Raw genomic sequence first — 144,179 nt, forward strand, 5'->3', positions numbered from 1 at the left:
TCAGATACCAGATATATAAAATGCCTTTGGATCGGGCAAATCCCTTGTTGAATACGTATTTTACCTGCTGTACAGAGGCCCAGGTGTGGTCCCCTGGCCGCACACGTCGGCTTCCTGTAGTGCTGAGATGACGCGACGACTTCTCGCCACACACAGGGCAGCTGACTCAGCAGGGTCCTTATTTATTTGTGTTTTTAATCATAGTTTACAGACAGTAATGTTCCTTGGGTCATTCCTTTGAGACTCATCTCATATCCTCAATGTTGCTGTGGCGATCACTAGGGTGGCTGGAATGGGAAAGCACGGATGCATTTGGGAAGGGGGGGGGGGTGGGGGTGGGTGGAGGATTACAAGACAATCTGCCCACTCTCTGCCAGAGCAAACAAGGTCAAGCGGCAGCCTCTTCAGCCCATTAGTACAGCCTCCCCGGCTGGTCTTAAGGAAGGTCCGTAAATCTATACATCATAAAAACTTTAAAAGCTTTGCTGCCACTTTAATTATTCTACGCCTCTTTGGCTTCTTCCTGAAAAATGAACTTTCCAGCTCCTTGAGCACAAGAGATGGACGTGGACCGGAAATGGTGTTCATTAACACTGCTGCCAGTGTGTGTTGGATCCATGGGTCTACAGATAAACAAGGCTGTGTATCTGTAACAAAAAATCACGTGTGAAGTTTTCTAGGTCGTGTATCAGGTGAAACAGTTGTTGTGTACTTCAGACTATGAAGTAAACTATGAAGTTGTTATGTACTTAACAAAAAAAGGTGAAATACCTGAATTCATGTTTTATATTCTAGTTTCTTGCTCTGATTACTGCTTTGCACACTCTTGGCATTCTCTCGATGAGCTTCAAGAGGTCGTGACCTGAAATGCTTTTCACTTCACAGGTGCCTTATCAGGGTTAATTAGTGGAATTTCTTGCTTTATGAATGGGGTTGGGACCATCAGTTGTGTTGTGCAGAGGTCAGGTTACTACACAGCTGACAACCCTATTGGACAACTGTTAAATTCATATTATGGCAAGAACCAATCAGCTAACTAAAGAAAAACAAGTGGCCATCATTACTTTAATAAGTGAAGGTCAGTCAGTCCGGAAAATTGCGAAAACTTTAATTGTGGCCCCCAAGTGGAGTCGCAAAAACCATCAAGCGCTACCATGAAAATGGCCCACATGAGGACCGACCCAGGAAAGGAAGACCAATGAGTAACCTCTGCTTCTGAAGACAAGTTCACCCGAGTCACCAGCCTCAGAAATCGCAAGTTATCAGCAGCTCAGATCATGGACCAGATAAATGCCACACAGAGTTCTAGCAGCAGACCCATCTCTAGAACAACTGTTAAGAGGAGACTGCACGAATCAGGTCTTCAAGGTCAAATCGCTGCCAGGAAACCACTGCTAAGGAGAGGCAACAAGCAGAAGAGATTTGTTTGGGCCAAGAAACACAATGAATGGACATTAGACCAGTGGAAATCTGTGCCTTGGTCTGATGAGTCCAAATTTAAGATCTTTGGTTCAATCCACTGTGTCTGTAAGATCCAGAAAAGGTGAACGCATGGATTCCACATGCCTGGTTCCACTGTGAAGCATGGAGGAGGAGGTGTGATTGTGTTTTGCTGGTGACACTGTTGTGGATTTATTCAAAATTGAAGGCACACTGAACCAGCATGGCTACCACAGCATCCTACAGTGACATGCCATCCCATCCGGATTGCGTTTAATTGGATGATCGTTTATTTTTCAACAGGACAATGACCCCAAACACACCTCCAGGCTGTGTAAGGGCTATTTGACCAAGAAGAAGAGTGATGGAGTGCTGCAGCAGATGACCTGGCCTCCACAGTTACCGGACCTGAACCCAATCGAGATGGTTTGGGGTGAGCTGGACTGCAGAGTGAAGGCAAAGGGGCCAACAAGTGCTAAACACCTCTGGGAACTCCTTCAAGACTGTTGGAAAACCATTTCAGGTGACGACCTCTTTAAGCTCATTGAGAGAATGCCAAGAGTGTGCAAAGCAGTGATCAGAGCAAAGGGTGAAATAGTACAAATATCTATTGTGCAAACAAACCTTTCTTTATTGTAACTCCAAAAACAAAATTCCCTTCAAAAAATATTCCAACAATATCAGGATAATATTGTATTCTTTCAGTGCTAGTATATGTTATATCATATGCTCCTTGAATACGGCGTGAAGATAAAATCTCACTAAGTGGCAACATTCGTTCAATGACCATCAGCTGAGTGTCTACAATATGGTAATAATATTTGAAGTTGTAGTGTTTCTGTCAGTGTGAGGCATTTACATATAACTGCATATAAAAATCCCTCCAGCACAGGGGGGGAAATGTGAGAACAAGTGGTGTGAATCTTCTGTTCTTTTTTTGTTGCTTGCTTTCGATCAGCCTTGGTCGAAAAGAGAAACCTGGTTTATGATAGGCCGTAGAAGCAGGCCACTCCCACCCACTCTTAACACCAATCTGAATGAGAAGGCGTGCACACCTAAGCCCTGCCTTTTCCTTTGGAGGAGTCCTATCCTTACGTTACATAGTTTTTCACTACTTTGTCTGTATTTGTGCTCATGTGCGGTACTTTTTTGGCATGATAATCCACATTTTGCATTTTTATTCTTCTTGCTGAAGCGAGCCACCCGTCATTCCATATCTTCTTATTTGATGCCCGTGCGCGCGGGCATGTGCTCACAGTGAGAAGTGGCCGGTGACCGTCAGCAGGCTGAGCAGTGGGCACAGAAGTGCTGCCAGGCTGAGGGCAAGGTTGGGCACACCGTTGCAGTCTTTGACCCCATCGCAGCGTGACTGCTGGCACAGGACGCCCTTAAAGTCCGGTGGGCACACGCACCGCTGGTTCTCCACGCATGTGCCGCCGTTCTGGCAGAGGAGCAGTGTGTCATCACACATGTTGGCTGCACACAGAGAGACAGAGAGAGAGAGAAGAGGGGATTTAATACTGTTTTACTCTAAAGAAATCCTTTTATGATGGCAACTAATAAGTGTGTCCCACTTCTGGGATGAGGATGTGATGCTCTGGTCCAATTTAGTGGGTTACCAGGTGGCAGATTTTGGAGCACATATGATAAATGCTGCATATGAATTTGGGTCCCTAAACCTGGCTTTTTACATGTGTTATGTACATGGGGTTAATGATTATCTCTCTTGCTCTGTGTGTGTGGGAGATTCTGTAAATATCTCTACTATATGTGTGTCACCTAGCACAGCAAAAGTGTGAGAGCTGAGATCAGAAATCATCCAACCCCAAAAACGTCTTCCGTGTGTGTATGTGTGTTCCTGAAACAGGGTGCAAGGTCAAAAGCTTCCTCAGGATTTACATAAATTGAAGAACTGCTCGGTGGCTACCTGTGTCTTGGAGAAGGGAAACTAGCTACTCTTTTTGTTGGGTTGTCACCCAGAACATGATTTTTAATTATGTTTTCACACGTCTAAATTGGGAAGAGCCTGATGATTGACAGTTCCTCACTCTGAATGATTTAAACCTGGACCTGTCAATATGATATGTTAAAGATGATGTTTCTTTCTTCTTCTTTTTAAAATGTATTTATGTGGATGAAGGTGACCACTATTGAACAGGCAACTTGCTTTACACCCACTCTGTAATATTGCAAAATTATTGGTCTGGAGGTTTAGGAAAACTTTTGATCAGAGGTTGAGCTTACAGTACTAGAAAGTACAGTACTTTGAGAGCAGAGCATACTTGATATTAGTCAATTTGAAGCTTAAATTAATCTTTGCGAGAGAAAAGTGCAAAAAAATATACTGGTAAAATGTACATAAAGGAATGGAAACTACAAGATAGGTTGTTAGGACAATGACGATTTGCCCGTTTCTTCCCATGGTATTAATGTAAATACATAATGTTTAATGGTATGTTTGTTGTCCTCCCAACGTGACCACCATGAAGTAAACCATGAATCCATAGTTTGCCAGATTTCCTATCGATTTCAACAAAAAAAAGTCTAAACTGATCCATAACAACCAGAGATGTTCAGTTACCGCTGTTCACTCTGGATGAAACACACTAAACATTGTGCATTGATTCAGCAATAACAGACATGCAAAACTGACAAGCCATTGTGAGGGTTTTGCTATAAAAACTCCAGAGGAACCGGAATGAGACATGCAAGCACAATTCCAGGACATATTCTGCAAGAACTGCCATTCCATCAGATTTTCATAGCAAACGAATCTGTGATTTGAGCTCTGTCATAAATACCACCACAGCAGAAATAAAGCTGCCCAGAGTCCGATGTACCTTGTTTTTTTCTGTACAGCCAGAGTTGGTTGGACATGAGCAACTAATATTTTCTAATTTAACAGAAGATTTTCTCCATGCGATACCTGCAATATGTTCTCTATGTGGTGCTCAGCAAAATACCCTCCAAATGACCCTTTTTTAATGAGTAGTGTCATTAACATCCCTGTTTCAACGTTAATAAATGATATGGCTTAAAACTACATTCTGCCTGCTGCTGGAGTGCAGAATAACAAACAGTGGATTTGCTACTCATGCATATGCATTCATAGGAGGGTCGAGGGAAAAAGTGGAGGACATGCGCAAAGTCAGAATCATTATAAATTCCGCTGAATGTATGAAAGCAGCCGGGAAAACACGTATGTGCTTTTAAAGTAGGTGTAGGTCTGCTTGCCAATGGGAAACTTCATCGGAAGAATCTGATCAAGATGTCAGAAAGACGTACTGAAAAGACTTTTGGCACAAAAACTTTCATAATCATATGAATAGAATTTTATCAAATGACTTTAACCAAAAATGACTGTTTGCTTGTATACCTAGAAGTTATCAGATTCTTTGCCACATTAGAAGTTTTGGTGTCTATATAATAGCCTCTTCAGTGGTGCTTGTGAAAGTGAAGTGATTGTCATTGTGAAACGCTGCAGCACAGCACACGGTGCACACAACAAAATGTGTCCTCTGCATTGAACCATCACCCTTGGTGCAACCTTCTGATTACGGGGCCGCTTCCTTAGCCGCTAGGCCACCACTTATGCACTACTACAGTAATACAAATAAAAGTTAAGAGGATGAGGGCAAGCTTATTACATGATCAGCAGAAGATTTTTTTTATAATGTACAAAAAAGTCAGTGTTTACACCACACATAGAACTGAATATCTGATCTGGGCTTCTTTATGATGTGCTTTTTCATAAAATGGGACCAGCTCCATGGCTATTCTTAAATCATATTATGTTTTGGACGTAGTTAAGTCCCAGGAGAATACTGAATAGTAATAATATGCAAAATGCATCAATTTTGCTCTCACTCTAGCTCTACACTGTAATGTACTATGCTGTTTCACACAAACAGCTACCAGCAAACACATCCTTCAGCATCTTCAGGTGTCATTAGAGGTCATTTCTTACCTACAGTCCTAAGACAAGCATCTTTAACTAGTCCATGTCAGGAGGGGACACTTTGAGCGTGAAGAGAATTACGAAAATTCAATAGTTTGAATGATGCTTGTACTGACCTTGTGCTGTGTGCTGATTGGTCACTCCCCTACAGTCATGCAGATTTCACTAATCTGAACACTGAAATTCTTGTCCACAACCTGCGCCCTATGTCCAGTGTCCCAGCCATGACCCAGAGTTGGTGGATGGTGAGTGTTTGGTCTTCCAACATCTAGTCCATGTATAAGTGAACTTTGTTGCTGTCCCTGGTGCTGATCCCTATGTTCATGGCTTTGTTTCTCCTCAAGCCTTCATGTGAGTTAGTTTTGGCCTAAACCAAACACTGGCTAACAGGCCCTGGAGCCAGTTACAACCTTTTTTAATTAAGTAATGCACAAGTAATGTATATGTAATACCCAGCATTACATTGTCACCTATAAAATCCAAGTGAATTTGTATCTGAAGTGCATGTGCTGACATACTTACGGTAGCACCCTTGTTTCCAGTAGTACCCAGGGATACACTCATCACACTTTGTCCCTGTTGCACCCTCCTTACACTGACAGAAGCCAGTGATATTACAGCGGTCATGGGCTGAGCCCATTAGGTTGCAGTTACACTCTACAAACACACACAAACACACACAGTTATTACGGCTTCATCCTGAGAATTGTGTTACAAAAAGTGCCACACTGAATATACACAGTTTCCGCCTTTTGCCTGTGTACTTTATTAGTAATTTTGGTAATTCGCCGGTTACAATTAAAAAAGGAAGCTTTATATTTAGCTGTGTGCTGACTTGGCATTGAAATACAAGGGATGAGTACAGAACATACACCAGCAGCGCGCTGACTCCGTGCCACCATCACTACGTGGAGGTTGCCATTTCTGCTGACTTTTTCACGTTTCTGACTGCGGCAAATTTACCCTCCCGCCCTCCCCTGGCTTGCTGGCAGATGGACTCAAACCGGTGTGGGGGTGTCACGCTGTCTGCCTGTGGGCATCAGAACTCGCCAATATCATTGGCGTGATCCCCTGAATTTTCTCACAGCGTTTTTTCTTTACATTTCATTAATGTCCATCCTGTGATTTGCTGGGATCCGGGTTCCGCCCCTCGCCCAACTGTTTCCCCGGGTTAGGAGACTTGGCCGCAGTGTGTCTGCCTTGCAACTTGTTGGGACTTCTCCCACTTGGTATGCCAGTTGACTGGTTTGATGCCCCCTTTGACAGTTGGCATCAGCTGGCAGTAGTTGGAAACACTTCCTTCCTGCCTTGAACTCCTGCTGCTGGGATATCAGCCCTCTTCTAGCTGCCCTTGTTTTTTTTTTCTTTCTTCAGATTATGTTGACATGGTCTTCCTATCCACCGAAGGCACGGAGAAGCACACATACTTTTTGCCTTCTAACTCTCATTTTCTCCTAATGTATTCATGGAGAGAGCAGCATTTCATATGATAATGAGTTCAACCCAGTTTTGGAGGCTGCATACAATATTGTGCAAAAGTTTTTTTAAACCAGTAACAGATTTAAATTGTCAAGAAAATGTCTACATAAGAGCATGTGAATAATAATTTAAAAACAGAAAAAGTTTAAATAAATTTATTTGTATTTATAAACATTGTTTGAACCAAAAAAGATGCTGGTTCACATTATGAATTCACATTAAACTGAAATTAATATTGGTCAGAACAATCTCAAGACACTCCCTTGCTTTTAATTAATTACTCATTGTCACGTGACCCTCCGCACCAGCGTCATTCTCAGGTGATTCTCATGATATTTAACCAGCGCCGACCTGAGCTCCTTGCTCAGGTACTTGGTCTGGACCCTGAATCTCTCAGCTTGCCGCATCCTACTCAACGTATCGGTTTCATTGCGTCTATCCTTCTGCGTTCTTACATTTGTGCCCATACATTTGTGTTTCATTGCATTGGTTAGTGTATATGAATCACTGACCGATGCAGACATTCTCATCATCCAGCTCGGCCGAGGTGTTCCGGAAGAATCCGAGGCGACAGTGCTGGCAGTTCTGTCCGCGGGTATTGTGCTTGCAGCTAACACATGTCACAATGTTGAGGTACTCAATGTAGCTACAGCGGTTGGAGTGACCATAGCACTCACAGTCTGAGAGAGAAACAGGGATGAAGACAATAGAATGATTAACTGGGTTCAGTTTGAACAACTGTAGTGATGGCCACGGAAAATGAAACAAACTGTATATACAGACCCTGATAAAAAGGTTCAGTGCGTGTGTGGGTGAATTGAAATTATAAAACAATTTGGAAATTTGTGATCCTTTGTTGGTTAATCTAAGCAGAACGTTCCAAATGTTAATGATGCTCTGTTCAAATGTTGTTAAAAAAACAGAACAGATAAAAGATGATGACTTTCTGTGTGTTTACATACCTAATTTTACCTAATTTCTAACCCACACTTACAATTTAACTCTTCAAAACGTTCTGGCTATGTAATGTAGAGTAGAGAAGCATGCAGGGGCAACAAGGCCCACAGGAGATGGCCTGAAGGACAATTTGAGGCTGTCCTTGGGAATGAATAAAATAATTTCAGTGTGAATGAAAAAGCAATCCTTACCTTGAATACAACACAAAAATATTGAGAAGAATAGAGGAGAGGGAAAACAGCAAACATGGGAAAATATGTTAACAAAAAAAAAAAAAAAAAAACATGCAGGAGTCCTGATCAGAAATTCTCTCCACAGTATCATAAATCATCAAAAACACACTGTTGAATTCCCCTCCACTTCCTGCACCCCCCCCCCACACACACACACACACTCACATGCACACACACGCTTCAATCTTTTCTTACCTTTAAAGTCATCATAAATGATCCCCTTCAGATGTTTGGGTTTGGGCCCTTGTGTGAGCAGGAACTTGAGAATGGCTACAGACACACAGTTGTGCTTGTTTGTTCATTTATGTGTTAGCTGGTTAATTTGCTGAATTTAAATCGCTCTGGCAGGGAACAGCGGGGAATTTGCTAGATCTACAGTATTGACTGGGGCGGAGCAGGATAGGGGAAACATTTCTGCTCGGTGTGCCCCGACCCCCCGGAATGGGCAGGGCCTAGGCTTCACCCGGAGTGCACATGGCACATCGACAGGAAGCAATGCAGACTGAGATCTGCAGTTGGGGACTCTTTCTCCCCTTTTCCGCAGCCACGTCTCTTCGGATGGAGAGAACAAGTGACAGTGCAGAAATTCTGACACCCGATCCGCTTCAGCCTCATCTATTTCACTGTCTTTTACCACCTTACCTTTAAAGCAAAAGCTAATGATGTCTGCTACTCATACCTGAGCTACCACCATTACAACCTATGTATGACATCAAAAATAGTTTGGGAGCAGCAAATAGCAGCACGACAGTACACGTTAGATTCGAATCTTATACTAATTATCTACAGGGATACACACACACAAACACCAAGGCACTAACTTCCATGCAGAAATCATAGACAAGAGACTACACTACTCACAAGGAACTCTGAAACTAGTGCAGGAGCTTTTGTGTTGGCAGGGCTCTCTCTGCTTGGTCACCTTTCTTTGTATAAAGTTTTTCCTCCTCACTATCCACATGCTTCTTCTTCTCCTCCTTCTCAGGGGTCTTTCCTGCCTCCCACCCTCCCCCTGCTCCATGGAGGGGTTTTGGCCCGGCTTGGGGCCACAGAAATGTTGCATGAATCAAGAAAGAAAAAGAAGAAGAAAGAATCGAAGCGAGTGTGCACCAGCATACCACTGAAACAGAATAAACGTTCCCAAGTTCTCTAGTTTCTCTAAATTTCCAGCTGGTTTCTCTGAATGGTCTCGGTCACATGGATGTTAGATTGCACCCTCACAATCAAGTAGAAAAGGAGAACGACAAGGACAATTCTGAGCATGCAATCCTGATTGAAGCTTGGCTACACCAAAACAAGTAAAGCATTGAATAGTTAACTCTCTTACCACATAAACCACATAGATTGCCATGACTGGAAAAGCTGAGGCCACTTTTCAGAGGGTGTCACGAAAAACAAAATACCCGCTTTGTGAATGAGGCCGATGCATTAATTTCCAGGCCTAGCATTAATTTCTGCCATGTTGTTACTCTCAATAAAAGCCACGGATTCAGCCTTTCCCACTCCTCACCACACCACCTGAACGACGCAGGGCTGCAGGTGAAAGTTCGCTAAAGCTGGAAAAATGTTTCTAGATTTGAGTAACTAATTTGGCATCTCGGTGCTCATATCTACAGACTACATAGGCTCTACCTTCTTTTTTTCTATGTTCATTTTCTTTCTCCTTCCCTTTGTGTTTCTCGCCATGTTTCTTTGGAGGTTCCTCACTCTTCCTTTCTCCTGCTTCATCGGTCTTTGATTCTAATCGGAGGAAATGATTAGGCGTGAACAGAGGTGTGTGTCTCCAATGGTCACATAGTCATTAAGGCTACTGGCCGAATCATACAGTACCTTCTTCCTTTTTCTCAGTTTCAGACTTCTTGTCCTCATTCTCATTTTCTTTTTCAGAGGTTCCTTCATTTCTCTCTGTCTTTCTAGGTCCTTCTTCATTCCCTTCTGTAAGCAGGATGTGTGTTGGATTTTTTGTTTAAAACATTTTTATGTGATGCTGTATTGATTTTATCCATTCTGTAAGCACCACCACATCAGCAGGTCCAAACACTTGTGTGGTAAAAAAGTTTGGAGGTGAGCATATGACCTTCTCAAAGCCAAATTCATCAGGCGCTCAGTTAAATATTAACACAAAACAAGAATGGGGAAGTGATTTATAAGAGTATATGAGGGCGCGCTTGTTATTTCAACCACAAACCATAGTGTCTTCATTCAAATGATATATAGGGCATCACACCTTCTCAGGACCATGAGTACACAGGTCTACAGCTGTTCTACAGCTACAGCTACTTCATACCTTCTCCGTTCTTCACCTCTGTCTCTTTCTCATTTTCTTCTTCCTGTTTTTCTGCTCGTCTTTTATCTTTTTCTTCTTCCCGCTTTGTCATGGCTTCTTCTTCTTTTTCTTCTTCTCGTCCTTTGTCTTCTTCCTCTTCCTGTTTTATAGCTCTTCTTTTCTCTTTTTCCACTTCCTGTTTTTTACCCGTTTTTGTCCCATTTTCCTCTTCCAGTTTTCTGTTTGTTACATTTTCCTCTTCATTCCCACCAACTCTTCCTATCCACTCAACCTCCTGCTTTTTTTCATCTCTTCCTTTCTCTTCATCCTCTTCCCGTTTTTCATCTCTTCCATTCTCTTCACCCTCTTCCCATTTTCCATCTCTTCCTTTCTCTTCACCCTCTTCCCATTTTCCATCTCTTCCTTTCTCTTCACCGTCTTCCCGTTTTTCATCTCTTCCTTTCTCTTCATCCTCTTCCTGTTTTTCATCTCTTCCATTCTCTTCACCGTCTTCCCGTTTTTCATCTCTTCCATTCTCTTCACCCTCTTCCCATTTTCCATCTCTTCCTTTCTCTTCACCCTCTTCCCATTTTCCATCTCTTCCTTTCTCTTCACCGTCTTCCCGTTTTTCATCTCTTCCTTTCTCTTCACCGTCTTCCCGTTTTTCATCTCTTCCTTTCTCTTCACCGTCTTCCCGTTTTTCATCTCTTCCTTTCTCTTCACCGTCTTCCCGTTTTTCATCTCTTCCTTTCACTTCACCGTCTTCCCTTTTTTCATTTCTTCCATTCTCTTCACCGTCTTCCCGTTTTCCATCTCTTCCATTCTCTTCATCGTCTTCCCATTTCCCATCTCTTCCTTTCTCTTCACCCTCTTCCCATTTCCCATCTCTTCCTTTCTCTTCACCGTCTTCCCGTTTTTCATCTCTTCCTTTTTCTTCACCCTCTTCCCATTTTCCAACTCTTCCTTTCTCTTCATCCTCTTCCCATTTTTCATCTCTTCCTTTCTCTTCACTGTCTTCCCGTTTTTCATTTCTTCCTTTATCTTTGTCCTCTTCCCATTTTTCATCTGTTCCTTTTTCTTCGTCCTCTCCCCGTTTTTCATCTGTTCCTTTCTCTTCACCTTCATCCCATTTTTCATCTGTTCCTTTCTCTTCGTCCTCTCCCCATTTTTCATCTCTTCCTTTCTCTTCGCCCTCTTCCCGTTTTTCATCTCTTCCTTTCTCTTCACCCTCTTGTTGTTTTTCATCTCTTCCTTTCTCTTTATCTTCTTCCAGTTTTTCAACAGTTCCCTTCTCCTTTTCTTCCTCTTGTGTGATCTCTTCTTCCTGTCTGTTGTTTCTTACTTTGTCTTCTTTTTCTAGTGTCTTCCCCATTTCCTCTCCGAGTTTTTCGTCTTTTCTTTTCTCTTCTCCCAAAGTCTCTTCTTCCTGTTTTTCTTCTATTTGTTCCTCTTTTTTCCCTTCCTGTCTTTCATCTTTTCTTTTATTATTTTCTTCTTCTTGCTTTCTCTCCAAGGATCCTTTTGTCTCCTCAATCTCTTTTCTTTCCTTTATGTTTTCTACTGGGGAAATAAAGAGGTGCTTTGTGTGTAAGTGTAAGTTCCATACTGCACATCCTCTTCCCATTCAGAAATGATAAACTTTCCTAATAACACTACCCTCATACCTTCAGAACCCCTTTGTGTCTCTTCTTTTTCCTTCATTTTCTCCCCCTTTTCACTCCTCTCAACCTCACTCTTTCCATATTCATAGTCGTCTGTGTTTCAGAGTAGGAAAGTATATAAAAGTCAATTTACACCTAATAGTGACATTCAGACAAAGTATTTACTGTGAGGTACTAGTCAAAGGAATGAAAAATTCCCAATAGCTGCAAGTTCTATTTATACAAACGTTTCTTGTGTTCTGAACAGGATTAAAGGAAATAATGATTTTGACGATGATGTCCTGGACCACAGATGACAGTGTTGTGTGTGCGTGTGTATGTGTGTTGTGTGTGTGTATTCTGGGTGATGGGAACAAACAGGCCTTTACTGACTGATAAGTCAATTGGTCACAGATGCTTAGATCGAACACCTATTAGGCTGTTTCACACTCACACACTGCAGGCTGTACCTTCAGACTCGTTTTTTTCTTTGCTTTCTTTTACTTCAACCTCCTCTCCCCCTTTACCAGACTCCTCTTCTGCAGGAGGTTGGATTTCTGGAGTTGTTGTGATTTTTAAAGCGTTTCAGAGACACAAAAAAGGGCATCATACGCACAATCATGCAGTCACGGACACTATAAACACATTTATATCGCTTCTTTCAGACAACCTCCCGTGTAAGTGTTTCTTCAACAACATGAAAGTGATCTTCAGAAGTTTGGAATCAAACATATTTTTAAAGCACTGTCCTACATCCCTTTTCTTTGTTTGGCTTGAAACTAAATTGAATTGCGGTGTTACTTGTCCTCTGGTCAAGGAACAACGTTAGCCTGTGAATGTGCACAAAGAAATGAAGAGCTTAAATCTGGCAGACCCACTTTTCAGAGAGGCGTATTCCTGTGATGCAAGTCCTGTGGAATCATTTCTGATGTTTTCCATGCTAATTTTAGGAACTGATGTGATCTGGAATGACATGTGTAGTGAATTAAATGTGTTTTTTTAGGTCCATGAATCACATTTAATCTCTTTATAGCTCAATTTTTTCTTTAATTTTCAAAATTTTCTGATTTACTGTCTTCCCTGTGTTCCCTTAAAATGTCTATCTATCCATCAAAGCAGGCATTTAGCAAAGCCTGAATAAATTCGTCCTTCAAATCTCTCATTTTATGACATAACGGCGAAACAGAGGAGCCTGAACCAAGGCACGGGCGTTCAGTCCTCTACACCTTAAACCAATCACATACAGGAAGCCTTTAACCCTGGAGAAATGGAAAGCAATCACCCCCCTTTTATCTCTCTTTTCTCTTGCTCTCTCCCCCTCCAGGGCTACAGTAGTTTAGCGGATATCCTTAAAGCCCCTCAGCTCTAAACCACACATCTGTCTCACTTCCCTCTGCCCTGGCTCTCTCTTGCGCTCTCCCCCTCGCAAACACATAAAGGCTATTCATGTCCCATGGGCCTCTCGCTCACTCGATCGCTGCACTCCTCTCCCTTTCCCCTCCCTTGTCCTCACTGTGCTTCTTTAGTTTTGTTTGACCGGGCAGTTTGGTTTTCCGAGGGGAGATCCTTCTTTTTCATCACTGAATTGCTGTATGCATGCTTTGTTCAAGCTACACTTCACATCTGAGGTTGCAAAGATTTGCATACAGAGCAGATCCATAGATCACAGCTCATATATAAGAGAACGACTATATTTCATATTTGTTTAAAAAATGCTTGAATATGTGCTTACGTTATGTGCTACAGTATACTATATACAGTATACATATATGCAGCCCTAATAAGGGTGTCTGGCAGATACTACAATTGAAAATCATACAAATTCCGCTTCAAACACCAACCTTACAACAATATTAATCAGCCAGAAACAATTTTTCAGCTATTTTCAGTCCTATCATCAGGATAGAAGTTCGGTTTTTAGACAGTGACAATGATCTGAAACTTAGATGACAAGTATGGACTTGTTTGTGTTCTTTTCTGCATTTTTTCGGATTAATGAACAGAACAAGATACACTTGACATTCACAGCGACTTTGCAGACATCTTAGGAACTCCAAATTTCATTATGGCTTTCTCCTCTGTCTCTCCCCTGTTTCCTCCAGGCCTTTTTTTTTATCTCATGCACATCTGTGTTATTTATCACCATGCAATATTCATTTGTCTCTGTGCGTGCGGGTTTAATGAGAGGTTAAAGTATGGGTGAGTTACCAGCTAAGTAAGTGCTGAGCTCATTGGACTCGCACTGTGAGTAGATTTTGCCCAGTCTGGTGATACAGGGCACAAGATCCCAATTATCTGGGGCAGTGAACACTGTCAACTGTTAAATTGTTCAGGAAGTGACGCTGAAATTAAAGTTGCCAGTGGCAAAATCTGCTGCTGTTTTCACCACTATTGAATTTACTGTATATTCAAATAAATATTTATTCATTAAAAACCAGACTAGTTAGGTGTAAGATTTTATCATATCACCATGATTAATATTAAACAGAGAAATAAAACAACATTGTGTGATTGGGCGGGCCACAAAATAATGAACCGGGTTTGATTGTTTAGGTGTACATATGTGTACAGTTTGTAACATTCCAAACCATACGCCACATCAGTACACATCATGTAGTAAAATCAACAACTTTTCTTAAGATCACTAAAGCTAATCAACGCTAAACCTACATCCTCTGCTAATATTAGAATATGAACTCATACAATCACACCTCCCTGTGGGTGTGGCTTACCTTCTTTCCCTGGCTCGGTTTCATTGGGGGGTGTGGCTACTGCAATGGGCACTGTCTCTTGTTGGACTGGTTCGTTTGGGGACTCAGTGGGTTGGCGTTCAGATGTGGGAGGGGCTGTGAGTGTTTCAGTGGGTGGGTCAGTGGGAGCAACATTGGTAGAAGTCTCCAGTACATCTTTGGGGAAAAATAACAGTATTGATTTAATCACAACTCTATTTTATCCCTGTTGTTCTGTAGTTAAATTAAAAGACACTGTTTCTCGCCGTATCTATTTTGTCTAAACCATGCAGCTACGCCTGAATCTTCTAGATTATAGCAACATATGTCAGCAAATGTATGTTGAAACAGGAAGCATTTATGTCATCAAGCCATAAACTAGATAATCTCCATTACAGCCAAGACAGGATTCTGCCAGCACTACACTCTACAGCACTGTGCAGCTTTCCCCGCTATAAAACACCAGACTCAAAGTGCCATTATAACTCATGGGTCATGGGCTCAGATGAAATCACATGCTTATGTGGAACAATTTGTGTTTATAGTCCAGCATTTAGGATTTTTGCAGTTCAGATGCCCCTGCTACAGACTACTGCAAGTTACCAGGTGTTTTTAGCCGAGGGAAACTGAGCAGACCTTACCCTAACCCAACAACGTTACACAGACTCCCGTTTATAGCCACTAACCACTAAACTATATTGAATTTGGGTGAAAACCTGCAAGTACTGTAGTGGTGTCTTTGAACAGGGGTGGGTCAGCCGTGAAGCGACCTGAACCGAGAAAACAATTTTTACAAACACACACACATGCAACACACAAATGAAAAATGTTAAACTTTCTCACACTCAACATTTTGTCATATTTATTGTGTGTGTTTTATTGTGCCAGGAGGAGAAGATTTAAATGAGGTCACATGTATTTCAGAGAGATTTTTCCATTTGTGTTTGTGTGAGTGTGTGACCAGAGTGGATTAAGGAAACCGTCCTCAACGTGCTGGTCAGTTAGGCAGATGGATGCAGGGGGATGGGCAGAAAATCTCATGCCAGATAAACACACACACACACACACACACACACACACATAGAGGACAGTGCCAGTGCGAGGTCATATCTGACAACATAAGTTTGAGCAGCGCTGTTGTAACTGTGACTTGTGTATTGAGAGAGAGGGTGTGTGTGTGTGTATGCTTGTAGCAGAGGGCAAAGGTAACTGGAAGAGAAAGGTAGCTGTGATTTATGAGTTTGGCTTTACTGTACCATATGCTATCAGACTGCCCCTCACATATATGGGCACACACACACACACTCCTCTAATCAGGGACACCAGTTAACATAGCGTAGTGACGTGACCCACCGGCATATGACCTGCTGACCCAGTATGTGTGTATGTGTGTATATCTTCTATTTACATTTGCAAATTGTCCTCTAATTGTGGGAATGTGTTTAAATTTAATGTAAACTAGATTAAACACTTTTTCTTTTTATGTCTCTGCAAGCAAAGCCCATTCCTCCACACCGCAGACAACCATCCTTGACCTTTGACCTCCAAATTCTTATAGAAAAAAAAGGTTTTTTTATTTCGTTAAAAAATAATCAATATATTTGCTTTATTTGCTTCTTCAAAATATTTTCCACCATAGCCTCCATGGAATTCTTGTCATTTTTGACTTGTGATGTATATTCGTAGTTTTGATTGTTTTGCCTGAAGGTGATCCTGCATCGCTCTTTAAGAGTGTTTTTGCTGCAGGGATGCAGCATGATTCTGCATCTGTAAACTTATTTCTCTTGGTATTACCGACTGAGCGTCTTCCAGTTTTGCCTACATGTTCTTGTTCCAGTTTGGTTCTTGGTTTAGTTGATTATCTGTACTTGTATTTATCTATGTTCTGAGTTCAGCAGCCCATTCACACTACATGAGTTTGCCTCCTTCACTTAACCGGCTAATTGCAATCAGGGTTCACAGGTTCCAGAGCTTATCCAAGGACACTGGGCGCAGAGTGGTGACTGACATAGGGTGGGGTGCCAGCCCACTGCAGGGTACGCACACACTCACACAACCCACACACACACACACACACACACACACACACACACACTTGGCCAATTTAAAGTCACCAATACAACAGAGTTTGCATGCCAGAGGCTGGATTCAAACTCACAACCTTAGAGGTGTGAGGCCAAGATACTAAGTGTGGCCCTTGTCAGATTTAACGTGACGTAATTAATCAAAGTCTACTAACTGATATTAACATAATTGGCTATGTTTGTTCATGAATTCCTTATAAGGACAAGGGTTAGGATTATGCTAATGCTCTTTTTCAAATATCTGCCATAATGTATCTGTTTTCCATCATATATCATTGACATGTCATGGGTTTCATTTTCATTAGTTACTTTTGTATTCAAATATATAAATAATTCTTCATCTTGTCTTAAAGTTTATGTGGTACTCCAGCAGATCTCATGAATACACCTAAAAGATGTGTTCACAGCATGGGAGTGCTCTTTTGATGGAGTGCTGGGACGAAGCCCTACTTCATGAACTGTGCCTCTGCCATATTAGATTCTGCTAGATGAGGTGATCTTCAAAAAGAGTATCAAACAGTATTTTTGCTTGAGATGCCCATCCTGGCCATGTGACTAGCATTTTTGTTTTAGTTCATTTAAATTCCATGGGATCCAGGATATATATTTTTTTAAATATGCATCAAGATATATTTTATAAATAATGTGTACATATAATGTATGCATATATGAGTGTGTGTGTGTATGTGTGTGAATGTTGATTTTAACAACTATGTCATAGTGTTGTGTTAGCCAACAAGCACAATATTAAAGGTCCCCTGACATTTTTTTTTTTGCTTTTATTATTGGTCCCTTAATACTGTATTTGAAGTCTCTTTCCGAAATTCCCAGGACTCGCTGTTTTGGTGTCTGTATCTTTAACTGCTAATGAGGAGGAGAGCTGTTTTTTCAGGAAAAATAAAATAGTTTCTTCAGAGTCTTCAGAGTTTCTTCAGAGTATGAGGGTGGTAGTAGCCTCACTACCACTGTGTCCCTGAGCAAGACACTTAACTCTAAGTTGCTCCAGGGGGACTGTCCCTGTAACTACTGATTGTAAGTCGCTCTGGATAAGGGCGTCTGGTAAATGCTGTAAATGTAAATGTAAATGTAAATGAGTCTTGCGTGATGGAACTAAAAAAAATTCTTTTGTGCTCATTTTTACATCCAATCGCCGAGCGATTTTTAGCGGAGGGGTGGGAAATCCTATGGGGAGAAAAAGCATGAGAAACTGGAGGTAACCTTTCCCCTTTTGATGTCATAAGGGGCAAAATTCCAGATCCAAAAGCTCTCTGAACGGTGAACACGAATGGCCAAGGCATCTTTATACATATCGCCATTTCTAGCCACTGCGGCACCATAGACAGGCTAGTGGAACTCATATTAATGTTATATAATCTCACAAAGTGAAATTTTCATGATAGGGGACCTTTAACGACCAATAATGAATTCCCCAATTTTGTCTGAAATCACGTGGGACTAAAACTTTTCTGTCTGTGTGTTTAACAAAATGCATTTAACCATCACAGGTTTCCTGCCCAGGCTCCCTTAAGTGTTTTTTCCTGAAGAACACACACAGCTTGGGCTATATTTAGGTTGTGCTGCTCTGACCCGGTGGCTGACTGCTAGGCAATGAAACACACCATGATGCTTCCAACAAAGAATAGAAATAAAGGCCTACAAATCTGAATGAAAGGTAAGATGTGCATATGTGTACTAAAGAATGAAAAAACAAAGCTTTTCCCTGCTTTCCAGGGAATCTATCCATATCTAGCTATCCATTTTTCCACACACCTGTGTCAGTGTTTGTTATGGGTTGTTGGGTGGTGGTCATGAGTCGGGTGGTGCTCTGAGTTGTGGTTGTCATGGTGATTGGGGTGGTGGCTTTAGTAGTTATGGTATCCATGGTAACAGATTCTGGGGAGAATTCCATCACTGATGAAGAGAAAATGCAAAAAGATCAAAGACGATGAAACTGCAGTGCAAGCGTCAACAGACTTCAGCACAAGTACTGAAGCCTCAGAAGTGCACAGCCAACATCACACACGCGCTGGAAATGACACCAGCCACGCCTGTAAAGCGCCGCGTTACAGCAAAAAATACACCCTCCTGCAGCATCATCAAAGCACAACTGCAAACGATTCACACCTCATTCTGATATTGCAGTAAAAGCACATCCAGGAAGAGCCTGTGCTGTCCTGACACACACACATGCACACACACACAGGATCATTCAGTGTAAGAGCTGAGGGCATCTCCTCAGAGAGAATCCCTAATCACGCTCTGCTTTCTATTCCAGAACTCTGCTGGGACTGGCCCTCCCACCAACACACACACACATATATTCTCTCGCTCATTCAAACACTCTTTTAACCCCCATCTTTTTCTTTCATTCTCTCCATATCTCTCCTTCTCTCCACCCCCTCCATCTCTCTCTGAAGCTGTGGAGAGAGTTCTGGCTGGTGCAGTTCCCCGGTGATGATGAAAGACGTGGGACAGGCGGCCTATTAAAAATGGAGGAAGGCTGAGACAACGAAGAGCGGGAAGAAAGAGCGACGGCAAGGGAAACAAAAAGAGAGCAAATGCTGTTCTCCTTCACTGAAATTAGCACGTTACTTACTAGATCCGGTGGACATGCCTGCCTGGGCACCTGAGAGACAAAGAGAGACAGAAAGACAGAGGAAGGGAAAGAAACCAGAGGAGAAGAGGGGTAGAGAGGAGACAATTAATACAAAAACAGTTCATATAATGCTTAGTGCTGTGTGTATGTGTGTGTGTCTGAGAGATAGAAAGTAAGTAAGGGTTTGTGTGTGTGTCTTTAAACTCCGTGGGAGTTGAGTTGGCACATATACACGCTTCAGCAAGTTTGATCTTTGTGTGAGCTGACAGATCTTTGCAGTTTAAAGAACTCTGCAGTCTCAGTGTATGAGCATTGACTGAAAAGGGAGTGTTGAGCATATGAATGTGTGTGTGTGTGTGTGTGTGAAAGAGAGCACATCTGAGTATTAACTGGAAGCTGAATGATGTGGCAAATAAACATGTGTGTATGTGTGTATCCTTGTGTCCTTGCATGTTTATGTGTGTGTGTTTGTGACATATATGTGTGTGTGTGTGTGTGCGTGCGCGCATGTGTGTTAAAGTGAAGATGTGTTTGGCTCTGGGTGTGTGGGCTTGCCCTAGATTTTTGTCATCAGTGCGCCTGCTCTGTGTTCGTTTGGGAGGATTCCCCTCCACAGAAGCATCTTCTCATTCAACACCACTCCCCTTTTCTCGCTGCCCCTCCCTCTCCACTCATGTCCCTTACTTCCCTTCCCTCTTTTCTTCCCAGCTTCAGAGCAGCCGATTAATCTTTTCTGAACACTTAATGACTTTTTAAATGCTTATTAAGTAGTTATTGGAGTGTTAATTAAATATGAATCACACGTCAGTGGAAATGTGAGCTGTGTGAAGACCATGGCTCTTTATAAAGCTCAGCACAGTTCAGAGATCAGCCATGGCCTGGTGTCACAGGTGATCAATGAAAGAAGTAGGTGAGACACATTCTTCAGACACACAGACACACTGATCTTACGGTCCTGCTGGTTCTGTGCAAAGTCATAATTACGCAGTTGCAAGAATCAGGATGGAATAAGTGAACATGAGCAAATGAAACAAACAAACAAAAAAAGCCCAAAAGCAAGAAGTGAAGAACCTGGACCAGTTGCAAAAAACAAGAGAAACCCCGCAAGGCCGTGTGTATATTTCTTTAACTGGTAATAGAATTTCAGTCATAAACATTCCTCACACTGGATGAACATTTACGCACCTTCGCCACAACTTTATGTTAGGTGTGTATGTTTGAATGCTTATGTGCAACTTCTAGGAGATCATTAACTGTGTGTGTGTGTGTGTGTGTGTGTTTGTGTATCCGTACAGGTGTTAGGGGATCCATTAGGTGATGGCAGGTATGATCCAGGTTTCCAGGTCCTGGCTTTGAAGCCCTTTTTGCAGCGCTGACAGTCTTGGCCAGCAGTGTTGTGCTCACACACACACTGCAGGTTCCCATCAACAAACACACACTGCGACGCATGCAGGTTACACTTGCACCTGATGAGAAACAAACACACACGGGCACACAACGTTAAAATGTAGCAGTAGCCTCATCACAGTACACAAGACAGTGTGCAAAGTGAGCGTAGTGTCTGTGTGCATGTGTGTCCAGTCTTGGTGAGGACTAAACTCTCTCTTGGGTTCAAGATCTGATCAGCAGATATAAACCAGGTAACAACTGATTTCGGTGTGTTTGAACCCCAAACTCATAAATGATACATTAGGGAATTACAAGCATGCATCACATTTTACAAGAACAGGAATCAAACAAGAGTTGTGTGTTCAAAATGTTTGTGGTTTGTGTGGAAATGCATCTGCATGTTCAAAAATGTATAGGCTGTTATAAAAAATGAAACTTGCAAATAAATGAAATATCAGCAACCCTGTAAATGAATAGTGTGTGAGCTCACCCACACACAGCCACACACACACGTGTGTGCATGCAGCCATCCAAATATGAAATCAGTGTGAGTGTGTGCGTGCAATTTGGCTATTATAAAAACATTCAATTTAAAATTTAATCACATAAATGATACATCAGGGTACCCAAAATGAATAGATCTGTGCATGTGGACTGTGTGTGTGTGTGTGTGTGTGTGTGTGCTTGCACCTGTGACTTTAAATGACGCTGTTCCCCCTGAGTGCCTCTGTTCTCATCTGCTTTGTTCCGCTAGAGTGAACCTCCATCCGTCTGCATCAAATATTCACAAGCCCATCCCTCGTTTCCTCCATCCTTCCTCACCTCTCTCTCCCTGTGTGCGTCTCCCCCTCTCCACCCACAGACGTGCCCGCCCCCACAACACAAGAGATCAGTGCTGATCACACGGGACGCCCTGTGGCTGCCATGAAAAGTCACAGAGTTTCCTGTGTCAGAGTGAAGAACTACCTACCTACCTACCTACCTACCTACCCACCTACCTACCTACCTACCTACCTACCTTCCCATCCATCCATCCATCCATCCATCCATCCATCCATCCATCCATCCATCCATTCATCTATCTATCTATCTGTTCTTTCCTTCTGTTTTCAATGTCAAAATGACAATGTGATTTTCAGCCAGACATGGAGAGAAGGAGAGCACGAGGAAGAGAGAGAGTGAGAGAGAAAGAGAGAGAGTGGGCTCTTGGTCTGTGTACAGTGATCTGTAGCCTGGACTGGCTAAGTTAACATCTGCCCCCTCAACCACTCTTCATACCCACACACACACCGAGAAACCTTTGTTAATAAAAAAATATCACCATTAATCAACGTTTCTCCACCCTGTCAGTTTGACATATTAAACGATTTTGCAAATGCTGTCACGTGATGCTGCACAAAGCGCCACACCCCAATGATGCACACAACACACAACAAGCATCTGTCTGTCCCCAATCACAGTCCTGTCATCATCTGCTGCTGTCATTCTAATCTATATGTGAAGGGGGGGGGGTTTAATACCACTTCAGACCTCATCAGTGACGTCATCACCAAAGCTCAGTGTTAAGGTTACAGGTCACAATCCTGTGTCACCAGTAATAGGTTTAGTTCAGACATGACTTACATTTTAAAGCATATTCCCAGATGCAGAACCGGCTGCTTTGGTTTCGTAACGTTTCCCCCTAAAAAATCCAGGCGAGTGCATAATCCGGTGGGTAACCGAGGGGCACGAAAGATCGATGGATCCTTCGGAATTCTTGTAATGAAGGCCGTGTTCCTCAGCCGTGTGTAAAGGAGCCTTAAGATTCGAAATGCAGCCCGGGCTTGCAGTGTAAACATTTTAGACACAGCTTTAGACTCCATAACTACATTGGACAAGTCTGTTTCAAAGGTTATATAAGGTGTGTGTGAGGTTTATGTGCGATGTTTTGTACAATAATGCCCTGATGTAACAGTTCACAAGCACATGTCCTCACACATTAGATAACATTTAGTACAACATATTACCAGTAGGGACAATTCCACAGGTCCATAGTAGGAAAGATTTAACAAACATATAGGTAACTAGACATAATTTAGACACTTACTATTCAGATTGTCAGATAGCAGATGTTTGTATGAGAGGGATGGGTCTAATTGTCAGATCAAATTGGACATGACCGCCTTCGTGATCACCAGCATTTGTTTTTTCCTCTGAAAGAGGGAAGTGGTGTTTTCCCTTCTGCTCCAGTGCAAGTGAGTGTACAGCTTTACAGAATTCGGTATTAAACCTTCTACTTCGCAATAACATATCTGCCTCCTTTCTCACTCTGGATCTCGTTTTCATTATGCTGTTTTATCTCTCCATGCCTTCGCTTTGGCTCTCTCTCAAATCAGATGCGTGAATTAAGTGAAAAGTGTTGCAAGTTCTAAGGATTTGTTACATCAGGGTGATCCATAAATCATTTGTACCCGACCATGTAAACCTGCTGTGAGGTGTAACTCAGGTGAGATGTAGTGAATGTGACTGCTCTACACTTCTTGTGACAGACAACAAGCGTCTGAAATATATCAAATAAAATTAGCTTAATGAAACAGTTTGTTCTGGAACTGGAATGCTTCTACATAACATGATTTGTACAATGATTGTTAAAATATCAATAATGAAACTAGATGTACATTTGTAAGAATATGTATAGGGTGGTAGTAGCCTAAAGGGTGAAACATATGAACCAGGAGATCCAGGTTCAAACCCCACTTACTACCATTGTGTCCCTGAGCAAGACACTTAACCCTGAGTGTCTCCAGGGGGGGACTGTCCCTGTAACTACTGATTGTAAGTCGCTCTGGATGAGAGTGTCTCTGTAAATACTGTAAATGTAAATGTAAATATTTGCCTCCTCCAGGTGGCTTCACAGAGCAGCTCTGCAGGCAGCAAAATCTTGATACTACAAGCAAACCAAGTGGTTGCAACAAGGTCGAGAAACACAATAAACTGGAGCATCTTAAAGACATGTCACCCATTGCAAAAACACTGACTCATTACTCAGACTGTATGTATGGTAGTTGCTAGTGTCTATGGCTACTAATAAAAACATTAACGTTAATATGGAAGCTGTATGTAGCATTAATACACAGTGTTACTTTAAAAGGATGCCTGAAAAGTGTTATGTTTCTCTCACAGTCCCAGATCGAAGCTGAAAAATGTGAACCAGCAAACAGACAGAAACAGGGACAGGCTGGCAGCCACCTACCTAAAAATATTGTTGTCTGTTTGTTGGCTTGTATTTCTGTTAATATTGGGCAACCTCAAATATATCTATTGTTCTAAATCTTAAAATATCATGTATATACTGTAACGAATTAGCTCAAGAGGAAATATCTAGAATTAATTATAACTGGTTATAATTAACAATAAACATTTAGATTAGATTTTGGGATAAACTGTAGCAGAATTAATGTTACAATTACTTGATCTGTCCGTCCACGGAGCAGATAATATAATTATTTATCAATTCTGGGAACGATTATCCCCCCCTCTTGCCAGGAAAGGTAGCTTTCCCACTAGCAGTAACTTAGCATGTAGCTTAAAAGGTCAACGTTCAGTGACTCAGCTGTGAGCAGCACACAGAAACAAACGATTGTGAATTTAAAGATTTTAATAAACACGGCTATAGCTAACATACAACAATTAGACAAACATATACATACAGGGTAAAGGAAAGTGATGAAAAGAGAATGGCAGTATTACACATCAATTAACCACAGCCTAATGAGAATCGTCAGAGAATTCTTAAGTTCACCTTAAAAAGGGGTTTACACGTGCATCTAAATAGTTACTTGCATTGGTCCTTGTTTCATGTAAGGGAGTCCTGATGCGGTAGGGTCACGATCCTCGATCCTTAGGTCTGGCGCTGGAAGTTCTTCTTGAAGGTAAATTTTGCCAAAAGGGTCAAAGTGTTGAAAGAGGTGTCTCGGAAGGAAGAAGAGAAAATCTGAGCATTCGTGCCTGTGTGACGCTCCTTTTTGAATGTTTTCTGGCACGCCCATCATGTGGCCTGAATAGCCAATCACAAGTGTGACATTTTGGCGGGAGAAGTTCCCTTTGTCCGGGTTTACGACTGACCGGAATGTTTATGGCTGGTCCAGAGAGAGACTGTGGTTTGTTGCAGTTACAATTTCTACCTTATAGAAATTGTATGATGTATTTTGTGATCACATGGTATGCATCACTGTTCCAGTAGTAACGAGAAGTTCCTTCTGACACCAAGAAAGGGACCTTTAGGAGGTAGGAAAGTAGAGATACACTTATACACTTAATTATAGGTAATTAAAGTTTACCTAATGTACAATAGAAAGTTGTAACTAGTATAATTCATACAAGGGAACGTACACACAACGCGTGCATATACGGGATCCACTTATAATCACATATTCCTAGCACAAGATACAGACAATATGTTTTAAGTGTGTGCGTGATTGTGTATTGCGACGGTGGAGCCAGGCAGGAGGTCTTTGGAATGCTTTGAAGCTTGGAGCCCCGATGAGCAGTTTGCAGACCCCGTCTGTTTTGCATCGTCTTGGTGACAGTGGGGGCAGACGGGACAATCAGGCTGAGGGTCCAGGTTGTAATTTGTATGTAAATGTCAAAGGTTAAAAGGTTCTTTGAAGATCAACCATCTATGATCCTACGCAGACGCTACATTTGTGACAGTGGGGGAAGACGGGACGATCAGAGTGAGGGTCCAGGGTTGTAATTGGTATGTAAATGTCACAGGTTAAAAGGTTCTTTGAAGATCAACCATCTGTGATCCTACGCAGACGCTACAAATCCCCCCTTGTGGCTGAAAAGTGTTCAACTAGAAACCTTATCAGACACATTGGATCATGAAGGTGGGATGACAGATGGATCCTGTAAGTCAGATGGCAGGTGGACCAGCAAGCCTTTGGGTCTTCCACCCGGGTGTTCCCTTGGTCAAGTTCAGCACTGCCTCTGCCTGGGGTACTCTCCTACGGCGGTTTTTCTTGAAAGGTCCGGGGAAATGCAGCCGTGCACCGGTTCATGGACCTTTGCACCAAATTTACTCTGTTAAACAGGACGGAGGCAAGGCCGAGAGTTAGGGTGCAACTGATCGCTGTGGCGAGGCAAAGAGCTGTGTCGGCCGCAGTCCAGGATCGGGCAACAGGAAAGTTGGTCTGGACAGGTTGCCTAGACAATGCTTGGAGGGCTGTGTCGATTGGGGTGATATCAATTATCTGAGACCCCCCTTCCTCAATGCTCTGTTCCAGTTCGGGCTCCAGGGTGAGGCTGTGATCCTTGAAGAAAGATGGAAGTTCCACCGCAGACTGGTACTCGTCGCTTGGAAGGTGGTACAACGCCAGGTATACTTGAGGGTTACAGTCGTTGGTGATGAGAAGTCCATGTTGGTCCCTCAGTGCAATGCCGGATGCTGGACCTGGGGATGTGATCTCAGGTTGTGGTTGTCCTCTGGTTAGCTGGAGGCATAGCAAGGACAGCCACAGCAGCACCCCCCTTTGTCTTTCCCTGCCAGAAGCCACATGTCTCTTGATCTGGTATGCGACAGGAACGAGTTTGTCCATGATCTCATGCGGTCCAGTCCAGTGTGGAGGAAACTCCTTTGACAGCCGATGAGAGGATGTCTGAGGCGGTTGTATGTTGCAGTAATAACAGACCTTGTCACCCACGTCCAGTTCTTGGTGTGATGCCTTCCAGTTGTAATATGCTTTCTGGCCATCTGCACTCTTTTGGAGTCGTTGTTGGGCAAAAGCAAATGCGGTTCTCAAATGCCGGTGCGGTTCCTCAAGGTACTGGTGAGTGGTGTAGTTGGTGTCTCCTGGCTGGTATAGCAGGTGTACTTGTATTCCCAGAAGTTTCCAGGTTTGCTGTATAATCTCAGCTGTGAAGTTGGTGCCCTTGTCTGAGTTGACTCTCAGTGGCAGCCCGAACTTTGTGAACTGGAATACGACTGTGAGGAAATACTTGTAGCCTCTAGTTGACCTAGGCAGGGGTCCAACCCAGTCACTTTGGAGGTCTGACCAAGGAGATGTGACTCCTCTGCGCTGCAGTGAGGCTCTGTGGTTTGTTTTTGTTGGTTGGAGTTGGTAACAAGGAAAGAATTCTTTCACATACTCTGCCAAATCTTGCTGCATGCTGGGCCGGTATGCCGCTTGTTCTAGTGTCTCATACGTGGTACTTGTGCCGTGGTGTCTCGCGCTTGGTGTGTCGTGAGCATATATTAGCATGACCCCCCTTAGGCACTGTGGCACCACAAGCCTTGGCGCAGTGACGTCATCAGGGCAGTACCCAAGAATATTGTGCGTCACACACAGCATAGGTTTCACGTTGAGTAGTGCTTTGAGGGTTGGCGTATTGGCCATTTGTGCAGCTGTGATAGGGCGGTTGGAGGGGTCAGAGAGGTGGTGAGGGATAGTGTGTATAGCTGGGTCAGAGGCCTGCATGTCAGCAATGTCCATGGTGGTGATTTGAGGAGCCAGCGTAAGCGGCTGTGAGGTGGTCATTGAAGTGGGCTGAGTCTGTTTGCTGCGGGTTATGGCAGCCACATTAAGGGTGGGTGGGTGGGCAGGTGGATACCATAACTCGCCGTGTAGTGCACCTGCTGTAGCTAGCTGGAAAGTGCATAGTGATGACCTTGAACCTTGCTCTTGGGTCGGTGTGTTCCCGCAGTTGTTGGCGAGGCCTTCTGTGGCCTTTGTGACCTGGCGGTCTGTCTGGCGTGATCTTGGTGACTGAGGAGGCAGAGGTTCTCGCACTTGAGCCCAAATTTTTAGATGTTTGAGGTCCAATAGGGGCTCAAAGCGGTCTAGCAGGTCTTTTCCAATAAGGAGCGGGTATGTGTCAAATGGAGAGATGTACACAGGGTGTACTAAGGTCATAGGGCCGATGGTTAGGTGAATGGGAGCTAGTTGTTCTAGTTGTACATCATTTTGGCTGTATGATTGTACGTTCAGCACACAGTTCTTATATTCGAGAGTTCGATTCTGTCCCTTGGCAGCAATCTGAAGTCTGTCGAAAAGCTGGGCTGACATCAGAGTCAGGTCTGCTCCCGTGTCCACCAGGGCCTCTAGCCTTACCTCATTCTCCAAAGTGGTGGTCAGGTACAGTTTCTTGGCTACCCCCCTTTCAATTAGGTTCCCCAACAGTCTTGGTATTGGGGCTTGTGTGGTAATCGGTAAGCAGTCAGGACCAGTCTCCCGTGACTCTTCCGGCAGACAGACCACCAAGACAGCACTCTCAGGTACATCAAGGTCCTGGCTTGAGGTGTGATGCTGGGAGTTGGCTGGTTCTGATGGTTCCATAGTAATCTGCTGTGGTTGCGTGATATCACTTGGTGGTGGGACCTCTCGTTCTGTGGTCAGCAGAGGATTATGTTTGAGTTGGTTAGGAGGATTATGTTGAGGGGACTTTGATTGGGTGATAGGGTCAGACTGCACGCTTAGTCATGCCTGATCTGACTCATCCTTTTTGCCCCCCCTCTGGTGCCTTTCCTGGAGGAGTTCCTTCAAAACTCTCATGATCTCTGCTGCTTCAGATGTGGCTTCCCAGTTTGGTCCTGCTGGTGATTTAAATCTGGACTGATCCAGAGAGTGTTGAGAAGGGTTCGGCTGCTGCCAATCTGATCTTGACGCTTGTGTTGCTGAAAATTGGCTCCTTCTGGGTCGTCTCTTTCCTTCCCATGTGGCTTCATCCCTTGGGTTGGAGGGTGGTTGTGACCTGTCCCAGGATCTTCCGGAATGACCAGTTTGGTGTTTGTGTCGGGCCCCGTCATGTCCACGCTGCCCCCTGTTGGCTGGAAAGGTTCGTGACCATCTGTTGTCATGGTGGCTTTGCTCGGCGCCCTCTAGAGTGAGTTCTGCACTCTGAGTGGAGACAGGATAGATGGTGTGGGTTTTCGCTGTCTTTTCCGAAACAGCTCTTTGTTTGGCGAAGGCCTTGTGGGCCAAGTCTCTCAGCTGTTGGGTGGACATCGTCCGTGGGCATGCCAGAACCCCCAGATAGTGACTTACTGTGGGGTGCAGGTTCCGGAGGAACAGGGATCTGAAATTGAAATCGTCCTCCATTCCTGGCTCGTTGCGTGCTCCGAAGTAGGCCTGTCGGAGTCTGTTGTAGTAGGCTTGCGTGGTTTCCTGTCTGCCCTGTTTAAGGTCCATGGCAGTGATCAGTCCATGCTCTGACTCTGGGTCAGAGAACTCCCTGATTAGCGCTTGCTGCAGTTGCTGATGATCCATTTTGACGCTCTCTGGCTGTCGGTCCAGGAAACTGCGCACCTCACGGCTAGCAGTGATTCTGAGCAGATAAAGCCTGTCGCGTGTGGTAACGTTAGCAACAGTTTGCAAGTGGAAGTCCACATCATCGAGGTATGAGTGGACATCATGGCCTCCTGCAGGGTTGGGAGTGAAAATAGGAATGTTCCTCGCCAGCTTATCCAGTTCTTTGGTTGACACGCCATGACTGGAATGTAGTCTTTGAGAGGGTTCCCACCCCCTTGCTGCTGGCGGGGGGTTTGGGATGCTGGCAGGTGATGTCCTGAGCACTGGGCTCTCCTCCCTTTTGCTGCTGGTTAGGGGAAACTCTGCGGGGTGCATCTCTCTTCTAGGGTCATCGTGCAGTCTATATGAGTGCTTGAGCTCTCTGCGAACTGTGTCAAGTTCATCTTTCAAATAGTCTCTTTGTTGGGACAGAGTACTGACCTCGGCCCGGGCAGTTTGCAGGTGGCCCTCACAGGCCCTTGCCCAGGCTTCTCTTTCTTTAAGTTCAGTCTCTGCTCTCATCAGGAGGGTCTTAGCCTCGTTGAGATTTTCCCTCAGCTCTTCTCTGGCGTCCTTTTCCTGCTCTTCCCGGTGTGCTGTGTCCACGCGGAGATCAGTCAAGGCGTTCTGGAGTCTCTCCAATTCCTCCTGTAGCTCTGGGTGCTGTTTGTGTGCTGTCCTGTCCTGAGTCTCCAGTTGCTCCAGTTGTCTTCGAACGAGCGTCAGATTCCTCTGTGCTCTCTCATCCTGAAGCTTTAGTGCTGCAGTCCGCCGTTCCTGGTGGTGGATTGTTGCTTCACTCAGCTTTGCCTGGCCGAGGAGGTTGTGAGCCAGTGACGCGGTGATCTTGGCCAGCTCCTTGTGGCTGTAGTCCTGCGTCGGATCGCGGGCCATCAAGATGCTCAGGTTGTCGTCAATCTGCTCTTGGCTCAGGTTCTGCAGGTCCCCGGTGGGTTCAGGAAGAAGATTGCTAGTCAGGGCGTTCAGCCAGACTTCTAGACGATCCCAGTGGGCCTCAGGGCTCGATGATCGAGACATGTTGGCTTGCTTAAAAAGGGGTGAGAGAGAGAGAGAAAAGGGGGGGGGACAGCACAAAACAAAACCAATGCAAGTCCTACCAGTGTTAGCGACTGTGCCTATAGTACTTAGATTTGACCGCGTGACAGTCTTAAGACTTTGACAGCTTGGGTCGTCAATCTATTACTCAGCCTTCCCTGATGATTCTCAAAGGTTTGGTAAACAAACAGAAACCAGGTGAAGACAAACAAACAAATACGCCAAACACAGAGGAGAGGTATAGGATTGAGGGGGAGCACTACCTATGAGTAAACACACAGGTGTAGAATATAGAAATGGATTCTAAATTTAAATTCGAACACTGTTTAGACTAAATTTAAATAAATCTAAACAGGAGAGAGAGAGGCTTGACTCAGTAATAACAAGAATCAAGTTAAGAGGCAAAGAGTCAGAATAAGCCTTTCAGGTAAACTGGCAGGCTTGGGCCAACCAACTAAGAAAACCCACCTACTGAGACTGGCCACAAGGTGGCGTGGGTGAGCCCCAAGGGTTAGAACAGAGGGGGTGGAGTTGGAATTTAGGAGTGTTAGACAGGGTGTGGCAGGATTCCTTCGCTGCCTTTCACACACTAACAATTAAAAACAGGAATTCTTCGCTGCTTTAAAACAAATGCAATTTAGCTGCACCAAAAGGGGTGTGTGGCAGGATTTCTTCGCTGCCTCTTACACACTAAAAATTAAAACGGGATTTCTTCGCCGTTTTTACACAAATGCAGTTAGTTGCACAGCAATGTGTGGGCAGGATTTCTTCGCCGCCTCTTACACACTAACAATTAAATACAGGGTTCCTTAGCTGTTTCTACACATATGCATTTAGGGCTCTCATTTACGAATAAGGCCTATAAAAAGATGACAAGAGGAACGTCGCTCAAATCAATCTTTATCGCGATGAAGGAAGATTTCTTCGTTCCAACAGGCGATCTGATAATATTAAAATGTACAGCAAAGAGATTTCTTCGTCTTTACAGCACAATTTTAATATTATGAACTAATGGCTGTGTACTTTAACAGACAATGGCTGTTGAAATACACATATGGAGGTGGTCTTGAACCAACCAATCACGAGAGTGAGTCTTGCCTCACTTTAAGCTTGCATAAAAACACAAAAAGATTGTTACTGAGTTTGCTCACAAAATAAGTTTGAACGTGCCCGCATCCTCCACCATTAAATGTAACGAATTAGCTCAAGAGGAAATATCTAGAATTAATTATAACTGGTTATAATTAACAATAAACATTTAGATTAGATTTTGGGATAAACTGTAGCAGAATTAATGTTACAATTACTTGATCTGTCCGTCCACGGAGCAGATAATATAATTATTTATCAATTCTGGGAACGATTATCCCCCCCTCTTGCCAGGAAAGGTAGCTTTCCCACTAGCAGTAACTTAGCATGTAGCTTAAAAGGTCAACGTTCAGTGACTCAGCTGTGAGCAGCACACAGAAACAAACGATTGTGAATTTAAAGATTTTAATAAACACGGCTATAGCTAACATACAACAATTAGACAAACATATACATACAGGGTAAAGGAAAGTGATGAAAAGAGAATGGCAGTATTACACATCAATTAACCACAGCCTAATGAGAATCGTCAGAGAATTCTTAAGTTCACCTTAAAAAGGGGTTTACACGTGCATCTAAATAGTTACTTGCATTGGTCCTTGTTTCATGTAAGGGAGTCCTGATGCGGTAGGGTCACGATCCTCGATCCTTAGGTCTGGCGCTGGAAGTTCTTCTTGAAGGTAAATTTTGCCAAAAGGGTCAAAGTGTTGAAAGAGGTGTCTCGGAAGGAAGAAGAGAAAATCTGAGCATTCGTGCCTGTGTGACGCTCCTTTTTGAATGTTTTCTGGCACGCCCATCATGTGGCCTGAATAGCCAATCACAAGTGTGACATTTTGGCGGGAGAAGTTCCCTTTGTCCGGGTTTACGACTGACCGGAATGTTTATGGCTGGTCCAGAGAGAGACTGTGGTTTGTTGCAGTTACAATTTCTACCTTATAGAAATTGTATGATGTATTTTGTGATCACATGGTATGCATCACTGTTCCAGTAGTAACGAGAAGTTCCTTCTGACACCAAGAAAGGGACCTTTAGGAGGTAGGAAAGTAGAGATACACTTATACACTTAATTATAGGTAATTAAAGTTTACCTAATGTACAATAGAAAGTTGTAACTAGTATAATTCATACAAGGGAACGTACACACAACGCGTGCATATACGGGATCCACTTATAATCACATATTCCTAGCACAAGATACAGACAATATGTTTTAAGTGTGTGCGTGATTGTGTATTGCGACGGTGGAGCCAGGCAGGAGGTCTTTGGAATGCTTTGAAGCTTGGAGCCCCGATGAGCAGTTTGCAGACCCCGTCTGTTTTGCATCGTCTTGGTGACAGTGGGGGCAGACGGGACAATCAGGCTGAGGGTCCAGGTTGTAATTTGTATGTAAATGTCAAAGGTTAAAAGGTTCTTTGAAGATCAACCATCTATGATCCTACGCAGACGCTACATTTGTGACAGTGGGGGAAGACGGGACGATCAGAGTGAGGGTCCAGGGTTGTAATTGGTATGTAAATGTCACAGGTTAAAAGGTTCTTTGAAGATCAACCATCTGTGATCCTACGCAGACGCTACAATACTTTACACTTTTGTCACTGTATATCTACACGGCACCAGACAACCAAAAATAGTAATGCAATTGATGTTATTGATTGTACTTTACAAATCATTATTTAAATAAAACATTTTACCCTGTGTAAATGGTATGAAGCATTTTTGGTGTTATGAGCTCTTACAGATTATTTATGTGAAAGTTAACTTGAGACTTGCCAACATATTCTTAAATTCATTTCCACTGAGTGGGTCCGCTGACCTGTACTGTCACAGTAGTTTCTAACCAAATGATGACAGAAATGTTCATTTTTCCTGAAAGGGCCCAATTTCAACTGACACCTGGGCCACTTCTTTTTAATTCATTCATTTCCTTTTCTACATAATTTACAACAAGGTCCCAGTTCTGTCTCTGTGGCTCAAGCCCCTCCAGGTGCGGCAGCTGCCCCTGTTCTACTGGTGACAGCAGCTCTGGGTCATCTGCATCTAGCTGAAATGTTATTTTGCTGTGGTGTAGTGTAAGGCCAGGGCACTCCAGCTGCACATTCTGGAGTTTTTTTTATATTTATTGAACAAAGTCTAATATATGTTCAGCATAGAGCTGTGCGATGTGGCATAAAATTTCAAATAAAAAATGTAACCATATTGAATTGGACAGTAGACGGTATATATTGCGGTATATGATTTGATAAATAAATGTAAATGGAACTGTTTTTGAAAGGGTAACATGTGTCTGTAGCAGAGGCACTGCAGCAGGAAAGTGTATAATACACTTTTTACAGAAACATCAAAATATAGCTGTCTATCAGATAAAACAGTATGTGGGCAATTCTATTGAAACTGGACTTTCAGTCACACCCATAATGCCAGAGAAATACCAGGTAGTTGTATGATGTAAGTAATTATATACATTTTTAGGATTTTCTGTATTCAGCTGTAGAGTTTACATTCAAAATATTGTCAGAAAATATTTAAACACTATGCTTGTTCATATTTTATCATGCAGTCCCTCCAGAATTCCAATATTTTATTATTGAAGACTTGTTTTATTTTATATGTTAGGTTTGCAGAATTATTAAGCCTTTTACACTCTTACACTTCAGGATAGCTAGCACTTTTTAATAATATTTTAGGCCTTTTTGAAACTCGAATTAAGGACTTTTTTTAAGCTCCTCGGACCCCTGCCGTGCGTTCTGTGCTCTCGCCCCAAAACTAATGGCTCGTGTTGCAAGTAGGATAACTTTTGTTATCAGAATGGACGGATAACACTATGAAAGACACACAATCTGCTGAAGACTGGACAATGACCTCTATGAAGTCAAATGCTGCGTTAACTTTTTAAATTCACATATCAGCCTGTCACAAACCCTCTACTCCTCTGAGTCCTGCCAGCTACATCTCATCCCCAACTTCCCTTTCTCTCACACACCAGGTGTCTGCCTCTGCCTGTGCGCAGTTGTGCGTATTAACTTTGCATCCAGATTATGAGGGATTCATTTGCTTTCTTTTATTCACTCATCTCTCTCTCCATCTCTCCCTCTTTCTATCTGCCTCTGCCCCAAACACACACACACACACACACACACACACACACACACACACACACACACACAGTTGTAATGCTTCTAATCTCTGCCGGGTCATGAGATCAGCGGACATGCTCAGTTCAAGACAAACAGACAGAGCTCGGTCAAGCTTGTCCTTCAGATTGTGAGAGAGGAGAAGGGACTCAAATAAGAAAACAAAAGCAGGGACGCGTAAAGAGGTAGACACATACACACACACATACAAAATGATAGATGTAGTCAGATGAGACAATGAGAGAGATCTTCTAACTATGGAGGAAAAGAAAGTGTCCTACGCTTTTACGCTCTATTACGACAGACTGAGCCTCCATGTGCCATGATAGAGGAGTCTAGTCTGTCCAGAAATAAGAGGAACAGAACTATGAAATAATTATGGGAGTCAAATGAGAGGGGGAGGGAACTGGGATAGCTATACTTCTTACAGTGAGCTGTGTGTATGTGTGTGTGTGTGTGTGTATGCGGGTGTAGCTATGTTTTCCCAGAGAGTGATGCACTGCCCGCCCAACAACCTTTAGAGATTCTGCAGTAAGGAAAGCCTAAATGAATCCCTCCTGCACACACACACACACACACACACACACACACACACACACTGTAGATTCAGATGCTGATTATGTGGAGGAAGCGCTGACTTCATCTCTCTGTGTCATGGTGGAGGAATAAACGCAGATCAAACGCAGGCAAACGTCACTCACACACGTTCCCTCATCCCTCTCTCAGGGAATCGCACACACACCTTCCCACACCTGACACTCATTCATATTTGTGCTCATGTACCTGAGTGTGAATGTGTCTACTTGTGTATGAAAGTAATAGTTTTATTGTACGCGCCTGTGTGTGCATGTGTGAATATGGGTGTGAAAAAGAATTTAATATTTTAGTGTGTGTATGTGTGTGTGTGTGTGAGAGAGAGAGAGATAGATAGAGAGCATATGTTTTACATATGTATGTGTCTGAACACACATATTCCTATTTTTGCGAAAGGATCAATTATGAAATATAAATACAAGCATGTGTCTCCCTGTCCTCATATATTAGAATATCAAATTTCTTCCAAAACACCGGAATGCACAGAATATTAGTGAAATAGAACAGAATTAACAGAAATAAATAGAAAGTCAGTTTATTTTTCCATTAAAAACAACAAATATTTGTTTTTTTTGTTAGGTATTTGTATTTGTTATGTTCAGGTTATAGAAATATTTAGGGAGTTTGTTTCATGTTAATGTGGCCTCTGACACAGAATTATGTGAGTTAGTGTGAGTTATTGTGAGAAAGTGAGAGTTTTGTGGTGGTGTGAGCTGGTGTATGAACGTTACTGCGGCGTCATTTATCTCTGAATCCTTACTATAGTAGCATCCATCATCACTCTCACCCTCCTTCCCTCCCTCCCTCTGTCCTTCAGAAAGGAGAACAGTAAAATCACTCACAGCTCAAAATCCGCAGGACATTTTACAACTACATAATCTCACTGTGTGTGTGTGTGTGTGTGTGTGTGTGTGTGTGCGCATTGAAGTCTATTGATGTACCTGTTTCTGTGTAGGCATGAGTAACGAGAATGTGTGAAAGTGTTAAAGTTTTTTTTTCTTTGTGTGTGTGTGTGCTCATGCGCAAGTGTGTACGGCAGTATTTGTGCGTGTGACCCAGTACAGAGGACCAGATAGAGGTTAGAGTCTGGCTGAGCTGTAATCCGTTTACTGAGACTGCACACAGCTCATCCCATTACTCACAGGCATTCAGCAGAACTCTTCCAACAAACCAGCGTGCACACACACACACACACACACACACACACAAACTCAAGTACATGGACATGGAACATATCAGTAGGCATCTAACCAGTCCTGGATACTTTATTTCTACCCTACCCACAATTTCTATTTATAGAGCTATTGCCTGTTCATCCTGTGGTGGACACACACACACACACACACACACACACACACACACACACACACACAACCCTCATGTCTACTGGTATGATTCGTTTTATCTGTACCTCTGTGTCCATTTATATGAAAGTCACACGGACGCACAAATTTCTGTGGAAACCCCATCCTGCCAAATCAATACACACCCGTCACCCACTATCAACGTCTGACCCCCCACCCCCCCTCAACACACACACACACACACACAGTGCCCAGAATAACTTATTGACCGGGAATTGTGTTTCAGGGAGTTGGAAGAGTGGAGCTACAGCAAAACAAAACACTGCTATAAATGGACACACACACGCACACACACATCTACACACCTACACAAACATCATAATATATTTAAATATCCCTGGTGTCCTGCATCATGAAAAGGCAGTTTTGCCTTTTGACAGTTTTGACAATAACAAAATTCATGCATTTATTCTAAAGTTGGGGGCTGGCATAAAAACACCCAGCAACCGATCCACACACCCGGAATTTCCTGCAATTCAATCACACGTACATGTCAACACAACCTGGTAAGACCTTTCAGGACATATCGAAATGTTTCCATCAGGATGCCAGAATGTGGCAATAATATACATTCACCGTCCATATTGTGTGCGTGTGAGTAAAATTTGTGCGTGCATTTCGTGTGTAAGGAATTTTTTAAAGCAAATGGAATCCCTCCCTCCTGCTTTGAAGTGCCTCAGGAGTGTGATTGATTCTTACTTGTCTCTTATTGAGAACCTAAAGGAGTTTATCTGAGTCAGCACACTTGCTCACACACACACACACACACACACACACGCACACACAGAGCTGTACATTATTCCATCCCTGACTTCAAATAGCATGAGATGCTCACAGATGAGAGGCATAACAAAGGCAGATACCTAACAAGTTTCAATAATGAATGATGTGCAACGCTCACCCAACATCAGGCAAACCAAACACACCTTCACCAAAACCCCTTCGGCCCAGACGCTCTGAAAACTTTCCTAGCGCCGTTAGCACGGTAGGTGTCAGGAAAAGCCCAGAATCTGCATATTAACACTCGAGCAAACGAGTGGCTTCATGTCAGTGAAATTAATAAAGACCATTTTGCACTTTCCTCTCAGCTGACATCCGCAAACACCCTCACAACACGGGGCTTTCTGTAGCTGTCTAACACAGCAAGAGGGAAAATATGAGCGAAACCTTTTCTTAATCAGTCCTGTCAACCCGCTCTGCCACCCCCTGCGTGTCTCTACCCTGTGTCTCTGTGTGTGTGTGTGTGTGTGTGTGCGTGTGTGTGTGTGCGAGATGTAGAGGTGACATGCCAGCATGTGTGGAATTGCAATGGCTTCCTGTCACTGCATCTCTCACTGTCATAAAAGTGCCCATGTCAGCCAACTAAGAATGTGTGTGCGTGTGTGTTTGTGAGTGTGTGTGTGTCTGTGTGAGAGAGAACACCAAGGTAGACATTCTTTCTCATTTATCAAAACCATCTACAGCATCATGCACTTTAAACAGGCATTTATCTCAAACAGGATGCAGACACATCCTTGACTTAGTGTGTGTGTCTGTTTGAGTTAGTGTGTGTACGTAAAACCATTGCCTTTATCATAGTAGAATATACTGACTCAGACTTTGTTTCTTTTGTTCATAATTTTCCCACTATTCTCTCTAATCTGGCCTGGTCTATTTCAGTCCACAGTTGTATGAAATATTCACTGACATTTTTTGTCATGGACGGGTAAGTGAAGTCTTCTCCTGCCATTCCAAACACTGTCAGATGGGTGTTCTGTGGGTCAAGACACTGTTGTGGCCAATCCACGTATAAAATGATGTCATTATTACAGCCTCATGAATCCTGCTATTGTCCTGCTGAGGTGCCACTGAGTAAAGCGGGCACCTTTCATGGCTGCCCACTGCTCACTAAGTTGACGCAGGGTTAAATGCATGTGCATTGATTGTGTACACCGTGTGCGGTGCTGCAGTGTTTCACAATGACTCAAACATTTACTTTTTCACTTCAATCGAAATATGTCGTACCATCAGGAACGAGAAAAAAAAACAGTATATTGAATATTGCTGAACCAGGATCTGATCACCTACAGAAAACCCAGATGATAAAACAGGCTTGTACAGTAGGGACTTCATTTACATTTACATTTACGGCATTTGGCAGACGCCCTTATCCAGAGCGACTTACAACGTCGTATGTATGGACTATGTATGATGGGTGCGTCATGTAAAGAAATTACATGGCCCAGGGCAAATCTGGACTCAGACCACATGACCTTTTTCCATTGCTCCAGAGTCCAATTTCTGTGCTTCCTTTTTTATGATTAGCCTCACCAACAAAGGCTTTCTTATGACCACAGCGCTACTCACAATTTCCTGCTGAGATGATGGTTCTCCACTGTCCTTCCCGGTTTTAATAATGCGCTGGAAATTTTACACTGTACTGCATTCACTACAACATGCTGCTAGTTGAGACATATTAATCTCTGTGCTAATAAAACAATCAAAGAATGTTGACTTTTTTGACAGGGCAGTTGTGTGTGTGTCACATGAGAGAATGTAAAGGCCAAATGTCTGGACACACCTACTCATTCAATGTGTTTTCTTTATTTTCATGACCTTTTACATTGGTAGAGTCTCACAAAACTATGAATGAACACATGTGGAGTTATATACATAACAAAAAAAGGTGAAATAACTGAAAACATGTTTTATATTCTAGTTTATTTGCTCTGATTACTGCTTTGCACACTCTTGGCATTCTCTCGATGAGCTTCAAGAGGTCGTCACCTGAAATGGTTCTCCGACAGTCTTGAAGGAGTTCCCAGAGGTGTTTAGCACTTGTTGGCCCCTTTGCCTTCACTCTGCGGTCCAGCTCACCCCAAACCATCTGGATTGGGTTCAGGTCCGGTGACTTTTTTTTTACACAAGTACGTAACTCCACATGTGTTCATTCATAGTTTTGATGCCTTCAGTGAGAATCTACCAATGTAAATGGTCATGAAAATAAAGAAAACACATTGAATGAGAAGGTGTGTCCAAACTTGGCCTGTACTCTTCATGTGCCAGAAGACCCAGGTTCAAACCCCACTTACTACCATTGTGTCCCTGAGGGTCTCCAGGGGGACTGTCCCTGTAACTACTGATTGTAAGGTGCTCTGGATAAGGGCGCCTGATAAATGCTGTAAATGTTAATGAGTGTGTGTACCTGGCTGGGACCTCGATGTTGGAGATGGCGTAAAAATACTTGAGAAGGTTGTCCCTCTGGACGTAGGTCCCCCCCAGTGCAGGGCGCAGCAGCCGGAGACGCAGGTTGGTGAAAGTGAAAAAGTCACGCAGACCCTTCATGTTCTCCATGCGGGTGTAAAGCCCGTCCATACTGGACATCCTGGGCCCAGCAAAGACCTCAAACCGCGGCCGCACCTCGAAGCGCACCACCTTCTCACTTTTGGCCCCCACCCAGCGCGAGTAGCGCTCGGTGCAGATGACGCTTGTGGTGTTGGTCGGCGTCAGGCTGCGGATTTGCTTTGGCTGCATGCCAAACACCTCCATGCAGTCGTCGGCGTAGTACTGGTAGGGCTGCCACGAACGGCCGTAGTTCAGAGATTTCTCCAGCACCATGACGGTGGGCCGGCCGTACTCGAACGTGATCTGGATGTCGTCCGTCAGCTCCAGGGTCTTGTTCCAGCTTAGCGTGATGTTGGCCTGCAGCGGCCGGGGGAAGCGGCTCCATGTGATGGTCTGCCAGTAGGTTATAAGACCCCCCCGTTCACGGTCAGCCATCAGCTGTGGGGGGTGTGCCAGGTCCGGGTTAGAAGCGTCACATTCGTCGCTGCACAGATATGGGTTTTCCTACACAGTCAAACAAAGGAAACAGTAAGAGATTGTCCACAAACAACAAGCATGAGTAAAGAAATCTATAGAAGTCACATGCTGAGGCTTCTGTGAGGACCAAAGATGACAACGCATTTATATATCCTGCATACACATTGGAGCTGTCAAAATGAATGTGGTAATCACTGCAGTTCATTTAAAATGATGTTAAAATAACAGCTGCATCATCTTGACCCCACAGTCGTGGCCAAAGCTTTGCAGGAAACATCGCCTTAGTTGATTTTTATTGGCTGCTGCTTATGAAAAAAATGGAACATATTAATTACACATGTTCCTGTAGTTAATCAACAGAAGAACATACAGAACAATGAAATATGCAAACATGTGAAAACACAAGTGCATAATGGAAGCAACAAAGTAACACACTCCCACACACCCTGTCTCATAAGAGAAGCTTGTTACTCCGAGTGTCTGGGGAAATAACTCGCTTGATTTATGGAGTCATTCCGATAAAAAAAATAAATAAAAAAGAGATGAAACTGAGCCTGGGCAGAGCTGAGCAAGGGAAGTGTGTGTGTAAGAGAGAGAAAGAGAGAGAGAGAGATTGAACGACGGGAAGCTTCCTCTAATTTCAAGCCTTTACCTCAACTCTGCACCACACAATGCGATAACAGCTTCAAACACTCTCCTGCCTGCAGCCCACCCGGCCTGACATCCTCACAGCTGTCAGAACTGTACTCGGTCTACTACACCGTACTCTACTAAACTACGTTATACAAACGACTCGTGCCCCGTAGCATTAATCGATGCTTTGCTTTGCCTCTGCTGTTAACAAAATGAGAGATTTTGGTCATGAGTTATGCGTACGGTCAGTAAAATAACTTTGAATTGTCCAGGCTGAAGCAGACGTCCAACAGTCAGTGTTCATTCCAATCATGCCAAAAGCTTCTATTCAGTGATGTCATGCTGTGGCATAATAGTCTTAAAAATGTTTTTTCATTTGATGGGCTTGGAATGCAATATTATACATTATACAGTGACTCTGCCAAGTAATCTTCCAGTCTGATCATGCAGAATTAGTCTAAAGGGTATTTTAAGGGTAATAACAAAATGATTAGACATGAGTCGCAATATCAAGAGCTGATATGAGCCAGAGAACAGGTTAATTGGTTAAGTAAGGTGCCACAAAACATGAAACAATAAAAAAAAGACTGTAGCCACAATCTGAATGGGTGTGGCCTCGCTCATGCTGTCACAGTGTACGGAGGAAACTCTTTACAGCAAATCCCTAAATTGCGGTGTAACAGTGCCACAATGTAAGCTTCCTAAAGCCATTACCAACTCTCAACTAATTAAATACATTCAGCAGGTTCTGCGTAAGCAGCTCTGAGGTGACCCAATAATGTATACAGAGGCGGCCCTTTAATGGCAGCATGAACTTGGAACAAAACCCCTAACATGGTGAACTCATGACTAAACGTACATATAAAAAAAAAACATCACAATAAAAATGCAGAAAAAAGCATACATAATGCATAATGCGTAAGGTGCCACAGTTGTGGCATAATCAGCACTCCTGTGGTGAGAAGCAGCCCGGTCGTGGGAGCATGCATGAAGGTACAGTAAAGGTTAGGATGTTACTTGTGGCACCCGGCTGTGCCGCAGTCATCACAGTGGCAAATGAATGAATGAATGATTCATGTTTCCAACGACTCCTACTCTGAATGCGTGTCATGGGCAGTGTGGTGTATTCATGTCCTTAATGATCGGAGTTGCTGTAAAACATGGCGCCATCCGTGCCACATATTAACTTCAATGCAATAAGTCTCCATTTTCTATTAATAAAACTCCAGATTTTTACAGATTCCTCAGATCACTGGAGCCCATTGCACATACATGAAAGGTTTGCTTCAACTAGTCCTTACTGTATCTGAAATCAGCCGGAGTAACTCTGATGTCTACTAGAGCCTAGAATTCAGCACACGCACACACAGAGAAAGTTCGTATTTACGCACACACAGGCACACACATAGATCCAGCCAACTGTTACGGCAGGTGGCCCATATCTCTAAGCCTCTCCAGCGATGATCCTCCCTGGAATCCCATCGCCGAGACAACAATCGCTGTGGTGCTGGAACACTGTCACAGCCAATGCATGGCAGCATGATATACACTGTGTGTGTGTGTGTGTCTGCCCCTCTCTCTGTTTGATGTTGCGTGTGTGTATTTATATATATCAGATGCCATATTCTGTACTCTTCCTGCATTCCTCCACTGTATTTGTTGCATTCAGTGACTGCTATTTTTAGGCTTGGCTCATATCTCCTTTTGGCATTAACAAATTGGAGAAAGAGAAAGAAGCCCATTAGGACTGGGCAGTGTGGGCTAAAAATGAATTTCATCATTAATTCATCCATTATCTAACTACAGATTTTTCTGTGCCGTTAACTTGAATTGGTGCATTGCAAATGCTCCTCATCATGGTGTACACCGCATAAAATGGTTGATAACGTTGCTCTACTCATGATAATATGTATGCTTGCCGTCCCTTCCCCAGCTAGGGTTTATTTATAAATCGACACTAATCCATCTGTACTTTCTACAAGTGTGGTGGCAAAAACATAAATGACAGGGTTCAAGGACATCATATCCAGATCCAGACCTGGTTTTCCATCTTCCCCAAACCATTACCTGTGCTTAGCATGCGTGTGCTGCTGTACCTGGATAGGAGCCAGCAGCAATTGGGTTCTCCCTTTATAAGCGTGTGTGTGTATATGTGTGTAGGTATTATGTATGCATAATGTAAAAACACTATAAAAACTAACTAAAAAAAATAAACACACCGGTCCTTCACACAAGTCTACAGGATGGTCTAAAATGTCATCCATTAGGGGGCCGCTTTCTGAAGGCTTGCGTGTGTGTGACATTACTTTGTCTAGATAATTTGATCTCCAGTAATCAGAGCTCCCATGACGCTTGCATTTACATTACTCTCTCTCTCTCTCTCGCTTTCTCTCTCTCCTGCACAGTAAAGCTGTGGAGTATCATGAGTGCAGTGAACTAGGCTAAAATGGTTAGACAAGATTACATCAGCAAAGTCATCCAGAACACCCTTCCCCGCCCCCTGCCAATCTGCATGAGCTGCCAGCACAGCGCCGGGGGGGCGAGGGCAGCACACGCACCTGCCACACTCTGCTGAGGTCGGGATATTTCTTTACAGCAAGTCAGTGACTCTCATGCCAATTCTTTTGTCTAATTATCGTTTTTGTGTTCAGTCACCTGGGAGATCCATGCACTTTCGACCACTCACCTTTCCACACCTCTGAGGTCTAAATAGGTCCTAGACCAAGGCCTGACCTTGACATTCAGATCTTTTACTAGTATTCCGATCACCCCAGAATTTGCTCAAAGATGTATTATGGGAGTTGTACAAAATGTGCCCAAATAGTAACATAAAAAAAATCTGATCTTTAATGTTTTTACTGAGAGCACCATATACAACTCATGCAGTTAGTGGAAAAAGTATGAAAAAGTATTGAAAGTAATAACCCCCTTGGCAGCAATAACCTCAACCAGACACTACCTGCAGCTGTGGATCAGACGGCACACCATTTAGGAGGATATTCTCTTCAAGTCATTTCGTAGCATCTCTGATGGCTGAGGTCTGGGCTCTGACTTTTTATTGTGATTTGCTTCAATGTTTTGGGTCATTGTCGTGTTGCATCACCCAGTGGTGGTAGTAGCCTAGTGGGAAACACACTCAGGTTCAAATCCCACTAAGTAGCATTGTGTCCCTGAGCAAGACATTTAACCCTAAGTTGCTCCAGGGGGGACTGTCCCTGTAACTACTGATTGTAAGTCGCTCTGGATAAGGGCGTCTGGTAAATGCTGTAAATGTAAATGTAATGTTAGTCTTGTGTTATTATGTTTCCTGATTGTTATCACCTGTGTCTAAATGTATAAAACTGCCCTGTTCATGTCTGTTCGCCATTGGGTCATTGTTTGGTGATGTTCCCTTGTCTTGTCAACCCCCGTTTCATGACGTCGTGCGTATGCGTCCTTCTTCCTCGCCATGTCCAGCCATCGTGACAGACATGAATAATCACCTTTCATGTGTCAATACCCTTCACACTGTTCTCATTTAATTGCACATTAATACAGAAAACCACAAATTACAAAAAATTCACATACTTTTTCTTGCCACTGTACCTGTGCAAGAGCATTTTGTTCGTTGGATTTACTGCTTGACACCAATGTGAAAAGACGGTGTCATTTGAAAAGTTTGGAAATAAGCCTTTAACTGATAACATTATATTCAGGGTTTAAATGACCATTCCAGGATATTAATAAACTCCTCTACCTGCATCCCTTTATATGTCCAGTCTGCACTTTTCGTTAAATTGCACCGTCGTCCGCAGTAAAATTTTGCATCATCGCTCTAGAGAAACACAGATTCATTCCTGCTCTGTACTTTTCATTCTAAAGTGGCATAGGCTGAAACGTGAGGAGACCGGATCATGTTAAAACAGACAGTAATGAATGAGCCGCATCCGGATAGGAGCGCTGCGTCCGGAGGTACAGCGCGGGAGAAGAGCGTCACGCAAAAACTGGGCACCGCGATGTGACCAGTGGCCGACCAGTTGCCAGCACTGTTTATGGTATCTGTGTGACGTTCGGCCGGAAACTCACCAGGGTGCAGAAGCGCTCCGGCGGGTTCCCGCAGGTGATTCCCGGCGGCTCCACGCGGATGCGCATGTACTCCTTCATGGGCGCGGCCTTGGGCTGGCACGCGTACTGCTCCCACACCGCGCCGTCGTCGGTGCTCACCAGGGACTTGCACAGGTCGTACTGGCCCAGGGCGCGAGCGGCGAGCGCGAGCAGCAGGAGCGCCACAGTCCAGGCCTGCGGGCGCATGGCAGGGCGGGCGGGCGGCTTGGAAGGCACAGGGTGCGGGTGGTGGCGGGTGGTGGCCGTGTGAGGTCCTGAGCAGGTGTGCAAGGTCTCTCGGCGGTTCACAAAAGTGTTCTTGTTACGGCGTCGAACCCAAGGTCATGTCGAAACGCCAGGTGCCCTTGTGCATGTCGATGGAAAAGCGGCCAAAAGCAGCTGCTTATGGCGGCCATAGCTCAGCATGACACCGTTCCTTTTTTCAGTCGGGAAAAGAGCTTTAATTCAGTGTTTTTAGATAAATTACACTGTGACGGCTATATTAGTTGAACAGTGTCCATTGTAATTAGATTTAAGCAATTTGTGCAGTTGACCATTAGGTTCGTCCCCTTGGTCAGCTTGGTCACAGTGAGGTTGACACGAGTTCCGTCCTTTTTCGCGTTGAACCCGCACTTCACCTGCCTGAGAAACTCGGCGCGTCTGAGGAAACTCTGCAGTCCGACGGAGGAACGTCTCAGGAACGAGGGCCTGAAACCAAGAACAGACACACACACACACACACACACACACACACAAGTAGACTCTGTGTGTCAGACGTGTCTGCTTTATATTGCGTAAGTATAGTCTCCCTTTGGAGAATCAACCCACGCCAGCAAAATGGCAGGATTTTTGAATCCACCACATGAGGACTTTAAACTTTAGAAAATGTCCCTTTAATTTTAGTGTAGAATTATGTCATTACATCTCTACAGTTGGCCATTATTCGACATCTATCTACCAGCACAGCCTGCACTGGGACCACATGTACAATGCAACAAGACGAACGTTCCATTTCACGATGGGTTTTTTAATGCGACTGTGAAAATAAAGATGGGGAAGGGTTTGTAACGCGCCGAGTTTGACCGAAGCGGGACTTTTTGGACGCAGGTTCGGCGCGAGGAGAGCCGCGCGCCGCCGGGGTGTGTCGCGCGCACGCGCGCTCCCTCGCCGCCGCCGGAACGCGCATCGTTCCGTGAGACGCCAACTTTCTTCTTCTTCTTCTTTTCTGTTCGTTTGTTTAAAAAGCGCCATTAATTCACCTGCGCGGACGGGGCGCCGATAAGGCCCGGCTCGCAGTCACATGGATAGAAAATGTCCCACTCACCGAGAACCGGACGCCCGGCGCGACGTGCACGGAGCTCCCCGTCCGTCCCGGTGTCGCGGCGTCGGGTTGTGCTCCTCCGCTCCACCGGGACTTTTCCAGTTTGGGCTGTTTCTCTCTCTCTCTGTCCGCTGGATGCCGGGATACCGTCCCGCATCCACAGCCGCCCGGAAGAAAAACGCTAGAAGCGCTTGGGACAAAAAGTAAAAGAAAAAAAAAAAAAAAAAAAAAAACGATAATAAAATAAATACTAATAGTTGTGCGAGGGCAGCAGACCCGCCCCTGTCCTGCTACTCCACTTTGCTCTGCGTGCTCAAGGGCAGCTGCGTGTGAGTGTGTTTGTGCGTGTGTGTGTGTGTGTGTGTGTGTGTGTTTGTGGAGGAGGGGGGGGGGTGAGAGCTACACGGAAAATCTCCCGCCCTCCCGCACTAATTCGCACCAATCCCAACATCCCCGCCCCTTCCCCGTAAATCCCTCTCTCCATCACTCTCAATCCCCCGGAAACACCGAGGAGTGTGGCGGTGTTTCCCGGGTAAAGTGATGTTGGGGGGGGGGGTTGCCTGGTCGCCTCTTTAATCAGGGGTGTGAAGTGAAAAAGTGAAAGTCAAGTGATTGTCATCGTGAGACACTGCAGCACAGCACACGGTGACACAACGAAACGTGTCCTCTGCTTTTAACCACCACCCTTGGTGAGCAGTGGGCAGCCATGACAGGCGCCCGGGGAGCAGCGTGTGGGGACGGTGGCTTTGCTCAGTGGGACCTTGGCAGACCGGGTTTCGAACTGGCAATCTTCTGATTACGGGGCCGCTTCCTTACCCGCTAGGCCCCCACTGCCCCTGTGGTGCGAAAAAGTCATTCATTTGCCAGGAGCAACTGCTGAGTTGAAGTTGCCAAAGTTCATTCATAGGTTCCCTTTTCAGATCTCGTCTCGCAATTTACATAGTGTGCGGTGAAATGAGAGAATGTTTCTGAAGGACAAAATAAAAGACAAAGACAGTGAAGGACAGTGTGGATGGTGCATGGAACTGACAGTAGTTCAAGTTCAAGTTCAAGTTCATGTTGAAGTTTATTGTGATTTCAGCTACATGCATGTTAGACAGCACATAGTGAAACAAAACAATGTTTCTCCGGAACCTGGTGCTGCATTTAAACTATGTTACATGCTGACAGCGAATAACACAGGCAGTGCAAGGGTACGTTTAAACCAAACAAACACTCGTAGACAACGAAGAACAGACAGCATTAAAAACCAGCCAAATCAAAGAGGTAGAGTGTGTGTGTGTGTGTGTCTCGGTTCAGAGTGGAAAGTCCCTGAGTGTTCAGGTGTCTGATGGCCTGTGGGACGAAGCTGTCGCACAGTCTGGCAGTGAGGTCCCGAATGCTTCAATCAGTAGTTTGTCCTTGACTTGACTTCACTGCAGCTCAGAGGGCAGCTGTTGTAAACCAGAGAGAGAGAGAGAGAGAGAGAGAGTGTGTGTGAAAGTGACACGAATAATTCCATCATCAGCCGCCCAAGCCAGGTTATTCAACTGGTCATCACTTGTAAAACACAGACATTTATGCACGAGGTCCCGCCACCCCACCGCGCCAGGCTTTTCCGTTGACGTCAGTGGTGGGCGAATGAGTCAGGGCACACACGGAGCGTTCGTAGAGGAGACCTGTGCTCCGCGATGCCGGATTTGCGCCAGATCGGCCGTCTGGTCGGCTCTCTGTCGGATCAGCGCCTGAATCACATCCGAAACTGCGTCACCCTCCCCGGTGACCAAACTTTTTGCCCAATCCCTAACATGTCTTGCGTGTTTCGAAGCCTCACACATCTTTAGTGTGGGTTAGTGCTGAAACAGGCCGTATGCCGACTCTTCCTTTGTCAAACATTACAAATATGGGCCAGTTTTTTTTTTCATTTTGTATAAAATTGACGTGTCTCTAGGCTTGTTTGCACCATGAAGTGTTGATGTGGGATTAGTGACTTTATGTTTCAGAACTCAGATCACAGTACGATTCCTGCTGAATCAGCAATTACTGCTGAAATTAACATGTAACACAGGTTAAACCTTTAATCTGCTCGGTGATAATCAGAAATGTTACCTTCATATGTTGCCAAATATTATTTACATAATTACAATATATATTATTATACATAATATATTATTCATTTCTCTGGTAAGTAATTAGATGAATGTTACGTTGCTGTTGCAATTTTTGGAATTTAAGTGAAATTCCAAAGTAGAATCACTAACAACAATGTAACTCACAGTGACTACACCCATTCTCATGCAGCAAGCATGGGTGGTGCACGTGTGCCAAGATCTCTGCAATCGGTAGGAACAGAATAATTAGCCGAACGGTGTAAAATGTTGGCATTAAGGTCACATTATCACTTGTGTAAGTCAGCTCAGATGGTGTCATCTGCATTATTGTGCGAAACAGATCTACTGATGAGCAGCCATGACAGAATAGACAATTCAGCTTTGAATGAAAGTTTTTTATTTTATTTTATTACTTTACAATCCAGTCATTATTTGTACGACCTTTCATTGTCACGCGTCTGCCACATAGGTCACAAGTTTACTTGTTCACTCTTTTCTATACATCTTGCCTGTCACTGAAATCCATCGGCCCATGGGTCCAGGCACCATCCTCAAGTTGTCAGTGTACAGTAAACCAGAGGTTTGAAACTTTAAAAATGTTTGTTCCTATTCCATTTATCGTTCATAATAATACATGGTGAGAATCTGTTGTGGCAGCTGCACAGGCCATGGCCATCGCTTACTTAGCAAAGCACACAAAGGCCACCTCAACTTTCATCAATAGGGCCTTAACAACCCGGCATGGCGCATCATGGTGACAAACGGCCGTGTTTGCTGTCGGAAACTGATTATGCTCCTGCCACACGCACACATCAATAACTTCACATTCCACACCGTCAACATGAGGATGCAACAATCATCACTAAACAAACTACTGACACGGCGGTTCCTTCGGTGTGCAGGTCAACTGCAGCCTGCTGGCGACACAAGGTCTTCCTTTTCTGGTCTTGTTAACGGTGGCCTGGTCTCCAATGGCAGCAGCAGGCCTCATTAGTTGTTATTAGCTGACTTTGGAGGGAACATTAGTTCCTGAGTGCCGCGTTCCATTACTCGAGGCTTTTCCCTGTTTCAACTGGTGATAAATAAAAGTATTACGGCACCAGTGCAGTGCAGTGAAATGTGACTTTTCTTTAGTGAAAGTTATTTCTATCACAGGGTAGTTATCGATTTGTCATATTTTATTTGATCTGTGCTACATGAGTGTTAACCTGGCACAATTACTTTGAGCCGTGACACAGTGTTAGGCAGTGCAGGGGTGGTGACCGATATATATGCTGCTGCAACATTCTGGTGTTTGCTAATTAAATACACACACTCACACAAACACACACACACAAACACACACCGAGAAAGAACTACAGAGTAGGATGTGTTAAAGGGTCCGGCATCACACAACTGCACATGCACCTTTAATTGAGGATTATTTATGGATTTGAAACTTATTGTGTCAATGAAAAAATTATTGTCAAAGAAAAACTTACACCATGCATTGCATTTTAAATAGTATATTTTTTGTGGTATGAGGAATAACACACTTAATAAAATAATTCTCAATTTGAAGACCTTTTTGGAACCAAGTTACTTGGTTCATTGTCATGAATTTTGGATTTTGGGCCGCCTCAACTGGTGGTACTTGGATTGTGTTTGAAACAGAAAGGGTGTGTGTGTAAACTGCTTGGCAGACCTTGATAAAGGCATACCCTTCACCATCCTATCCTGTTGAGTCTGGACTCAGACCAAAGCCCTCCACCACCCCACCCTTCTGTACTTTGTTCTTCCATTATTGCACTCAATTTAATTTAGTTTTCTTCATTAAAATAGTTGAGGTTATGATGGCAAGCAAATATGGACAAATTTATTTTGTCTGAAGTATATAAAACAGCCAATACAGCCATGGAGCAACGGAACATGGAATAGTGATAATGATGATTGTCTCACCATGCATTCACAAAACTGGCCTGAAAATCCTGATGCACAAATGGTTTCTACACACACATGAAAACCCAGGTCTCCCTGGTCACTATGTCAGGGTGCTTATAAAAATCGATATTTGACCATATCTGGGTCATATATGCATATATGTAAAACATGTATATGTATATAATATATTATGTTACTATAAAGTTAATAGAATATATAAACTAGAAATAAAACACTGACCTAATTCTGCCTAAAACATTTTTATATTTTTGCAGTTTCAAATAAGACTCAAACATTATTATTTATGTCAGCCATGCTCGAACATTGCCATAGGCTCCAAATCTTTTAAGTGACTCACCAGACATTAATTTTCACAGACAAGAGTCACACAGTGATGCAGCCCTTGTGAGCAACTCATGTAACAAAGACACAGGTTTTTGCATATAGTTGCAGGGGCCTTATGAAATATGTTGGTTTTGAATATTGAATCTACCGCGATGTGACCATAATCCATGCCTAAGTGTACCATTACCCATAGCCTTGAGCAATGTTCATTTCATGTTTGTAGAGGATTGTCATACGTGCTGCTGTCTGAGATGGGTATGAGATGGTTGGTTCCATACATGAATCAATATGTTACATAAAAGTGCTGCAACTGTGAAGAAAAGTTTATCGACACTAAGTGCAGTAGAAACCTGAATGCATTAGAATTGGGAAGATTTTGTCCTCCCCCTCTCAAACCAGGACTATCAACAGGTTGCCAGTGGTTCAGTGAATGGCCTAACATGCAGAGACAGGAGAGTATCAAGGGGTTCGGTTTGGACAAGGCAGAAATATTCAAGTATATTTTGATCTGTGGCAATACCTTTGGGTGACCAGTGTCTAGTAAAAGGAGATGTTCAGGGCTTCCACCGTCCTCGTCCTTTTCCTCCTGGTCCTTCTCTGGAGACCTGGATGAGTGTCATTATACCACAATGACGCAAATTCTAATTTTAACATATCTGGAGTTTTTTTTACTTTTATTATTAAGATAAACACCAAAGCATGATTTTGCTGTTATAATATGTTTATTTACAGCCAGAAGTCATTCTGTTGGGTAAATGGGACTTTGTTTTATCACGATTGTGTCACTGCAGCACACCCCAGCACAACAGGACTGGTGTGATCTTCATATTCCATGTTTATATGAATGTTATGAATGTTAATTAAAACCCGTCACTGTCCAGTTGTGCTGAACAAGAACATGAGGAGAATGGAATTCATTAGTTTTAAGTTGATTAGGACATCAAATGTTTCTTAACGCCAGTGTCTCTCTTTATATTAAAAAACAAAAAGAGATGAATATATTCCACATATTACACTGGGATGTAGACAACCCTGTACAGAATGACAGAAACCATAATTCACCAAAAAACAACACAAAGTTAGAAATGAATTTATAGTCAACACATTCTAGTTAATATCATATCATATATACAATGGTTTTAAATTGCAACAGTTTGGTGAGAATTGTAGTCATATTTTATAGTCACATTATGTAGCAAGGTCATTCATCTAAAACATGATAAATTAATCTATTAATACTCTTTGTTTAAGTTTTGTGCAATATGCAGTTCCATTGTAAATATTGTTACATATTTTCATTTCTTTATGAAGGATTTACTTATATTTGAATGACTTTTCTTATTTTTAAAGTAAAGTGTAAAGTGTGATTTTTATGTTCACAGTGTAGTCTGTGTAATTTACCTTTACGTACAGTACAGGCCAAAAGTTTGGACACATCTTCTTATTCATTGTGTTTTCTTCATTTTTATGACCATTTACATTGGTAAAACAAAACTATGAATGAGCACGTGTGAAGTTAAACCATGTGTCAGTAGTTCAGTAGTTCCAGCATTTCTGGAATAAAAAGAAGAACAATCTGTAAATTTTACCTGGTGTCTCTGTGTTTACTCCTGTTTCTCCCATTTGAGCTCCCATTTGAGTAATTTCTTCAACACATTTTTCAAAAATAGTAATAGTAATATAATAGGAATATGTCAACTTGCAAGTTTGGGGACACACTTGCAGACATGCTTGGAGCGGGGGGTCAAGTCGATGCACGGGGAGTGGACACTGGAAGAGTTGGGGAGGATGACCGGAGGATGACGAGGGCAGGTCGACGACAGCGGTACGCCTTCTGACTGCTGCCACCGGTCCCTCGATCGTGGTCGTGGAGAACCAGGTGGGTTTGAGGCCGGTGACCACATCGAAAGGAGAATGCACCATGGCCGAGTAACAGTGTTGGTTCCAAGTGAGCTCCACCAGGGACAAACTGGGGCACCTCGGTCAGATCGGAGGTCTACATGGGCCCGAACTGCCGCACCACTTCCTGGAGGACGATGTCGGCGGTCTGGGCAGCAGTGGGGAGTCCAGGAAGGGCAATGAACCCGGCCATCTTTGAAAAGCGGTCAACGTGGACCATAATGGTGGTCATACCCCTGGATTGTGGCAGTCCGATGATGAAATTCATGGAGACGTGGGAGGGGGGCGAGGTAGAGGAAGGAGAAGACCTTGTGGTCTCTGGGTGTCGGCCTTGTGTGAGGCGCAGGTGGTCAACAGGCAGTGACGTATGCCTTTATTTATTCCCTAATATGTTCCCTAATGTGTGAAGACAAGTGTGAAAGAGACGACGAAAAAGCTGATTTTACCTGGTGTCTTACTGATCTCTACTTTCTCTCCCATTAGTGCTTTGTCTTTTCTATGTTTATCAAGTCATTAATTTTCTAAAACGTTTTTGTGTCATGGGCAGGTTCAGGCAAGTGGGTGCAATGGGACTTTTTTACAAGGACACTTCTACAGAAACACAAAGAGGGTTGCAAATAATTAAAACTACTGATTGATGTCTGAAATATACATTTGGTCTAAATAAATAGAAAAATAGAATAAAGGAAGATTTAAGTTGGTATGACATGTCAATAACAAGAAATCGCATAAAGATATCTAGATAAATATGGAAGGCACCGTTAGTACAGAGATAAGTGAAGATATGGCGCCACATGGTGGCCCAAAGGCACCAGGATGTTACAAATACACTGACTCTGATTTTTTCCAATAATTAATCATCCTAAAATAAAAGAATGTGTTAAACAGAAACAAATATACAGCAAAAGAAGATTAAAGGTATGGATTTTGTACTCATTAATGAAACGTAGGATCAAATATTATAATTATAATGTCACTGAAAAACATAATAATAATACACATTCTAACAGAATATGAATTTGTGAAACCACAAATAATTCAAATTCATAATTAAAGGGTGGTGGGTTAAATGCAGAGGACACATTTCGTTGTGTGCACCATGTGTTGTGACAATCACTTCACTTTTTCTTTTTACTTTTTCTTTTTTTCACTACAGAAACAGAACTATTTTTAACAGGACAAACATCACAATACCTCCCAGCAGCAAGAAAACCACAAATGTGGTACAATAACTTCAACTCCATGCTCCTGTGCACCAAGTACAAGAACACACATACACACGCGCACACACACATATATAATATTATTGAGCACTGTGTAATTAACATACAATAATATAGAATTGCTCATTGTGGACATGGTTGTTTTGGCTTTCAGTGATCTCTTTGAAATTTTCCTTTTCTGTGGTGGAATGATTGTACAGCATACATCTGTGAGTGAAACTGATTATTTGTCATATGTCATACACAGCACTTATTGTATGTTTGTAGACCTTCTGCGGCCTACATATAGTCTGACCTTTCATACAATTATAAGGTGAACTCCATGTGATCTTGCAATGAGCTCACCCAACACACCTGCGGATGACCATGAAATATTTCTGACACACTAACACACATTGTTAATAAATCTGCCAAATGTTTTGGTCAATATGGGGTGTTGTGTGTACATTGATGAGGAAAAAATGAGCAAATGGCTGCAATATAGCAAAAATTATATATTTATGTTACACACAGTGTGTGCTTGTGTGTGTAAAGCTCCATTATACAAGAGAGTGGACAGCTTCAGATACCTCAGTGTTTACATCCCGCAGGACCTGTCATGGTCCTCTCACATCAACACCGTGGTGAAAAAGGCCCGGCAGTGTCTCTACCACCTTAGACGCCTGAGAGACTTTAGACTGCCCTCCAAGTTGCTGAGGAACTTCTACTCCTGCACCATAGAGAGCATCCTGACGGGAAACATCTCAACCTGGTTCGGGCCAAGCACCATGCAGGACAAGCGAGCCCTACAGAGGGTGGTTCGATCAGCTGAACGCATCATCTGTACCAAACTCCCTGACCTTCAATCCATCTACAGCAAGCGGTGCTGGACCAGGGCCAGGAAGATAGTGAAGGACCTCAGCCACCCCAACAATGGACTGTTCTCTCTGTTCTTCTCTCAGAGAAGTGCTTCTGCTCCATGAAGTCCAACACAGAGAGAATGAGGAGGAGCTTCTTCATTTTAAATGAAAATTTAAAAGGGAAAACGGGATTCCAACCAGCACCTCGCACAGACTGCAAGTCCAGCGGCTGCTGAAAGAGGGTCCTGCCCTCAGGGAATACTGTTCCCATACAGAGATGTACCTAGTCAGCAACAGTGTTTAGGAAATTGTACATGACATCCAAATGAATGCAGGACCCAAGGTTCCCCAGCAGAATATTGGTTAAAGCAACAAACTACCTCGGCCGGCTCACCTTCTTCCCATAGTGCACCCTGATTGAAAAGTGAAGTGAAAAAGTGAAGTGTTTGTCATTGTGAAACACTGCAGCACAGCACACGTGATACAACGAAATGTGTCCTCTGCTTTTAACCATCACCCTTGGTGAGCAGTTGGCAGTCATGACTGCTGCCCGGGGAGCAGTGTGGGGACTTTGCTCAGTGGCATCTGAGTGGCACCTTGGCAGATTGAGATTTGAGCTGGCAACCTTCTGATGATGTCTCCACTTCCTTAACCTCTAGGCCACCACAGCCCCTTGTCTTCTCCAGTTAAATGATACTCATGGACCCCGTCATCCACTACACTGTGGTCCAGTTCTGATGCTAAAATGCCCACTATAGACATTTGTGACAGCGAACACTAATCATCAACCTCCTGTTCCATGCCTACACAGAATCATACACAACAAACTGGGCTGTTCTGACACCATTTAAACCAAGCATGATGTCATGGCATGATGTCAGCATGCAAATGTTTCATGGTGATATCAGCATGCACATGTCGAATGGTGATAGGCAAGGAATGTTATAGTGCTCTGAAAGTGAAAATTTGAAATGACACTAAAATGTAAGTCTGACTCACGTGTAGTGTAAGTTCGGAAAATGAACAGTACCTGGACCTTGAAGGCTGTCAGTTGAAGAACATCTGAGGATAAAAGGCCCAGGTCCACTGGTCTAACTTGGTCCTTCTAAAAAAAAAATTGTGATTTTCCCTCCTTTGTGTTACAGGAACTTGAACCAGGCTTGAGAGCGACCATGAACTGAGCACTGTGGGACACCATAATATAAGCAGTGTATGATCTTTACCTGCTAGGAGTAATATAAAAAGTGGTCATTTTAAGACCACATTAATACAGAGCAAAAAATTGCGTCGGGTCCTCAAGTCCCATTTATTTAATTAAAATTAAAATAGTGTTTGTACGTTGAAGTTACTGAAGTGAAGTGATTAGTTGTCACTTTTGACACAGCACAGCACAGCACACAGCGCAGCCATGACCGGGAGCAGTGTGTGGGGGACGGTATTTTCCTCAGTGCAACCTAGGCAGTTCGGGATTTGGTTCGGGATTCGAACCGCCAACCTTAAGATTACGGCTCTGTTTCCTTCCCTGCTAGGTCACCACTGCACCACCACTGGGGTGAAATAATCAGGTCACGTAGAATTATAAATAAAATATTTGTAACACATTACTGTATTATGAAATAAATATTTATAATGTATTCACATATTTCTACAGAGAGAAGCCAAAAAACATAATAAACTTAAATGTTAAACTTAAATAAAAAAAAAACGTTACAATTCTGGCAACAACAAAAAAATGACACTAAAACAAAAAAACCTGAGTAGACGGTTACTTCTAGGGGCAGTGGTGGCCTAGCGGTTAAGGAAGAGGCCCTGTAATCAGAAGGTTGCTGGTTCGATTCCTGATCTGACAAGGTGCCACTGAGGTGCCACTGAGCAAAGCACTGTCCCCACACACCCGGGCGCCTGTCATGGCTGCCCACTGCTCACTCAGGGTGATGGGTTAAATGCAGAGGACAAATTTCACTGTATGCATCGTGTGCTGTGCTGCTGTGTATCACATGTGACAATCACTTCACTTAAAAAACTTAGATTGCTGTATCTTTATATATTTGCATCTGTAACATTACTTCGATGAAACCCGGTCAACATGCAGAAGTGTCTTTTTTGTTTGTAACAGTAACAACTTGCAAAACTTTTATACAGTTGTGAAAAAATGCTGAAAACTAAGAATGCTTTTAAAAAAACTATTTTCAAAATGCAGTGACTGAATAATTGGCTGATAATCATTCTTAAAGCATTTTCTTGAAGGTGCTGCTCCTCATGTCCTGCAGGTTGCTGCGGGTTTTTACATCTCACTTCCTTCCCTGATGCAGAAACAGCCAGAGAAGCGTTTTCTTAAAGCATTGTCAGTTTATTGCATTTCCAGACCAGCCTAAAACTATTCCATACCTTTAAAAGTGTGTTTGGTGGATGTTACATTTGTTAACATATCATCATAACTTTATCAGTCTCCGTACCAGGGCTGATCAGAGGAATCAGTGTCCTGTTAGGCGGAATAGGTAAAGTACAGATAAGTGCTTTTTTGTCAGCATTATAAAAATAAAGAATCTCTTGGTTAAAGTCTAAAAACACTCCTAGAGTCTCAAAAGGCTCTTCCACTGATACTCTAGTTACAGGTGTTGTATTCACATAGAGGCAATGCATGTCATGGCAGAGGAGCCAGAACCCATTCCCATGGGTCAGTGGAACACTATGTTCATGAACCGCTCTGTCGCTGCACACCCCTGCGTAGCAGCTCTGTCTCATTACTGACATACCCCCAGGGTCACTATTGCACATGAATCCCACAACCTCCCAGTAGTGCTGATCACATCCCAGCCTGTGTTTACACAGAACATGAAGGTGCTGCTCCTCATGCCCTGCAGGTTGCTGCGGGTTTTTACATCTCACTTCCTTCCCTGATGCAGACACAGCCAGAGACGCAGGAGCAGTGCCACCATCCAGGATGAGAGCCACTGATGAGATATTAGATTTTTATGTTATTTTCAACAGACATGTTGCAGACAAATCCAAACGGCAAAAAAGGCAAAGATTCATTTACCTTTTTTTGTTTTGACAAACTGCCATTCTGTTAGCAACACAGAATAATACGTTACTTGATGCAATGTGTAAAAGTAAACGTCGCAAGAATACATTTTTCACTCACCTGGAGTTTGAATGATTCCTTCGGTGGTTGTTTGTTTTTCTGATGTCTCTGTTCTAAAAAAAGCCTGACTCTTAGTTCCTTTAAAAGATAGACACAAAATGAGTTTGATGTTCAACCAAGTTTCCATTTTCAAAAAAAAACAAAATAAATATATATATACACACACACACACACACACACACACACAACTGAAATATATGCGACTTGTGATGAAATGGTATTACCATTAAGGGGGTCTAGTTCACACTTTTCTGAAAAAAGATAAAAAATTATATATAAAATTACTGATGTAAAAGCAGATTAAGGAACAAGGAAACAGCCATGTACCTGCATCAGTATTCTGTGCCCTGCTCTGTTGATCTAGAAAAAAAACAGAATACATTTATATATGTGGCTATATTTGACATGGGAAAATCATTACTTTTCTAGATATTAATCAATTTCTAGAAATACAAAGTTGAATACCTCTTGACTTTAAACTTTTATCAAACAATTTACAGGTATCAGTACAAACTTTATTAGCCTCGTACCTTTTTTGCACCATGTGAGAATAATGAGAATAATTACTACTAAGATCAGCAACAGAAGCGCAAGGACTGTAAAGAAGCCAATTTTCCAAGTGTCTGCATATTGATCAGTAAACACATTTTTTAGCACCACTCTGCTCTCCCTTCTCTCCAGATCTGATAGAGACACTGAGCAGGAGATCCAGGGTGTTTCTGAGAAAGACAAGAGCAGCCAAGAGTTCACAGTCACCAAACCCTCCACATCTAAATAAGAGAGAGAGAGAGAGAGAGAGAGAGAGAGAGAGAGAGAGAGAGAGAGAGAGAGATGATGATATGGCAATACATCCACACAAACAATACAAGTAAAAATATAAGACAAATATCAATTTTAGGGCCAGTTCATGGGAAATCTATTACCTATTACTACTACAGTAATCACACACACACACACACACACACACCAAAACATCATGGGCTCCCTATGTTTTACGCCACTGATATAGAAAACTGGTTCACAGTTCACCGCTTTTTTGTAGCAGGAGAAAGCGAAGTATGTTTGGTGAATCTGTTTTTTCAGAGTCGTCTCCTTTTACCTTCATGGCTGCTTTGTTCACTATTGGCAAGAGTCTATCATCAAGAGTCGCTTCATGAGATTCTCATTAACACGAGTGAATGATAAAAAGTGTTTAGTTTCTAACTAAGGGCACGAAGGGCAAGGACCTAATGGTATGGCGAGAAAATGAACAAATGTCCAATGAAAGCGCAGTTTAATTCTAAATAATCTAAACCTTCTGTAGTTCACCTGAAAACAAAACTTTTGCACAAAACTGTCCATGTAAAAATATGTTCGTAAATGTTAACATTTACCTGTACTGAATTGACTGCTGTTATTCATTAATCTTCCTTCTTTGTCCTTCCAAGTAAGCTCCGGTTGTGGGAACCACCCAAATGATGAACAGGTAACATTCACCTGACCCAGCTGCTCCGCTTCAGACAATGAGAGGAGTGGAGGACTGCCCAGAACTAGAAAAGCATTAATAAAGGACATTAGGTGGCTAGAACATGATCTTCCTTCAGGACCTAAGACATTGATTTAACACCCAGAACATCAAACCACCTCTTATGGACAGAGACATCTGGCCTTCTTCATACCAAGCCTTGCTCTCGACAAAACACATGTACTGTCCTCCGTCGGCAAGTGTAATGTTTTCCAGCATTAGGGACACGTCCCCCTTCTCCAGTTCACCTGCCAGAGACACCCTGTCCCTATACTAAGGGTCAGCAGCAGCATGCTGGACCTTCTGATTCATGTAGACAAGAATGGGGCTTTGATACGAATCAGGCTGGTCCCAGCGGACATGTAATGTTGAAGCATTAAAGGACGGAGAGAGTCCACAAGGCAGAGTAACAATGGAACCGACTGTTGCTGAAACGGGTCGACCAGGAACATGTACTGTGAATGTCTCTGGAAAATAGAAACAAGTAATCATTTTATAGTGATCATATCATACAGTACAGGCCAAAAGTTTGGACGCACCTTCTCAGTCAATGTGTTTTCTTTATTTTCATGACCATTTACATTGGTAGATTCTCACTGAAGGCATAAAAACTATGAATGAACACATGTGGAGTTATGTACTTAACAAAAAGTGGAGACCTGACCTCCACAGTCACCGGACCTGAACCCAGTCGAGATGGTTTGGGGTGAGCTGGACCGCAGAGTGAAGGAAAAGGGGCCAACAAGTGCTAAACACCTCTGAGAACTCCTTCAAGACTGTTGGAAAAGCATTTCAGGTGACGACCTCTTGAAGCTCATCGAGAGAATGCCAAGAGTGTGCAAAGCAGAAATCAGAGCAAAGGGTGAAACTAGAATATAAAACATATTTTCAGTTATTTCACCTTTTTTGTTAAGTACATAACTCCACATGTGTTCATTCATAGTTTTGATGCCTTCAGTGAGAATCTACCAATGTAAATGGTCATGAAAAAACGAAAACACATTGAATGAGAAGGTGTGTCCAAACTTTTGGCCTGAACTGTACTTTAGGAGTTTAAAAAGAATTCCTGGCCGTGTGTATTAGAAAGTCTGTTCCCTCACCAGGTACAGCAGTACTGCAGTGTAACATCATAATCACGCCCAGCAAAAGCAGCAGCATGGCTGTAAACCATAATCAGTGATGGCGTTTAGAACACAGTAGTAACGTTTTCAGCGCGATCATTTAAAACGAGGGGATTTCCAGGCGCCATGAATACGACCTAAAGTTGTGAATCCCACAATAAGTTAATTCTCCTAAAAAATGTAATACGAATCCATTTGAACTCCATTATGGATCCAACACATTCGTGTTAATTAAATCCAGGAAATCTGAATGAGATTGGATGAAGTGTAGAACTTACCTGTTGGACAGTTTCGGTTCTGTGTGGGGTCGAGGCTTGTTTTTTATTATTCCTTTTTACCTTTAAGCAAACGTTACCGTGCATGTCGTCATTCGTCACGCGTTGCGCATGCGCAGTGGACAGGGACACCTGTCGCCGGCCTACTGGTCCCATGCCCGGGACTTTGGGGACAATTCGACAGCCGCTCCCCTGATTGTCTGCACATCGCGAACTGTGACCTGATTTCGTCAAACTGACTGGTACCCAAAAGAAGGGAATTCCTGACAGTTCTTCCCTTAGTAAAGGGAAGTACAGTAAACTGGTATTTATTTCTTTATTTTACCGTCACCCCATTATAAAGACAACTTTGCAACAGTCCCTAAGTCAGGCGCTGTGGTAAATTTCTCTAATCATGAATGATCTTAATTATACTGCCGATATGTTTCAAGTTTCTTACCCAATCACAGAGAAATTTGGGTTAATGTAACAATCCTGCCATAAAAATATATTTTTACATTTTGAAATAAGCAAAATGTGTCCTATAGCTACTGGTCTCTATTGGTACAATTAATGTAACAATGAGTGTGAAGGAGATGACAAAACTGCTGATTTTACCTGGCATCTCACTGAGCTTCACTTCCATTAGTGATTTGTGTTCAGTAGATTCATTCATTCCTCCTGGAATGTTTATTGCAGCAAAGAACAATTCATTTTTTTATGACACACAGGCAATGGTTTACTGTAAAGTTGCAGTATAATTATATCATAAAATGTAATCCAGGTATGATTGGGATTAGGTAACACAATGTGACGCCTGGCTAGAACCTAAATAGCTATATAGATTTATGCAAATCCTGAGGATCTTTTGAACAAGCCCCACATGCAATGTCTATCATAGCAGCATAACCACACTTTTTACTTTTCACAGAACATTGCAACAGTACTTTTTTTGAAAACACCAAACCATTTATAAACTCACTTACTTTTCCAGGTCATTGAATGGGTCACTGACAACAACAGGGCGCAGACACCACTCACTCAACAACTGAAAACCTATGGCTCCTGTGGTACAGTCAACAGTTCACCTAATGGGGATGCTTTTGGACCCTGGAAGCAAACTGGCAGAATTGCAAACAGTCGAACTGCCCACCACGTGATGCCCTGCAGCTGCACTTGATATTGCAATTCGGGCAGGCCAAAGTGGCTTAGTGCACTTGGGTTCTTTGCCTTTGCCTCTGTACCTCGGCATTACACACTACGCCCCAACATTAGTAAATTTAAAGGACTAAATAACATGTTTCTGGTTGTTGCAATGAACATATTTTTAAATATGTGGTATGCTAAAATATGATTGAACAATTTCCTTAAATTTAATAGAATTTTAGTAGCAAAATAGAAGATAAGTTTGAGAATTTGCTGCAGCTGCTGTGAAGGGTGTTACATCTGAGTCAGAGTGTAAGGAACTTGTTCATTCATTCACATATATAAGACAGCTGAACAATATTGACGGTGTTACTTGATTTAAAAATGTACAAACTAAACATATGTATGTAGACATAACTAAATATACAGTACAATCACATACCTTTTGGTGCACTTTGAAAGACTGATGCAACCTTAAATATGAAGAGACAATTTTAACATTGATTACACTCAAATCTTATTGTGAAGTGAAAGTGTTTTTTTTTGTCATTGTGAAACACTGCACAGCAATCACTTCACTTTCACATTGAATGAGAAGGTGTGTCCAAACTTTTGGCCTGAACTGTACTTTAGGAGTTTAAAAAGAATTCCTGGCCGTGTGTATTAGAAAGTCTGTTCCCTCACCAGGTACAGCAGTACTGCAGTGTAACATCATAATCACGCCCAGCAAAAGCAGCAGCATGGCTGTAAACCATAATCAGTGATGGCGTTTAGAACACAGTAGTAACGTTTTCAGCGCGATCATTTAAAACGAGGGGATTTCCAGGCGCCATGAATACGACCTAAAGTTGTGAATCCCACAATAAGTTAATTCTCCTAAAAAATGTAATACGAATCCATTTGAACTCCATTATGGATCCAACACATTCGTGTTAATTAAATCCAGGAAATCTGAATGAGATTGGATGAAGTGTAGAACTTACCTGTTGGACAGTTTCGGTTCTGTGTGGGGTCGAGGCTTGTTTTTTATTATCCCTTTTTACCTTTAAGCAAACGTTACCGTGCATGTCGTCATTCGTCACGCGTTGCGCATGCGCAGTGGACAGGGACACCTGTCGCCGGCCTACTGGTCCCATGCCCGGGACTTTGGGGACAATTCGACAGCCGCTCCCCTGATTGTCTGCACATCGCGAACTGTGACCTGATTTCGTCAAACTGACTGGTACCCAAAAGAAGGGAATTCCTGACAGTTCTTCCCTTAGTAAAGGGAAGTACAGTAAACTGGTATTTATTTCTTTATTTTACCGTCACCCCATTATAAAGACAACTTTGCAACAGTCCCTAAGTCAGGCGCTGTGGTAAATTTCTCTAATCATGAATGATCTTAATTATACTGCCGATATGTTTCAAGTTTCTTACCCAATCACAGAGAAATTTGGGTTAATGTAACAATCCTGCCATAAAAATATATTTTTACATTTTGAAATAAGCAAAATGTGTCCTATAGCTACTGGTCTCTATTGGTACAATTAATGTAACAATGAGTGTGAAGGAGATGACAAAACTGCTGATTTTACCTGGCATCTCACTGAGCTTCACTTCCATTAGTGATTTGTGTTCAGTAGATTCATTCATTCCTCCTGGAATGTTTATTGCAGCAAAGAACAATTCATTTTTTTATGACACACAGGCAATGGTTTACTGTAAAGTTGCAGTATAATTATATCATAAAATGTAATCCAGGTATGATTGGGATTAGGTAACACAATGTGACGCCTGGCTAGAACCTAAATAGCTATATAGATTTATGCAAATCCTGAGGATCTTTTGAACAAGCCCCACATGCAATGTCTATCATAGCAGCATAACCACACTTTTTACTTTTCACAGAACATTGCAACAGTACTTTTTTTGAAAACACCAAACCATTTATAAACTCACTTACTTTTCCAGGTCATTGAATGGGTCACTGACAACAACAGGGCGCAGACACCACTCACTCAACAACTGAAAACCTATGGCTCCTGTGGTACAGTCAACAGTTCACCTAATGGGGATGCTTTTGGACCCTGGAAGCAAACTGGCAGAATTGCAAACAGTCGAACTGCCCACCACGTGATGCCCTGCAGCTGCACTTGATATTGCAATTCGGGCAGGCCAAAGTGGCTTAGTGCACTTGGGTTCTTTGCCTTTGCCTCTGTACCTCGGCATTACACACTACGCCCCAACATTAGTAAATTTAAAGGACTAAATAACATGTTTCTGGTTGTTGCAATGAACATATTTTTAAATATGTGGTATGCTAAAATATGATTGAACAATTTCCTTAAATTTAATAGAATTTTAGTAGCAAAATAGAAGATAAGTTTGAGAATTTGCTGCAGCTGCTGTGAAGGGTGTTACATCTGAGTCAGAGTGTAAGGAACTTGTTCATTCATTCACATATATAAGACAGCTGAACAATATTGACGGTGTTACTTGATTTAAAAATGTACAAACTAAACATATGTATGTAGACATAACTAAATATACAGTACAATCACATACCTTTTGGTGCACTTTGAAAGACTGATGCAACCTTAAATATGAAGAGACAATTTTAACATTGATTACACTCAAATCTTATTGTGAAGTGAAAGTGTTTTTTTTTGTCATTGTGAAACACTGCACAGCAATCACTTCACTTTCACTCCCCCCCCCCCCCCCATATATTTCTGCCAGCTAAATTAAAACTTTACTCCAGGTTTGGATTACTTTTTACTACATGAATATAGCAATCACAGATAATAAAAAAGCACCGTTTTTCCATTTATTTATTTATAAAGCTGAGAAGTGGAAGAGAAAAATAAAATATGCCATTGAAAAGTATTTACTGTTATGGTCACCAACATATTCCATCACTTACTTAAAATAAAAAATAGCCTTGCACAAGAAAAATGACCCTCTTTTGATTAGGACCGCACCCTCCTCAAACCCTCCGTGCGGCGAGGTTAAACCGGGGGACACACACTCAGTCCATGTGCACTGTAAGAGTATAAAGATCATGATGTAATACTGAATTAAATCGTGTTGTAGTGTTGTCAGCCAATAGGGCTGGCCTAATTTACATAAGGGCCGCCTCTGGGTTTAGTGAGCTATGGGTTACCCACTGTTATGGTGAGTTGGGGGATTAGTGGGCTGTTGCCTGGGAATTAGGGGTAACTGGAGCAGGCAGAGGGCATGTGATGATCTTGGGTGAAGGCCTCCCCTGTTGCCCTGCTGTTATCCTCTTGTACTGGTACCTGGTTCATAGAGGTACTAGTTTATGAAAGGCTTCTCAGAGCTACTCCGCTGTGTCAAGCGTCTCTTCTCTAGAGCTGTAATACTCGGATTCGGCTCCCTCTGAGTCACTCACTAAACTGATCCGGGTGTGTGAGTCACTTGAGTCACTTGAGTCAGTATTGGCTCTAACCCGCTCTCTGAGCGGTTCAGATTCGGCTGCAGGAGCTACCCGCTACCCGCTCTCTGATCCGGGTGCGTGAGTCACTTGAGTCAGCATTAGGCTGTAAAGGAAGGTAACCGGTGGATTCACTCGTGACTCTGGTCTGTGCTACAGGAGCGCTAACCCGTCTGTGAGCGATTCAGATTCGCCTGCAGGGCTGTTTTCGGCTCTGACTGACACAAGGAGTCCACTAGGAGGATTCAACTTTGCGGGACGTTTGTAGGTTTGTAGGATAGACCTAATTTTGAAGTGTGGTCGTGCAAAGAAACTGGAAGTTATGTAACTCTTATGGTAGTAATTGATGTTTTAATGATTATAAGATGTATTTATGTGATGGAGTTTACAATTTAGACATGGTGTAGATAGGACACGAAGGATTCGGTTCAATGGAGACCTCAGATTTTTGACTCATGAGTCATTTAAAGGATCCGGATGATTAACCCGGGTGAGTCATGAATCGCACAGATCTACTCTACGCAGCATGTTTGGTAATGTGGAATTACCAAAATTAGAGAGGAGATAGAGAGAGGATAGTCTAACATATGAAACAGGAAAACACAGCCGTGTAATCCATTTATTTAAAAAAGTAGCTGTATTCTGATTATCACTCATTTAAATGGTAACTGTAACGAAATACAGTTACTCATATTTTGTATTCTAAATACGTAACGGCGTTACATGTATTCCGTTACTCCCCAACACTGCCCAATATGCTGCTTATTATCTCACACACCTCCATTAGGGGTTGTGTCCATAACTGGTGGTACCACCCTGCTCTCCCTCTTCTCCTGATCAGACAGAGACACTGAGCAGGAGATCCACTCTGGGGCAGGTGGAGAGAAGAGCAGCCAAGAGCTCACAGTCACCAAACCTTCCTTATCTGAAAGTGAGAGACAGACAATTATAGACTGTTTTAAAAGCCACCAAACCCCAAATACTTTACTTTACTTTATTTAGTAGACGCTTTTATCCAAAGCAACTTACAAGAGGAAGACACCAGAAATTCTCGTTTGATTTCTATAGAATATTGAGTTTACAAACTAAGAGCCCTGATAAGCAAAGAGCATGCTTGGAGATTGTTAAGTGCTAGACAAAGAAAAATTATAATGTATTTATACATTTATGTATTGTTTGTGCAATGTGTACGCATGTGCGTGTGTAAGTGTTAGATTTTTCTGTAATATTTTTTTAACAAGAGGGTTTTCACCTGCTTCTTAAAAGTGGTGATAGTCTCGGCTAGTCGTGTGGAGGAGGGCAGGTTGTTCCACCAACCAGGGACAACAACAGAGAACAGAGATGAATCGAATCGGAGACCCCGTGAAGAAGGAATTTTTAGTCTCCTTTCGTTTGCTGATCTGAGAGAGCGTGCAGGAGTGTAGCTAGGTAGTAGTGTGTTGATGTAGGAGGGCGCAGTTCCATTTACAGCCCTGTAGGCAGCATCAAGGATTTGAACTCAATGCGAGCAGCTACCGGGAGCCAGTGGAGGGAGGTAAGAAGAGGTGTAACATGGGTGTATTTTGGCTGATTGAAGATGAGACGGGCTGCCATATTTTGGATCATCTGGAGTGGTTTTATGGTGACTGCAGAGGCTCCAGCCAGGAGAGAGTTACAATAGTCGAGTTTGGAGATGACCATTGCCTGGACAAGGAGCTGCGTAGCCTGTTGCGAGAGAAAAGGCCGAATCTTGCGAATGTTGTAGAGAGTGAACCTGCAGGATCTGGAGATCGCAGCAACGTGATGGTTCAAACTCAGTTTGTCATCTATCCAAACTCCAAGGCTTTTTGCAGATACCGTGGGTGTTAACAGTAGCGAGACAATTTGAATTGAAAGGTTTTGCTGAGGGGAATTGTTGCCCGGAAAGATCAGAATCTCGGATTTGGACAGGTTGCCGATATGTCTGAGAGACAGGCCGAAATTTTTGTTGCTATAGTAGCATCTGCTGGTGGGAATGACAGATAGAGCTGGGTGTCATCAGTGTCATCAGTGATAGGAGAAGCTATGTGATTGGATGATGTGACCAAGTGAGCGAGTGTATATTGAGAATAGATTAATAAATTACCTAATAATAATAAATTAACCTAATTCATTCTTACTTCTTAATTTCAGAAACACGTCGGCCCGTTCATACCAAGTGTTTCTCTTTACAAAGCACACATACTCTCCTCGATCTGCCACTGTGATGTTCCTCAGCTTCAGAGATTGTTGAATTAGGATTTTAAATTGCATTTACTCGGCAGGAATAAGACCACCTGGTCACTGGGGCATCTGTTTTTGCCTTTCAAATTCACAGGAATATGGCAGGTAGTGGGGAGGTGGGAAGGATGGGAAAACCCTGTTTCAAGGCATCACTGGAACAACTTATTATGGATGCTGGAGGTTTATTTTATTTAAAATCACATTATATGCACTGCATGCATGTAGCCTTTCCAGACACAATGTATTTTCCTAAAGTTTGGTTTAATTAAATCCAAACCAAATCACTGAAAGCAGAAGACCAAAAACTTTTTTTTTTTAATATTAGAAATGTTTAAATATTAGGAAATAGTGTACTGTGTTTGAGCAGTCTTACCTGTTGCTGCGTAATTTAGACAAAACTGCAACGTCTGCAGCAAGACTGTAAGTGACATTATAATAATTAATATTTTTCTTGTTTGCTGAGCAGCATTTATCACAGGCCTATATTGATCGGTGCTGCTGTAGATGGGGCTTCTCCTCACCCCATCAACGCTGGCACGTTCTGAGAAGCCCTGAGAAAAAGAAACTATGCCCCTGTATTGATACATCCTAATCTTCAACCACCTTTCGGGTAAACCAGGACCAGTCTGGACACTTTAATGACTCAAAAAAGCATCAAAATGGCAGCTAAACCATAACATAATTTTAACTAGAAACTAGACTCCGGGTTTAATGGACGATATGCCACCATAATTAACCCAGTGGTTAAATTATTTATTTAAATAAAGTTTGTTCAGGTATTTAAGATTTAAAGCAGCAATAAATTGAAGCATGACTCTTTCCCAACACTCAAAATTCAAAAGAATCCTGAGTGATACTGACTAAGCCTCTGCCATCAGAATCAGGTGAAATGTTTCGCCTATTACATAAAAAAAAATCTAAATGAAATATATACCTATATGCAGTAAACCAGCGGTTGTATTCATGCTAGAAACGCTCGGTTCTCCCCTGTCCACTCTTCTTTCTTTCTCTGAGATCCAGGTTCTACTGGCTGAGTTAAAATGGCAACTCTAACTAATCTTATTTCAGATATGAACAAGTTTGACCAGTCTCAATGAAAGGATTGATAACAAAAGAAAGACAAAACCTTCATGAAGAGCCAGTTGGTGGAGATTCAGTAGACCATAACACGTTCTCAATCATACACACATACACTTTAATAATAAACCTTTTTCCTCTAACAGCAATAGTTTGTTAACAAAATCAAGTAAAAGTTGCTTTCTGCATCAGCTGTGAAGCTTTAATATAAGTCCATGATAAAAAGTTGGTTGCTGCAGTGTGTTTTTATTTCAGCATGGTGAGTTGCATTTTCACATCATTTCACATCTTTTCCTGATACAGAAAAAACATCAGGAGTAGCAGGCTGGCCCAAGATGTGGTACTCTGTAGAGATAAGACAAATGGTCATTAACTACTAAAATTCATTCCAGCATTAATTTTAATTTTGCCTAGCAATGCAAAATTATTTACCAAATCTGTGATTCTCTACTGATGTGCAGTGCAGTGTATATATAATAAAAATAATGATTAATCTGAATTTATATAGCGCCTTACACAAACCTCCACGATTTACAGTGAGTTGCAGTGATACCAGCACATTAATTATTAAAATTAGAAGTTGCACTTTATTTGCACACACATTTACTGTCTAGCTCAGAAGGTTCAGTTACTGCTGACCCCCAAATGGAGTAAATACCTTTTTTACTTGTTGAAGAACACTTCCATGCAAAAACCTTGCAGACATCTGACAACAAACAGAAGTTTTTATTATTTGCAGTCAAGCTACCTTCTTATGACTTTAGCAAAGATACTTTGTATTGTCTTCAGAAGCTTCAAGCTTGTGCCCATGCCCATCCAGGCCTCTCTTTGCATTAATCTTCCTATCCTTCATTTGACTATAGGCTGTTTTTTATGCTGGGGGTGAATCAACAAAGGAGGACTAGAAGGAGAGTCTCTTAACACTCTGTACAGGTCATTGCCCACAACTACATCCAGGACTGTTGCTGCTGCCAGTTTTGCCCTGTATAGTTGATTTTGGTGGCCTGTTTTTTTTATTTATGTTAATTTTATTTTTAGTCTAGTCTTTGCGTCAAACTGTCATTTTAGTTATTATTAGTCTTAGTCACGTCCAGACAAATTTTAGTCTAGTCAAGTTTCAGTAGACTAAACATTTTAGTCTTATTTTATTCAGAATTACCCATTAATATTTTAGTCTAGTTTTAGTCAATGAAAACTAATTATACTACATATATTATGCTAGCAGAACAGATAAAAGCAACATTTTCTCAGTAGTTAAACACACTTCATAATTAAAAAAGGTTATCTTCTTATTATAACAAATTAATATAACAAGCCCTAGGCAAGATTTTAGGTGGAGCCCCTTGCATTGCAGTAAATTCCTCTGCTAATGTAGATCTACTTACAAGAAGCTAAATAGTTTGTCTTAGAAATTCTTTTATTTAAATAAACCAATTGCAAATTAAAATACTTAAGAGATAAATACAAAAAGAATATGAACTTGAGCTTGTTGACACATCAAAAAATGACCATCCCCACGAGAAGCAGGTAAAGGCTAATGAAGTCAGGCAGGTTTGAAGACAGGTAACTGCTGCCTCAGTAATAAACATTTTTCATTAATAATTTGATTCATTGTTATTATCTGTCCAGACTTGCTGAAGAAAAGATTTGATACCTGGCACAGACAATTACATACAATTATTTTTACCCTATTTGGAGAAAGATATGATTATAATGTGAGAATATGTCAGTGATCGAATGATAATTAAATATGACCTTGTTCAGATCAGGTGTTATCAGTGAACAGGCTGTAAAAGTTTAGGCTTGGATGGTAATGAACAGGTTCTATGACCCAATGGAGAAGAGCTTGATTTATGGGAGATAACATCTCGTCAATGAAAATGAAGAGACATTTAGACGCCATATTTGGTCTTATGTATTTTGTTACAGTTATCACCACGACTAGCATTTTCGTCTCGTCTTCCATCACGTCAGAAAGGTTTGTTGACAAAGATATTTTGTGATAAGTTTTGTTAATGAGAATAACTATTGCCCTGTCCATGTCTCATGCAATGCTCCAGAAATATTATATACTGTTCCACCCAAACAACTCTGCCATGCCAGTATGGACTCAATAAGAATTCAATAAGATTCTACTGTGCTATTGTGCCACAGTAGCTCTTCTATGGGATCCTGCCTTTTTGGATATGCTCTTATACACTCATCAGAACCTTTCCTGCCTCAAACCTCAAGATCCGATTTGAATCCCAACTGACATATTCATACACTTGCAAAATGCCTTTGTAGTGAGATATATATGTACCACAGGGATAGGGAATGGCAATAATACCTTTGTTGTGTAAAACAAGGAGCAAAATGATCACCAGCAGCCAGAGAACCAGAATGATCACACACAGAGAAATCCATATTCCTAAAAAAAGAGAATAAGAGAGGAAAAAGAAATAAGAAAACACACACAGAATACATTTGCAATACATTTGTAACAACCAGGCCTTAGTCTAATGCTAAGATTTGTCTTAAACAAGGAATATAATCTCTTGTCTCCTCAAAAATGTTGGTGGGATTGCTATGTTACACCAAGGAAGTAGCATACTCTACTACCGCTGCACGGCATACAGAACAGATATACAAGGCATACATGCCTTTACTTTTTTATAAACCACTGTTTGAGGAAATACTGCCTGTACCCGAGTATCTGGTGAGAACAGGGGGCACCACCCTGCTCTCCCTCCACTCCTGGTCCGAGAGAGATACAGAGCAGGAGATCCACTCTGACTCCGAGGGAGAGAAGAGCAGCCAAGAGCCCACAGTCACCAGATCATCCTCATCTGTTTAAACATCCACAAACAAATCCAATCGTTTAACAAGGAAGGAGAAAACTGAAAAAAAATCGACTACTGAATGTTGTGATGTATGTTTTTTTATATTTATAATTAAATCAAGAAGTGAGGGCCAAATTAAAACACCTAAAAATGGAAATACATGAAAATTTGCATACCTCTGTTGTATATCGGGCTGCGGTGATTATCTATTACTTGTCCTTTCTTGTCTCTCCAAGTGACTTCAGGTTGTGGAAACCAACCATGTGATATACAGGATACATCAACTTGACCATCTTCTCCTTCAACGAATGAGATGATGGGAGAAGATCCCACAACTAAAAATAGTCAAGAACAGGCAGGGGTTGTTAGACATGAAACAGTGTTTCACTGTAAAGAATACATCACTTTCAGCTCACATAAGCACCTCTTGCTGACAGAAACAATTTGGCTGTGTCATTCCACGTGTTCCACTGCACAAGGCATACATAAGGTCCTCTGTCGGCTAGTGTAATGTTTTCCAGCTTCAGCGACATATTCCCCTTCTCCAGGTCACCAAGGGACACCCTGCCCCTATACCGAGGGTCTCCAGCATCCTCCTTAACTGACTGGTTCTCGTAGACAAGAACTGGGGTGTCGAAGTTACCGGGGCGATACCAGCGCAGCCGTAATGCTACAGCACTGACGGGGGGAAAGAGTGCACACGGCAGAGAGATGCTGGATCCTAAAGGTGCTATATTTGGATCATCAGGAGCCCATACTGAAGCAATTTCTGTAAAAAAATAAGAAATAATTAATAAGCAATACAGGGAGTGCAGAATTATTAGGCAAGTTGTATTTTTGAGGAATAATTTTATTATTTTTATTAACTATGTTCTCAATGAACCCAAAAAGTTTAGTTTGTTTTTATTTTTAGCTATTTTAGGGGGATATCTGTGTGTGCAGGTGACTATTACTGTGCATAATTATTAGGCAACTTAACAAAAAACAAATATATACCCATTTCAATTATTTTTACCAGTGAAACCAATATAACACCTCCACATTCACAAATATACATTTCTGACATTCAAAAACAAAACAAAAACAAATCAGCGACCAATATAGCCACCTTTCTTTGCAAGGACACTCAAAAACCGGCCATCCATGGATTCTGTCAGTGTTTTGATCTGTTCACCATCAACATTGCGTGCAGCAGCAACCACAGCCTCCCAGACACTGTTCAGAGAGGTGTACTGTTTTCTCTACCTGGTAAATCTCACATTTGATGATGGACCACAGGTTCTCAATGGAGTTCAGATCAGGTGAACAAGGAGGCCATGTCATTAGTTTTTCTTCTTTTATACCCTTTCTTGCCAGCCACGCTGTGGAGTACTTGGACGCGTGTGATGGAGCATTGTCCTGCATGAAAACCATGTTTTTCTTGAAGGATGCAGACTTCTTCCTGTACCACTGCTTGAAGAAGGTGTCTTCCAGAAACTGGCAGTAGGACTGGGAGTTGAGCTTGACTCCATCCTCAACCCGAAAAGGCCCCACAAGCTCATCTTTGATGATACCAGCCCAAACCAGTACCCCACCTCCACCTTGTTGGCGTCTGAGTCGGACTGGAGCTCTCTGCCCTCTCTGGCCCATCAAGACTCACTCTCATTTCATCAGTCCATAAAACCCTAGAAAAATCAGTCTTGAGATATTTCTTGGCCCAGTCTTGACGTTTCAGCTTGTTTGTCTTGTTCAGTGGTGGTCATCTTTCAGCCTTTCTTACCTTGGCCATGTCTCTGAGTATTGTACACCTTGTGCTTTTTGGCACTCCAGTGATGTTGCAGCTCTGAAATATGGCCAAACTGGTGGCAAGTGGCATCTTGGCAGCTGCACGCTTGTCTTTTCTCAGTTCATGGGCAGTTATTTTGCGCCTTGGTTTTTCCACACGCTTCTTGCGACCCTGTTGACTATTTTGAATGAAACGCTTGATTGTTCGATGATCACGCTTCAGAAGCTTTGCAATTTTAAGAGTGCTGCATCCCTCTGCAAGATATCTCACTATTTTTTACTTTTCTGAGCCTGTCAAGTCCTTCTTTTGACCCATTTTGCCAAAGGAAAGGAAGTTGCCTAATAATTATGCACACCTGATATAGGGTGTTGGTGTCATTAGACCACACCCCTTCTCATTACATAGATGCACATCACCTAATATGCTTAATTGGTAGTAGGCTTTCGAGCCTATACAGCTTGGAGTAAGACAACATGATGTTGACAAAATACTCATTTGCCTAATAATTCTGCACTCCCTGTAATAATGAATAGACAATTATATGTGATTTGTACCTCAGATATTTTTGCATACACAATTGAAATGTTGCTCTGAATAAGAGCTGTGGGATTTATAAAAATGCAAAGAAAATTGAACATTTTGACTGATCTACAAAGTTGGAATTATTTTTAAAAGAGTTGTGTGAGACTGTAATGGGGTGTTGGGCATAAATAATATAGCAATATAATGATAAACACACCTAAATACCTCAATTAATTATTGGATAATACTCTTCCTGAGTAACTTGCCCAGCAACGATGTTTCTCCTCCTGTGATATGTGAAATTACGAATTAGCTCAAAGCTGCATCCTTGAAATTTAAACCGTATCCACATAACAGCATTTTAATGTATGGTCTCATGTTTTCTAAAGTGAACCGATGCATCTTTTTACAAAGTTTTCAACAAAATAAAAGCCTCTTAAAATAACTCAGTCGACGCTTGATCTGCTCGCCTATAACACCTCCGACAGCCTACAGCTGTAAATGTGTGTTGTTATTCATCCGGTCATCAACCCATTTCTTCATGGAACAGTTTCATCCTCACCTGAAGCAGCACGGCCGAGGCAATAAGGCACAATAAAATACACCAAAGTCAGCATCATTGTGGATATCTGGAAAAGAAGTGTGGAAGAAGGCGCCGATCAGTAAAGTGTGGCAGGATGGATCTCATCAGAAACATTCAACGAATTCCAACTATAGTCCAGGGTTCAACATTCCTCTGGATTTTGAGGTTCTTATATATAGGAACAAATCAAGTCCATTCGGTTCCTTGCGTTTCTGTTTACCACCCTAGTCCTCACGCATGTCCTCCCTGGACAAAAAATGCTTCTTCTTCACCTCCCTGAAAACTAAAATTGCCTGAGAAACCCAAACCCGAAGCCGAACAACAGCACCTCAGTACCTGTCAGCTTCAGCTAACTCGCTGGAACTTTACACTATCGGACATTTTCTGATGCGCATGCGCGATGACGCACAACGCGTCTGTCCTCGCCTCAGCACCGTCATAGTGAACTTACCACTACATATTCAACGATCGGCCCAAACAGAGAGCTTCTCAGTCGGATGAAACACTGACCAATTCACCCAAATTACATTACTTTATTAATGCTGTTGTAGAACAGGCTGACATATTTGCGTTATAACAGTAGCGTGTTTCTTTAAAAGTGAATGGCATTGTGGGAGATTGAGTGGTTTTGGGCGCGGGATAAATTGACGTGTGTGTGGCTATGAAGGAGGCTGCACAGTACGTAAACACGAGAAGGACCTCGTCCCGCCTGTCTTGTTTGCTGGACTTGTGTATTTGCCGTGCATTGGGGCTGACCCTAAACATCGACACTATCGGTAGCAAGTTGGTATCAGTACTGGATCGATACTAGCACAATGGTATCGATATTTTCGCTCTTCTATTTCTGTACCACGTTTGAACTAAAAGTAAACGTGCCGGTAGAAATATTGCTCATCAACATGGCTCGGTGACGTCACGGAAAGGGGCGGGTCCAGCCCTGGGCGAGCACAAACCCCGCCCCCCAGCAGGTATTGTAGGTGTGTTTGAATTGTTTGGCGCTCGAAGCGTGGTTCAGGAGCAGGCTGATTGGCTGGGCATGTTGTTATTGCGTGAATGACGTTATTGACGTGTTTCTGTAGCGTATTTCCTGTTTCCTTTGTGACTGGTTATTTTTATTTAATGCAATTATTTTTCTTCTGTTGTCTATCTGCCACTAACCAAAATATGGTGTCCAGGGAGAAATAGGCTGCCACCCTTAAATGCTGCATGCTTTATCTGACAAGAGATTGCTTGAGCTGAATAAAGCCGAATCATTGCGTTTGTACATGATGTGATAATGTGATAATGTGAATTATTATTATTTTTCCTTTTTGCCTCTACCTGTTCATTTAATTGAAATGCATAGTGGGGATTGAGTGACATGATTTGGATTTATTAGGATCTCTTACCCAAGATAACAAAAAAAACAGTAACAGTAATTGGCTGCATTGCATTTCTAGAATGCAAATGGTTTATAAATAAAAAGAAATATATGGACGAAATTCAGGTGTCACTCGGGGTGTGATGGTAAAGGATGCACAGAAGCAAAGTCAAAGTGAAGTGATTGTCACTTGTTATACACAGCAGCACAACACACGGTGCACACAGTGAAATTTGCCCTCTGCATTTAACCCATCACCCTGAGTGAGCAGTGGGCAGCCATGACAGGCGCCCGGGGAGCAGTGTGTGGGGACGGTGCTTTGCTCAGTGGCACCTCAGTAGCACCTTGGCGGATCGGGATTCAAACCGGCAACCTTCTGATTATGGGGCCACTTCCTTAACCGCTAGGCCACCACTGCCGACAAGCAGCAGGACATTGTGGAACAAAGGGATTTATCACAAACAACTCAAAAGGAACAGAAACCTGGCATGAGGACCACAAAGGAAAACAAAACAGGATTAAACAAAAAGTACCCGTAAACCGTAAGAAGAAACTCAAACGAAAGGTAAGGTTCAGTCTTGTCCACATTCATGCAGCATTAATCTCTGCTGTCTCCTCCCTTTTATCAGGGCCCTGATCCCTGGCTCCACAGCAGCGGCAGCTGTGCTGACAAGACAAACAGGAAAGGGACTGAAAGTGAAGTCATTCTCATCAACCTGACATCTGACCAGGACCTCTGTCTTTCCTGACCAGGTCCTCTGTCTTTCCACGGGAGTCAGGATGACCCTCCGCAGAGTCAACCCACGAAAAGCAGCAGGACCAGACAACATCCCTGGTCGGGTGCTACGGGAGTGTGCTGACCAGCTTGCAAACATCTTCACAGATATCTTCAGCACATCGCTGAGTTCAGCTGTGGTACCTACCTGCCTCAAAACCACCAAGATCATCCCAGTGCCAAAGAAGTCAACTGTGTCCTGCTGCAATGACTACTGGCCCATAGCACTCACATTACAAAGTGCTTTAAGAGGCTGGTTCTGAAGCACTCAGACTCAGCTTCCACAGAATTTGGACCCACTTCAGTTTGCCTACTGGCCAAACCGCTCCACAGACGATGCAAACTCGTTTATACTCCACACAACCCTCTCTCACCTCGAAAAAAACACCAGAATGCTTTTTATTGACTTTAGCTCAAAATTCCAATACTGTCTTCCCTCAGAAGCTGGTAATGAAGTTGGACCTGCTGGGAATACGCTCTCCACTCCACAGCTGGATCTTGGACTTCCTAACAGACAGGCCTCACTCTGTGTTTATAGGAAATAACACCTCCAAAGTCTTCAGACTGAGCACAGGTTCCTCACAGGGGTGCTGCTCAGTGCTGTTCACTCTGCTGACACACGACTGTGCTGCATAGTACAGATCGAACCACATCATCAAATTTGCAGATGATACAACAGTAGTGGGGCTCATCACCAACAACGATGGGTCTGCCTACAGACCCGGATTGGTGCCGGAGCAACAACCTGACTCTCAATGTCACCAAGACCAAAGAGATGGTTGTCAACTTCAGGAAGAAACCAACTGTCCCCACCCCACTGCGCATCGATGGATCTGCTGTTGAGATCGTCAGCAGCATGAAGTTCCTGGGTCTGCACATGACAGACAACCTCTCCGGCCTCAACACCACCTCCACCACCAAGAAAGCCCAGCAACATCTATACTTCCTCAGGAAGCTGAAGGCCAACCTCCCTCCTTCCATCCTCACATCATTTTACCAGGGGACCATTGAGAGTGTTCTCTGCTGCTACATCACTGTCTGGGACGGGAACTGCACTGTCGCTGAGCAGAAAGCCCTGCAGCGGGTAGTGTAGACAGCAGAGTGCATCATCGGGGTTCCACCCATTTCCACCCATCCGTCGAGATCGGAACATAACAAAGGACTCTCACCACCCCTCACATGCCCTGTTCTCCCTCCTACCATCCGCAGCATCAGAACTGTAACTGCCAGACACTGCGAGATCTTCTTCCCACAAGCAGTCAGAGCTCTCAATGCACTCAATGCACTGCCATCACCAGAACACTGATAAACTCAACAACAATACACTTCCAGCCTTATGCACCAGATCTCAGCTCATTTAGTCTCTGCTCTTTTTGCACATTCCTGCACATTTTGTACAGGTTTGTCTTGTCTTGTGTCTCCTGTTTGAAATATCCAACATATCCACTTACAAGCATCCTACATGTCCAGTTATGTCCTGGTCGACCTGTTCATTGTACTTTTCTCCTATAGAGATAACCTGTACAGTATTAAAGTTTTAGTTTCATATGTTTTTCACTAGAAGCTGCAGACATTATAAACTGTCTCCTTTGTGGTTTTTCTACCTGTATTCAGTGTCACTGTTACCTCCCCCCATTCACCATAGTGGGTATAATGTGGGAAAGAAGTTGGCATGTTCAATCATTTGATTTAAGAATGAATGTATCTTTTATTACTTTGATTATGAGCCAAAACCCCACCAAGAAGCAATATTAAAAAAAAAAAAAAAGGTACGTGCCATATGAACAATATCAAATATTTCATCTAACCTTGTACAGCTAATGCTTTCTACATCTCTCTTCAGGCTACAGTCCATTTTCTCTGTAAGGCTTCAGCATACTTCCTAATTATCTATTCTTTCATCCTCTGAAATATTACCAGAACTATGCACCCTGCTGAATGTTTTCAGAATCAATTTGAATTTTTCCATATTTGAGAATGGATAATTCCTGTCCCATCTGCCCCATACCATCTTCTTTATTATTCCTCAGTAGGGATTCCTGCTTTTCCTGATTTTTTTTCCTGATTTCCAACTAATGCATAGACATAAATTAATAGCTGTCTGCTTTATTAGATGTTTCAAGTCTCCCAGTCTTCTTTTGTCCCACTTTATCTGAAGACTCAAGTTGTATTTCTCATTTCTGAACATCATGCTCTCTTGCATTCCTTAAGTTTAAGTGTACTGACAATTCCTTTGATCTGTACATTACATAAAGATTATGCAAAAAGAGAAGGTTATTTGATTACTGTGATATCTGATGACATCTGTGCATTATTCACATGAAATTTATAAACCATTTATAAATGTACAATTATAAATGATGACTGGTGTATGATTATGTAGAGCAATATGATTATGCAGTGCCAAGTGGTGAGCCACAAAATAAATTATGTAATAAATTATGTATTCACTCCCCTGTCACAAAAGCATGAAATCATCACTTTATTTCGTTCACAGAAATTCAAAGCAATGATTAATTTTGATCACCAAACTGAAATCAGCACCCTCCATTTTGTGGACAGAAGACTGTGTTGTGTGAAAGACAGAAAAACATCTAGTTGACAAACTAGGTCATATTGTTTAGAAAAAAATGTCAAAAATGATGGTGAAATAAATTGCAGACTGAACCGTATTGCTGGTGCCTCTAAGCTCTAATTCTTTTTCCAGATGTGATCAAATCATAGATATTTCACAATGAGCTGCTTAATTGATTTATGTTTCATAATCGGTTTGTCAGAACAAATAATTAGTTTGTTCAAAGTTGCATGCAATATGTAATGTTTAATGATATGCATTTGCTGACTTGCTGAAGTTGTCTAGAGTTAGATTGCATAGAGCAGTCTGGGTTTTTGAGGTGATTATACATTCGGCATGTCATGGGCTTCTTGCAGGCATATTTATGCTAAAAAAATGGCAAAAAGGGTGTTTTTATTAAACACATAAATCCTTTGATGCATCTTTTACTGTAAAAACTTTTTTATTGTCCAAAGGAAGAGACCATTAGGCATTCCTAATTAAAACCTTTTCTGTCCACTAGATGACGGTAAAGACCATTCACTCACTCACTCTTCCCTTTTTTTAAAACACAAAAATCTTTTTCTTGGTGGAAATTTACAAAAGCCTCAAAATGTGTAAGCAGTGGCACCAGGTCTGGGGAACATTTCATATAACAGGTGGGTCACATATGAATAAATCCATGAATAAAACTTAAAATCCAAAGGATGGTTTAATCACAGTATTACACTCAAGGTCATGATATACCAAGTGATATTGCTGTGAGATGATAGTTAGTGTTTGCTCTTCTACAGCATCTGGCCTTCAGCATTTTTTATCTTGGTGTGCTAGCATGCACTGAAATTAATTGATTCCTTCATTATTACTTTCTCTCATCTCACCAATTACTGGAATCACTGGAATGATATAACTGTTTTGCAAATTTATTTAAGATCATTATGCTGTCTTAAAAATGACACACACTGTCACATCCTTAGACTGCGTGACAGTGTGTGGATGGAAGGAAATCCATAGGAATACACAAGTCTTGCAACAACACCGATTATTAATCAGCCCCTCAGCCTTCAACATACAACTTTACTAACAGACACACATTCTGTCCATAGAGCCCGAGCTCCGCCTAGTGGACTCTTGAGTGACTAGCTTTGTAACGATCGATTCTGCTCTGAACAGATCTTAATTACTGAACATAATGTGGTTGAAGGTGAGGTGGGGGAGAGCGAAGTACCGTCCCCACGCAGTACTTCCCAGGCGCCTTTCTTTGTGTGAGTAAATTGTTACCTGGCCTAGTCCCCCACTTGTCATCATCTCTAAGCCAATAAGCTCTATTTACCCATGACCCCTCCATGGGTTCCGAGGGGCTGTGGAAGACTGGAGGGCCACGGACATCCAATCACGTTCAAGAATAAGCCACAGAGCAAGTACCTATGCTAGAACACCGTGGTGTGAAACAGGCGTTTTAATTACACGGCGGCTTTAAGGGAGCCCTGCACTCCTGCACTCTTACACCCACGCCCCTGTTAAAATGCCAAATTTTAGTGATATAAAAAAGAAAAATAAAGTTTTATATGCTACTTCAACTACTACTAATACTTTGTTGAAGCACCTTTTGATTTAATAACGGCATTCTGTGGTCTTTTTTTTGTCTTTCCCTCTGTGCAGTTGTAGAATAAGCAATTTCCTTTGGGATTAATAATGTTTTCTGATTCTTGGGTAGGAGTCTACAAGCGTGGCACATCCTGACTTGGCAACATTTATCCCACAATTTTTAATTTTTTTGTATTCAGTTCTGGGCCATCCCAAAACATTCCCTTTTTTTCTGGTGAACCCCTTCTTTTGACAATGTGCTTGGGCTCATTGTCATGTTGAAATGTGAAATCTTCTTTGTCTGCTGCTTTCTAGCAATTGCCTGAAGGTTTTGGACCAAACTTGAACTGTTCATACTTTTGTTTACTGACTTTCAATATTTTTTTCAGTCAGTAAGCTGGCAATTGAGCAGGCATCCTGTGGGTCATGGGCAGTTTCCGAGACAATTTGTCCTCTGACATGAATTCATAAGTACCTCAGATGTAGTCTCTGAAAGTGAACCATGAAAAGATCATTTGCTCTGCATCTGTTAGCATGATTCATTATTTGCCCGTACTTTGTCTAGACATTCTAATGCTGCTCGTGCAGAATCATGGTCAAAGTTAGGGGTGTCAAATTCAGTTCCTTCACGACTGGGTTGCGACATCCCTGGTCCAAGTAGAGCAGATGGAAACAGTTTAATGCATATTCCCACAAGAGGGAGCCAGACATACGGAAAACATGACATACGGGAGGACCACAAAGCCGTAGAAATAGCACAAACTGATATTGGATAACCAGTTTAATGTTTTGTGTTCATTGTGATATTCTGGCATGTTAAATTCTATCACCACTCACTCATCGGTAAACTCTGGTACTGTCTAGTACACATGAGCACATGAGCAACATGGCCATTTCTGAAGTTCCATTTTAAAGGTCAAAGGTAATGAATACGTGGTGTCAAGACTCAAAGTTCATCCAGAGCATTGTCAGAGAGGTTATAACATTTTAATGCCAACCGTCAGCACACAGGCTGTAACTGTCATTCAGAAGCACGGTCAACACCTACACCCCTGGTTGGTGGTATAACAAAGACTATGCACTTTATAGACATTTACTACAGATAATTAATTAAAAATGTGGCAGGAAAGCTACACCATGTATATCTAAAGTTAGAGACTGCTGTACATTTTTAACTATTTCTGACAGCAGGATCCTAAAATAAGGCACTATGTGAGTGTCAATAAAAACGCATGGTCTGTTTGCATTGGGTTCAGATGCTCAGGACGTGCAACCATTTAATAATAATGGAAAGACGACGTGTACAAATGGTCTCAAGAGAAATGCTTTCAGAAACACGACAAGAGACCCTGGGAAGGGGTCATTTGAATTTTGTGCAAAAATGTATTATATGGTGATGCATAGAGTGCTGAAACCAGTTTAAAAATAATAAAGTATGAAAATATAGTGTCAATATGCAAAGGTACTGCCACACCAAATATATGTTCAGAGCGTAAATTATAGACATTTCTCTCCCTGGTTATAAGTTATGATCAATAATACAACTTCTGAAAGATTTGAGAATTGTCTGCAGATAGTAGTCCTTTAGAGCATTTTGGGACCACGTGAAGTGAGATTATGATAAAAGCTCATGTGGAACAAAAGTGGTCACAGCTCACAGAGCTGTGTTAACCCATTAATACATAGCTTATGTACAAACCCAGATAAGTCCTGCACTGTGCATATTTAACACCAGGACAGAGTCTGAGATCTTAAATGGAATTCAACACCATACAACTTTTTGAATGAAAAAGTAATCTTTGAACTGATTAAGCCTGACTTTCTGCAATGCTGCTTTATCAAGTCCGTGCTTTTCATAATAGAACTGCATTTCCTCATCAGAAGCTATATTTAAGACAAACCTCAAAACACACAAAAAAGTGTAAAGTTGACATGGTGTAACGTCAGAAGACTACTGGCCACGCACACAGCACAGGTCGTTCTGACAAGGTATGTGAGCTTTTCTGTTCTTATCTGCCAATAAGTTATCTATAAAGCTGCAATGTCAGTTTTCCCCGTCTACTCCTTTTCTAACCCCAGATATCTAAGTCATGGGGTGCCTGAAACTTGCCCGAGTGACAATGCAGGAACAATGCAGACGCCAGCCCTCCACAGAATGCCAGTCCACTTCCAGATGAATTTTACACAAACTCACGCATCTACACTTACTCGGTCTGTATGTTATTATAGTATGTTTACAGACGGACATATACCCACACTTGCAGTCTGTGATATAGCATTTGAGGTCAGAGCAGCAGTTGGGGGTTTCTGGCCTGTGACTGACCATGGATCAGTGCCTTGGTGGTGTGAGGAGACTACAGGAGTCTAATTACCCTGCTGGATTACCACATTCAATCCCATTATTCATTCCCCGCTCTAATCAGTGGAGCTGTCTGTGTTTCACTTTTTAAGAGGGTTAACTGTGCCCTGCCCACACGCCATTGGCTGAAGATCAGCAGTCCGGGGTTTCTTTCTGCTGTACCGAGGTCAGAGTTTCTGTATGTACAGTACAGGCCAAAAGTTTGGACACACCTTCTCATTCAATGTGTTTTCTTTATTTTACATTTATTTACATTGGTAGATTCTCACTGAAGGCATCAAAACTATGAATGAACACGTGTGGAGTTATGTAATTAACAAAAAATGGTGAAATGAAAACATGTTTTATATTCTAGTTTCTTGCTCTGATTACTGCTTTGCACAGTCTTGGTATTCTTTCAAAGAGCTTCAAGAAGTAGTCACCTGAAAATAGTCTTGAAGGAGTTCTCAGAGGTGTTTAGCACTTGTTGGCCCCTTTGCCTTCACTCTGCGGTCCAGCTCACCCCAAAACATCTGGATTGGGTTCAGGTCCGGTGACTGTGGAGACCAGGTCTCCACTTTTTGTTAAGTACATAACTCCACATGTGTTCAGTGAGAATCTACCAATGTAAATGGTCATGAAAATAAAGAAAACACATTGAATGAGAAGGTGTGTCCAAACTTTTGGCCTGTATTTTATGTTCGTGACTCCTTTGGCCTTGCTCAAATGATAAGGTTCTTGGGTAAAAATAGGTGTGCTTTAGAGCCAGGGATAAAGGGCTGTTGTCCTCCACAACTTTTAACTGGGTTCAACAGCATTTAAGACTAACCATGAGACGTCTTTCTCTTAAAATTACATTGCGATCATTCAAGATTTTTTTACAACCCAACCAGTCGCATTACCAATGTGGCATTTAAATATTTCATTTCCCCTCACAGTTATACGTGGGGATTTAAACATTCCTAACAGCTGAAATGCCAGCAATGCTTTAAGGTGCCATTGAGCTCAGAGTTGGATCTAAAGGCCAACAAGTTCACCGCTGTTCTCCGTCCATGTGGTTCTTGGGTTCGGTTTGTGTGTTTTTTTACCCTCCAGGACTTGAATTACCTTAATTTGGACAACCACAAATTAATTTGACTCCCTAACGGAGAAATCCCCCCTGACCGGACTTTATTTCGACAGATTCCACGGCGCTCAGCAGACCGCGATATGCAAACATCCCCAGCGTCGCACGGCGCCTGTGGATTTATCACGACCGAATAAAACCGCTCGTCGCGAACTAAATTCTGACGAGGAAACGTGAGGCCACGTGATCGCCACGTAAAACACATGCGCAAGAAAGGTCCGGACGCCAAAAGGCTGGAGAAGTACACGACGCGTCGTGCAATTAACCACGAGCTTCTTTTTCTTTTCTTTCTTTAATCTGGTGGAGCGCGGCGGGCGTGTCGCTCCGTCCCCGGGTCCGGAGTCGGGGTTCGGGGAGACGCACGTGTGACCGAGAGGAAATCCGAACCTGCGCGACCGGAAACAGACCGCGCGTCCGCCCGAGCTCGGTGGACCGGGGCTGCCGGGTCTCCGCTCCGCCGCCTCGTTATCGCCGTCGCAGGGCGGCCCGCGTCGGGGTGGGAGGGCGTCCGCCTTGCGCCACCGGAGTTGCACAAGTGGAGCGCGTTTGCTCTTTGGAAGTTGCGGAGGGGGGGCAGCGATCAGACCGCCAGAGCCGCCGCCGGGATCTCCTCTCGCCGGGACCGTGGTGGCGATGGAGGCGCTGTGGCTGTTCCTGCTTCTGCTGCTCCCGCTGCTGCTGTGGACCAGCGACACCTTCGTGTTTTATTTCAAAAAGTTTTTCTACGTCGCCTGGATGATGGTGCTGGCCATGATCGCGATCCCGATATGCATCCTGAAGAGCGGCGGCAGGGACATTGAGAACATGCGGTAAGTGGCCGACGCCAAGAAAAATAAAAACCCAATGAAAGCGGGATTAAATCCCCGCTGTAGCCTCCGCTGTCATAGCGGAAAATGGCCGAGCGCGGGCGGGCGGGCAGATGTGGGGCTCCGCGCCGCTGGCCCGTTAGCCGTGTTAGCTAGCCTCCATCCAGACATGGCCCCCGGGCCCGAGGTTTCCCCCGACACGGCGTGGCGGGCTCGGGGAGGAGAGGGGAGAGCTCCCGGCTACCCCGAGCCCGGGCCGGGCTGTACTTTCGTCACGTAGTCGTTGTAGTTTTTTTTTTTTTTTTTTTTCATTTTCGTCGCTCAACGCCGTGATTTTGTTCGTGTTTACGGGCTTCACGTGGCTCCACATGCAACTGGTATCGGCGAAGCGGCAGCCGCCGCCGCCGCCGGGACGCGCTCGTCTGGTCGTTTTACCTCCAGAACCCACCCGCACCTTCTGGAACCCTCCGCGGGACGCCGCGCCACGGCGGGCGGCCTTGAAGCATTAATATCAGGCGGGCTGCTGGATACCTGTGGATGGCCTGTGGGTTCGTGTCAGTGTGGGTAAAATCCCCCCCCCTTAGTTATTTTTTGTATTTATTTATGGTGCTATCTGCAATTTAAGGTTAAAAGAGCACCAATAAACACATGAATGTGGAAAAACCGAGCCGCTGTGATTGTTTTTGCAAGTCTTCAGCCTCAGTATGGCACGTAAAAAGAAAACGGAACACTCAACACACACATATAATTGTTGTCCTGTGAAATGTTCACAATCTAACACTCCCACTGGGGCAGGCCAAGGTGCTCCTGAGCAGAGTTCCATCCCCTCGCACGGCCTTTCACAGCTGCCCGCTGCGGGCGATGGGTTAAATGCACCCATCTCACAATGACTTCACTTTCACTAAACAAAGACGGTCCCACTGGAGACACTCAGGGGGAGCAAGAGCTCAGGGACACTTAAGTCTTCTGTGGTTCGCCTGCCATGTTCGGCCAGCTGAGTGTTGTGAAAGTAACCCAGTGTTCTACATTTATGGCATGTATCAGACGCCTTACGATCAGTAGTTACAGGGACAGTCCCCCCCCTGGAGACGCTTAGGGTTAAGTGTCTTGCTCAGGGACACAATGGTAGTAAGTGGGGTTTGAACCTGGGTCTTCTGGTTCATAGGCGAGTGTATTACCCACTAGGCTACTACCACCCTTATGTTCTCATGTCGGCATCGAGAGTCTGAACCAGCGGTAGACGTTAGTGTCTTATCAAGTGTGTGGAATGTCTTCGCTGTTCAACTTCATTTTTAGCCAAGATCAGCTTTGAAAGTTGGCTGGTTGGTGGAACTGGCGTGGCGTGGCGTGGCGTCCCAGTGCTGAGGCGCTGGGTTAGAACAGCCACCTATTCATCCTCGCTCCAGCGACGGGAAAGCGCCGTCAATGACTCGTTGTGTAAATTCTGCCAGAAATGAAACATTTGAAGTGACTGAATCATGGGGGATGGACGAGTCTGCATATCTAGGCCAGTAGTCCATTTTTAGGAGGATCCAGTGTCCTCCTCCCTTTATCTTAAATAGATGGATATTTTAAACCACCTGTTTAGTGGCTTTAGTCTGTGGTGCTGCTCCTCGTCTCCTGACCGTGAGAGATGGAGGAGATCCAACAGACCAGCCATTATCCGGTAATTACGCTACCCTGGGGGTCAGTGTTGGTGTCTGTAAGGGTTATGTTACCTGGAAGAGATCAATATCACTTTCTTTTTGGAGTCTGGGTCACTTTGACTTTATAATTGAGGACGCGAACGTGTTGACCGTGAGTCCCACGTATGAGAATCTTTTTAGAGACCAAGAAGAGATCACATTAATCCGTTTGGATTGGATGGTGTTGGTGGGTGAGCGCAGGAACGAGAACTCTGGTCCAAGAGCTGATGGTGCGAGGGAGGGAGAGAGAGAGAGAGAGAGAGAGAGCCCTGCCCCGGTCGAGGTGTCCTGGCGTGGTGCGATCATGACACAGCAGGAACGTTCTGAGTGATCTCCAGTGGACTCGAGCACTCAACCTTTGGCCACAATCCTGATTGTGAATAGTCAGGCCTTAGTTCATCATACCCATGACCCGATTAAAAAAACAAAACCCACACATACACAGAGACACGCACAAGGTGCTGAAATGGCTGACTCAAGTTCTCTCGTTAATTATCCTCCCCACTCGCTGGCGTTTAATCATCCCTTCCTGTTGATTGACACTTTAAGGTCATCGAACTGACAGATAACGGGAGTGAATTTTATTACAGATGCACCACTAACAATATTCTTACTTGTACACCAATCAGCAGCGGCGTTTAAAACCCGTGGAAGTGTGGTGAATCACAACTTGCCTTGTATTATTCATGGTGTTTTATCGTTTTATGGAAATGATATTGACTAAGACGGGACCGGTAGCGAGATCGGGGGTGGCCATGGCAGGAAGGTGGATAGATACTTTATTGATCCCAAAGGGAAATCCATGTGCCAGCACGTTATTACTGTGAAGCCACAGACTGTTCCAAATACACACGCTCTCTGCTGCCACGTCCAGCCGTCCTTGGAGGCGGAGTTCCGTGACGCTGGTGGCCTCCTTCAGCAGGAAGACGCGCGCTGACATGCTGCAAAAACTGGGCAACATGACCCACTGAGGTCAAAATCCGCTGAGGCCTACCTGTACCAAACATCCTCACTTCATGGTCACTTCATGGGTGATTTGACCAGGAATTCACTGATCTGACGCTGACCTACATTGTTGCCTTGGCTGCCAGGGGCGGGGGATCTATAGGACGGATCAATTTCTACGTTGTGGTTCATTTACATCCGTGTGTGTGTGTGTGTGTGTTTGCTGCCTTATCCGACACGATCCAGTCGCCCTGGGTGGGGGGTTTCGTTTTAGGTTATATGTTGGTATCAGGAGTATAAAAGTTGGATTGATTTGTTTGCCTACTGTGGTACCAGACGCTCGGGAGCCTGACGAAGACACACACACACACACACAGTCTTTTAGTGCATGACTAACACATTCTCATTTTTGTGTCTTTGGCTTGCCACCCCCCAGCATCTCTCACACACACTTACACCAAACTCTGTTGTGCACCCCCTTCTCAGTCCCTATTTCAACACGACACATCGCAATTTGCTGTAACACTAAATTAAATTCTTCAATTTTCTCTCTCTCTCTCTCTCTCTCTCTCTCTCTGAATGTGCTCACAGGGCACTGATATGAACAAAACCCCCTTATCTCTGATTACTCCATCCTTTAGAGAAGCACGACGCGTGGCCGTGTGTCTGTGTGTGCTGACTAGTGTAGACTTTGTCATTAGAAAGTGTTGAAACGGGCTGTGCCTTTTGACCCAGTAGAGATGGCGCACCCCCTCCCAGTGGAGTGCTGCGGGTAGCGCCGTCCTTGACTAATATGATTCTTGGTTGAGCGATGGCTCTTTTCTTTCTGATTGGTGAAATAACTTCTTGATCCCACCTAAAGGCCATGGACCCATCTCTGAGTCCTAATGCAATATACCACTTGTAAGATTCATTACAGTGGTGGGGCAGTGGTGGCCTAGTGTTTAAGGAAGCAGCCTCGTAATCAGAAGGTTGCTGGTTCGAATCCCGATCCGCAGAGGACAAATTTCACTGTGTGCACCGTGTGCTGTGCTGCTGTGTATCACATGTGACAATCACTTTTTACTTTGTTGCCAGTAATTCCCACAAGGGGGATGAACTATCTAAATATGTTATGTGGTAATGTACTGGGAAGATTACATTTCTTTTCCACTCATTTCTAGCTTTTGTGTGTGTGAATTTGCTGATGTCCAGAAATGCTGAGATTAAAGGAAATACTAAATCGGATTTGTCGTATCAGTATCGCTGTCGTATGTGCTCTAGATTTGCTGGCTCTTCCCCTTCAGGCAGAGGTATGACCGAGCCGGCGACTAAGAGCATTCATGGAAAGGCCTATCTTGAACCAATCACTTGCACGCAAAAATCTTTAAAACACTTCAGCAGTATTTGTTGAGCAGTGCAAAGATGCTTCATTCAGTCAGAAGAGAATCTTTGTATTACTTGGTGTTAGAAAGTGGGTTTTGGGTGGTCTGGGTGTTTAGTGCATGGGGGTCTTACAAGCCAAACAGCTGACGCCGTTTCATGGGATTTTACATGTATGCAGCACCTATGCTGGACAGGTGATGGTTAGATCTTGAAAATGTTGGAAGAGCACGTATGTAAGAACCATCTGACATCATCTGTGTGGTTTTGTTTAGTGAGTTCTCTGTGAGTGTTTTGTGTGCACTCAGTCTCACACAGATGGTCTGTCTTTGTCCCTGGAGGTTTGGGAATTGGTGTGTGAATGCATCATTGACCGATGACCCGAACACAGAACATTCCCAGTTTTCTCCAAGAAAAGGCCCGCGGTCCTGTAGAACGTGCTGTTGTATTTTCTAGAACTACGGTCTACGTACTTATGGTTAGATATAAGTATGTTTCGTTTGTGGTTTGCATTTACAAATAATTGCATGATTGTTTATTTGTGTGTTTTTCTCCTTGGCATTATTTTGGTTTGTGTGTACGTAGGATTATCCGCTTCCTGGTCCGTCATGTGAAGTACCTGCTGGGCCTGCGCTTCGAGGTCAGTGGCTGGGAGCATCTGCAGACAGACGGACCCTTCGTCATCATCTCCAACCACCAGAGCTCTCTGGATGTGCTGGGTGAGGAACGGCGACGCCCATCTTTAGGTTCATTTTGAGGGTGTACAAGGCTAGCATGGGTGTGAGTGGTGTACTTGTCACATTTCAGCTGGTTTGAAGATGGACTGTCTTGTCAGCCTAAACGTATTTTACTAGTGGTGTGTACTGGCAAGGATCTATATTCGTGTATCATTATTTTAATCATCATGATCTATTGTGATACTGATACTCTACAGTTCACTGAAAATGTAAAAACCGAGCTGAAATACAAGATGCTGTGATCGGTATGATATGTTTTACGATTTTACTCTGGCTGAAATGCCCGGCAGTAATTCAAAATACCCAGCTGTACAGCGCCATCTACAGGAGTGGAGGCTGTAGTCACTCGCTGATTCTCATCTGGCAGAATCACCTGTTGGACAACGTTGTGCACAGAAATATCGATATTTGATGTCCCTGTTTCGATACAATACCACCACATAAAATGTCGCGGCATTGATATTTTCTATCACCCATATATTTTACTGTGTTTATGTGTGTGGGTGAGTGAGAAAATATTGGTGACTGAGAGAACTAGGCAAAGTGTAGAGAGCGTGAACTTAAATGTTTTTTTGCATCCGTCCATCAGTTCTCGATCTGGGGAACAGTGAGCTGTTATCTGAAGGTGGCGCTGACCTGACCACTTTGTACTCGTTTCGAAAGCACGCACTTTGTCTCTCTTGGCTCTTCTGTGCCTCTTTTTTCCGTCGCTCGTTGCTGTTGAGGGATAGTTGATCAGCTGTCTCAGATCAGCCCCATGTCTCTCCCGAATGGCTTTAACTGGAAAGCCTGAATGAAGCCTGGAGAGAAAGTCCATAGCAAATTTGTGACATAGGAAACGTACTGACAGAATAAAATGCTTCTATTGCATGGGCTCATGTTCAGTTGTCTTACTACCAGTGCTTTGTTCCATGCACTGTACTTTATAGTATAGTAAGTTTTTATTTTTTCTGATTTATTAATGTTTGAGACTTAAAAAAAGGTTCTGTACGACTGTTTTACACCTATGTGTTTCCACTGGTACTCTCTGTAGGTCTCATGGAAATTCTGCCTGATCGCTGCAGCACCATTGCCAAGAAGGAGCTGTTGTACGCTGGCACAGTTGGCATTGTGTGCTGGCTGGGTGGCATTATTTTCATCAACCGCAAGAAGACAAGTGATGCCAAGGGCGTCATGTCGGACACTGCTAAGATCATGCTTAAAGACAAGGTAATGGGACTCATAATTTAACTAGATAAATCAGGTTTTGATATGGCCATGTTTTTGCGAGCACTTCCTGGGGTGGTTTGTTTTAAATAATATTATAGTAAAACTATACGTTTCAAGCGGCTTTTAATTAGCTTGATTAATACTTTATCACAATATACTACGGCACCTCTTCACAGCTGTTAAAGCATAATTGCACGTTTTAATTTTACAGAATGTGGTTTTTGTGAGAATCTGGGGTTTCTTTTTACACTTCACTACTTTGGACTGCTGTGCTCCAGGCCCATTTATTGTCAGAATATGGTGATGCTTTATAAATAAGCAACATATTGTGATTAGTTGTAGAGATATGACTTTTGGATGTGTTCATCAGTGTGTGTACAAAGTCACAAACCATACACTTTCAGTTAACCTGAATGCGTTACTTTACAGCATTTATCAGGCGCCCTTATCCAGAGCGACTTACAATCAGTAGTTACAAGGGACAGTCCCCCTGGAGCAAATTAGGGTTAAGTGTCTTGCTCAGGGACACAATGGTAGTAAGTGGGATTTGAACCTGGGTCTTCTGGTTCATAGGCCACTGTGTTACCCACTAGCCTACTACCTACCTAATAATATTAGCAGTTTAATCCTTCGTCTTGATTTAATCCTTTGCTGCTTTGTGTTGGTAGATTGGGCTCTGGGTGTTTCCTGAGGGCACGCGAAACCAGAAGGGTGACCTGCTGCCTTTTAAGAAAGGGGCATTCCATCTGGCTGTACAGGCGCAGGTGAGCGTGTGTTCAAATGCACGCACAGATGGGCATACGTGCCCTGTTCTCACTGCATTTGCACACATTATACACATTTCTGTTTTTCTGCCTCTTATCTGGGTCGCGGGGCAGCAATATTGGCCCAGACCTCCCTCTCCCCAGACACCTCTTCCAGCAACTCTAGAGAGTTCACTGGCCAGCTGAGTGGTGTAGTTTTTCCAGCGTCTCCTGGGTCTGCTCCAAAGTGTAATCCCAGTTGGGAATACCCAAAACTCCTCCTCTGGGATGCTTTTTGCTAATGGAAAAAAAAGTTTTGCAGGTCTGTTTGGATCTCATCAAAGCTGAATATTTTTTTCCTTTTAAGACACTAGGGGGCGCATTTTGTGTGTGCCTCATCAGTCCATTTAAAAATGTAATGTGCTTTCCACATTATCTTATTTAAAAAAATCATTTAAATTAACTTTTTTATGGACCTTTCTCAGTTGCAGACATGTTTGTTTTTAATTCTTAAATTCTTAGATGTCGTTTCTTGAAGACCATAAAAGGTCTTCAGTTTCACTGAATTTGTCTGTGAATATTGAGTTAAATTTTCTGTGAGGACATTTTGTAGATAATGGACACACAGAGGACTGTATTCACTTATTCAGTTACTCTCATATCCAACTTATATGTGTGTGTGTGTGTGTGTGTGTCTGTGTGTAAAATGTGTGTTATTTCCCCAAAATCTGCCAAAGGCTGTGGCCCCTTTTCCCATGGGAGCAGCAGAATTAATGCATGTTCGTAATGCCTGCAGCAAAGCTCATTTGTCACATTGTCAAAGTGGACGGTGTTTCCCAGCAACCCCCAACTATTTAGTTCACAGCCAGTGTCCCCTGGGAGTTGTAGTGCCCTGAAAAAAAAAACTTTGCCATGTGATTGGTTATTGAGAGAGAGTGTCACAGGTGGAATAAATTAACACACTGGCAGACACCACGGGGTCACACCAGGACGCGATCGCGCGCACACACACACACACACACACACAATGTGTGTGTTTGATCTGCGGCACCGAGAGTGTGTCGATTGTGTTTACTGATGTGCAACAGATAGTGGCCTTCGACTAGTTCAGCCTGTTGCCAACCAAGTGCAGATGGTCATCACTGAGTGGACAGGCCAGTTTAATATAGCCCTTATGCGTTTAATCAGTGACTGACAGAGAGGAGGGGGTGTAGAGAGGTGTTCACAGGATCACTGGTGTCTTCGTAAAGCCCCTTTGAAGTTTGAATTTTTCTGATGGAAGGTCCCGGAAACTGCACTAATGCTATCGGGCTGCTAATATTACCAGAAAACACATGCTTTACCCTTTTATCTACACTGTGTTGCAGTAAATATATATATATTTTCCCTTTCTTTTTGTTCCTCCCCTCCCAGGCTCCGATCATTCCGATTGTGTTCTCCTCATACAGCAACTTTTACCTTCGAAAGGAGAAACAGTTCAAGTCCGGTAGGAAGATTCTCTTTTATTTTCATCTGTTTAATTGTTTGCATTAGTTGTTGTAACTAAACCATCAGAAAACTGATTGGTTATGGTTATGAGGAAGTGAAGGATTATGATCATTCTCTGTTCAGGTACAATCAAGCTCAAGGTGTTGCCCAAGATCGAAACAAAGGGAATGACCTCAGAGGATGTGACCTCGTTGGCTGACCAGTCGTATGCCCTTATGCGCTCCACCTTTCTGGAGATATCTGGACAACCCCCCCAGAGCAATGGACCATCCCATCACTGAACATTTCTGTTGTCTGGCCCCTCCCCTGCCCCTTGCCTCCAGCCTATTGCTTTAGCAATGGCAGGAACCACAGCAGTGGCTGACCATGACTCCATAGCCATGGTTACTGGAACCAGTTGCTTTTGGTTTTCTGTTCTCAGTGTCCCAGAGACAGGAACACATACACACACACCCATTTCAGCCACGTCTTTGAGTCTCTTCATGGACCAGCAGCTGTAGGAATGGGGAGAGGAGCGGAAGGGCTCAAGGAGACGTCACCTCCGGTTTCTAGAGTCATATGAGGCTCCTCACCCCACCCCAGGGAATGGTTTTTGTCTTCTGCTAAGGAGATGAAGACGCTCTGGTGCTTAGGGACCATGGAGCGGAGCAGAATATTCTGAACTGACCGACGATGCTCCAGCACTCCGTGCCTTCACATGCAGTCAGCCATTTTTCTTTTTATTACACCATTCCTCTCTCTTTGTCTACGATTGTGCTTTGTTTCCCTCAGACACTCAAGACGTTTATTGAAGAGCCGCAGTCAGATTTTCAGACTTTGCCTTACAGTAATGTGTATGTACACATGCACACAGATCAGCCGAACATTTTAGAACTGGTGTTAGCGTTGGGTGAAAATTGTATAATCTATAATTCTCATGATTTAATGTAATTAGTTTTTTTTTTTTTTCTTGATGTTTGAAATATTGCTTTTTTGAAATGTTTTTTTTTTTTTTATTCTAAATGCCCCATTCACCCAAAGTGTCAAAGGTGTGACCTTAAAGTGCTCTACTCCCCGCCCCTGAATTTGGTAGTGCCATGCAATCCTGGGAACATCCCACCCCTGATTTTAAATATGAATATTTAAATAATTAAGTATAACAAATGGATGTATTAATATATTTCAACTTTTGTTGTGCCATGTTCATATAGACCACACTTGTAAAAAAAGTAACCAAATCTTTTTATTTGTTATTATAGTTATTGTTCTAAGAGCCTCTCAATAAAGGCTTCAGTGGGCCCTCGTATGAAAGCGTAGACACTGGAGTAATTTAGCACATGGTTTTGAATTGGTTACTGTTTCTAAATGGGGTTTCCTCAGGTTATTACCTTCATGTGGATTTGGAACAGCTGTATTTTTAGTTTTAAGATGAAGGACCAATACTCCTGTCGTTTTAATTTGGTCTGCAGCTTCCCCATATATATAATTTTTTTTGGGGGGGGGGTCAGAGAATGTATTTCTACATCTAGTGAAACATTGTAGTTCACATCTCATTTGAAAACAAGTGCAAAAGAACAATCCATATGAAATGTTTACTATCCACTTTCTTCACATTGCGGACAGCTTTAATCTGAATTATTAGTCGCAGCATCAAAATGTACTCTTCCAAAGTTATACAAATCTGGTGAGAAGGACATGTTTTGAGCATTTTACTCCTGACTGGTGTGTTGAAGTGTCTGAGAACTAGTGCACATGTACAGGATGTCTACAGGTCTTATGACATTTCGCCAATCTCCCTTAAAGTCCTGCTATTGAAAACTGTAGGCGAAATGGCAGAGCTAACCTCATTTTTGCTCAGTGTAGCTTTGAGGCTCGCATTACTAAAACCCTCACTGAGGTTGCTCTACGAAGATCATGATGCATCATACTTTGTAGCCAGGGTGCGTTTCTGCTACTCCCAGAAGATTGTGTGCTGGTTTTTTTTGTTTTGTTTGTTTTGCTGTAATTATTTATATATCTAATATATAGCTGTCTATCTAATGTGAATGTTGTGATTTGTGCCATCACCCCTATGATCGTATTAGCCAGCTGATCAGTTAATGCATAGGCACAGATGGACAGAAATATTTTGGCGCTTTAATTTGAGTTTTTTCATTTGACAACGTCTCTGTTGCAAAAGTAAAAATGGATGAATGTTGGCAACTGAGAAAATTATTGAAATAAGCCAGCAGCATTTGTTTAGCCTGTATTTGCCCAATTTTATAATCCTTTATATAGACACTATATTAATGCTTTTTTTATGATGTGCAGAGTGAAACAGTGGATTCTCTGTTTGCCAATACATAATATTCTGAATAAATGCACCCAAAAATCCAGAATGTTTATGCAGGCTGTTAAATTAGGCATGAATTAGTGTTTACAGTAATGCATTGATTCAGAATAAGCACTTTTAATGAAAGTATTTTTTTCTTGCTGGTTGAACATGTGGCAAAAGTGTAAAATACAGAATGATTTTTACTGCGGTGTGAAATTATCCAGTCCTGACAAGTTGTGTGTGGGTGTATGTGTGCATGCACTGTTAATTAGCACATATGAATTGATTAAACGGACGTTGTGAGGTTTGTGACCTAGAACCTGGACAAACCTATGTCTTGAATACATTGGAAGAGAAACAAATAAATATCACTGTTTATTCTGTATTTTAACCCACCCCAAGAAAGAAAAACCAAAGGTGCCAAACCCTTTTTAGTTATTGTGTCTGTGTTCTGGCATGTAGTTGTTTAGCAAATGTTTTCCAGTGTGTGATAGAGACACAGGGGAAGAGAGAACCCGATCCCTGCACCTCCGATATGAGCCAAGAACAATATTTTTAGCAAATCTGTTTTATTACAAAAAAAGAGCTATATTTTTATATGAACAGACATCACCACAACCCTAACCTGTAGTAGCTGTCTACTCCATAGAAGCAGGTGAGGCTATAAGTTAAAAATATAAATAGGGTGCTCAGCTGCACCAGCACAGAAACCCAAAAAAAAAAAAAAAAGGCTGAGGTCATATGACGTGAACACCTACGGTCTGATCCCATGGGAATGTATTTGCTGGTCTCGGTCTGATACAGGCGCTTGGAGAAGGGTGGCACAACTGAGATGAACAGTAAACAACAATCCTCTCTGGTTTCTCTTTTACCTTCTTTTTTTTTTTGCCTGCTCCTCTGTATATATTTAGTTTTCCTGGCAGGAACCTGAAAAAAAAGTTATTGCATTACTCTGTGCATGCAGCTATGAGGCCTGCCATCTCACCTCTATAGTAGTGGCACATATTTTAGTGTTTACACTCATGGAATGTCTCACTAGAAGACCAGGGCCCCCTAGTGGTCAGGCCTATGGTCCAAATTTAGCCTGATGTGTTGGCTGCAGTTCATAAGCAACAGTGGCTTCTATTGGCTGGGAAGGAGAGATGAATCTGTGGTGTGTGTGTGTGTGTGTGTGTGTGTGTAGACTCACAGGATCCCAGTCTCTCCTCAAGTAGGCCAACCTGTTCACTCAGTGACTCTATGCGGTCCAGTTGTTGTAGAGAGTGGGATAGGAAACTAGTGCCCTCCACACCACCCTTGACCACACCCTCTTCTCCAGCCAATGAGAATTGAGTGGTGAATGGAGCCAGCACCATCTCTAATTTCTACAAAAGACAACAGCAGAACAAAGGATTCAATGGTGACAAAGATATAATAAAATATGAGAAAACATAACAGGAGAATTGCAGAGAATGGGACCCCCAAAAAAGTGAAAACTGAGCCATTTTTATGTTTGATGGTTTAACTTTACAAGTCAACATTAGGGAAGAGACCACCATGCCTGTTATGCAGTGTGTGTGTGTGTGTGTCTCCCCTAACACGTTTCATGTCTCTGGTTACATTAGATCCATACAGTGTAAACCTCACAGCTCCCTTTTTCTGGCTCCAAACAAAACTCGTAAAGTTTTTAAAAGGTCACCTTTTGGTAAAGGCAGTCAACCCGCTTTTATTGAACCTTTGATAGTACACTGAAGGAGTTAGAAGGTGTGTCTTGGCACATAAGATTGAGCAAGTGTGAGTGCGGGCATATAAGAGTTTGCATGTGAGTGTGTTTGAGAGTGTATTTGATAGTTGTGTATATGTCCTGAATCACACCTGCTCCAGCAGCTCCACCCTGTTCCTCAGAATTTGAACCTCCTCGGTGACGTTCTCCACCAATCCCAGTGCTTCACCTACGACACACACACACATATACACTTTAACATGTGTCTTTGGGTAACACACTCTGGGCTCTGTGAGGCCTCTGATCTAAAAAAAAAAACAGAACGGCATGGAAAACCATGAGACGAGGGAATTGAGAACTTCAGGTGAAAAAGGAGACAAATCCATAACTTTTCTAGCAGGAAGGCACTGACACACACACACACACACACTGAAACAAAACTTGAGCTCTTACTGACATCACAAGAAACATATTCAGTTTTGCACATATAGTTCTAGAAAGCCTCTAGAGTCTTACATGTGATCATGCATACATCATAACGTCCGTGGGTTTCATGGACTTCTGAGAATGACAATGATGTCTAACACCTTTCATTCACACACACACACACACACACACACACACACACACACACACACACTCACACACCTGTGTGCCCATGCACATGTAGAGACACCAAATCTACAGCCAGGTCATGTAATGTCTGATTCCAGCCAGTGTTGAGTCTGGCATTGCCAAACACACACACACACACACACACACACACACACACACACACATACACACAAATGCAGTCAATTTCTCCCAGATGTGTGCTGTTATTCAGACACAAGAGAGAAAACTAGTTGGTGTGTGTGTGCGTTTGTGACCCCCAGCAGATGAATTTGATGGAGTTGGAACAAAAATGAGTCTCCCTGGCCAAGAAAAGGAAGGGGGGAAGAATAAATAAAGAGACGGAGGAAAACTATTCTGAGCTCTGAGCTCTGCTCGCTGCATTTCAGAGCTCCGCTGACTGCCATGAACGCTCATCAACCTACTAATCCTCATCAACACCTCATCATTATCACCATGGCTATCGGCACCAGTGTCGCCTTTATCACAGCCTTCGATCATCACATAATGAACAACTTGGTCAGCCTCCTCGTGTCCATATTTGTGGAAATGGGTGATGTTGCAGCGTAGGAAAACCCCAACCACCATAATTCTGCTGGTGGAAATTCCAGAAGGAACAGCAGGAGGATGTCAGATAAACCAAATTCATGTTAGGAGTATAGTGACAGCCCAAAGTATTGTTAAATATGCATGTGCAGAGAATATCACTTCAAGAGCACTTTGACATCAAGAACAGAATGTATTCCTCTTGTCCGTCTCTCATGTTAAACAAAGCTAACAAAGCTTTTGAAATATTTTGCTTTATTGTCCAAAACCGTTCTATTTAAGGTCTTGAATTTTGTAAACATAGAATACAGAATTTAATATCGGGATGATATAGGGTGGTATATCATCCCGATATTAAAGGGTGGTAATTTAGGGTTGTAGTAGCCTATGAACCAGAAGACCCAGGTTCAAATCCCACTTACTACCATTGTGTCCCTGAGCAAGACACTTACCCTAAGTGTCTCCAGGGGGGGACTGTCCCTGTAACTACTGATTGTAAGTCACTCTGAATAAGGGCGTGTGGTAAATGCTGTAAATGTAATTGTAAATAGGATGACCCTAGTAGTTTTCTTTCTATTTCTATCCTCCTTACCACAGCTCAATGCTAGCAGCAGGTTTTACGAAACTGTTTTTTACATAGCGTAATTCGGTCAACGCTGTTCTTACCTGATATGGCCCGCGTGACCACAACGCGCGAACCAATCAAACATGTTGGGCATTGCCGCAATGACCGATGGAAAACGCACCCACAGCTGCTCAGACCTGCTGCTCCACCAGCTTTACCAAGTCTGATGGTGCAGGGCTTCCTAAAACCCCGCTCGACTCAAAGCCCACTTTGCTGATAATAATTTATCGAAAGCCTCCCGGAGTATCTTTAAAGCACTGCGCTACAGGAACTGGTCTTCTAAGGGTTACGGATGGCCTCCTCCTTCCTGCGAGACCTCCCTGCTGCCTTTCCGAACATTTACCGCTCCATTCTTCAAGCACAGAGAAAGTGTCTGGTTGAGTGGCTGAGGTCACTTCGGTTTGGTTCCCAGATGTCGAGGCACAGCTGCTTTTAGGGGTATAATGCGTGGGAAAAGCCTCACCCTGCTGTTAGGGTTAAATCTTTCACAGGGGCGCTAACGCTAACTCGCTAACCGCCACGGCCCCGCGGTTTTGTCATTTGAACTGCGCTCATGTGCTAGCAAGACATCTGATGCGTTAGTAGTCAACGGTTCCACAATGTCCACACATGCTAACCCTCTGACAGCAACATGCTGTTTGGGCTGCCTCCAGGTTCCCTAGGTCGCGCAAAAACACAGCTATCTAAGGGCAATGTTTTCCTTTCGGTTTTATAAGTGAGACAAATATATAGCCACACAGGAGAAATAAAAAGCGCAGGACAGGGAGTGCATCCGAGAGACGGTCCAACCCCGCTGAAACCTCATAATACTTCCACCTGTTTTTGGGGTTTGGCTGTTCTTAGATGGGGGACGAGCCTGACCAGCAAGAAAACACCACATTAGACTTTCTGGGTTTTTTTCTCCACCTCAAACCTTATTTGCAGCCCCACACCCGCAAGCATTGTACTGAGAAGCATAGAAGCTGGTTTTCAGCCGCCATTTACCGTGGTACACAACCCTGCTACACGAAAACTGGAAGGTTTTATATCAGAATTTAACACAGCCAAACGGAAGCATGCTTGATTTAAATTGATTTGTCTCTGGTCTATATTCAGTCAGTGGTTCTGGACCAATTATCCGTATTCAGAATAAATTGCATATGGAATGCTTCATGCTTTAGTTTGCATGTCTAACGCAGACAATTGTAGCAATTGTGGGATGCCTATAGCGTTGTGTGTGTGTGCCACATAAATCTGTAGACTTGGTCGATTGCTGTTGATAGGCAGACGTTCCAGGCACAGTGCATTATTACTCACGGTACGAGTTGAGAGTGGCATAGCGCGTACCAAAAGTAATAATGAACTGTAACACTGGGAATCAACTGGGAGTCCTCTTCTCTCCTCCTGTCCCTCTCACGCACGTACACACACTTTCTAATATCACACTTCGTCATACAAATACTGCATTTGTGCACACAACTAACATCAATTGCACAAACAGCACATAACATCTGCATCTCTCTCATCTCGGGGCAACAGGAAGCCAGTTTCCCATAGAGGTTAAAAGGTCAATGGGACATTTGCTTTAGCCTGCTGTGTAGGTGTTTGGGGGGAGGTGTATTTGGCTGCATGTGTGTGTGCGGGAGATGAGCTTTCCAGATGGTACATATGTGTGGCTGCACTACCTGCTGCAGCTTTGGGCTGGTCCGATGGCAGCGTGGGGAGAGCTGGTGTAGTTGCAGGGGGTGGGGGTCGTTCACAGGTTCGTCCGTCTGCATTTAGGACGAATCCCTCGGTGCAAACACAGTGGTAACTGCCCATTGTATTGACACACTGATGATTACACGGTTGCCTTTCCACACACTCATCTATATCTGTGAGACATTTGGAAAGACACCAAACACAAAATGCCATTTTTAATCACGGGGTCCATAATATTGTATGGCACATAACATATGTTGAAATGAATAGTTACCTGTTTGACAGTATCTCCCTGTCCAACCTAGTGGACAGGCACACTGGTTGGGTTTATGACACGTCCCTCCATTTACACAGGACTGCACACACACAGCTACACAGTCAAAGAGACAAAGAGATGCCCAAATAAATGAACTCTCAAAGCCAAGCAGGAACAGTCATCTGCATTCTGCTACACATGCATGCCCTCAAGCATGCACACACAGTGATAGTGGCCTAGTGGGTAACACACTCGCCTATGATCCAGAAGACCCAGGTTCAAATCCCACTTTTTACCATTGTGTCCCCAAGACATTTAACGCAGAGTTGCTCCAGGGGGGGACTGTCCCTGTAACTACTGGTTGTAAGTCGCTCTGGATAAGGGCGTCTGATAAATGCTCTAAATGTAAATGTACAGTGACCGAGCGACAGTGACCGAGCGACAGTTATTCACATGCACTATGACAGTTTGACGTTAACACAGACACAGAGAGATGCTGTGTAGTTTATGCGTGCGGTTAGAGGCAACTTATAAAGTGTTATACACAAATCCTCATTCCTGAACTCTACTAATCTGACTAATCTTCTCTCCTCTCTGGCTCGTTTCACTGCAGGTATTTCACGACAAAATTGGTGTAATGGGGGCAGGGCTCAGGCTCAGATTTCACGATTAAACCACACAAGCTAATCTGCATTAAAGCGTTTAAACTGCTCTGCACTGATAAAGTTCTGAGTCCCTTCTACAGAACTTTCTTGTCACACTAACACACACAGACATAGTTTACACTACCTTGGTTGCAGTTGTGAGAGTGGAATCGTTGCCACCCCGGGCAGCATTCTGGGTAATAATGAGACAGGGGACCCGCCCTGCTCACCTGTCTGTAAGAAACCCTGTACACGGTTCTGTTTACACACAGGGAGGAAGAGACATTTTTGGAGTGATACAAAAATCAGTGTTTATGTGATTACATGTCTAATGAGCACTGGCTCACAACCTCCACACCATCATGCTATCCCACAACCCCTTTCTACCCTCCTTCTCCCTACGGCAACCAGAGTTTCCTGGCACTGTCTCCGATGATTGAGAGAGGAGAGGACTGGGGGCGGGGTGGTCAGACTCCCAGCACAGGGACACACCAACTAATCAATGCCATCAGCTGCACAGGATCATGGGAAACTTGATGAAGGGGCTCCAGAGAGAAGGTATGAGGAGGAGAAACACAGGAGTATCAGGCAGAATGACAGATACACAAGGAAAATAGAGAGAGGAAAGTTTGAGAGGACATTTAAGCAGAGCGGAAGCTGGCGTCAGACATCAACAGACTAGTGGTCTCTGTGGTCAAGAGCGCTTACAGAAACACGCAACATCACCCACAATCGTTTGAGGCCGACCCAAATCTGTGTGTGCATGTGCGTTTTGTGTTTACATGCTAGTGGGGACCAATTTTGTCATTAAAATGCTTATTTATTTAACGATTTGATTTAGACTTTGAAAACTCATGTTACGAAAAGGTCCCTACACACTTGAAACTACACAGTTACAAACTATTCTTAAAAAAGAAAATGAAAACAAGTATCAAAACTACCCTTTATTCAGCTGTATTTCTTTATTTAACTGTATCTTTTTGCATGAACAGGCACTTTTTCACACCAACCAAGCTGTTTGGTATGTAGAGACACATGGATCATGTTTGTGGAAGATGTAATAATGTTTGGAGACATTTTTTTGAGTTGAGCCACAGATGACAGGAGAAGCTGTTGCTAATATCAGATGCTATATACAAATGGAAAATCGAGAGAAAGAGAGAGAGAGAGTACAGTACAGAGTTTTGATACTTTGTAAGGTATTCAAAAATATTAACAAACATACTACACATACATACATACATATATATATATATATACACACACACACACACACACACACACACACACATATATATATATACATATATACACACACACACATATATATACATATATTATAAATATATACTCATAATATGTCAGAGTTTGCATACATTTTACTATATATATATAATGTACTATATATATTAAATGTCTTACTTGTAAGTGCTGCAGATACGCTGTCCATGGCACATGGTGAGGTAAGGTTTGTACGCTGGCTGGACATAAGACTCTGTGCTGTAGGATAAACTCCTGTGGTCTGGATCTCTACCACATACTCGCCTCCTAAATCATAAACACAGAAAATGTCAATAGTAAATTTTCACCGAAAGTGCTAAGAAAAAAACAGAATGTCCAAGTCAAGATGTCTTACCATACAACAGTACAGCAAGTTTTAACTTAACTCATTATTAGAGATAAGAATGAGCAAAATAGTATTGCTAAAATAAACACAACACAAGCTTTTGATGGCACATGGCCTGTTGTAGTAAGCGATAGCTTGTTAAGAATGTCCAATGACATCTCAAATCAATAAATTGTACCATATGAACCTGGAATGAAGCAATACCCCAAGGCATGGAAATACTTTTGAACTCTTGTAAACAGGTCAGCGTGAGTGTGTAGAGATCAGTGCAGTTAACAGTCAAAGAGACACAGATCTTTGGGACATAGAATTAAAAACATCTTAATTCACAATTTCCATTATGAGGATCTTTGACATCGAATGAGTGTGTGTGTGTGTGTGTGTGTGTGTGTGCGTGTGTCTGTATGTGATGTGTAATTGGTCTTGATTGCCCAACGAAAGTCTCATTTTCATGTCAGTGTTTGTGGTGACCTTTGACATCCTTGTTCCTTTATCGTTATATGAATGTGTATACACATGTCGGTGTGTGTTTAATGTCCACCAGGAAAAGTAAACATTCCATAAACACACATTTTCGCAGTCTGACCTTAAACACATGCTTAATTGTTTTAAACCCAAAAAAGATATAATGTTACCTGATTGGGAGTGACAGAGGTCATAGCTTTTACACCACAAATGTTTTGGATTTACCGAACTAAATGGACTCTTGGCCTTAGCATTTATCAGTGCGACACTCAGTCAGTATTTACTCCCTCTACACTGTCATATTATTATTGTTATTTTTATTATTAAGTTAATAAATGCGGGCAGTATTGGCCTAGCGGGTAAGGAAGCGGACCCCGTAATCAGAAGGTTGCCAAGGGTGATGGTTAAAAGCAGAGGGGAAATTTGTGCACTGTGTGCTGTGCTGCAGTGCTTCACAATGACAATCACTTCACTAAACACATGAATAACAACAGCAGAAGAAGACCCTAAGCATCCAAGTAAAGAAAAAAGATGAAGGAATAAGGTGTTGTACCATCCACCTCTTCCTCTAGCGTGTAAAAACATCGCAGCAACATGGCAGCATGGTACTCCATTCTCAAAACTTCCCAAAACATTTGCCCTTGACATTGTGTGAAGTTGTAAGCTGTTTCTGGTTTATAATGTTCAAATGACAATAAAACTTGTCATCCAAATGATTCTAAATCTTAAATCTGAACACCACCATCAACAGAAACGTCTGTGAAACGTAGAACTCACTGCACTGGAAGTTAATGCATGTGATGTCCAGAGTATTTTATTACAATGAATGAGCAAGGTCATTTAATGATTGGATAAACATTATCTACCATACCTGGACAATAAAAAACTGCAAACAGCACTGTGCAAAAATTTTAGGCATCAATACAAACCAGTCAAAACAAAACCACAGTACAGTAAATGTACCTAATTTACGAAAAACTGATGATTTCTAGAAATCTGCTACTAGAACAATGACATTATGTGTATAGAGAGTCTCCACTGTTCTGTTATCCTATTGTTCTCTGAGCAGCTATACAATATTGCTTTTAGTCTGTAGGTTGTTGTTGTAGCTGCTTGTAGGGTTGTTGCGAGAGACCAACCCCCAGTTCCAGTAGTAGATCTCTAGATATCAACAGTTTCTAAATCAGGTGGAATTTTTGCCACCTTCACTTTTTAACAATTATTGTGACTCTTTTACACTTTTAGGCGTTTCTTTTGGAAAGATCTTAATTTATTTCACTACTACCTAAAACCATGCTGACAATGTCGTCTACTGGATTGAGTTTAAGATAGTTTGCTGGAGAAGGATACCTGCATTTTATCAAGCTGTAAATGTTGAGATTCACAATGTATATATACATGTATGCATAATAGACCATAATAAGCAGGATGTGTCAGTTACCCATGGTGACCATGGAACTGAAGGGTGCAAGTCAGATGAAGGATGAGTAGAGATGAGAACAGGAATAATGAGGTCATCATCTCTTCTCTCAGTTGTACTGATTCCGATTGGTTCACTCTTTCAAGACCCCCACATACGCACACACAGCCTCGCTCTTTCACACATATACACACACACCCACATACACCCCCTCACTGTCTTCTGACTCCAGGCCCCTGGAAATAAGCAGAAAGAAATCGAGAAAGGTATTTAGTTTCAAATTCACTCTTGTCTCACAGAAATTCTCCAGCTCTTTTATACACATAATTTGTTCAGAAACAGATGAAAGATATGAATGCTAAATTGTAATACACCTATATCACACACAGCTACAATCATAAGTGCACAACTACAATCCATCTGATGCTTAAGCAATCTTTACACACAGTTTATTGTAAGATAAATCTGCATGACCAATCAGAATAAAAGCCAGTTTACAGTAAGTGTGCGTGCATGCAGGTGTGTGTGTGTATGAATTTGCATTCATGCAGCGCTATGTGCCCTGGGCGATGTTTTTTGTGTATTTGTGTGTGAGTTGAGAAGGTCTATGAGAATCTGTTACCATGAAGAGGTAAGTGATTTAAACCAGTCAGCTAGAATGTGTATGTGTGCTATTTCTGGGGCAATATTAAAAATGTGGCAATGATTATCTCAGTATGGGTTATGGGGTATGCAGGTATTCTATTTCATCCCCACCATAACAAGATAACTGGATGCTGGGCTGCACAAATACACTATGAGTAGAAATAGCTGGTTTGTTTTGTGTTCAGTACACTGTATTTAGCCCAGTTGGTGTGTGTAAAAAACCACGGTAGGAACCTCCAATTGCTGTCATCCCTTCAGAGGTGTTTGGGTGTGGTATTTTGGCTCAGACATGTCTGTATGGCAATTGGTTAAAGGTAGTGAAGCAAAAAGTGAGATTCTAGAATCTAGAAACAACATGATCAGCTATTAATTATTAACCCATAATGAGTGATAGTGTAGTATCGGGCCCTGGGTCTAGCGGGATTCGACAAGCAGGGGTCACTAATGCACACGCTCCCTCATTTGTGTTTGAAGAAATGAGAGTTTTCACCGCCGGTCTTGTGTTCCTCGTGCTTGTTGGTCATCCATATAGTTCACAGTATTTGTGAGTAAATAAAGTTCATATGAATTTCGTGCATCTGCCCTCAATATATACAATAATCATCTGGTTGGGTTGAAAGGTGTTTTGTGGACCCGCATATACAATGCATTAAGTAGTGCGTGTTGTATAATCCACAATGGCATCTTAGAAAACTGCATTAGACAAGCAAATTAACCCGGGACCTCCCGCCACCCACAGAAGGTCCTGTCCAAACCTACCCACATTTACATTTACATTTACAGTATTTATCAGACGCCCTTATCCAGAGCAACTTACAATCGGTAGTTACAGGGACAGGGTTAACTTAGGGTTAAGTGTCTTGCTCCGGGACACAATGTTAATAAGTGGGATTTGAACCTGGGTCTTCTGGTTCGTAGGCGAGTGTGTTACCCACTAGGCTACTACCACCCTACTACAACCCACATGTTGCTAACAATCGTGCCAATGTGTGGCCCTCAAACCAACCCGAAATCTGCAGACTATATATTCACAACAGCATACATCTTTGTAAATCCGAAGGCTCGTCGTGGCAGCTTAACTGTGTGCTGAAACATATGTTAACCTTTAATAAAAGCACCTTGCTGTGTGTGTACATCTTCACTCTGCGTGATCTTGTGTGTGAGTGTAGGAACGTGCGCTTGTGTGTGTGTGATCTTGATCTAGAACAGCAGTTTATGAGCCTCAGTAAAGCTGTTGTGAGGCTTCTTGAATTCTTTCCTGCACCTCGAGACGTTTTCTGCCCGTGCGTGGATGCGTGTCTTTGCAAGTGTTTGTGGTTATGTGTTTATACTGTGTCAGTGTGGGCAAAACACAGGGTTTTGGAGAATCTATGTCAAAGAGATCCATGCCAGGGTCTTGGTGTGTCTGTGTGTGTGTGTATGGAAAGCTACTCTGATTTATACAAGCTGCAGGAGTGTTTGTCTGCGTGTGTGCACTTATTCACATGACATCTATAGAGGGGCTTCATCTTCACACCGTTCCAACTTTTTACGGGTTTATTTGGCAAGCGACCAGGATGTGTTCTACATGAGTCCTGGTCTTCCTGAACACTAGCTGTGGGTCAAGAAGGGGGTGGTCTGTTATAGAAGGGAGTGAGCCTGGCGTGGGGGAGTCAGGGAGCGCAGGATGGTGCGAGGAGACACTAAGCACAGACTGACAACTCACATCTCTTACTGGCCCCGAGATGAAACAGTGAAATTTTTATTGTTGGCCTTGACAAACTTGGTTCTTAAAAATAAGGGATTCGGGTCTTTTAGCTCTAGTCCTGTACATCAAAGGTCCGATCCACAGCCAGATCTAATCCCTGGTCTGTAATGCATCAGAGTGAGACCATAGTAAGACAAAAGTGCAAGATCAAACCGTGCGGAGGCTCTTCCTCCCTGAGAAAGACGGTGGACACGGCTCCCCCACGAACCCTCCTTAATCATTGATCACGTTAGAAACACACACTCCTGTGTTGAGCACCGTCAGATGTGCTTTCACGCTTGTCCAGCCAAACTGCCTGATCGTTTTCACAGAGAGCAGCGCATACCTGCAGACATGGTCTGGGTCAGCTTAGTGGTTCCTGTCGTACATGGTATGGTGTGAGCCAAAAGCTGAGTCACAATTTCACAATTGCAGCATTACTACAACTTTTACTCCACATATTACAAAAAGCCAGATCTCAGGTTAGGGATTAGTATGATGTCCTAAACCTGCACTAAACCTCAAGTAACACATTCCTCAAACTGCACTGGATCCCTATTTGGGTCATAGGGTCATTTTGTATTCTGAGCATCTGCCAAATTCAGAACTGCTTTAAAACTTGAAATGTGGGATCAGCCATGCATCAGCCAGATAATTACTTACATGGTTACCTCAGCTACAGTTTACAAGGATGACACTGTTGCAAAGTTGACCCTAAATGTACATACATAAAATTTGAGAAATCTCAATCTAAACCTCACGACGTGCATAGAGAATATAGTGGCTTCAGTTGGCCAGTCTGAGTAAAGAAGACTGGAGGTATTCTATGTCTTGAAAAAAGAAAGAAAAGCCAGAGTAAGATCCTTTTAATTCAGCAGGATGCAGAAAAAAAGTGATTCATATTTTCGTCCCCCTTGACATCTGCAGCCCACAGGCTGTTGACTTGCCAAAGAAAACTGTTTGGGAGACTACACTTTTACTGCCAGAAGATTCCATTAGATCTGCCCTGTACACACTCATTTAGCCCCTTGAGTACTTTATACTCATTTTAATATCCTCTTAGGAGCTAGTAAAGCCTGTAATGGTTTGCTTGCTTACACAGATCAGAGTGGTTCAGCACCTCCAGTCTCAGATTGCCTGTTATTTTCTACAATAGCCTTGACGATCAGACCCTCTAATGGCTCTAAAGATCCTCAAAGACAAACTCAGGGATCCTTTAACTTTTAGGGACCTAAACCGCTTGCAAGACCCCAGGGAAAGAAATCTGACTGAATCAGATTTGTATCACAGTACAGGATTAATGGTGTTGACCATGGCGTGTACATGAAAAATCACGTACAAGCAGTATATATAATTACTGGAGTATTTTATTGGTTTGCAATTTGCATTATGTCGTTAGTTAAGAGATATATATTATTACGTGCATTGTTAATTGTCTTAATATGAGACCAAATTCTACCATTCATCCTGCTTAAATCAGGTCAGGATCACAGTTGATCACCAGTAAGAGGCCAGGTGGAATTTCTACATGAATATTTCAGACTTACTATTCAGATTTACTCCATTAGAACTGACCAAAAACTGTCTCTAATATTGCCATATCATATCACATTACTGCGCTATTAATGTTCCTGGACTCTTGCACAGGTACACAAATCCTCCTATGTTTTCTGGCATGAAGTGCTTCCTAGAGGTTAAAAGTATGCATTCTGTACTTTTGGACCGCAGCCCTGTGAGGTGGACAGGGTGGACTCTTTTCCCACAAGCCTCGGCGGAGTTTGTCCCAGGCTTGTGAGTGGTCCTTTAGAGAGAGAACAGGCAGACAGCTCCAACCTCCCAATGCCCCATATTTGGTCAATGCTTTAAGAGTCCTCCCATTGTCGTTCTCTCTCTCTAACACACACGCACACACACACACACACACACACACACACACACAAATAAAGAAAGATTGCTCAATGAAAACTGCACAACGGGAGAGTTGTCGACCCCTGGCCCCTATGCACCACCTCCCAGACTTCCCCCTCTGCCAATGTACAGCAACCCCCGCAGACACTGTGGCCCTGCCTGACAACCAGCTGGATGGAGTACACTAAAGGGTGTGTGTGTGTGTGTGTGTGTGTAAGTGAGCAGGCGACTGAGTGGGTGCATGTAGTGTGTGTATGTGAGTGTGAAATGATATCCTTGTAATGACTTGCCACAGTGAGATCAGATTACTAAGGTGGGGGGAGACATATTCAGTCTGAGTGTGTGTGTGTGTGTGTGTGTGTGTGTGTGTGTGTGTGTGTCCACATTATATATTGGTGACAGAGCGTGTGATTAGCAGTGTTTACCACAGTTCAGAGACAGAAGGAGAGGAGGGGTGTTTCCATGATTAGGCTTAAATGCAGGATTAGATGTGTGTGTGTGTGTGAGTGGGTTTGTGTGTGTGTGTTATGCTGCAGTTGCGAATTTTATCAAAACGATGACATTTTACCTTTGTTTGAAACCTATAAAGCACTAAAAAAGGCCAGTCTGGGATCAGTGATCTAAAGCCTTGGATCTTGTCTAAACTTGTCTAAAAATCCTGAGAATAATATAGATAAAAGCCCTTAATGAAAGAATCACACCTTTTGACCGTATCTTCTCTTAATAAATGTAAAATATGTACAATGAACAACTAAAAATCAAGTAGCTATGGCTAAATATGGAGTAAGTGGTGTAAAAAAATAATAAACAGTAGGTGGCGCTCATTTACACTTCTCAATGTTACTACTGATGAGCTTTTATATCTTTGTGAGGACCTTTATAATAATCCTGCAACATAAATGCCGAATTATAACTGTGGAACCTCTATGTAAAAACCACACAACTTAAAAAAAAACGTAAAGAGTAAACGTCCCACGAGTTTCTATTTTTGGGATGGCATCTGGTCCACGCTGAGACACAGCAACATGCACACAAACTTCCCCAAATTCCTTCTCCATCCCCTCTTCATCCCTCTGCTCGCCCCACGTTCTCCATCAGCTCCATTCCATAAAATCGTGCATACAACGTTCCCGAAGTAGCTAACACCACAGATGCCAACAGAGGTGCCTTTCTCCCACTCTCACGCCCACGCGAGGGGAATGAATGACGCTCAGCAGCCCCACGCAACTCGCGCATCTCCCCCGCGTGGGTCACGGGGGGGAAACCAAAGTCGAGACTCACCGCGGAGTCGCAGATCCCGCCGACTTCTTATATTCCCATTCCGCCGAGCGCGCACTGTTCCAAAAGTGTCAAAGCGCGCATGGTGGTAACTCCAGCACCCCGAGCCCCTCCCTCCTGTCCTCTTCCTCCTCCTCCTCCTCCACCTCCTCCTCCTCCTCTCCCGAGGGACTCTGCTCTCACCTGTGGCGCATGGCGTTTATAACAGAGACCGGTTATCAATCAGCGTGGTCAATAAATTATAAATTATACATTCAGCCTCGCGTATGCTGATTAATACTGAACGTCAAATGAGCGAAGACTAATAATTAATATTATTATTATTATTTCCACAGGCCGTTTGTGAAAGTGGACTATTCAAGTAGTTCAAAATCGACATGCATAACCTGCCATAATAATAATCAGCATATCTTAATTAATATGATTAAAATAACAACTTAATATAGAGACTGATATAATTAATTTCTTAGTTCAAAAGCAATCTTTAAAAGCATGCACTGCAAACATTTAATTTAAATTTGAATGGCTTAATAGAACAGAATAGAATAGAATAGAATAGAATAGAATAGAAAAAGTAGCACAGAACAGAACAGAACAGAAAAGAGCAGAACAGAACAAAACAGAACAGAGTAGAATAGAACAGAACAGAACAGAACAGAACAGAATAGAACAGAAACGAGTAGAATTGAACAGAACAGAAAAGAGTAGAACAGAACCGAACCGGACAGAACAGAGTTGAACAGAAAAGAGTAGAAGAGAATAAAACAGAACAAAGTAGAATAAAACAGAACAGAACAGAAAAGAGTAGAACAGAACCGAACCGAACCGAACCGGACAGAGTAGAACAGAAAAGATTAGAACAGAACAGAACAGAAAAGAGTACAACAGAACAGAACCGAACCGGACAAAACAGAACAGAAAAGAGTACAACAGAACAGAACCGAACCGGACAAAACAGAACAGAAAAGATTAGAACAGAACAGAACAGAAAAGAGTACAACAGAACCGAACCGAACCGGACAGAGTAGAACAGAAAAGATTACAACAGAACAGAAAAGAGTACAACAGAACAGAACCAAACAGAACCGGACAGAACAGAAAAGAGTAGAAGAGAATAGAACAGAAAAGAGTAGAACCGAACCGAACCGGACAGAGTAGAACAGAAAAGATTAGAACAGAAAAGAACAGAAAAGAGTACAACAGAACAGAACCGAACCGGACAAAACAGAACAGAAAAGATTAGAACAGAACAGAACAGAAAAGAGTACAACAGAACCAAACCGAACCGAACCGGACAGAGTAGAACAGAAAAGATTAGAACCGGACAGAACAGAAAAGAGTAGAAGAGAATAGAACAGAAAAGAGTAGAACCGAACCGAACCGGACAGAACCGTTACTCACCACCTTATCGTGAAGTCACGTGCCACTCCTCTGATTTCCCGCGCCGCTGCGGCCATTACGAAGCGACCCGTCCCGCCCGGCCGGCGCCGTCCTCTGGCCCGCCATTTGTTCGAGCCTGTTCCTCGGACCCGGGCGCTGGACGCGAGGCTGTGGCCCGTGCTGGGGCCGGGAGGGACTGGGGTGCCCGCAGGCGCGCCCTGGCCGCTTTTTAACAGCCGCTTCCTGTGAGGCCGGGGAATCGGATGGACAATCCCTAAACGGACATCCTGTGAGTGTTTGGCGCTGATAAAAACCCGTGGCCACCCTGGCCAAAGTAAACCTCTTTTTTCCTAAATGACTCCCCGACCTCTGTAGGTTCCTCTGTAGGTTCCTCTGTAGGTTCCTCTGTAGGTGCAGGACAGGCCGGAGACACCTTCTCTCCTGGTGGTGGTGCAGTCTCTGCAGCAACTCAGTCATGGCTATGTTGTGGAATGAGATGGTTCGTAGTCTGGTTGGCTGAAGGAACATTTTTCCAACTGGACATGGCACCATGAACAAGGTTCTAGGTCTCCACGTCGCTCTATAGAAGGTAGCACGGGAAGGGAATGTCACAGTTGCTACTTTGCTCAAATCAAAGCTCTGATAATCTATCTTCACGTTTGGTTTGGTAGCAGCTGTGATCCTGAGATGTCTCCAGCAGAGACAATACGTCTTATTGAGTGGCACAAAATGTACAATCGTTACTTAGCTCTAAATGCCTCCTGCAGAAAGGACAACTTCAAAAAATCTTATAATCAAGGTGCTTCAATAAAATATCAGTTTACACACTTCTGCAACCAGCTTATTGTACATTTCTTCTTTTATTTTAATGTTTTCCCCTAACCTCATAGTTCAACTGAACTGTACAGGTTATTGATCATATTAAAGGTGGGAAAAGTTTTGAAATGATTTATTGTGGTCTGAAGTTTTTTTTTTTTACATAAAAAAACTGGCAGTATGGTAACAGAAGGCCAAAACATTAAAGGTTGAATAGGCTTCAAGGGCCCTATTGTGAGATTATTTAACATTAATACGAGTTCCCCGGCCTGTCTGTGGTCCTGCAGTGGCTAGAAATGGCCATAGGTGTAAAGAGAGCTTTGGCCATTCTGGTTCACCGCTCAGATTTCCGGGATTTTTTTCTCTACATTCTGTCTCTCACAGTTGAAGTGATGAAAATTACACACCTTTCTCACCTTTTAAAGGGTGACAGTTTGCACAATTTCTGGCTGCCGGATACTTTTTAGGACTACCACACTCCTGACGTTTATTTCTGTCACGTCTGCATCTCTGAGCGGTGTATGTTGGGTCATTGGACTCTGTGGTGGACCAGCAATCTGGACGGGCTTCTGTGAGAAGAGAGGAAATGGTAGCTTTCTTCTGCTCTCTTGGGCAGGGCTCCTGTTGAGTTTGGAGTCTCAGGGAGCAGAGGGAGGGGAGCGCAGCAGCACCTCTTGTTCAACAGGAAGCAGGAAGTGTCTGTTGAAGGGAGATTGTCGTGTTGTATCCATCTGAACAATCAGACCTCGGCAGGGTCAGGAAGAGGGCCTGCGTCACAAGGTGTGTGTATGTGTGTTAAGGTCGTGTGTGAGGAGGGGGTTCTTATGACTTTAGAACATTTCACACCGAGTGTCCAAAATGAGTCTTGAGTTAACATCATGTTGTGAAAATGGTATCAGATTTGAATCGATTGTGGACCCCTGGAGGGAACTTAAAGAATAAAAGAATTAGAAATAATATTTTAACCTTCTGGTTTTTATCATATACACAAATATGCATTACGTTAGTAGATTTCATCAGGCTATTAACCATGCAGGAACAGTTTGGGGAGAGGTCTGGGATCAGATTAGAGAAGTGGCATGGAGAGATGGAGAGAGAAGGGCGGCTCGGAGGGTTGGGCACATTGTAAACATTGTGGTCGCTGATAAACAAATCGGTGACTGGTAATATTCCCACAAGGCATCATGTGTTTACTGGCTGGATGTGTGTAGGTATGTTTACCACAGCCGTGCCAGGGGTGGCCTATGCCTTCACTCTCTCATTTATTCGCATTTACATATATATGTACATATATAAATATATATTTTTCATATTAGTTGTTGTTTTTCATATTAATTTTCAAAACCAGAAAAGCCATCAGAATTGGCTGTAGGCTGGTAGATCTGAGCAAGATAAGCACCAAAATCAGCTAAATTCAAAGCAAATGTTCTCCCTCCCTCCCTCTCTTCATCTCTCTGTGGCATCGACTGTGTTTGAGCGCTGTGTTTTGCTGGAATTTTTTAGAGGGGCAAGTAGCTCGTCTCAGTAAAGATGGTATTTAGTGGATTCCAAAAATTTCACAATGAGCCTTTCTATAGATGGAGGCGAGAAAATACTTTCATAACAACGTCTCTCCTCTGTCGCAGAACGTCAGTGATGACATGGTTTCCAACCATGCCAGCCAAACAGGATATCCTTCATCCCAAGGCCTGGACTCTCAACACACACACACACACACACCAAACCACATACCACAGCATAAAATGCTGACAACACTTACACACCGAAAATTTAGTTCATGTCATCAATCCTTTTATGACCATTACACAGCCGTGTGAGCGCACACATTTGTTTTCAAGATGAGCATTGCGTATTTATTATTGATGCGTAAATAAAATGTGTAATAATGTACAACCAAACAAACCCATGATCTGTCACCATTAGATGTAATTAGATAATTCTACTTGACTTAACAGGACTTTTTGTCCTTGTTGTTTCCTTATGTTTTTGCGTTTGCTTGATTATAGGGGACTGTTTTATGATCTGGCACCTATGTGCTAAGCATCTGACTTGGTAAAACAGGTCAAATAATGCATCCTCAGCAGTTACATAAGTACATAAAACCAAGAACTGCTTTGCTCAGTGGCACCTCGGGGATTCAAACCGGCAACCTCCTGATTACGGGGCCACTAGGCCACCGCTGTCCCATTTGAAGTTGGGCAGAGTCTAGAAAAGTGAGACTTCTAAGAAGGACATTTCTCAGTGTTTCAGAAGTTTTATAATATGGGGCTAAGGATAAAATAATAAACAGGATAGATGATGTTTGATTGATTATCTATCCCACTACTTCATTGAAATATGCAGTGACGTGCGGTGACAGGAAAATGTTGGCGCAAAATCTTTTTCAGAATGCCGTGAGACATGGACAAGTGTATCACTTCCTAGTGATTTTGTCATCAATAATATATGAAATGTTAAATGGATTCATAAATAACAATATATTTTAGTATCTACGGTTGGAAACTAAATTAAAATAATTTTTTTATTACATTCATTCAAAATTCAAATTTTGCCAATTGTTCAGATTTTTTTCCTTCTCCAAACCATTTTAAATCCCTGATACAAATAGAAGCCACACACTCCAATGCCGATCTGTGAAACTACTGGGAGTTCTTCACTGGAGGACACAACACTTACATGACCTCAGAACGGTGGATTCCAAAGTCAGAAAAACATGTGTGAGAGTGTAATTTACCACTTTTTATTAAAGCAAAACACACAACACACACACACACACTGCTGCAGGAACGCTTTTTCTACATAGTTTGGACTAACCCTGTGTGTGTGCGAATCCTGTCATCACCTTCAGACCACGTAACAAAAACAGCGTAGCACTGGCCAGTCGAGCAGGTCAAGATTCAGGGTTCCTGAAAAGAGCGACGCAGTAGACAAGAGATGATGGACGGATGAATGGATGAATGAATCAGGTCTGACTATTAGTAATGTTAACTGCCAGTGTTATATTTCAAGTTTTTCAAGTTTAGTGTCAGATATCTATATCACGTTTCTAAATTATGAACAAAAATGCAGAGAAACATACACAGAGACAAATGTTTTTCCTTAGCAGCTAAAATGTGCCCTATCCTCATTAATGTTAAAACACTTTGGCCAATCTGAACCTGATGTGACCTCTGACCTTTCTGACTTTCCACATGAAAGTCTTTGCAAGTCACATGTTGACATCACACATAGCTGTAGCTGCCAATAGTCTTTCTTATTATTGTTTAACATAGCTCATTTGTGTAGGCGCAATCAGAATTACTTTGACACCATACATTTGTGAATGATGCTGTATTGATGTTGCGTGTGTGTGTGTGTGTGTGTGTGTGTTTGAGAGAACATATGAGACTCTCCTGGCTTTCACATGATAATTTGGATGTGTGTGTTTGCAGTTCAGTAAATCTCTGCTCAGCTGTTTTCCCACTTTCTCCAGAGAATCGCACTCTCGTACAAGCTTATAGATGGCCGTGGCGTGTGGGTCGCGCCTTTACTGTGCCGGCCCTGTTTTATCACTGTTTGTTCAGGTTGGGTGTACTCAACAGCCCCACACATCAAGTTCCCCAAGGGTGGGCAGTGTTTCTGCACATTTTATTAAACAAAAATGTGAAAATTGTAATCAATCAATCGATAAATGAACATGCCAACCTATTGGGAGATCAGAAGTAGGATTTGTACGGTGGCCCACTAGGGTCAACACAACGCAAGTTCCACACAACAGAAGTATCCCCAATTGGAAATTAAACTCATTAGGGGTGTGTGGAATCTATCACGATACATGGGTCACGATACAATTACATCATGATATATTGTGATGCTGTACATATTACAATATTGTACAGTTCACTAAACTAAAAATGGAAATCTGTCTGTCATGTTTTGCAATTTCACTCTGGCTGCAATGCCAGTAATTCAAAGTACCATGCTGTACAGCGCCATCTACAGGAGTGGAGGCTGCATCTCTGCTGACCTCACTAAAGAAAACGCTTGACAGCACCACCCGTTGGACTAAATTTGTCTACAAAAATATCGATATTTGATGTCCCTGTATTGATACAATATCATTATGGAAAATATAGGGACATATTGCAGTATCGATATTTTCTAAAACCCCTAAAGCTTATTAATGCTGAGGACAGATATGCAACGTTGGAGAAGTAAGTGAAATGCTGATGCTAGAAATTTTGGCTCCTTGGAGCGAACCCACTACTCTCATCACCTCCTCTTAGATCTTAACCGTCTTGTTCTCAGCTTCTGTGGTGTTTAATACTTTATGTTATTTTGCTTTTATGTTCATCATGCCTGTTTTTATTTTTCTGGCTTCACTGGTCAGTTGAACAGACCTTATGAAAGGTTAAGTTATATTGTAGTAAAACATATCATACATTATTATAATATTGATGATACCCAAATCTTTCACATTTTATTATTTATTACTTTCTATATTTTTGCCATGTAATCAGCTCTTGAGGGGAACCATTTGGCGTAATTTTATTGGGGTTTTCTATCTATTTGCAGAACAAGTGTTTTTTTTCTGTCAAAATTTGTTCATTTTCATTTGGTTATTATTTTTTTTACTGTTTTTATGCCCTTCTTATGGTTCTTCTCATACATGTAGAAATGTTTACAGTGAAGTCCCCTATAGAATACCAGTGAATGACCTGATCTGTCTCCGACACTGTTCCCGTGATTTGCGTGGTGTGAACCAGAAAGGATCTGCTAGCACGTCAGAAAAGACAAGATTTTATTGCTGCTCTCTGAAAAAAGAGCAGCAAAAGAAGAGCATGTCCCTCTCACACTCTTTCTCTCACGCACACACACACACACACATTCTGTATCTAAAGCTAGGTCACAAAAGCTTCACTAGTTGGATTTTAAATTTGATTATTAAAGTTAAAGGTAAATAAACTCTGGCCATGTGTGCGAGAAAGGGAACCCATAGCTGCATTTATGGTTATTTTATGGCAGTGCTGTGGTGATTTTAACAGTTGGGGGTTTATGGTCTCGTTGGTGGAAGAGTTTGGTCAGGTGTGTGTGTGTGTGTGTGTCTCGGCCACACCTGTAGACCCTGCTGTTTATTTGTCTGCCCCCCTGTCTTGTTTCTTTTTTGGCTTGATTATTTTGAGGTCACCTCTCTGTCGGCTTGCCTGCTCCCCGTCTTCTGCTCATCCACAGTCTCGTACACCCCCTAACGCTCATCTTCTACCAAATACCTTCCCTTACAGACCCACACAGCAGTCACATTACACAAAGTAAGCTTGAACATTATGCCAACCGTAAGATTAAGACAGTGTAAGACAAGCGATGGGAAAATAAACATTTTAGAGACAGTCACAGACAGAGACCTGCTTGTTTATAAGACTTTCATTAGAGGAATGCTGATGTATGTTGTGCCTTCATTCCACCTCAGAAGATGAACTTCTAAGAAGTTCAAAGAAATCGGTGAAATTCATGTTACCGTTTAGTCTCCTTCAAAAAATGTTGCTGCGCATTTGAGGACTCTCGGAATTCTCTACAATCGGAGAGTGGAAAAATAATTGACCGATCACACACTTGGTCAGTCCTGACTCAGAGATGTTTCAAGCCAACAAGGTCCAGTTAGATAACATGACTGAAGAGATCAGTGGATGTATTCTTAGGCTGTAAAAAAAAGAGTCTTGCAGTATGTTAGACAGATTACTATGATCTTGAAAATCTTAATTTATTTTTTTCAGTTAGCAGTAAAATAATTGCATAAAACAAAAAAAATTGATATTTCATTGTATCAGTATGTCTTTCTGTTATGATGTTAATTAATGTGATGAACAAGATAATTCACAGAAAGTTCTTAATTTTTAGTTCATCATTTTGTAGTGCCAGTGAAGACACTGCCACAGGCTAGATCAGGACTTATCAGACCACATGACCTTCTTCCATCACTCCACAGTCCAATCTTTATGCTCTCTAGTAAATTAAAGCTTTTTTTCCGATTAGCCTCACTGATCAGTGGTTTTCATAAGGTTTCACAGCAGTTTAGTCCCAATCTCTTGAGTTGCATTTTTTCCGACCACATTTTCCATGAAGATCATGGTTTCCAGTTTTTAACCCAATTTAAAGCAGTTTCAGCAATTCTTTAAATGTTTTCTTTGATGCATGCATGCAATAATTTGACCCTTCTGAAACCGATTAACATCTTTTCCATGACCGCAGGATGTGTCTTTTGACATGGTTGATTAAGAAATGAGAATTAAAATTACAGCAACATTATCATCCTTGCAGGAATTATCCAATGGTGGCTCTTCCCTATTTGCTTAGTTTTTTTTTCTTTTGGACAGGCGGTGTATGTACACTGATGATGGACTCCGCCATAATCTTTTTCCAACTAAAATATATAACAGGAATCACTGATTACTGAGGGTCTCCTTTCAGCTCAGGCCCCCCAGGCAATTGCATGCTTTGCCTTTGTAAAGACCCTGGAGTGAGTAATATTTGGGTATTCCTTGTTGAAGGAGTATGTGTGACATAATTAACGTGACAAACATTTCGTGCTCATTAAAAAAGTGACACCCCAAATTTTCCTTCATTATTCTGTTATTAATAAAGAAATCGCATGTTAGATATTCCTTTCATCAGACCAGATGCATGGTTAAATAAAATAAAGCAGAAATTGTGGTTATGTTGTTTGACGAGATGGCTAGCAGCGCCGGCTTTAACATATGCTGACATTCGCTTCGTTCACAGGGCATGCTGCTCCTCTTCACCCGCAGCAGAATTGTTTGGAGGTGCAGGTCTGGGGTTAAAGAGTGTGTGCAAGTGAGGACAGATTTATTCCCTTCCTGAGACCACTGGCGGCTAGTGGGGGCGGGGCACAACGGTTTTCAGTTCGCTTTTTCATCTGAGTCTAGTTTGAGGAGGGCGTAATTAACAGCAAGTTTTAGTTTTGTTTTGCTCAATACGTACTTACACAGCAAATAAAAGGGGTGTGAATACTTTCTGGTAGCACTGTATCTATCTATCCATCTTTCTATCTATTTATTAAAGGAATCCTTGTCTTTTAAAGTTTAAACTTTAAAACCCTGTTATTTCACCTTGTTTTTTTATTTCACCTTCACATTCAATTGTTTTAATTGCCTTCATTATTGATAATGTTGTAGCAAGAGTACCGGGTGCTAGTGGTTAACACACTCGCCTATGAACCAGAACACCCGGGTTCAAATCTCGCTTATTGTCATTGTGTCCCTGGGCAAGACACTTAACCCTGAGTAAGAGTCTTATTACAAGAAAAACAATAGAATGTTAGAGACATAATTGATCAAAATACTTTTAACACTTCTATATATTTGAAGGCAAATACTTTTGTTCTTTTACTCAAGTCCAAATTTAAAAGCAAGGCTTCCAGATGAACTGGAGTAAAATGTGGTCTTTGCCTTATTTTCTTTACTAACGCATTTACTTTACCGTACCATACAGGAATATGTTATTTAGCCGGGTTCAAATGATTATTTGAAAAAAAAATTTAATTAAATTAGTAGTTTTCTACCAGCTGGCCAAACAGATGCAATGTACTATATGTTATATAAATGTATTGTTTTTGCTTAGTTTTTGTGTACACGTTTTGGATTACTTTTCATTTTTTGCTTCAATCTCTGCTCTTTTCTTTGGCCATCCTTGTAGCCAGTGACCAGATTTGGAATGTTGCTGCGCGCCTGGTTACTGTGGAGCAGCTTCACACACCAACACACAAACCAAGGACATCCCTCCTGACTGGATCAGGCTTCAGAACACAGAGGTCAGGTGTCATGCGTGCTGCCCGTCTCTTTCCTGTCCACAGAGGAAGGCTGAGGCAGACTGGGGATGTTGATAATGAGCTCACGTCCGGTGAAAGTGGTAAATTTAGAAACATGGAAGAAAAATACTCTTGTGTGTCATTTTGTGTGTTGCTCAGCCGTGTGTGGGAGAAGCCTTGAGAATGTCAGGTGACATCTACATCCCACCTCCCACAAACACACACACACACACCCTCACCCTTCAGAGAGCTTGACACACTCTGAAACTTTACTGACTTGAATCTTAAATGAAAGGTCAAGACTACCAATATTTTATAATAATAAAGAAGTGAACATTTTGAGTGTGAGCGTGGTTCTGTGTGATTAGGGGGTGGTTAGGTGGATCTTTGTGTGGCGATAATTTTTGCAAGCATGCAAATAATGCTGATATACCGAATCAACTAAGTCATTTTTTTGAAAATCTATGAACAGACTACAGATGTGGAACATCATTCAGGGAATTCGTTACATATGCCATCAAAAGTAAGGCTGCGTGTGTGTGTGTGTGTGTGTGTGTGTGTGTGTGTGTGTGTGTGTGGTCTACAGCTGTGTGGGGGTCACATCTTGGATGACTAAAATCGATTTTAACAATAAACAGATCACAGCTATTATATACATCATCCCATTCTCTTTTTCACACACATATGCACACCAATACATTCCCTAACACACACAACAGACACTACATACACACAATATACACAAGCAGGTGTTTGTCAGTTTTCTGTCAGTTTTCACCCTGCTTCTGTCTTCATCATATCATGTAAGTGTGGTTTGGCTTGTCAGCTGTGACGTCACATAAAAGCTTTGCTCCTAGGTGGCAGCATTTCCCAATTACTGGGTTTTTGAACAATTAACACATAGAAATGGACATGACAAGGATGACAGTTAATTAAAAACGTTAAAAAAGTTAAACAAATGGTCTGTAATAATCGCTGTAATAATGGTCTGTAATAATCGCTGTGGTCTGTAATAATCGCTATATACTAAACAGGCATCTTTAGATACAGTTTTTCCTTTGCAAGGGCATAACTAGGTAATTGTGAAAATGTAACCAGTGGCAAATAATTTAGCTCTGTTGGTTATTTGGTATGTCCCCACTTTAACTGAAAAAGAAACTTTGCAATTATGATTTAAATAGCAAATACACACATGTAAAACCAGGTCTTACTCGCCGGTATCTCCCACGTCACCCCATCATCTTTCATTCTGGTAATTCATCCACTACACACACACACACACACACACACACAGAAGTTTCCTCTAATTCCTCCCCGGTTCTTCTCTGTCTACATTCCACTGGGGTCAAGAACAAAGGAATTCAAATGGATGAAAGAAGTTAAAACACTGAGACACAATAATAGATTTATAGGTTTCAGGAAGCCCATCAGCAGCATGCAGTGTTTCCTAAGAGCCATCCACAGTTCATCAGACCTGCATACTTACTCACCTGAAAATGGGGCCTGCTCGAATATCACAAGATAAATCTGTCATACATTTGTGGTTTGATTTGTTTGCACTACTGTTAGGATTATATTAAAATATAATCTGTATCTAAACTGTGAGTGGTGTTGTGTGTTGCAGGCCTTATGTTGTGTTATTCTCTCTGTCATACAGACACATTCCACTCACTACGTTGGAGGTCGGGTTTGATCGCACGGTAATCTGATCAGTGCTTTGTATTGTGACGTTAAGAGGTTAATATGACCTAATCCCACAGAAGTAAAATGGGATTACCCTGAGCTCAATGAAGCCTCGGTGGGGGGTGCTGGCCAAGCTGATCCAATATAGCAAAGCAGCCAGTGAGGTCGAGGTGTGTTGAACCCTGCCAGAAATGCACACTGAAGCAGAATTCTAAATACTCAAACAACTTCTGTGTGCCTGTGGAACTGCCCAGATGGCCACTTTAAATGTTATGTTTAGGCATTTTAGGTCGGGTAAGTGTGTACATTTTCTCAGAGTTCTGAGAGACAAAGTGTGGGAGAGTTGTGCAAGAGTTGCACATTTTAATAGAATTTTTATTAGCAGCAGTTCTGGTAATAATTGGCTGTGGAATTGATGAAAATGTATTCCTCTTTTGCGGGTGTGCAAAAAAAAAAACATCCACACTCGTCTTCCAAGAAATGGTCCATCTCCTCGAAGACGGGAAATCCACCACCCTTCTGTCAGTGAAAAAATCTGAAAAATCTGCATTTGTATAAACTTGTATAAACTTTGTATGAAATTACATATAAACTTGGAGTTCCACGTTATGTTACAAACACAGTTGCAATTTAAACCGAATCTAATTTGGCAAGAACCTAAGAGTACCTAAGAGTAGAATTAAAGGAACAGCACAGTATGGACGCCTCGTTGAGACAGATTTTTGGACATATTGTGCTGTGTGCAACAGGCTAAGCAAATATTTCAAGGTATTAGGAAATCAGTTACATAGCCTCAATGCCTTACACTCCAAAATTATAAACCAAGCCTCTTTTGTGTACTGTAAATAAAAAACAGGGTTTAGATTGAGAGAGTGAAACTAACTATGAGAAATTATTATTATGTAAAGAAAAATTGTTTTAATATTTCCGGTCTATCTTTAACCAAATTAATTTAAAGCAGTAAATGGAATTGTGGTAATTGCTTCCAGAATATATAGTTTAAAATCTACCATACAATGTGTATGTAATATGCATATTTACCTGGTTTAAAAGACTTTAACCCTTTACCCCACCTACGTATAAACATTGACATGGCAAGATACACTGCAAATACTGTGGGGTGTTGTAACAAAGGTCAGAAACAGGTTAGATGTTCAAATTAAGGACATTGGCCTATGATCACATCTGTCCTGAGTTTGACTCAAAATCTCTCCTGCAGAGCCCTGGTTTCATCCTGTCTTGTGTCTCCAGTCCTGACCTGTGCACATTTTTGCAGTGGATGCCAGGTAGAGGTCAACTATAGTAGCCTGGTGTCTGTAATATATGTTTGCTTGTTCAGTTTGTCTTAATAACCTGAATTGAGGTAATTACTACTTCTAATCACATTAACTAAGAACTGAGGTGTTGCAAGCATCATGGGCAGAGGGTTATTGGCCTGGCATGACTCAGCATGTGCATGGCCTTAGCACTAATGGAACATCCCTTTGAGATTCCTTTAATAATGGGCTACCAATTCATTGAATGGTTCATGCCTTGCTGCAGTATTGCTATTGATATACCTGCCTATGTAGGCTCAAGGCTGCAATCATGTAGGACATCAGGAGGAGATTCAAGAAGCTCAGGTACCTGCCCAGAGCAGAGGGGGGAAGGCATGGGAGAAGAATAAACTGACCCCGAAGCTCTCAAGAAAAGCTGGTTTCTTACTAATGGGCACTAACATAGCATAAGGTCTGTTCCCAGAACTAAAGGAAGAAAAAAATAGGGCAGGTCCAAAGAGGTCTGCAGACCATAAAATTGATTTGGGTGAGATGTTACAATGCAAACAATCCATTTCACTTTCAGCAGCCTTCACACTGTAATGGTTTGCATAGTCTGCATTTATGCATGCATTTAGTCAATAAAAAGACAGAAAAAATGAGACTCATTTGGTGCCTGTTGAATTGAAAGGTGGAGTTAATTCTTCTAAGCATGACTAGACGTTAGAGGCGCTACTGTTGTATCAAGGGTAAATGACAAAATCTTTATTGGTGTTTATTGATTAATCATGATTATAAAGGCTTACAAAAACTGATGGAACTCCAAGTTAATGGAGCACTCTTTAAAGAACAAGCCACACAGAGAAGACACACAGAGATGATGGACGAACATTTTTAATAATCATATTTTCACATGTAAAGTGATTTTTTGACTGGACGATCTCACGTGTCCTCAGTGTTTGTCAACAGTATTATTATATACTGTGTAAATCAGGGTGTGTTTTCCTTCCCTGTATTAATGGAAAAATACTATGAATGGGGGGAAATGCTATGAGACTACATTATCTGCTTTACTTTACAATTGATATTCCTACCAGAGCAGACAACTCCAGCATCATCGGAATGATTGCACGTGTGTACATGTCCGGTTCGTGATCTGCAGTGCCTTAGCCTGGACTCTGTGCCCCAGCAGCTCACCTCGCTCATCCAGATAGGCCCTGGTTATAGAGTCAATGCATGTTATAGAGTGAAATGTTTCATCCTAAAACCTATATTCTGTATGAAAATAAAAACAAAGACCTAAGTGGGACTGTTCATGAATTGTGTACATTTTCTACTAAACAGCTGGCACTAAACACCATACCTGATCCCTGGCCAAACTCTGCACTTCTCAGGACTTCCACAGGATCTCCACAGCCTAGTTCTTTACACACCACCCTAGCTGCATGCATGTCCCAAGGGAAATTCGAACACACTGTACCCCACTGTCCTTCGTGATAGAATTCCACTCTTCCAGAGCAGCCACTGGTACCGTTCACCAGCCTCACGCTTTCTCTAATATCACCTAGAGTGATGTTAGAGAGATGTTTCAGGTTAATTCGTTTCAGGAATAATTACATTACGTGACTGTTTTAAAGTATGTACAGTAGAATAGTCAGAATATTTTGTATAGTTGTAAGTAAGATTTTCAACAAGTGACATCAGTTAATTAGAAAAATTCTTTTGCTATTAACCTTACCACTACAAAGCAGTCCCACGTCGCTGTCATGTGAGCAGGTGTCTTTCTGTTTAGAGGATTTTGGGCAGAACTGAATTTGTGTTTCATTTCCTTTACACTGGAACTCTTCGGTCAAGACTTTTCCGCTGCCTTTCCCGTATGCAGCAGCTCCCAGCATCTTGACAGGAGTCCCGCAGTCTAGCTCGCGACACACAACCTCTGCATCTTGCTGGTCAAAGGCAGCATCACATACTGTTTGCCAGGACTTCCCATAAAGCACCTCTACTCTCCCAGAACAAGGTGATGGGCCCACCAGCCTGACTCCTAAAGAAAAAATTGATTCTGTCAACACATGTTTAGCATTGATTTTTTTTTTTAATTTTGCGTTTACAATTATTGCCTACAAAGTAAATCCAGGTTTTTTATTACATTATTTTCTATTGAGGAGGAGAATACAAATATGTTTTTTGTTGAATCAAAAGAATGAAAAACTTACTGTAAGGCTGAAAAGATTTCTGACATTGGTTTAAATATTACAAAGTCAATTTTATTTGAAATGTATTAACTACCAAAGCACGCTTTATGACATCCTAGTGCCATGTGCTCTCATTTTATGCAGAGTATGTCTCAATTCACAGGTTGGGGCTTTTGGAGGATTTTTTTTATTATCAGACAGTCTGGCCTCCTGATGATTACAATGAATGAATGATGCTATAGGTAGGACCTAGGATAAGAAAACATAGGACCCATTTGTCTGCAGCATTCATTCTGGTACCTGTGCAAATGACTCCAGCATCCTGATGATGTGTACACTGGGTTTCAGCCACAGTTCTTGATTTGCAGTTCCTCAGTCTAGACTCTGAACCACTGCAATAAACCTCATTGGTCCAGATCGGTCCTGTTCCCTCTCCAAATCTTCCGTCTTTCGGAGCTTCTGAAGGGTATCCACAGCCCAGTTCTCTGCACACGACCTCAGCCGCAGGGATGTTCCACCAGTAATCTCCACACACTGTGCCCCATTGCCCTTTATGAAACATCTCCACCCTGCCTGAGCAGTGATTGCTACCATTCACCAGCCTCAAACCATCTGCAAACCGGAAGGTTTTGTGTTTTGGAAGGTGAAATCGCAACAGAAACATGGTGTTACAAGACCTTAAATAGAACCTACCTGCACACACAAGTCCTACATCGTTCTTATGAGAACAGGTTTGCTTCTGTGCAGATGATACTGGACAGAAGTGTATCTGAGACTCGTTGCCTTTGCACTGAATCTCCTCAGTCCAGATTGGTCCCTCAGCCTCACCAAAAGCAGTTCCTCCCAACACCTCTACAGGAGCACCACAGCTCATCTCCCGACACACAACCTCAGCATCTTTCAGGTCAAAGGCAGCATCACACACTGATTCCCAGTAGTTCCCACGAAGCACTTCTACTCTGCCAGAACAGGAAGTAGGTCCCACCAGTCTGACACCTGAAGTATGTACAAGACAAATGCATAAAAAGGCATGTAAATGCATGTAAAATGGTCATATTTGATGCATTTGTTTCATACTATGTATAAAGATTTTCTTCAACTGACCTGAGCAGATGACACCGGCGTCTTTATCATGCCCGCAGAAAAACCGGGCATTATCTTGTGACATGCAGTTCTTCAGTCTGGACTCTGTTCCCCAACAGTGCACTTCGTGCATCAAAATCGGCCCTGATCCCTGACCAAAACTAGCATGTTCCACTGCATCCACCGGCTCCCCGCAGCCCTGCTCCCTGCACACCACCGAGGCGTCATGCATGTCCCACCAGTAATCGCCACACACTGTGCCCCACTCTCCGTCCTGATTAACCTCCAGCCTCCCGGAACAGCGGTGCGTACCGTTCACCAACCTCATTTTATCTTGAAAAAAGAGAGAATGAACATTTTTAACACACCGCTGTCTTACAATACACGAATGCTGAATTTTATCGCACCTCCACACACCAGTCCCACGGTCTTCTCATGGGGGCAGTCGTGTTTCGGTTCAGGCGATGTTGGACAGAAGTGAATCTGAGACTCGTGGCCTCGGCACTGAATCTCTTCTGACCACACCTGTCCCTCCCCATGACCAAAAGTGGCTGATCCCAGCACCTCTACCAGAGCCCCGCAGCCAAGCTCCCGACACGCAACCTCTGCATCCTGTTGGTCAAAGGCAGCTTCACACACTGAGCCCCAGGTCTTCCCACGAAGCACCTCCACTCTCCCAGAACAGGCACCCGGGCCCACTAGTCTGACCCCTGAAATGATTCCAAAATAGCTGCAGTTTATTCCCTGGTTACTGAGCTCCAAAATTCCCACATCTACATACATTCTAGGTGTATTATTTATGTTCTTTATGTTTTTGAATGAAGACATTTTTGTAATTAAATATTATTGTATTTAACGATTAATGTAATGCTTCTTGTGCTATGCCAGAGATTCTGAGATTATTAGTAAATAAAGTCACAAAGTAAAAATTAATTTCATATCCTAAATTAGGAATTAAATGTCCTTCTGTGTAATCTAGTTAAATTTTTTTTTAATACAGGTGGCGGTATTAAAGTGGCGATAAATTCCGTTGTGTATAGTATATGGGATGTGGTTATGTTGAATGTAGTTTTAATGAACTAAATGCTAAATAGAAGGAGGCGTTGTGCATACCTGAGCATATAATACCAGCATCTGGAGAGCTGCAGCCTCGTTCCTGGCCTCGAACATACCTGCAGTCCTTCAGCTGGGATTCTGCACCGGTGCATGATAAATCACTAATCAGAACCGGGCCAGAGCCCCTTCCGAACTCATCGTTTCTCGTCACTGCTACGGCCGCACCACAACCCAGCTCTTGACACAGGACTGTGGCAGGACGCATGTCCCACCTGCCAGCACACAGTCTGCCCCACTGTCCCTTATAAAACACCTCCACTCTCCCAGAACAGCGATTGGTACCATTCACCAACCTCACACTATCTGCAGAGAGACAAAGTCAGAATCGATCAAAGAGAAAAATGTGATAATTAATACTCACTCTGTGTCTGTCAATTAAAGTTTTATTTCAATAATAATGTGTTTTAGACCATGTTAAAGAAGGCACTTATTTCAACATGTGCGCCTCTGCCTCCTCCTTCACCCGTGGCATGACAGTAAATACTTTGAATTGCGATGAAACTTTTGTTTTCTACTTTTTTAGTATTTTCACCAGCGTTTCCCAAAAATATATAAAATTTATAATCTACATTCAGTTTATATAATACATACCTTCAGCAGACGCCAGAACCACAGAATAAATAAGAATGGTCCACAGACCCCAGCCCATCTTGCTTAGTAGACAGCACAAGTGCAGCTGTCAGACTGAACCCTAAACCAGATTAATCTTTATCCAAAATAGCCCAAAAAAGAATTAATCATTAACTGTCCCATCCAGAGAGCTGTAAATAAAATCAGTATAACTTAAATCAATAATGAAGGCATTTTCAGGTCAGAAAGATTCTGACCTGATTCTGATTCATGAATCTTTCTGACTAACCTTAATGTAGTCAATCAGTGGCCTGAATTGTGTGAACAAATTTGCAAGAACAAAAGGTTTTGGTGCAAATTCATTTACTATTTGAATGGTCAGCTACGGGTGGTAGTAGCCTTGTGGGTAACACAATCGCCTATGAACCAGAAGACCCAGGTTCAAATCTCGCTTTCTACCATTGTGTTCCTGAGCAAGACACTAAACCCTAAATTGCTCCAGGGGGGGACTGTCCCTGTAACTACTGATTGTAGGTCGCTCTGGATAAGGGCGTCTAATAAATGCTGTAAATGTAAATTATAACATAATAGCCTATACAACATACATCAGGGTTCAAAGGTTAAGTCAGCTAACCATACATCATTAATGTTGCAAATTATTGTGGTAGCTGGAAATGAATTAATGGAATATCTGTATAAATGTAGAGGCCTTAACAATAAACATTTCTATAAGTACCTTCAGGCATGCGTGGAAAACCCCAGCAAACACGAGTTACGTTCAAGGATCATTTAAGAAAAGGAATATTTTCAGACCACTAGTCTAGATAGCTAGTATCGCTATCAAAACAAAATTCATTCTATAAATTGGATGCATGGAGGGTATATTTAAAACCTGAAATTTCTAAAGAAGACTGGGAAACTGTATGTATTAAAGTCAATAAACAAACAATACATTGAAATTTTTGTTTACTACAAATACAAAAATATTCCTGATATTTGCAATAAGTGTATGTTGAAAGGAGCCCTGTTTCATTGTGTCTGAGAGTATAAAAATGTTGTTGTGTTGTGATGGAGAAGATGATCTCTAAACCAGTCCCATTGGATCCACTTATTTTCTACTTGGGTTGTACCCTGACCAGCATGGATATAATAAGAGAAAACATTGGGAAAAAAATACAGAAACAGTTTATCTGAGTATATAAAAAAAATAATCTGCATTTGTGTTAACTGATACCAATGGGAGGGATGTGTGTTTGTTGTGTTTTATTCATTAACTATTTATAGTCTTTATCTTCTAGTGTCTTTATTGTATGTTACATGTTTTTTATGTTGCATTTGTAAAAACAATAATAGGTTTTTGCAAAAAAACAGCAGCAATTAGCCTCGAGTTCAAGTGAAATGCTGTGTTCACTAATGCAAGGTTGTCACTTTAAAGCATTACTGATTATTAGAATTTCCTAAACAAAGTGACATATGGAAGGCCCAAATTCTCCCAAGTTATAACTGCTGCACGGAGGATTATTTAATAAGATACGTTTGAAAGAAATATACTGAACTATAATAAATGCTGATATTCAACTTTTTTTCTCCTTTTGTTTTGCAAATGAACTTTTGAGTGCATTTTCATCATCACATATCCCCTCTCCTGCTTTTTCGTAATAGGTGTGTTACATGACAATCTCAATGTCATCACCTGGTTGGCGCTGGGACAAAATGTTGGACACTTCCTGCTTTTTCCTAATTTCACTAGAACTAGCATCACCACAAGCAGCAAAACAAATAAAGAACGGGAAATAAATCTGCACACAATTAACACATACACACTGATATTTTTATTATGCACAATTACAAAACAAGTGTTAATGCCTTAGTCACCTCCCTCTGTGGAGACCAAAGCCACTGCATTCACATAGTATGGGCCCTCTTTCAAGTACGATCTCAGACGCAATGCATTCTGGGAGCCAAGGTTTTCTACTATGGTGGGAGAACTCGCCAGAGCGCCCACCAGCTCAAATTTGGCATCTTTCGCTTCTTTGGTTGTTCCTGAGGATCGGTCCACAGTCCATTCCACAAACCCCGGCGTCCTAAGCATCAACTTCTGTCCCCAGGCCTGAGTGGCAATGGCCTAAAATACACAGAAATCACAACACACACCGGTGTCACTGCATATCATCCATTGTAGTGACACAGGTTCTCAAAGGCAGACAACAGCAAGAAGACATAAAACCTTAAAAGGATTTATTCATCCCAGTTTGGAGCAGTCAGACCTTCAGCAGAGACGGCTGACCTTACGTTATGCCTGTCATGATAAATCCTGTGTACCGCAACGCGTGCATGTTCCAAGACAGGGCATGTTATGTTTTGTAAGGCATATCTCAACTTTTAAAGTTTGAGACAATTTAGCATGAGAAACAAATGAAAACATAAAACTGGTCTGATTCCAATAATAAATACAGTTGAAAGCTAGATACTGCATCACCAACTCACAAACAAGGAAAGTATTTAACAAGGGCGCCTCTGCTGGTTAATTTGAAGTACTGCAGTCATGGCTCCTCAAAACACCACTGGTTTATTTTTTATATAGCATAAAATACCTTACTTAGATGTACATGTGTACAATGAACTTCCCAAGTCACTCACCGAAAAGATACGCAGGGCTCCACAGTGCAGCTCAGGAAAGGGCTGTGTGGTGATGTTACGGAACATCTCCATGGGCTCAGAACTCAGAGAGCAGAACCACGACTCCAACAATACACACAGGTCTTCTGTCTGGTCTTCCACCTATAAGGACATGGTTTCATGGTTTGCAGGTTTTTGCTGTGCTCAATTACAAGGAAGAAAAAGTCAGACGGGAATCTAAAACTACTCTGCACTGTCCAGTACCTCCGAACATGGACAGATGCTCTATTGCTCTTTACTGCATTTTGGACTTTTCCACCTCTACAACTGCAGGACTTTTTCTCTTATTGGACAAATCATCACCAACCCTGCACTGACACCAATTGCAGGCTCACTCTACCCCGGAAGGGGGTCACTCCCTGTATCACTCCTTCCCAACATTTCTTCCTCTCTCCTAGAGTTTTTTTTTTTGTGTGCAGAAGGGTCAACTGTAGGGCCTGTCAAAGCCCATTGAGACATACTGTATGTGATTATGGGCAATATAAGAAATAAACGTTGTTGTTGAATCAGACTACATGGCTGAACAACGATACACGAGAGAGTGCTGCTTTCTTATTTGAGAGGTAGCCCGTTACTTTTGCCGAATTTATAAAAATTAAAGACAATTGACCATCCTCATCTCAACAGAGGTCAGGATATTTTGAACTTGGCACAGTGTTGTCACATTTCCTATTGGAGAAGCAGGAAGTATACTTACTGGCAGGGTTAGCAGCTGGGCAATGGCGTCCAGACAGCGAACACGGAGCTCAGTCGGCCCGTCTCGAACCAGCTGACTCATCTTCTTCAAAACTGCGTTAAACCTCCCACCTACAGAAAGATACATGAGAGGAAAGGGACACACACAAGGGCCTAGAGTGTAAGGAAGTGGATCCATAATTGGAAGGTTGCCGGTTCGAATGCCGAACCGTCAAGGTGCCACTGAGGAAAGCACCGTCCCCACACACTGCTCCCCGGGGGGCCTGTCATGGCTGCCCACTGCTCACTCAGGGTGATGATTAAAAGCAGAGGACACATTTCACTGTGAGCACTGGGTGCTGTGCTGTCACATATGACAACAAGTCACTTTCACATTCCATATGAAGTGTCTAAAGTATGTAGAAGTAGGTTTTTCCAAGCATTTGAAAAGCCTTGCATTAGTACAAATAAAAACACAAATGTATAACTCACACATATATGATACATTTTTGATACAAGATTGTAAAGCTAAAAGCTACCATTTAATTTCAGTAAAATAAATAAATAAAATACTAAAACTACGTTTTGGAAATAAGTGTTTGATTCCAAACTTAATACCCCCATATTTACGAACATGAAGGTTTTCTAATATTAACTGGAAAACATGTAGACAAACCTGTTTTGTGCAGGACCTGTTTTCCCTCCACAGTGCTGCCCAGTGCACCCAGTGTGTCAAGAGCCACGGTGATGTGGGTGTCGTCCGAACCCAAGACCATGTCGGATACGGTCTTCAAGAAGGCAGGGAAACACTCACACACATGCTGTGGACTGTCCATTAGAGCCAGTTTTCCAAAGAACTTCACCAGGCCTGTGCGCGCACACACACACACCATAAATGTGTAAACATGTACTCTATAAACTAACATTTGACCTTATGCTTAAAAACACAATTGAATAAAGTTATCCTTCAATTAACGTTTGTGGCTGTAAAACAAGTGGCAGGAGGTTCCATACTAACATCCAATGGACTGCAATTTTAATACATTACAACTCATATACAAGCATGATAGCGTTGTACTTTATATTAAATAGACAGATTACCTTATACTAAATTGGTACGTGAATTCAGATGAATGCAGACTTATTTTATGTGACATTGCAGCTAATTGTTGATTGTGCAGAATATGGGCAGGGATGGTCAGCCACAGTAGTGCAACATTTGAGTTCAAGGAGATCAAGGATGTAGAGTAGAGCTTTACGGTCATCTCAAATAATACACATAAAAAAGAAAGGCAAAATATGCGCCTTGTCCTCATCCAAAAACATGTTACATACAATCCAATCAGGACATGAAAAACACACACAATATTCATACCTGGCAAATATAAACTGCTGAAGGGATCAGATTCAGCACCAACTATCATGTTGGAGATTTGGTCCATTATACCCTGCTGGGCCAGATGCTGACGTCCATGCTGACTCTCTGCCAGGCAGGTCACCATCTCTATGGCAGTAGCCCTGAAGGACAGATTATATATTGCATGAATTTCTTTTTTTTTCATGTAAAAAGAAGACATTAACCACTTGCATGCATTTTTTTGGAATCAGGGATGTACCTGAGTTGTGTGTGTGTGTGTGTGTGTGTGTGTGTGTGTGTGTGTGTGTGTGTGTGTGTGTGTCTGTGTGGGGGGGGTGGAAGCCCTACTGAAAACTGTCTGTCTGTGTTACCTGACCAGTATGTCATCCCCCGTCAGCTCCTGCAGCAGTTGTGAGATTAAGTTGCTATTGGCACAGTAACCCAAAGACACAGGCGACACTGAGGACACGTCCACCACCAGCTAGAGGGAGGAAACAATGAGGAGGAAGAAATCAGATCCAAAAGAACGTAAGCAGGCAAGGTGACGAAAGCGGATGACAAGTGAGTCACGCAGACCTCATACACTCGGTATCTGATGACGTCACTGGTTGCCATGACATTCTTGAGTTCTCCAAGGTGGGTGCTGAAGAGAGCATCCAGTCCAGCTTTACACTGACACATTTTAACCAAGGTGGAAATGGCCTACAACAAAACAGCTTTAGCACTCAGGGTAACACAATCCAACAAGAAAACTCCACAGCCAGTTTAAAATAAGGGTTTACAGCACCTGATCTCACCTGTTAAATGAAAAGCCAATATCAATCTTTTTTGTTGATGTTTTTTGAATACAGATAACAAGTTTATACCTCTTTAGCAACCAAGATCTTTTCATCTGTGATACACTGGATAACCCTCCTCATGATGACCTCGCTGCCCAGTACCGCCGTAGGAGCCTCTACACTGTTCACAATACGGCCCAGCTGAACAAACACACACACACACAAACAAAAAAATGTTAGTCACTCTAAATAGTGGCAACTCTAGGAAATGTGTGGTAGATTCACAACAACACTATAATCACTGATGTGACTGTGATAGTATATGAAAGTGATTGTCATTGTGAGACAGTGCAGCACAGCACACAGTGACAACTAAATGTGCACTCTGCTTTTAATCATCACCCTTGGTGAGCAGTGGGCAACTATGACAGGCGCCCAGGGAGCAGTGTGTGGGGACGGTGTTTTGCTCAGTGGCACCTCAGTGGATCAGGATTCGAACCTGCAACCTTCTGATTACGGGGCTGCTTCCTTAACCACTAGGCCACTCTGCCTCAATGAGCATATGAGCCTTGATGTAACAGTTATCATCACACACATATAAGGCTGATGTTATGGTAATGGTCCTATTTACATATGCATATACAGTTCAATCGTGATTGTGGAATCTACGATAATGCATCGCTGTGTGAACATACGCACCTGTGCGAGTGTCAGGACCTTGACTGAGTCATCTGGATGCTGCAGGCCGTTCTCCAGCTCCACCTTCCAGATGTGATACAAGTGTGTGGGGTCCTGAGCCTGCAGGACACGTCCCAAAATGTCCACACACACCTGGACCTGTTCCCTACACGGGAAGGACAGAAGATCAAATGAGTGACAGTGGTCTGCATTACGGTACTATGGTAAAGGAAGTTTTTTTTCCGCACAGATTTTATTTCATTTGCAGGATTACGATATTTTGGACTGCAGCCACTTTGACGCATGAGACATTTTCCCCAGAATTCAACAGACACAGGACATGTGGCGTCTTTGTTGAAATGCGCGTTAGCCCGTTCGGAGTTCTATTAAGCTGCTCGGGAACTTTTCGGCCTCCCTGAAACTGGTGCCAGCGCTGTGACTCGGCAGCAACTCAAGCCGCACCTGTCGTTCGTGTCGAGAAGAGAGAAGATCACCTCCAGCCGCGACCCGCTCAGCGCTTCCCGCAGGCTGCCTGCGGGGACGGCGAACACGGCCGTCCGCAGGCTTTTCAGGCCCTCCATCGGGTCCTCGGAGCGGGAGATTTCGGACAGAAGACTCTCTATGGACGCCGCCATGACACCGGAATGTTGGGGGTGACGTCACCAGCGCGCGGTTCCAGTTCGTGTAGGGCGTGTTCAGTAGCGCCCGCCCTCACGCAAACGTCATTCATATGGCACATTCATATGGCACATATGGCATATGGCAGAGTTGCACACCGTCCCGTATTGTCCGGGTGTTTTTTTATTTGTTTGGCCATTGAGCGGCATTTCTGTATGCCATTTCTAAAGACAGCTCATGAAAAAAACTTCTCATGTGAGTCCAGTTGGTCAAAAAATGTCTTACTTATTTGGGCTGGTATTAACCTGGTGGGCTGGACACCTAAAAGGTCCTTAACAAAAATTCCAAGTGTGGGCCACGTCCTAGATAGTTCCCAAACCTACAGGAGATATGTACAGTACGGGCTAAAAGTTTGGACACACCTTCTCATTCAATGTGTTTTCTTTATTTTCATGACCATTTACATTCTCACTGAAGGCACCAAACTTAAAACATGTTTTATATTCTAGTTTCACCCTTTGCTCTGATTACTGCTTTGCACACTCTTGGCATTCTCTCGATGAGCTTCAAGAGGTCGTCACCTGAAATGCTTTTCTAACAGTCTTGAAGGAGTTCCCAGAGGTGTTTAGCACTTGTTGGCCCCTTTGCCTTCACTCTGCGGTCCAGCTCACCCCAAACCATCTGGATTGGGTTCAGGTCCGGTGACTGTGGAGACCAGGTCTCCACTTTTTGTTAAGTACATAACTCCACATGTGTTCATTCATAGTTTTGATGCCTTCAGTGAGAATCTACCAATGTAAATGGTCATGAAAATAAAGAAAACACATTGAACGAGAAGGTGTGTCCAAACTTTTGGCCCGTACTGTATGTGCGCACACTTCTTCCCTGGCTCAACGTTGTGAAGGTCTAGGAGGCGAATGACAGGAATACAAATAGTGAAGCACAAACCAAACAGTGTTCTAGCCCAACAAAGTGCTCGTTAGCTCCTTGGCTAACAGACAACAGAACGGGACCACAGTTTACAGTAAAATACTAGTTCACATTATTTCATTTCATTTCAATCAGCCTCAAATGTGTGACGTGTACTAATGCGGTGAAAAGTGCACAAACATTCTCGCATAATGTGTGAATCGGTGCTCTGTGCTAGAAGAGGCTTATTGCTTATACAAGTGACAAGAACCAGGACAGTCACACCCACCATGAACTGAACATCACACACTGAGCATTACTGTCAGCCATTAGTGTTAAAATTCAGTTCCTCCCATCGCACAGCTGCAGGAATGAAATATATTCACACAGAAATATTTTGCTGGACATCCTTTAGCCTTGCAGTTCCCTTGCAGTTCTTCCTACGGCGTGGAAATTCTTCTCCAGCGCATCGCAAAGACTCTCAGTGGGGACTCCGAATGACCAATGAATCCTGGCATTGTCACCTTGGAATATGCCCGTGCCATCAGGAGGGAAAAATTCAGTATAGTCTGGTTGCAGGGACTGAACACCTGAACCACGCCCCACGGGCCCGTACGGCAGGAACTAGGCAAAATGAAGAGACAGCGAAACGACTGTCACCGCGAAACACTGCGGCACGGTGCACGGTGTCTTCTGCTTTTAACCCGTCACCCTTGGGGACCAGTGTGTGGGGATGGCACCTCGGTTTATAGGTCCGCTTCCTCACCCACTGCCCCACACAAAAAACTTCTATTGCTCCAATCTAATCTTTATGCTCCCTGGCAAATCGAGATCCTTTCTGTGGAAATCCTCGTACTGTTACTGTTGCACATTTTTTTATGATTTTGATTCCAACGTTTCAGTGATGGCTGAACATGATCGTTCAATTTTTTTTTTGACCACATTTCTTAATGGTTCCCCACTTCCAAATTTTGAATAGTACGTTGGACGTCCTTAACCCAATTTGAGTAGTTAGATGATTTATTTGATCCATACCAATAGTTTGACCATAACACAGACTAACCTCTTTTCCACAACCGCAGGGTTAAATAATTTGTTGCCAGCAATTAGAGGCTCATCCAATAGAGGCTCTTACCTATTTGGTTAATGAATTCCAGGCACTGAAATGAGCTCACTTACCCTGAATAAGTTCAGCCTACAGGTGTCGCCATACTCCAGAAAATGTCCACCAAAAATGTGGACCTGTGTTAACCAAAAGGAGCCGGTGCAGCAGGAGAGGGGGTCATCATGTGAGACTTCAGGCTATCAAGTGACAAACAGCAGAAAAGCCCAAATATCTATAAATGCACACTGGCACTAAATGCCACCATTCAGCAGCTGGAGCTGTATTTTTTAGCCTTGTGATACCTTTGTAAGTAAGTCTGTGCTATAATAGCGCTACGTTTTTTACTGAGCAAGGTACATACATTCATCACTTAAGTGAAAGTACAGATACCAGTGGTGAAATGTTTGTCCACTACAAGTGAAAGTCGTACAGTCAAATTTGTACTTAAGTTAATGTACTGAAGTACTTTTTTCATTATTGGCACACAACACACTATCACATACAACAACTAATTCCTCTGACAAGCTTGTAGAAGCTACAAAATAAAGGATTTGGTAAAATGTTACAGAATGAAGCACAACCAGTGGAAGTGAAGTGATTATGATTGTGAAACACTGCATCACAGCACACGGTGACACAACGAAATGTGTCCTCTGCTTTGAACCATCACCCTTGGTGATCAGTGGGCAGCCATGACAGGCACCCGGGGAGCAGTGTGGGGGGACGGTGCTTTGCTCAGTGGCACCTCAGTGGCACCTTGGCGGATCAGGATTTGAACCGGCAACCTTCTGATTACGGGGCCTCTTCCTTAACCACTAGGTTAGCTACCCCTGTGCAAAAAGTACAAATGTAGTGAAGTGAAGTGTAAACTCCCCCAAAAAACTCTGCTCAAGTACATTACTCAAGTAAATCTACTTTGTTACTGTACACCTCTGTGTATGAAGCTATATAGGAAGAGTACATTACAGTTTTAAAGTGAATTATCGGAAACTTCAGTTGGTGCAAATTCACACTGATGACGAATTTAAGAGCAAACATGCATGACCTGTTCTTCTCTGCATGAATATTATTACTCTGCGAAACAGTAATAGATTAAAAAAATGTTTTACTCCTGAGTAACTTGTATATACACTCCTAATGTGACCCCTTCTGGCCACAGACCAATAATCCCAGATATGTGCTGGAAGGTGCATGGAGAGTTTTCTTTGGCTCATGCCAGGATCATTCCCCATTTAAATGCAGAAGGAGACCCATTCATCCTAAATAAACTCAGAATGCACTGCTCTCATTTTAATTTCCTTCAAATTAAATGCTTGCTGGTTGTAGGACCATGACAGGTGTACACTGAAGAGTAGTCCAAAGTTATTCATTTTGCAGTTTGCAACAGAATAAATGTTCCCCTTCATTGAATGTGCAAATCAACCTTTGGTGTGATAATCACATTTGCCATATTTTTAGTTCTATTGTGGAATGGGGAACAGAGTTGTTCTGTGCCATTGATTGATGCGATGGTGAGGTAGTGACAGCAAGGGCCTGGCCAGTTCAGCCAACATTCTTGCTCTTTCTCAGTGAGCATCGTAGCAGACGGATCATCCCGAATGCCAGCACAGGTGAAGAGTCCGGATTGTACTGGACATGAAACAAAGCTGGACTACAACTGAATATTTAAAAGGTGACATGTAAATAGTAGAGCATATGGAAGTATTGCAATTCTGTGAAAAGTGACTGGCATTCAAGACATGTTATTCATTTACATTTATAGCATTTATCAGACGCCCTTATCCAATCAGTAGTTACAGGGACAGTCCCCCTGGAACAATTTAGGGTTAGGTGTCTTGCTCAGGGACACAATGTTAGTAAGTGGGGTTTGAACCTGGGTCTTCTGGTTCATAGGTGAGTGTATTAACCACTAGGCTACTACCACCCTACATTCTCCATCTTATCATCAGACAGAGAGGACCAAGAATATGTTAATAAATTCTTTGTTTCTGTTGTATCTTCAATAATGATAGTCCACACCTTGGAACTAAGTGGTATTTAGGTACCAGAACATCGTAAAGTCTCCAGCACTGCATCTGCTTTCTTACTTACTGCTGACTCTCATATTCTACAACTAGCTTGTCATTCATCTGAGCCGTACTAACATGGGCACGCCATCTACTGGGCTATACACAGAATATTTTTTCCCCATTATCATTTACTCATACTTGGGGGAGGTGGTGGCCTAGCGGTTAAGGAAGCGGCCCCGTAATCAGAAGGTTGCTGGTTCGAATCCTGGTCTGCCAAGGTGCCACTGAGCAAAGCACCGTCCCCACACGCTGCTCCCCGGGCGCCTGTCATGGCTGCACACTGCTCACCAAGAGTGATGGTTAAAAGCAGAGGACACATTTTGTTGTGTCACTGTGTGCTGTGCTGCAGTGTTTCACAATGACTTTCATTATTATTAACATCCATGATAACTCAGTTGTTAATAATGTAAAGGAAGTTGGAAAGGATTGGAACAAGTGTGTGAAAAGTGTGTGAAAGTAAAATGGCAAAATGGTCGAGGCCATGATACAGTTGTCACACGTGAATCAGCGTCTGGCGTGCATGGCGCCTCTCTTTTATAGAGGAAGTTAATGAGGGGATTTCAGGTGTGCATGGCGGAGCCCAGGCAACAAGCTGGATCAGGAGGAGGAGAAGAAGAATGAGGTCATGCGAAAGCAGGTGTGACAGAAGTATCATTCAAGACTCTTCAAAGCACTCACGCCATCAAGAATGCGCTTGAAACGGGAATCCTTTTTTCCGATATGTGTGATGATAGACAGACTTCTTCCCGTTTTTTACTTTCTCGGGTTTACTTTTTAACTATACTCAAGTTGACGTTCTGTTCAGTGTGTTTAAAAAAGTCTGGATGCAGGGATTGCTGCTTCTTGCTGTGGTGGGTCTAGCGCTGGTGGTGGGATCAGGTTGGACTGTTTTAATACATGTAACATGTGACCACAGTTGAAGAAACGTCTGGTTTGGTATTTCACTCCATCTCTTTTCACACATATTTCTAAAACAAAGTCCATTAATTGTGGAAGGTTGAGTGAAGAATGGCACTGAAGGCTGATGTTTGCCAGAGATGTTTGGTGTTTTATGGAATATAAGAAATGCAGGACATATTAAAATAGCTGAATATATGTTAACAGCACATTCTTTTTTTGCTGAAGCGGTCATTTTTGACCGGGAATTGTGCTCCCACAGTTTCTTCAAGGGTTAACCCTTTCATGCCTAAAGTGTGTGCCAGAAGGAAACAATTCAAAAAGATATTTTGCAACATTTGCACACAACATTCTAAATGAGAAATATTCCTATTAAATGTGCATTTTACTCTGTATATTACAGAATCTACAGATTCACAGTTTTTTGTAGATTATTTCTTTGCAAGTATGTGTAGCGGATAACTGAAAAGAAAAAGAGAAGCATGCACTTGCAAATGACTTTAAAAATTCATTTAAAAATAAATGGCCTTATTATTCTGTTTCACTTATAAAGTACTACAAAACAACAAAACTTTAGCAGCAAGTGTTCAGGACTATAAAAGAGGATTTAAAAGACTAACCATGGTGTATAAAAGTGTATGTATACATTTAAGCGGGTGTTATATATGAACTTGGTGCCCCTTTGAGTCATGGCGTGTGTGTTCTGGGATGAAAGAACTTCTCTGAGGAGACGGACGTCAGAGCAGTATTTAAGGATCCTGCTGGCCACCACCTCTTTAATTCGCCCAGACACACCCAGTGCACGCGCACACACACACACACACACACACACACACACACACACACACACACACACACACACACACCACATACACACTCAGAATGTGTGCATCTTAGAGTTCTAATGAATAACTCAGTCACAGCAAGCACACATAATCATTCAGCCATGGTGGTTGTATGTGTGTTTGTGTTTTCTGGTGGGAACGATTGCTGGTTGGTCACTTTCATTCCACTGCATGTTGGATTTTCTGTCACTGAGTGCACTGTTCATCTCTCTTTCTCTCCCCTGGTCTCATTTCCTAACATTCCAGGTAATACTTGTAGTTTCCACAGTACATGAGTTTTTTAGAGAGGTCACACTCTCCTCACAAAGTCAAACAGACACATCATTTTAGAGAGTATGAGGACATTTTCTTGTCTTCACCTATAAGAAGGTTTGCAATCATGAAACAAATATCGCTAAAACAAATACTGGTTGTATGAAATTCAATTTCTGAATCTTAAGTATGTGACTTCTGCCTTGGAAACCTTAGAAATCTCAGATCTTTATTCTGCCACGTATATAAATGCTACTGAACTATGTAATAGAACAAAATTGCTTAAAGACATCAAACTGAACCTACTGATTGGCCAATTACACAGCCAAAAGTGCATTGTAATTATGTAGACTGAACTGAAAAAAACATTTCTGAACAACGAGGTCAGCAAATCTTGCTGTCTTACACTGTTCTAGCAGGAGAAATCTAACGTCACCCCAAAACCATGCTTTATTATGAAAAAAAAAATCAGTAAAATATGAGTGACCAAAAATGACCAAAAGAACATTTAAATTTTTTTGTTGATACATTTAAACTGACAGGACGATATTGATGTGCTTTCAAGATTATTTTTATTTGAATTATTAATTTAGCTGAATTGGTGTGAAGATTCAAATGGGTAAATCTCAAAAGAGAAGTGCATGCAAGATGGCCCAGTTTTGCAGAATTAGGGACCTTTTGTAGAGAACAAATAAGAACTTTCAGTGGGGATCCTTACACACAGTTTTGAAATGTGGACGGATATACTTTCAAATTTAGGTTTGAGAATTAATGCTAAACATTTCATGATAAGGCCACACCTGCGCTGCACTGTGAGTGCAATGCCAATGTCATAAGTGCTCTTTAGTTTCCCGTTTCCTGTGTATGCACGTTCTTGGGGGGTTTTGTTTGTTGCACTTGTTTATGCAGTGGAGTACAGTTGCACAGTTTAGCCTGACTAAAATGTTCACTCTTCTTCGATAGAATTCATTTGAAAACGTGTCCATTTCACCTGCTAGAAAATCGGTTTGTTATGATGTGTTAAAATGAGTTATGCCTTTCCTGGAGAAAAGTTTTATCTATCACATGGCAAGCGTCAGTTTAGAATCTGTTTGAGCAAAGGAGCTTGTGTGTGGTTAGGTTCAATGAGCCAAGAGGAAAGATTCAAAATGGTAAAGCATTATATTGTTGAGAATTATTTGGCCTATTTCTTTTCCATACTGATTTAGACAAATAATTCAAAAACGTAATACAAAATAATAGTACTTTTAAGCATGTTTCACAACGTTGCAATGTTCAGCAGGGTGAATTGTGGCCAGGAGATTTGGGAGTCTGTTAGACCATATTTAACAACTGCTCACTTCATGATCTGTGTATCTGGGTTGTGCCCTGATCCTGACACTCAACGAGCATCACGTGACCAAGTGTTAACAGGGCCTGTGTGTGTGTGTGTTCAGGTAAACACTTAAACTGTATTTTTCTGAAGCTCGCTATTGTTGTCCCAGCTGCGATTGGACAGTTGTGTTTGCTATGCCGTAACTGGCTGGCTGTGTTTACTTTTGTGCAGTTGGGTTTTCTGCTGCATTTTGATTGGCCCCTTGTGTTTATTATTCTTGTGGGAGGAAAATACATTTTCACAGAACAGTTTTACTGTAGCTGAGGACAGCATTGCTATTCATCTTTGTAGATTTCATGTTGCATGTAAAACACAGATTAACCCTCACACACCCACACACATGCAAACCACACACTGCTGTGTGCCTTAAAAATACGTGCTCTAATACCCTCCTCATTAATAAATGGTATTTACCATGGCATGATATTATTAGACCGTATTAGATATTATTAGTAGTGGCACCAGAAAGTGTCAGAGAAATTCGTAACTCTCCTGGATTACGCGGGCATGTGTGAGCTGCTGGGCGAGAATAGACAGAATACACATTATGCCAAATTTCATTTCCTGAGACTGCATGCAGGCTCTACTCTGCAAACATGGCCAAAGTCATTAAGCACTGCGGTTCGAAGGGTAGAGGGGCAGAAAGAGCGAATCCAGGGGGGGGGGGGGGAGCACATGAATCAACTGATTTTTCAGGAACACTGGGAAATTAAGACCCCCCGATCTGTTCTTCACTTTTGGTCAAAATTACGAAACGATGTGGATAATTCAACAGATATTTCTGTACATCACTGGCCAGTGGAACACCAGGAGGAGGAACAAATTATTTTCCACTTCCTCATAACCAAAAATTACACTGGACTACATTGGCCCGGTACAGAAGCACATATACAACCCCTTCATATTATTAGTATTTTTTATTACAAATCCACATTTAGCTACACTTGTGGTCAAGGGTCAAGGCCATTGTGGGAGGGAGTGGGTTGTTACCTGAAAACAAATGGGTTTGCCGAGGTGGTTCTTCTAGAGTGCTACATTAGTTTGTTGCCATTCATAACTGCAAATCTCATTCTGCAAAGCCGTACACAACCAACATATCACTGTGTTTTACACATTTTGCATAACCCTCCATACAATGGTCACTGTATGTATGAAATTGTCATCACCCTGTCAAAACAGTCATTTCCTGAGCCAGTTGTGTGCATGTTTCACTGGCCACAACTGTTCATTGTTTAACCACTGCACACAAAAGGCTACCTACGATGAGGATTGTGTTTGTAGACGGCATCGGCGGAATTTTGTCCCTATTATGCCCAGATGGAAACCATAAAGCAAATTCAGTGCATTGATTTGTGTATTACAGCAGTGCAGACCAATAATTTGCTTTTAAATGTAAAAATAACCAATAAACCAATTTTCCAAATGTGGGCTCTCCTGCTTCTTTTGTAAGTACTCAATTGAGAACTTTGTATGTTTTGAGTGGTCCGAGTTGTTCTGTCTTCTTATGTAGACCAGAGCATTATAGTAATTCAGCTGAAAGCATTCATCAGCTTCATAGTATTTGCAAGAAAAATTAATAGTTGGAATAAAGGAATAAATATACCTGAGTCTTTTAAAACCAACAGTCATTTGAATGTCTCTAGATAGTTAATCTATATTAAATTAGTTAATTGACTACTTTATATCATCAACCAGTCTATTAAATTGAAAGCATTTTCTTTCATCAATAAACACCGAACCTACAGCTCTACCCCTTACTAATTTGCCAAAACTGCTGAATATCTGCCCTCATGATTTATCCGTTTCTGTAGTTTCACATCAAAGAAAATTACATGCAGATGTTTCAACCACTGGCCTGTA

At 42.5% G+C, this 144,179-nt stretch overlaps 7 protein-coding genes and 1 long non-coding RNA gene across 15 annotated transcripts; 1 reads left to right on the forward strand and 7 right to left on the reverse strand.

The window, feature by feature from the left end:
* Nucleotides 1-2,048: 2,048 nt before the first annotated feature.
* Nucleotides 2,049-46,452, reverse strand: ntng2b (netrin g2b). Of its 8 annotated transcripts, none has more exons than XM_028971711.1 (11): nt 46,114-46,452; nt 44,772-45,497; nt 39,457-40,100; nt 20,676-20,848; nt 19,383-19,412; nt 18,557-18,697; nt 15,419-15,472; nt 14,707-14,879; nt 12,444-12,555; nt 11,998-12,087; nt 9,801-11,890 (listed from the first exon to the last, which is right to left on the reverse strand). In XM_028971711.1, exons 2-11 carry the CDS (start codon nt 44,994-44,996, stop codon nt 10,344-10,346), a joined length of 3,189 nt encoding a protein of 1,062 aa, XP_028827544.1. In that variant the 5' UTR covers nt 44,997-45,497; nt 46,114-46,452; the 3' UTR covers nt 9,801-10,343. The 8 variants fall into 8 exon arrangements, with proteins under 8 accessions (XP_028827549.1, XP_028827544.1, XP_028827543.1 ...); XM_028971710.1 differs by having other exon boundaries at nt 9,801-11,893; XM_028971712.1 differs by having other exon boundaries at nt 9,801-11,893; nt 12,444-12,530; nt 14,706-14,879.
* Nucleotides 46,453-52,461: 6,009 nt separating this feature from the next.
* On the reverse strand, nt 52,462-60,400 carry LOC114787175 (butyrophilin subfamily 2 member A2-like). Its single transcript, XM_028975032.1, is given in 10 exon segments — nt 52,462-52,694; nt 57,183-57,380; nt 57,467-57,493; nt 57,572-57,649; nt 57,796-57,822; nt 57,899-57,931; nt 58,102-58,341; nt 58,945-59,100; nt 59,195-59,542; nt 60,176-60,400. Coding segments are annotated over 10 exon segments (1,398 nt in total). The 5' UTR covers nt 60,234-60,400.
* A 4,182-nt stretch (nt 60,401-64,582) lies between these two features.
* LOC114785159 (uncharacterized) lies at nt 64,583-68,274 on the reverse strand. The gene is made up of 3 exons (XR_003749019.1): nt 68,208-68,274; nt 67,647-67,691; nt 64,583-64,620 (listed from the first exon to the last, which is right to left on the reverse strand). It is a non-coding gene; the product is annotated as an uncharacterized LOC114785159 (long non-coding RNA).
* A 175-nt stretch (nt 68,275-68,449) lies between these two features.
* On the reverse strand, nt 68,450-74,448 carry LOC114786719 (butyrophilin subfamily 1 member A1-like). The gene is made up of 8 exons (XM_028974081.1): nt 74,379-74,448; nt 74,022-74,088; nt 71,597-71,941; nt 71,349-71,507; nt 71,038-71,178; nt 70,680-70,760; nt 69,009-69,056; nt 68,450-68,695 (listed from the first exon to the last, which is right to left on the reverse strand). Exons 2-8 carry the CDS (start codon nt 74,077-74,079, stop codon nt 68,628-68,630), a joined length of 900 nt encoding a protein of 299 aa, XP_028829914.1. The 5' UTR covers nt 74,080-74,088; nt 74,379-74,448; the 3' UTR covers nt 68,450-68,627.
* Nucleotides 74,449-84,415: 9,967 nt separating this feature from the next.
* Nucleotides 84,416-95,266, forward strand: agpat2 (1-acylglycerol-3-phosphate O-acyltransferase 2 (lysophosphatidic acid acyltransferase, beta)). Its single transcript, XM_028973388.1, has 6 exons — nt 84,416-84,591; nt 89,166-89,299; nt 90,351-90,526; nt 91,195-91,290; nt 92,683-92,755; nt 92,881-95,266. The coding sequence occupies exons 1-6, from the start codon at nt 84,416-84,418 to the stop codon at nt 93,036-93,038; spliced, it is 813 nt and encodes a 270-aa protein (XP_028829221.1). The 3' UTR covers nt 93,039-95,266.
* A 336-nt stretch (nt 95,267-95,602) lies between these two features.
* On the reverse strand, nt 95,603-110,299 carry egfl7 (EGF-like-domain, multiple 7). Its single transcript, XM_028973387.1, has 9 exons — nt 110,188-110,299; nt 104,649-104,863; nt 102,538-102,663; nt 101,261-101,373; nt 100,490-100,585; nt 100,200-100,388; nt 96,905-96,981; nt 96,240-96,414; nt 95,603-95,977 (listed from the first exon to the last, which is right to left on the reverse strand). The coding sequence occupies exons 2-9, from the start codon at nt 104,726-104,728 to the stop codon at nt 95,958-95,960; spliced, it is 876 nt and encodes a 291-aa protein (XP_028829220.1). The 5' UTR covers nt 104,729-104,863; nt 110,188-110,299; the 3' UTR covers nt 95,603-95,957.
* Nucleotides 110,300-123,922: 13,623 nt separating this feature from the next.
* On the reverse strand, nt 123,923-128,160 carry LOC114785140 (deleted in malignant brain tumors 1 protein-like). Its single transcript, XM_028970916.1, has 9 exons — nt 128,103-128,160; nt 127,624-127,814; nt 126,803-127,199; nt 126,417-126,728; nt 126,006-126,308; nt 125,613-125,924; nt 124,859-125,161; nt 124,601-124,684; nt 123,923-123,960 (listed from the first exon to the last, which is right to left on the reverse strand). The coding sequence occupies exons 1-9, from the start codon at nt 128,158-128,160 to the stop codon at nt 123,923-123,925; spliced, it is 1,998 nt and encodes a 665-aa protein (XP_028826749.1).
* Nucleotides 128,161-129,890: 1,730 nt separating this feature from the next.
* On the reverse strand, nt 129,891-134,921 carry psmd5 (proteasome 26S subunit, non-ATPase 5). The gene is made up of 10 exons (XM_028974637.1): nt 134,712-134,921; nt 134,271-134,415; nt 133,659-133,772; nt 133,369-133,494; nt 133,164-133,273; nt 132,811-132,953; nt 132,112-132,303; nt 131,458-131,567; nt 130,722-130,862; nt 129,891-130,206 (listed from the first exon to the last, which is right to left on the reverse strand). The coding sequence occupies exons 1-10, from the start codon at nt 134,882-134,884 to the stop codon at nt 129,949-129,951; spliced, it is 1,512 nt and encodes a 503-aa protein (XP_028830470.1). The 5' UTR covers nt 134,885-134,921; the 3' UTR covers nt 129,891-129,948.
* Nucleotides 134,922-144,179: the final 9,258 nt, after the last annotated feature.

This window comes from Denticeps clupeoides, chromosome 3 (genome assembly GCF_900700375.1).
Source record: "Denticeps clupeoides chromosome 3, fDenClu1.1, whole genome shotgun sequence".
Lineage (NCBI taxonomy): Eukaryota > Metazoa > Chordata > Actinopteri > Clupeiformes > Denticipitidae > Denticeps > Denticeps clupeoides.

What these genes read in the sequence shown, in the direction of transcription:
- agpat2 (XM_028973388.1), top strand. Translation starts at nt 84,416, where the DNA reads ATGGAGGCGCTGTGGCTGTTCCTGCTTCTGCTGCTCCCGCTGCTGCTG. An exon ending in GAGCTCTCTGGATGTGCTGG is followed by an intron (nt 89,300 to 90,350) that starts GTGAGGAACGGC and finishes TACTCTCTGTAG; the next exon opens with GTCTCATGGAAATTCTGCCT. An exon ending in AGATCATGCTTAAAGACAAG is followed by an intron (nt 90,527 to 91,194) that starts GTAATGGGACTC and finishes TTGTGTTGGTAG; the next exon opens with ATTGGGCTCTGGGTGTTTCC.
- ntng2b (XM_028971710.1), bottom strand. Translation starts at nt 44,996, where the DNA reads ATGCGCCCGCAGGCCTGGACTGTGGCGCTCCTGCTGCTCGCGCTCGCC. An exon ending in AACATCGAGGTCCCAGCCAG is followed by an intron (nt 20,849 to 39,456) that starts GTACACACACTC and finishes GTTTCTCATCAG; the next exon opens with GTGCAAGTGTAACCTGCATG. An exon ending in AGAAAAAAACGAGTCTGAAG is followed by an intron (nt 12,088 to 12,443) that starts GTACAGCCTGCA and finishes TCTGAAACACAG; the next exon opens with ACGACTATGAATATGGAAAG.
- LOC114786719 (XM_028974081.1), bottom strand. Translation starts at nt 74,079, where the DNA reads ATGATGCTGACTTTGGTGTATTTTATTGTGCCTTATTGCCTCGGCCGT. An exon ending in CCTTGTTTTACACAACAAAG is followed by an intron (nt 69,057 to 70,679) that starts GTATTATTGCCA and finishes GTTTGTTGTCAG; the next exon opens with ATGTCTGCAAGGTTTTTGCA. An exon ending in TTCTTCAACAAGTAAAAAAG is followed by an intron (nt 68,696 to 69,008) that starts GTATTTACTCCA and finishes TTATCTCTACAG; the next exon opens with AGTACCACATCTTGGGCCAG.
- psmd5 (XM_028974637.1), bottom strand. Translation starts at nt 134,884, where the DNA reads ATGGCGGCGTCCATAGAGAGTCTTCTGTCCGAAATCTCCCGCTCCGAG. An exon ending in AGGTCCTGACACTCGCACAG is followed by an intron (nt 133,773 to 134,270) that starts GTGCGTATGTTC and finishes GTGTTTGTTCAG; the next exon opens with CTGGGCCGTATTGTGAACAG. An exon ending in ACAGGTCCTGCACAAAACAG is followed by an intron (nt 131,568 to 132,111) that starts GTTTGTCTACAT and finishes ATCTTTCTGTAG; the next exon opens with GTGGGAGGTTTAACGCAGTT.
- LOC114785140 (XM_028970916.1), bottom strand. Translation starts at nt 128,160, where the DNA reads ATGGGCTGGGGTCTGTGGACCATTCTTATTTATTCTGTGGTTCTGGCG. An exon ending in CGCCGGTGTCATCTGCTCAG is followed by an intron (nt 126,309 to 126,416) that starts GTCAGTTGAAGA and finishes TACATACTTCAG; the next exon opens with GTGTCAGACTGGTGGGACCT. An exon ending in CTATCACGAAGGACAGTGGG is followed by an intron (nt 123,961 to 124,600) that starts GTACAGTGTGTT and finishes TGTTCTTTAAAG; the next exon opens with AGTGCTCCATTAACTTGGAG.
- egfl7 (XM_028973387.1), bottom strand. Translation starts at nt 104,728, where the DNA reads ATGATGACCTCATTATTCCTGTTCTCATCTCTACTCATCCTTCATCTG. An exon ending in CAGTTCCATGGTCACCATGG is followed by an intron (nt 102,664 to 104,648) that starts GTAACTGACACA and finishes TTTATGATTTAG; the next exon opens with GAGGCGAGTATGTGGTAGAG. An exon ending in CCAGCCCAAAGCTGCAGCAG is followed by an intron (nt 96,982 to 100,199) that starts GTAGTGCAGCCA and finishes TGTGTGTCGTAG; the next exon opens with GTGAAGCACTGGGATTGGTG.